The sequence below is a fragment of the Eleutherodactylus coqui genome, chromosome 5, assembly GCF_035609145.1.
Source record: "Eleutherodactylus coqui strain aEleCoq1 chromosome 5, aEleCoq1.hap1, whole genome shotgun sequence".
Taxonomy (NCBI): Eukaryota; Metazoa; Chordata; class Amphibia; order Anura; family Eleutherodactylidae; genus Eleutherodactylus; species Eleutherodactylus coqui.
Window position 1 is genome coordinate 203,822,902 of NC_089841.1, and position 140,806 is coordinate 203,963,707.

At 42.4% G+C, this 140,806-nt stretch overlaps 1 protein-coding gene across 2 annotated transcripts; it reads left to right on the top strand.

The window, feature by feature from the left end:
• Positions 1-38,340: 38,340 nt before the first annotated feature.
• Positions 38,341-121,321, top strand: PTCH1 (patched 1). 2 transcript variants are annotated; one of them, XM_066604081.1, is made up of 24 exons: positions 38,341-38,471; positions 54,853-55,045; positions 77,797-77,986; positions 78,958-79,027; positions 80,344-80,435; positions 81,312-81,510; positions 82,757-82,878; positions 84,490-84,637; positions 85,947-86,078; positions 86,261-86,416; positions 87,027-87,125; positions 87,503-87,628; positions 88,965-89,083; positions 90,891-91,281; positions 91,571-91,880; positions 99,919-100,061; positions 102,784-102,964; positions 103,931-104,211; positions 105,336-105,473; positions 107,489-107,631; positions 111,534-111,633; positions 112,454-112,705; positions 115,925-116,453; positions 117,659-121,321. In XM_066604081.1, exons 1-23 carry the CDS (start codon positions 38,469-38,471, stop codon positions 116,450-116,452), a joined length of 4,116 nt encoding a protein of 1,371 aa, XP_066460178.1. In that variant the 5' UTR covers positions 38,341-38,468; the 3' UTR covers position 116,453; positions 117,659-121,321. The 2 variants fall into 2 exon arrangements, with proteins under 2 accessions (XP_066460178.1, XP_066460177.1); XM_066604080.1 differs by lacking the exon at positions 38,341-38,471 and adding an exon at positions 52,657-53,435.
• Positions 121,322-140,806: the final 19,485 nt, after the last annotated feature.

Below are 140,806 nucleotides of genomic sequence, written 5' to 3' on the forward strand. Positions count from 1 at the left end.
CACCCCTCAGGGAATTTATTAAGGGGTGTAGTGAGCGGTTTGAACCCACAGATGTTTGAGGAATTTTTTTTAACAGTTTGAGTTCAATACGAAAAAATCCAATTTTTCACATAATGTTTAGCTTTAGGCCCAGATTTTCATTTTTCACCAGTGGCAGAAGGAAAAACGTACCCCATGATGCGTTACCCAGTTGCTCTCGAACACGGAAATGCCCCATATGTGGACGTAGCCTGTTGTATGGGCACATGGCAGGACTCAGAAGGATAGGAGCGCTTCTTGGCTTTTTGAATGCAGATTTTGCTAGAATAATTTTCAGACCCCATGTAGTGTTTACAGTGCCCCTGAGGTACCAGTGCATTTGAAACCCCCAACAACTGACCCCATTTTGGAAACTACACCCCTCAGGGAATTTTTTAAGGGGTGTAGTGAGCGGTTTGAACCCACAGGTATTTGAGGAATTTTTTTAACAGTTTGAGTTCAATACAAAAAAACCACATTTTTCACATAATGTTCAGCTTTAGGCCCAGATTTATATTTTTTACCAGTGGCAGAAGGAAAAAACGTACCCCATGATGCGTTACCCAGTTGCTCTCGAACACGGAAATGCCCCATATGTGGACGTAGCCTGTTGTATGGGCACATGGCAGGACTCAGAAGGATAGGAGCGCTTCTTGGCTTTTTGAATGCAGATTTTGCTGGAATAATTTTCAGAGCCCATGTAGTGTTTGCAGTGCCCCTGAGGTACCAGTGCATTTGAAACCCCCAACAACTGACCCCATTTTGGAAACTACACCCCTCAGGGAATTTTTTAAGGGGTGTAGTGAGCGGTTTGAACCCACAGGTATTTGAGGAATTTTTTTAACAGTTTGAGTTCAATACAAAAAAACCACATTTTTCACATAATGTTCAGCTTTAGGCCCAGATTTATATTTTTTACCAGTGGCAGAAGGAAAAAACGTACCCCATGATGCGTTACCCAGTTGCTCTCGAACACGGAAATGCCCCATATGTGGACGTAGCCTGTTGTATGGGCACATGGCAGGACTCAGAAGGATAGGAGCGCTTCTTGGCTTTTTGAATGCAGATTTTGCTGGAATAATTTTCAGAGCCCATGTAGTGTTTGCAGTGCCCCTGAGGTACCAGTGCATTTGAAACCCCCAACAACTGACCCCATTTTGGAAACTACACCCCTCAGGGAATTTTTTAAGGGGTGTAGTGAGCGGTTTGAACCCACAGGTATTTGAGGAATTTTTTTAACAGTTTGAGTTCAATACAAAAAAACCACATTTTTCACATAATGTTCAGCTTTAGGCCCAGATTTATATTTTTTACCAGTGGCAGAAGGAAAAAACGTACCCCATGATGCGTTACCCAGTTGCTCTCGAACACGGAAATGCCCCATATGTGGACGTAGCCTGTTGTATGGGCACATGGCAGGACTCAGAAGGATAGGAGCGCTTCTTGGCTTTTTGAATGCAGATTTTGCTGGAATAATTTTCAGAGCCCATGTAGTGTTTGCAGTGCCCCTGAGGTACCAGTGCATTTGAAACCCCCAACAACTGACCCCATTTTGGAAACTACACCCCTCAGGGAATTTTTTAAGGGGTGTAGTGAGCGGTTTGAACCCACAGGTATTTGAGGAATTTTTTTAACAGTTTGAGTTGAGAACGAAAAATTCACATTTTTCCAATAATGTTCAGCTTTAGGCCCAGATTTTCATTTTTCACCAGGGGCAGAAGGAGAAAACATAGTCCATAATGCATTACCCAATTACTCTCGAGCACGGAAATGCCCCATATGTGGATGTAAACTGTTGTTTGGGCACATGGCAGGGCTCAGAAAGAAAGGAGCGCTTTTTTTGAATGCAGATTTTGCTGGAATAATTTTCAGACACCGTGTAGTGTTTGCAGTGCCCCTGAGGTACCAGTGTATTTGAGACCCCCAACAACTGACCCCATTTTGGAAACTACACCCCTCAGGGAATTTTTTAAGGGGTGTAGTGAGCGGTTTGAACCCACAGGTATTTGAGGAATTTTTTTTAACAATTTGAGTTGAGAACGAAAAATTCACATTTTTCCAATAATGCTCAGTTTAGGCCCAGATTTTTATTTTTTACCAGGGGCAGAAGGAGAAAACGTACCCCATGATGTTACCCAACAGGGAAATGCCCCATATGTGAATCTAAACTGTTTTTAGGGCGCAGGGCTCAGAAGGGAAGGACTTAGCATGTGGCTTTATGTACAAGCTGTGCGAAGTACATCAGGGTAAAACGTCAGGGCAATAAAAAAATTAAAATTTCAGGGACGTGTGGTAGATCTTAAAACACTCATTTATACAGAGGCCGGGTTGTGTGGGGCACGTTTCACACTGGTATCTGGTGTCTTTTCTTATCCCCTGTTTGTAGCACACTCTGCACCTCTTTTGGGGCCTTCCCTTCGTCGCAGTGGAGGGAATTTCACTGAGAAAATGCTGCCCTGGTACAATTCTTGTGGCCTCGCTTCCAGAAGTACTGGGCCTCTCCCCCACCTCCTGGTCCCCAAATATTAGGTCCTTGATAACTTCCTCTTGAAATTCAAGGAATGTCCCCCTGTGGCCTGCACCTCGGAACAGCACGTAGGCATTATACAGTGCCATCTGTACGAGGTGCACGGCCAGTTTTTTGTACCACACCCGTGTTTTCCGCATGGCTCTATAGGGCTCCAGTACCTGGTCTGATAGATCGACCCCTCCCATGTACTTATTATAGTCGAGGACGCAGTCTGGTTTGGGGGTCTCTGCACTGGTACCTCGTACTGGGCAGGGGGTACTGCTGTGGCCGTGTATTGTCGTCAACATAAGGACATCCCTCTTGTCCTTATATTTGACGCACAATACATTGTCGCTGCATTGGGCCCGGCTCTCACCCCTTCTGAGCAGTTGCCCAAGCAGCGTCTTAGGGAGGCTTTTTTGATTTTTCCGAACAGTGCCACATGCCACTGTTCCTCTGGAAGCGAGGCACTGAAACAGGGGGACACTGGTATAAAAGTTATCCAGGTACAGATGGTAACCCTGGTCTAATAGTGGGTGCACCAGTTCCCACACTATTTTCCCTGTTATTCCCAGCACGGGGGGGCATTCTGGGGGCTCAATTTTAGTGTCCTTCCCCTCGTAAATACGGAACTTGTGGGTGTACCCTGATGTACTTTCGCACAGCTTGTACAACTTCACACCATACCGTGCCCGCTTACTGGGCAGGTACTGGCGGAATTTTAGCCTCCCCTTGAAGTGTACCAGGGACTCGTCTACTGCAATGTTTATCTGTGGGGCATACGCCTGGGCAAACTTGGCGTTAAAATGGTCTATTACGGGCCTGATCTTATACAACCGATCGTAATTGGGGTGATCGCTGGGGGGGCACAGCTGGTTGTCATTGTAGTGCAGAAATTTTAAAATACACTCAAAGCGCGTCCTCGACATTGCCATGCGGAACATTGGGGTGTGGTACAAAATATCGGTAGACCAGTACGCCCTGATTGTTGGCTTCTTTATTAGCCCCATGGTTAGTATAAGCCCCCAAAATTTTTGTATCTCTGGTGCATCCACAGGGGTCCACTTATCGGGTCTGGCATAGCTGGAGGTGGGATTTTGTTGAATAAAATTCTGGGCGTACAAATTCGTCTGGGTAACAATGTGGGCAATGAACTCTTCTGAAAAAAAAAACTTGAAGAAGTCCTTCCCTCTGAGCCCTTCCGGATCAAATTGAATCCCTGGGTTCCCAATAAAATCAGGGATCTGGGGTCTGTAATGTTCCGGGGGACTCCAGTGAGCATCTGATGCATTGGGGTCAGTGGCGGTCCTTGGACGCCTTCTCGGGGGTGCAGGGAGCTCAGACTCGCTGGATGAGGATGAGGATGAGGAGTCGGAGAATGCCAAAAAAGTGGGGTCGTCATCACCACTACCTGAGTCCGAGTCTGATGCAATGATTGCATACAGTTCCTCTGAAGTGTACCTCCTGCGGGCCATATTTATATAAAATGGGGCACACGGGGAAAAAGTTTTATTAGATGGGACACTGCGGGATGGGGTGACCACGGGACGGGGGTCGGAAAGAACGCGGAAACTTATGTGGTGTATTCACGTAAGTGTTTTTTTTTTTTCTTTTTTTTTTTTTTTACACAGACGAATACACTGACACAACACGGACTAACGACACACTACACACTAGACGGACTAACGACACGCTACACTAACTAATGACGGGTGACGGGACAGGTAACGAAATGGGAACAACAGGAACTTTTTTGGTTTTTTTGGTTTTTTTTTTTACACAGACGAATACACTGACACAACACGGACTAACGACACGCTACAGACTAGACGGACTAACTAAACGCTACACTAACTAATAACGGGTGACGGGACAGGTAACGAAATGGGAACAACAGGAACTTTTTTTGTTTTTTTGGTTTTTTTTTTACACAGACGAATACACTGACAGTACACGGACTAACGACACACTACACACTAGACGGACTAACTAAACGCTACACTAACTAATAACGGGTGACGGGACAGGTAACGAAATGGGAACAACAGGAACTTTTTTTTTTTTTTTTTTTTTTACACTAAGGGATACACTGACTACACGTTGCGCTACACTACACTGCTGATCGCATGCTACAGCTCACTCACTACACTTCTGATCACACACTACAGATCCCTCACTCACTACACTACACTGCACTTCTGATCACTCACTCCACTCTGCTACACTACACTGCCTGATCAATCACTCACTACACTCACTACACTACACTGCCTGATCAATCACTCACTACACTACACCACACTGATCACTAACACTCACTCCACTACACCACACTGATGACTAACTCCTCTCCACTACACTGATCACTAACTCCACTCTGCTACACTACACTACACTCCACTACACTACACTACACTACACTACACTACACTCACTCCCTGCCTAATCTACACTCTAATCGCACTTTATATTCACAGATATGACAGTAGGTGCTCTCTGTACAAGCACCGGAAACACACTGCGGTGCTTGCACATGGAGCCCCTACTGTAAACAGCGCGAAGTCCGCTGCTGCGCTGTGATTGGTCAGGGAGTTTTTCCCTGACCAATCACAGCGATCGTGGGGGAGGGACCGCTCTGATTGGTCCCCAGCCCGGATGCCTCACTTGTCTGCCGACGATATCAGCCAGGATCGCTGCTGTGTCGCCGCGATTGTCACCGCGGCGACACTTTAATGGCATGACGTACCAGGTACGTCATGTTGCGGGAAGTATCCCGCTACCATGACGTACCAGGTACGTCCAGGAGCGGGAAGGGGTTAAAGGGGTTGTCTCGCGGCAGCAAGTGGGTCTATACACTTCTGTATGGCCATATTAATGCACTTTGTAATATACATTGTGCATTAAATATGAGCCATACAGAAGTTATTCACTTACCTGCTCCGTTGCTAGCGTCCCCGTTGCCATGGTTCCGTCTAACTTCGGTGTCTTCTTGCTTTTTTAGACGCGCTTGCGCAGATGGATCGTCTCCCTTCGGCTGGTATTGGAAGCATCGGCGTTTTGGCTCCGCCCCCTTGTACGCGTCATCGCGTAGCTCCGCCCCCGTCACGTGCCGATTCCAGCCTATCAGGAGGCTGGAACCAGCACACGTCATGGGGCGGAGCTACGCGATGACGCGTACAAGGGGGCGGAGCCAAAACGCCGATGCTTCCAATACCAGCCGAAGGGAGACGATCCATCTGCGCAAGCGCGTCTAAAAAAGCAAGAAGACACCGAAGTTAGACGGAACCATGGCAACGGGGACGCTAGCAACGGAGCAGGTAAGTGAATAACTTCTGTATGGCTCATATTTAATGCACAATGTATATTACAAAGTGCATTAATATGGCCATACAGAAGTGTATAACCCCACTTGCTGCCGCGAGACAACCCCTTTAAGGGGTTAAAGAATGGCAATTTGTATCCCTGTACTATTGTTCCTATTGCTATGAATTCCATGATCTTCCTGTTAACTACTAAAACGTTTTTTTTTTATAGAATTACACTCCAAAACAAGACAAGGTCTCCCATCTGCTTGCTGAGCTAACATGAATAAGTTTGGATATATCCAGAACACTGGAGAAACATGTAATACGATAAGTTACTGCAATTAATCAAAACCTCCCATATTTTGACTTATTACTGTCTGGGCTTTTAAAGAATCATGCAGACTAAAGCACAGAAGAGTTTTATCAAAAGACAGAAGTGAGCTGGTATTCATGCACACCTGTAAGTATTGGCACAAGGAACTCTCCAACTGTGAGCTTCTGTGGCTAACAAAATAGGAATCAGCAGGTGACTGACCACTGCAGTGTCTTATTTCTACAAGCATTATGCAATAAGTGGCCAAGTGTAACATCAACATCCTGTTCTACAACAGGCACACATTGCACTTCACCCTACCTCCGTACTATTTACTATGTACCTTCTAACAATAACAATATATTAACCCTTTTCTAACAAAGTAGATTATTTGACTATACGACACTGTTCTAGTTGTTTCCACTGAGTGCCGAATGCAAAAGTCTAAGTACTCCAGATAAAATTGAAAATGTTGATTTTGCCTGGATATTCTAGAAATCTACCATCCTCCATCTCTCCAACGTATGAGGTCTGCCATTGTAAAAATTGATTGGGTCGTTCTTTACCCACAACCAAGTCTCAGTAGTTGTTTTGAAGGCACAGGCTAATATCTGTTTCACCTAAGTATATATATATATATATATATATATATATATATAATTTTTAATTCTTTGATTTAAAGCGGGGGTGTTAAATTCTTGGAGGGAGGGGAGTAGGGAGAGCATGAAAAGAGATAAGAAAAATTAGAACCAAAAGAGGAGTTAAAAGCTGACTAAAGCCATTTTTACATGGAATGACTGTCAGAACTAGAGGTGAGCGAGCATACTCGCTAAGGACAATTGCTCGAGCGAGCATTGTCCTTAGCGAGTATCTCCCCGCTCGGAAGAACAGGTTCGGCTGCCGGCGCGGGTGACAGGTGAGTTGCGGCGGTGAGCACAGGGGAGCAGGGGGGAGAGAGGGAGAGAGAGATCTCCCCTCTTTTCCTCCCTGCTCTCCCCCGCAGCTCCCCGCCCACCACCGCCAGCTGAATCTTTTCTTCAGAGCGGGCAAGTACTCGCTAAGGGCAATGCTCGATCGAGTAATTGACCTTAGCGAGTATGCTCGCTCATCTCTAGTCAGAACGCTTTACCCATTCACAGTAAACAGGCAGTTGTTCATAGATGAATGACTGTCTGTTTACACAGGCAGATGCAATGGCAGACCAACGATGATTTAATGGTTTGCATGAAAGATCCGATCAGTATTTTATCGCTGACCGTTCTTTTACTGCATACGCTTGCCACTCTATGTAATCAGCGGTTTGCACGATAATTGTGCAACATAAAAGGGCCTTAAAAGGGGGAGGAAAGAATAGAACTCATCATTAATAACAGCAGGGTGTATGACCTAAGGAATGGAGAGAGATCGGTACACTGGAGAATCTTGGAATTGAATTCAGTTAAACCATGTATTCAGAAACTTTTTCCGAGTACTATTAATGGTCCTCTATTCTCATGCTCTCCTGTATTTTGTGAAACCATATTGAAATGGGGGGGGGGGGGAGTTTTGCCTCCATAGGCTAGGAATGTCTGCTCTGGCTGTGTTGACCAAATGTCTCACCAGTGAGTGTTTATATGTAGATAGTGGGATATAACTGAGACATAGCAAGAACAATGCAGTAGATTTAGATAGAACAAAATCTATAAACTTAGAAGTTATGCGCCATACTTCATTCCAAAAGCAGTCCAATACCAAGCACTCCCAAAATATGTCCCTTCCGCACCACCAACATAACGCAGACATTTCTGGCATAAAGGAATGTAGCCAGGAGGTCACCTATACCACCGGGAAATATCCTGGTTTTCTGTTCAGTTGTAAAGGTTATGCCTAAATCCCTTTCCCAGTGTAACAAGTAAGAGAGGCTGAGTCCAGTTGAGTACTTAACAAATTATAGATGTGGAACAGTGTATGAGAAAGATCCTCAGTGCAACACAAGTGTTCAAAAGGTGTCTTAGTGCAGCCAAAGCCCGACAGATGAGGTAGAGATGCCAGGAAGTGATCCAGCTGAAGTATCTCCTACAATGAAAAGGAAGAGTGGTGAAGTGTCCACAACAGACGTCAGTTCTTGAGAGAATAGCCAGGACCCACCCTGAAGGAAATGACAAGCATGGGATTTATGATTGGTAATCCAATGACGAAAGGAGCACCCTTCCAACTCTGGTGGAAAAGCAGGGTTTCCCAAAATAGGAAAAAGAAGGGAGGAAGAAAGAGATAACTGGTCAGGGGAACACTTGGAGGGATATATTTAAAGTTGATTGTGGTATGCGCATTTACTGTACATATTGGGGAATATCAGTATGAAGCCATGGTAGTGCCTTCAGGAAAAGAGAGAGGCCTGTTCCAGGGAGACCCACTGTTAAACTTTATATGTCTGTGCCAGTTGACGATCCACAGCAAATGGGATGCTTGAAATTATGCTACAAATTCTGTAAGGCTGAACCTATCCTCTAATTTCAGTCTAGAAAGAGTTGATGGTGCAATACAGGCTGATTTCCTGCTCAAATGAATTTGGATAATATTGAGAGTAGAGTCTTGAAAAATAACCAAGGAATGGTAATAGGGACAGCCTGAAAAAATATGTTCATTTTAAATATTGAGCACCTGCCAAACTAAGAGAAGTTCCCTTTTGTGCAAGTTTTCCAGGTTTCTCTTAATATTACGTAAAAGACCTGGGTAGTTTGCTGTGTAGAGATCAGAAATAGTCCCAGTGAGATGAAAACCTAAATATTTTATACGGTCTTTGGTCCAGCTTAAGAAAAAGGAGCCCAGTAATTCTGTGACCAAGGACTAATTTTGGCTACTTTATTTTGAAATAGGATAAAAGTGTCTATCTACAGACTGCTGCGATAAAAGTAGGGAGCAAAGTAAGGGGAGCAGATAAAAGAATAGCTGGCTGTCCACATATACAGCCACATTATGCGATATCCCACCTATTAGAACCCCCTTTATATCTGGGTTAGAGCAAGCATTGCAAATGAATTGTTTCTAACATAAAATGAAAATGAGAGGCGCGAGACCGCAGATTATAGAGTCAAAATCCACTTTACCATGTTGGCCCCAAATCCAACGTACCGAATGGTTTCAAGCATGAAATCCCAGCTGACCCTGTCAAAAGCCTTATCTGTGGCTGTGGACAGCAGGCATATGGGTAAGGCAGAAAAATTTAGCATAATGGATGAGATTTGTATTGTAGCCTTAGTGGTATTGTCACAGGTTTCCCGAGAAGCAATAAAGTGCACCTGATCACTGTGGATAAGATATTGGAAGGGGGGCAGCCTATTCACTAGAATCTTTGAAAAAACTCAAGGCCCCATTCAAAAGTGAAATATGACGGTAACTTTGACAGAGTGATGGGTCCTGCCCTTCCTTTGGTATTACTGTAATATGTATACACAATGAATTTTTAGAGAGAGTGTGCCCAGATATGATGGAATCAAAAGCTTGAAGAAAGTGAGGAGATAGAATGTCGCAAAGGACTTATAGTAATTTAACGATAGATCATTGAGACCAGAGGTTTTGCCTATTTGAGGGTCACCGAGGGCAGAGGCTAGTTTCTCCCAAGAAATGAGGATTTCTAAGGAGAAAATTGCTTGCTGTGGTAGACGACCTATTCCTGATGCTTGGAGATAAGAATGCATTGTGTCTTACTGAGTGGCCCTGTCCAACTCTGATTGAGGAGGAGACAAGTTGTACAAGGAATGATAAAACTCCAGAAATGCCTCTGCTATCTGATACTAGAGGTGGAGACTTTGAGGAGATATTTGAGATATATGTATGGGCGCGAACCAGAGTTTGGCTAGGCTTATCCCTATATTCAAAAATCCCTATGTGCAAATGCCATTAAGACAGTGCTACTATAGTATTTGTTAGGCAAGAGGAATAAACTTATTCTCTTAGCTGTGCAAGCTCGGCTCCCACCTGAATATGGATCCAATTCCATGTGTCAATATCTGTGAATGCAGAAAAAGCTTTTGACAGTGTCCATTGAGGATTCCTGACTGAAACTCTCAAACAAATTGGTGTAGGCCCCAAACTCCTAGCTAGAGTCCTTGCCCTCTACACCTGTCCTACAGCAAGGATACAGGTGAATGGCATGTTGTCCTCTTCCATATTCATAGGAAATGACACTAGACAGTGCTGTTCCCTTTCACCCCTGCATTATGATTTAGTAATGGAACACATCGTGGTGGCAATTAGGAACAATCCCTCTATACAAGGTATTTAAATAGGGGGGGACCAGTATAAAACAGCTCTTTAAGCTGACGAACTGTTATTGTGCATTTCTTAGCCATACATCACACTCCCTTCCCTAATACAGAAATGTAAGAGATATAACCCTAAACATATTCCTCCCGACAGCTGAGAAGAAATATATTTCAGAGCAATTTCCCTTTCAGTGGCAACAGGAGGCCATACAATATCTGGGGGGATTCGTGCCCACCGACCAATCAAAAATGTTTTCTCTAAACTACCAGGTACTATTGGAACGCACATTAAAAGACCTTTCTTCATTAGCCACATGTGATTTCTCGTGGTTCAGATGGATAAATATCCTTAAAATGGTTGTGTTGCACAAGTATTTATATATCTTCCAAGCTGCCCCTGACATACCACTATACCTTTTTTAATTCACTCAGGTGGGCTCCGATTAAATTTGTATGGGGCCATCTGAGAACTTAGGTTGGAAATTCATACCTTATTGCAGTCCAAAACAAATGAGGGTGTTGGTCTGCCAAATTTCAGACTTAACACACCTACTAGATTGGCATCATCATTTTGCTCATAAATAATTGGTAAATATAGAACAGACTGACTGCTCAAATTCCTTAACTCCTTAGTGATGAAGCCTCTTTGCGCCTTAGTGACGGAGCCAAATTTTGGAAATCTGACGTGTCACTTTAACATAGAACAGCTCCGTTAAGGTTTTGCAAATCCAAGTGATTCTGACATTTTTTTTGCCACATGTTGTACTTCATATAGGTGGTGAAAATAGACCAATAGAATTTGTGTATATTTATTAAAAGTGCCAAATTTGGGTAAGTTCTGGAAAAAATTGTATTTTTTCACATTTTCAAATGTAATATCTCAAATATGTGCAAATATACTGTACAAATTTTTGATAACATACATATTTCCATCTTTTTACTTTATTCTGGATGCACATTTGAAAAACTTTGTTTTTTTAACCATTTGGGAGATGTACAAATTTAACGATACTTATCAACATTTTGAGGAACACTTAGCTTTCCTACACCAAGCCAAGATTGCAAAGGCTCATAGGTGTCAGAATGATTGATAGATGGCCGGGAGAAGAGGGATTTTAAATCTCCCGGGGCTCAAGCCCTTCTGTACACGCGCCCAATGTTTCCGCCGGGCGCGCATGTACAGAAGGCGACGTATGGCCCTGGAAGGACCATATCGCCGTGGGACATCGCAGAGGACATGGGTGAATATTTTCACCTCCCCTCATTGATCCAATCCATGGGGGGGAGGTGAAACTTTAACTTTATTTTACTTTTTTTATCTTGTCCATGATCGTTGTTATCCATTGGACTGGTCACAGCGGTCCCTGGTGACATCTACTGCTTACCGGCTACCATTAGTAGCTGGGAAGCAGGAGATTTCAGATGTCCCAGATCATCGCGAGACATCGCGGAAGACAGGGGTGAGTACTTTCAGTCGCCCTTATGCACGCGATCTGTGACGGAAGCTGAATCTAACTTTTTTCACTATTTATTCACTTTAATGCGATCGGCCAATCAACGATCGCATTGCTGGGGGGGGGGGCTTCCTGCGACCCCCATGACAGCTCCAGGTTATCGGCTACCTCCGGGAACCGACAGCATGGAGCTGTCACATCCTCAGCCCACGGGGCTTTAATCCTCAGAGAAAGAATGAGGATGAAAGCCCACTTAGCTAAGACGTAAAAAGGCAATGGTGCCGTCACTAAGCGTTTAAAACTTCTCCCATAGATTGGACCTAATCTCGGAGCTCACATCCTTTTCCCAAATTACTTACACTTTGGAACTTAAAAATAAAAAAGCGGACATTATCAAGGTAAAATAGTCTCCTCACACTGATATTCTCTATCCAGCATCCTCACCAGGTAGTACCCAGGAACATTTTCTGGGATGGGAACACACAAAGGTGCCCCATGCACTTACTGCCTCTTTGTTCCAAACTTTTAAAGATTTGAGAAATAGATTCAGGGAATGTAGCCTCTCCTGGTTAGAATTTTAACAATTGCATTCCTTCCTCACCTCTCAAGTGGATTGAAATTTCTTTGGATCAGCGGATTCTACCTTGGAGAGTAGGTTTTCCCAACTGTCCCCTCTGATGCATACAGTTACCCTGATTTACAGCTTGTTGATCCGTGAGACTTACAGACCCTAGTCTTAAATGGGCTTGGGAACTGGAATTGGGAGTTCTGATACCACAGAAGGACCTCAGCAGGTTCAAAACTTGTTTGAAATCGTTATATTTTTCTATTTCTTTATACCTGTTTCCCGGTCCTGCGTGACCTTATCGTTTTGGATATTTTGTATTGCAAAAATGTATTAAAAACCGATTAAACATGCAATAGGGTAGGTAAAATCAAGGATGATAGACAGTATCTGGGATGATGCATGATATTCTAAATTAAATATTTATACTTTTTGTATCGTGACATCTTCCTTTGAGTACCAGGATTGTTCTTTGTTCAACTGGTTTGCAACGTCTGTGACCATACCATCTGTGTGTAAGGCCCAAATGAAATGGTTCCCACCAGCATCTGGTTGGATTATATTTACTTTTCCATTCACCCTTAAATTCACTAACACAGTCCCCACTGATTTAGACATATGCTCATTTACAGGAATATGCTACTGTTAGGAGCAAATGTTAGAATTCAGTATGAAAACCAGTATAAACAGATAGATATACGTTTTAGATATTTGTCAAACTACTGTAATTTGTCTACACGCGATGGTTTCGTTGTGGGGTGGTTTTACACACAGAGTTTTCCAGAAAAATGCTGTTGTTCTTATGATAGTTTTTCCATACAATTTTTTTCTAGCCAAAGCCAGAAGTAGTTTCAAAACGACTGGGAATTCTAAAAGAAAGAATTCTACAATGTCTCCAATACCACCTCCAATTTATATAAAGCACTAGTGTCTCATTGTCCAGGTATTGGAATTGGATGTTCAGCTAGACCCTAGAGATGTAACCCAGACCCTCAAAAATATCAGCCGCTCATCTCACTGCATTATCCTCCAGGACCATAAATAAACCATAAATTAAGTGGGTATTCCAGAGACTGGGCAAAATTTTCAAAATTTTCTGAATATTTCTATTTTGTACCTTTATTCCAAACGTCTATCTAGATTGTCAGTCTGAACTCCTGCACCTGTTTTTGTCACCACTGCTTTCAGCTGGCTTCAGATTTCCACATTGTTATTTTAAATGGCTGCCAGGGAGTGCAAAAACATCTCCCACAATGCCCCATTGCCCATTACTGATGAGTGCGCATTGACGACTGTACAAACTGTATTGTGTATTACATAATCTGAAGGCACTGAGCATGCCTGAACAGTAAACCAGCGGAGAATACAGGTTGTAACTATTGGATACCAATGGAGAACTAAGAGAGGGGGGGGGGGGGGGGGAATGCGACCACAGGTAAAGTGATATCTCTGCAGCTTGTAATTGCAAAATTACATGTTATCGCCTTATGAAACATGTAACTTTCACTTTGAATCGCCAGATTACCCCTTGAAGCCCTTCTCGCCCTAGGACGTATATGTATATATATATATATATATATATATATATATATATATACACACACACGTTCTAGTTGCGCTATGTACATACCTACCATTATTTACAGTGATTCTGATTTGCCCCATATAAAGTTCAGCTATTTTAGCAGGATTTTCCTGACATTTTCTTAGTTGGTCCGTAAAGAGAAAAGACATGAAAGGGATCTGATTTTTGGAAGGTATCAGTCAGGAGAAAGGTACCAAAAAATGTCCAAGGCATTACATATACCATGGAACACAGTGAAGACAGTCATCAAGAAGTGGGTTAAATTTGGCACAACAGTGACATTATCAAGAACTGGACGAAAAGACCAGGAGGCCTATAGCAACATTAAAAAAACTGCAGGAATTTCTGGCAGGCACTGGTTGTGTATAGCATGTGATAACCATCTCCCGTATTCGTCATATGGGGTAAGGTGACAAGATAGTCATATTCGTCTGTGGGGTAAGGTGACAAGATCGAAGCCTTTTCTAACAAAGAAAAACATCCAAGCCCGGCTATGTTTTGCCCAAACCTCCATCCAGTCTGCCAGAAGCGTGTGGGTGAACGTGTTATGGTCTGATGAGACCAAGGGTGAACTTTTTGCCCATAATTCCAGAAGGTATGTTGGCTGCAAAACCAACACTGCGCATCACCAAAAGAAGACCACCAGACCCGCAGTGAAGATGGTGGAGGCAGCGTTGTGCTTTGGGGCTGTATTTCTGCTGCTGGAACTGGGGAGTTAGTCAAGGTGGAGGGAATTATGAACCGTCCCAAATATCAGTCTGTGTCGGCACAAAACCTTTAGGCTTCTGCTAAAAAGCTGAAGGTGAAGAGGAATTTGTCCTTTTAGCACGACAACAGCCCAAAGGATACCACCAAATCAACAAAAGAATGGCTTCACCAGAAGAAGATAACAGTTTTGGACTGGCCTAACCGGAATCCAGACTTGAAACCCATTGAAAATTTGTGGGGTGACCTGAAGAGGTTGTGCACCCACATCTTACAGATTTGGAAGGCTTTTGCAAGGAAGAGTGGGCAAAGATTGCCAGGTCAAGATTTTTTCATTATTATTTTGAAAGACCCATAGCTTTTTTACTTTTTCATCTAAATAGCCATATGGCACACGTTGTACTCTTTAATGGTATCATTTTGGGGTACATAATTTGTATTGTATAACTTTTATCTTTAGGGTGGAATCAGAAAAAATTAATTCATTCATTAGTTTTTTGTAATTTTAATTTTTATGGAGTTCAGCATGCAGAATAAGTAAAATAATGTGATAAGATTAGAGATGAGCGAGCGTACTCGGAAAAGCACTACTCGCTCGAGTAATTTGCTTTCTCCGAGTATCGCTGTGCTCGTCCCTGAAGATTCGGGTGCCGGCACGGAGCAGGGAGCTGCAGGGGAGAGCGGGGAGGAACGGAGGGGAGATCTTTCTCTCCCTCTCTCCCGCCCGCTCTCCCCTGCTCCCCGCTGCGACTCACCTGTCAGCCGCAGCGGCACCCGAATCTTCAGGGACGAGCACAGCGATACTCGGATAAAGCAAATTACTCGAGCAAGTAGTGTTTTTCCGAGTATGCTCGCTCATCTCTAGATAAGATCATTCCCTGGGTCAGCACTGTTCTGGCAATACTTAGTTTTTACAGTTTTTTATGTTTTGATATTTTTGTACACTAAAAACATTTTTATTTTTGCTTTGTGCCATCACATTCCAAAAGCCATAACATTTGTATTTTTCCATTGACGAACCTTGATTTTTGAAGGAAGAGCTTTAGTCTTTATTGTGTCATGGCAGCTAGGGGCCTTCTAAAGACGCCCAGAGCTGTTATGTATTTGTGCCTGATAAGATGAGCTTATGTTAATACACTGCCACAGAAATATCATAGACTGCAATACTGAAGTACTGTAGTATACGATGTAAGCAAACAAACGATTACAAGTTCAAGTCCCCTCAAGAGACTAAAAAACAAAAGAAAACATAAGTGAACAATTGTATAATATTGTAAAAAATAAAGGATATTGAAAGTTAAAAAACCTTTTCCCGTATTTAAAATTAAAGAAAAAAACATATTTGGTACTCTGTGTCAAGAAAAACACAATCTATGGAAATAACACATTATTTATCCAGCATGGTGAATGCTGCCAGCAATAAAATACACAACACTAAAATTACACTTCTTTGGAGTAAAAAAACAATCAAAAAGTCATGTGTACTCCAAAACGTACCAATAGAAACCACAGGTAGTCCCACAAAAACTAGCCTTCAGACAGCACCATCAACAGAAAGAACGGAAAGATAAAAAACTTATAGTGGTCAGAAGATGGACAAAAAATAACATTTTTAAGATATATATTTTTTTAAAGTAATAAAGCTAAGAAAACATATATTTGGTATCATTGTAATGATACTGACCCACAGAATAAAGCTATCAGGTCATTTTTGCCACACTGTGTATACTGGAAAAACAAAACCACTCCAAAGATGGCACAGTTGCATTTTTTTCTATGTCACTCCACTTAGAAGTGCTTTAAACCTTTCAGTTCATTATGTTGTTGTTAGCCGTTTAATCGTTTACGTCCCTCGGCGACCCTAAAGACGAGCTCCCTTCATGTTTTTCAGTTTTGAACTGCTTCTTTTAGTCATCTAATATCCATATCAGTATCAGTTTTGACATTATAAAGCCATCATGTCATTTGGCAGCCTGATCTTCTTTTGCCACTGATCTGTCCAAGCATTATGGATTTTTCTAGCGATCTGCTCACATTATTTGGCCAAAATACGTGAGCCTGAGTCTGGTCATCTTGCCCTCCAGTGATATAGCAGGTCTTCTCTGTTTGTTACTCTCGCCGTCCAGGATATACACAGCAGCTTTCGCCAGCACCACAGCTCAAACGCATCAATCCTCCCTCTATCAGCTTTATTCACAGTCCAGCTTTCACATCCATATATGGCTCTGGGGAAAGTGGTGGCTTGCACTATCCTGAGTTTAGTCGCCCCAATGCTATCCTATGTTTTATCTCTGGCATACATTCTCCATCCTGGTCAATTTTCGAACCAAGGAAGATAAAGTCTTGCATGTATTTTACGGTCTCGTTGTCAATTTGGATTTGAATTTGCCCATTTTTTGCAGTTGTCATAATTTTTGTCCTCTTTAAATTCAGGTAGAGGCCCATTTTTTCACTTTCAGTTTTACTCTTACATATTAGCTGCTTCAGACCGGCTTCTGTTTCTTCAAGCAGAGTTGTGTCATCTGCATAACAGATTCGTCTAGGTCTATTTTCCGCGCAGGCGTGGAATATCCATGTAACTTCTCTTCAGAGTTGGAGCAGCAGATAAATAAACTTCTTCACAAAGCCATCTTCTTCATCAAATGAACGCTTTATTTACCTCCATAGATGACAGACAACGTTTTGACCGTTAGTTACTGGGCTTTTTCAAGTCCGGAGCATTAGGTCTCTCTTCTCCATATAGGGAGCCTAGTACTATAAATAAAGCATTATAGTTGGGGGCCCTGTTACAGGTTTAGCATTGGGGCCCAGAAGCTTCAAGTTATGCCTCTGAATGGGAGGAGGACGGGGACAGGGCGGGAGCTAGCACACTAGCTCCCGCTCCGTCCCGCCCCTTCCCATTGCAGACAGCCGGCAAGGGGCGGAGAGGAGGAGGGAAGGGGGAGGTAGTTTAGCAATCATGCTGCTACACTTCCTCCCACCTCCCTTCTCTGGCAGCTGTCATAGGCTCCGATAGGAGCCTATAGCAGCGGATGTAGTCTGGCCAGAGGAGATAGTTCCTATCTTACCCGGCCAGCATGAAAGTGCCTGGCCAGCGTGAAAGCGCTCGGCCAGAATGTGCATCGTAAACCACTTAGGACTGAGAAGCCCAGCTAAATACCATAGAGTCTAGGATTAATGGTTTACCTTTTATAATAATCCCAAAAGAATTAATAAATTACTTTGAATTATACTTTGTTTCAACAAACATATAGAGAAAAACCTAACATTAGGCATACTGGAAATACTATGTTAAATAGTTATATAAATAGTTGCTAAAGTTAAAATAAAAAATAAAAATATATCTATTCCTTCAACTAACTTCCCTTGAAAGTATCCTCTTTCACATGCATGTTGACATCCTATACTCTTACCTAACACATAACACATAATGTAATATTCTTATTAGAGATAAGTGAGCACGCTCGTTTAAGGCTGATGCTCGAGAGCAAATGCAGGGGGGCGGCGGGTGGGAGCGGGGGGGGGGGGGTGAGAGAGATCTCTTGCTCTCTCCCTCCCGCTCCCCCCGCCTGCATTTCTTTGGATGAGTAAGCAGTTACTCGAAAAGACCGATGCTCTCTTGAGCATCAGCCTTAAATGAGCGTGCTCGCTCATGTCTAACTCTTACATAACACAACCCTAATTCCTAAAGGTTTGGACACTGTGTAAAATGTAATTAAATGTAAAGAAAGATAGAATGCAATGATTTGGAAATCTCATCCAAGCATATTATTCACACCAGAACACAGAGCAGAGTGAAGGTGAAATGGAGACATTTTTCCCATTTCATTCTAAATTAACTAATTTAGAAATTGATGGCAGCAACACATCTCACAAAATTTAGGACAGGGTTAACAAAAGGCTGGAAAAGTAAGTAGTAGTGATGAAAAACTGCTGGAGAGTTACATTTCTCATGGGTCACATGACTGTATAAAGAGAACATGTTAAAGGCAAAGTCTTTCAGAAGCATAAATGGTCAGACGTTCATGTGAAAAAGTGCATCTACAAATTGGGGAACAAGTTCAAAAAAATCTTCTGCACTCATTCGTTCCTGCAGCCTGTTTATACAGGCAGATAAATTGCTTGCAATCACTGTTCACATGCACTGACGTACCAATGATTATTTATTTGCCTGCATAAAATGAATGACGATCAAGAAGTGACAAATTCTCGTTCGTCATTCAGTTGTTGGCTGTGTTTAAACTGAAGGATTTTCCATCAAATTCGCACGCTCCAACAATTTTTTTGAATGCTAATTGTTCCTTATAAAAAGGCCTTAAGGGCTTATTCAGATGTGCGTATATCGGCCGGGTTTTCACGCCCGGCCGACATACGCTGCCCCTCCCATTCACCGGCTTTTTGCTTCTCTCCTCCCCTCCGAGCAGTTTGCAATGTGAATGCGTGGGACGGGGGCGGAGCTAAGCTCTGCCCACTCCCCGCCCTTATCCATGGCCAGCAATGGAAGTGGGCGGGACAGAGCGAAGCTTAGCTCCACCACCGCCCCTCCCATTGTAATTGCAGGAGTGGAGGACAGAGGCAGAGAGACATAGAGTGGGAGGGAAGGGGGGATGTGCTTAGATGGAAGCGTATATCAGCCGGCTGTGAAAATGCCGGCCTATATACACTCGTGGGAATAAGCCTTAACCATTTCTGCAGAGCAGACTGCAGCACCATTAAGAAGTGGGAGCGCAAAACTCTTATTCTTGGGATTATTAGGTATTTTCACTTGCCAAACCCATGAAATGTCATGGAAGTCTATCATCACAAAACCTTATTAATCAGTTTAATCATGTTTGCTGCTTGCAATCACATTTTTGACTCACCTAAATGATTTACTTTGCAGTGTTTACAGTAAGCTTTGGGGATTTTTGTTGTTTTACTTTTATTTTGAGTAGATTGGCTGTCATTATGCATTCTCTGAATAGCATAATCCTGCTTTCAAAACTCATGTTTAGGTTTGCACATATGTTCTTCTAATATGTGGAGGAATGGAGAGGACCATATCTTTGGGCAAAACTATCCCAGAAAAATTAAATGTTTTTTCTTTAGACTTGCATGCCAAAGGTAGCTTTGACAACCTGCCATTTAAAATATGGCTGAACTAAGGTCAAGTCCAGTATGATGCTACTCCTGTTCAAATGCTTCATAAGAGCAAATAGCGGTATCAAAATACATATGCATGAAGAGCACCAGGTGTGTTATGAATGAACCGTGTTTACTGGAAGTGTGATCAGGACTATATTTACAGCTCCTAAAGTCCTAAACATTGAGTCTGAGTACGCATCCATTCAGCAATTGTGTAGCACTTTTCATTAGACACACTGCTTATTTTATTGTTGCATATGTGTCCACATATTTAGCTAATTTTAAGGCCTCATGTCCACGGGCAAATTAACATTTACAATCCGCAGGGTTTTTCCTGCACGCGGATCCGCGCGCCCATAGGGATGCATTAGACACCCGCAGGTAGTTAAATACCTGCAGATGTCATTTTGACCTGCAGGCGCGGGTCCCGCGTGCAGGAAAAAATCCGGACATGCTCCATTTTAGTGCGGGTCTCCTGCGGGGACGGCTCCCGCAGGCTTCTATTAAAGCCTATGGAAGCCGTCCGGATCCACGGGAGACCCGTACCAGAATTAAAACTCACCTGCTCCGGACACTCCGGATCTTCCCTTCTTCGCGGCTTGATCTTCTCTCCATCGCGGCCGGATCTTCTTTCTTCGGGCCGGTGGATGTGCCCGGCGCATGCACGCGGCACGCGGCCGGTGTGCCGAGCACACCCGCCGGGCCGAAGAAAGAAGATCCGGCCGCGACGAAGAGAAGATCAAGCCGCAAAGAAGGGAAGATCCGGAGCGTGTGGAGAGGTGAGTAATTGTTATCTTTAACCCTCATGTCTGCGGGGCAGGAGGGATCCGCTACGGATTCTCCATGGAGAATCCGTAGCGGGCCTGATTTTCCCCGTGGACATGAGGCCTAAGACTTCAGCTTAGAGGTGCTGTTCACATGAGGGGTGCATTTACTGCAAAAAATGTGCCTGCATCCATCTGGATTTTTTGCAGCAAATCTGAAGGAATTCTCCATTTTAGTGCAGATTTTCTTGCAGAAAAGTTTTTCTTTTTTTTTTACATACAATCATTTATTCAACTAAAGATGGAAAAATTGAGTGATTTTTAAAAAAATTTATTTTAGAAGGCATCCCTATGTGTGACTTTTGCTGTGGTTCCACTGGTAATCAGCAGCAAAATCCGCAACAATTTGGATTTGTGCCAGATTTTAAGAATTTTCCACTGAATTCAATGGTAAAAATTTGTAGCAAATCCACAAGCAGTCCGCAACATAAATTGACTTGTCGTGGATTTAAGATGAATTTGGACTCACTAGTCTTGCAAGAGGAGTCAGTAGATGAAGATCCGGAGGGCAGGGATTATGGGAGTGAACGAAAGTTACCAGTACGACTGTAAGTAGGACCTGGAGCTCTGCAGCTGTAGAGAAATGGTTCTCCAACCAATGCAACCTGGCCGGATGGCCCAGTGAGGGCACTCTGGACATTGGTGGTTAGAGTGACCTGTGTGTGCTGACAGCAGGCCTGAATGTTTGTTCTTGAGACTATTGCCCCTGGTCCTGGGAGCTTGTAAGGCCAGACTGCAAGCATTGTGTTCACATTTTTCCCTGCACGTGTCTGCCAAGAACTGTTTGGATTGGCTGCAACCTGTGTCTTGTCTCTTCCTCAGCAAACTGTGTATTATGTACAATAAGCATATTCACCCCTTGTGACCATATCCTTAAAGTGGTTGTGCCTTACTACAAAATTATCTCTCATCCGCAGGATAGTGCATAACTTTATGATTGGCAGAGGTCCAACTGCTGGGACCCCCACCAATCTTAATTACTAAGTTCAAGCGCTGTAGATAACACGGGCATCACAAAGTCATGCCAGTTATATGTGGTGCCTTGAGAGGTGGAGGGGAGAAGAGATTGTGCCATATGATGATGCTTAAACAGTTTCTTGCTTAAGACAGTTGCAGGAAGCAATAGTAATAGGCGATCTCTGGTGGAAACAGCATGTGGCAATCGGCACTTGATATTGGCTAAGCTCTAGTCAGTCTGTAGCAGTCAAGCTACAAAGACAACACTCATCTGACAAAAATTGGACTTATATGCGCCATTTACATGGGACGAGCTGTCAGGCAAATGCTGCCCGGCCGCTCATCCCAGTGATGCCCACTCCTGTGCTGTTACACAGGAACGAGTATCGCTGGCATCACTCACAGCTCTGCTGGCATGGAGGCAGGCAAAAGTGAACGACTGCTGTTTACACTGAATAGCACGTTGTTCAGTTTTCTGCATGCAGAAAGTGAATGACTGAACAACTCTCGTTCAGTCATTCAGTCACTGCATGCATTTATATGGGACGATTGCCAATCAAACTGCCGCGGGAGCTTGAACGATTCTAAATGATAATCATCCCTTGTAAATTGGCCTTTACTCTAGCAATGGCTCGGCACTCAACAGGACCATCTCCATTATGCTAGGTATGTCTGCTGACTCGCTCTTTCAGCAGCGTCCTCTTTAGCACAACACCTAATGGAGCACCAGCTCAGGTCCTCCGCGCCCCACGCCACACACCGCTATCGTATTGCCGTCACATACATCATCATCATCACACATTCTGCGTAGGAACTCGCTACTTAAGGGCCAATTTACATACACAACTAGGCCTCCAACAGATGCTCCGCCAAACTTGTTTATACACCATTACATTGTGCCAAGCCATATTAATTAAAGCTACAATGTCTACCACAACTTGATTAAAACTTTAATACATTTACAACAACCATAGACAATTCCCATAGTTGAGGTGATCAATGAAGGCTAAACACTACTGAAGGGTTGATCTATCTGCCTGTGTAGACCTTTCCACATTCACTTTAATACATTGCGCAGAGTCAACTCAAAATTACTTGTCTTTCATAGAAATAATTAATTATGTTATATAGTACCCAAATGATGCATTCCTTGTTAGTTTCACAATTACAGTTTTCCTAAAAAACACCATTTTTGTGTGTGTTTTGGTAAAAAAAATATTACAGCCAGATGTTATATAAAAACCTACAGTGAAATATAAAACACGCTACATACAAAGTGTTTCGGTTCATATTGGTTTGTGGCCTTTTTGGGATCAGTTGAGGCTTTTTCAAACTCAGCATTCTCTGGGTATGGAATTTTTTTCTTCACATTTTTCCCATAAAATTCTTTATAGGACTTGCAAAATTCAGGAAAAAAATGCATGTTACAAATGTAACAAAATATAAAATCACCTCCAAAAGAATATTTTTTTTACTAGCATTTAAAAATGTGGGGAAAATGTGGGGAAAAGCCCATATGGAACTAAAAAAAAGGCCAAACAATAGTGATATAATGCAATCAAACATTTGTGTTGTGCAATGGCCAAATATGCAGTGTGATAATAATTAAATGCAATGTCCACATAAGGGCTCGTTCCCATCAGCACTGGGTGGTTCTGTTTACTGCTCCATTTGGAAAGCAGAAAAATGGCACCTTCTAGCTGAATGGATCTGTATTACAGAATGTGCCAAAGGGATCCCATAAACATATTAAAAAGTGTAATGCTGACGCCCACTTGTCAATTTATTCATGCATTTCTGGAAGAAATAACATTATTTCATGAGGAATGCAAGTATTTATTATAACAGACATGTCAGGAGAGTGAACTGTATAGCATAACCTACATAGAATTTATGGGACTCCATAGCAAAACTCAGAACTGGCCCCTCCCCTTCAAAAGATTATATATCGGAGACAGCATATGTATAAGACAACTCTTATGACATGGGTATCTTAGATACAGCAACTCTATTTTAGTAGACCTCTTAATAATGCAGTCAGCAAATAATGTAGTTAGATACTAATTCTACATACAGATAGTGATGACAGTGCTGTTACCTCCAGTGATTACAAGTGACGTCTTCTCTGATTGGAGTTTTCATTTTTCTTCTCTATCAAGCCACCATGAAATCTTCTTTCAGCCATAAATCATTTCTACACACTCTCTCCATCCAGTCACAACCCCAAATGCCCCTCTCAGTACCCTCCCATAATACTAGTGCCCCCTCTATAGCCCCACAAAGTAATAATTCAACCTCTGTGGCCTCCAAAGCAATAGTGCCTTCTCGGTGTCCTCACAATGAAACAATGCCTCATCTGTGGTCCCACAAAGCAAACAGTCCCCCCCTCTGTGGCCCCACAGAGCAATAGTGCCCCTTTTAGATTAGAGCAATAGACTAGCTGAGGACTCGGGCTTTGCACATTGCCCAGCCTTGACCAGCAGCATCACTTATGAAGGTTCTTATGCATCATGTATGAAAGCACTTCTGCTGCAACTGAAGTTTCCAGCGGGTGGGCGAGCGGGATCTGCTAAATCCAATTGATAGGATATAACAAGGGGTAGAGCTCCATAATGGCTGCATGGTTTGTAGCCACTGGCTGCATAGAACTGCTGTACGAGTATCTATAGACCTCTATGGTGCAGACATATGCCAAAAGTTTCTGGCACATGAATGTTTGTATATATTTTGTTTACTTTATTGAAAAACCTGATTTGCAAAACTGTTTAAAACAAACAGCAGGACATCAGAAAAGATATACACTAAAGTATATACATATGTTAGTTATGGAAGTATGAAAAAAAGGTTTGGTACGGTGTTAGCCAGTAGAGCAAAATGTGATTGTTCTCAGCAAGAGAAACCACATAATCTTGTAGATATGATACCTTTTAACTCTTTGCAATCCAATTTTGGATTCAGGGTTTCCTATGGGGCTTTCTCTTTCTCCCATTTCACGATTGCGCCATCTGCTGGCTAGAGCCAGTACTGCGGTACGTGACATGCTGGAGAGGCCCCCGACAACAGAGCGGCCAGTAATATACAATAAGAATACCCTGCTAGACGTCTTCCGACATCGGAGCTGTACAGCCTTCAATTGAAATGTCTTTAGACGTCAGACAGTGGATTGGAAAGGGTTAATGGCTAACAAAAATATATGATGTTACAGCGAGCTTTTAGGGATATATCGCCCTTCGTCAGGCTATTAAATCAAACTAGTTTGGATAAAAGGTTAGCATATTGTGGTGCCATTTTACTGCCCATGGCGGTCCTGGTAAGTTGCATGGAAGTATGACAGATACAAAGACGTGAGGGTATATGCAAGGGTTTACACAAGGGTATATATTTAGATACATTTGTACAATATACATTTAGATATATAGCTGAATAGAAAAAGACAAAAAATGCCCTAGGCTAGTCACAGCATCTTACAATTCAGTACAGCTGAGTCTTATATACACTCACAATAATGCCAGTCACAGTGCCCCTATTATAATGCCAGTCACAGTGCCCCTATTATAATGCCAGTCACAGCGATAACATTGATTTATGAAAACTGTCTAAAACACAATCTGTATTCTATGCCTCATAGGAACCAATCACAGCCTGACTTTCATTTCTCACACTGCAGAGGTAAAATAAAAGATGGGCTGTGATTGGTTGCAACAAAGCTTGCTAATACCCCGTGGACATTTTATATGTAGGAATCCAGAAGATTATTATTGTTTTTAACCCTTTCCAATCCACTGTCTGACGTCTGAAGACATTCTGATTGAAGGCTGTACAGCTCCGATATCAGAAGACGTTCGGCAGGGCATTCTTATTGTATATTACTAGCCGCTCTGTTGTCGGGGGCCTCTCCAGCATGTCACATACCGCAGTACTGGCTCTAGCCAGCAGATGGCGCCATTGTAATATGGCAGAAAGAGACAGCCCCCTAGGAAACCCTGAATCCAAAATTGGATTGCAAAGGATTAATATCTATAACATCCCAAGGCAGGACTCACACGGCTGTCAGCGTAAAACGCTGTGGAGGTGACCCTGCATACTCCTGCGTATGGCGGCGATATTGCACAGCGCATGACATGCAGGCGGTCATGCGCAGTGTTTATATTTCCCGCCGCCCTAGAGCCTCACGGTGATAACAATCCTTGTAGTGGCATTTGATCTTTTATATGAGGAATGAATTTCTATTTTAACATACACAACTGTGCTTTAGGTTTACCTGGAAAGTTATCATTTTGCCACTGTCTCTATTATTTATGAGGACACCATACCGACATGCACTCGGCAGTTCCTAGCATTTGGTGGTGAGCCGCTCCTATTTTTGTTTCTATAATAGGATATATAGAGATGAGCGAGCGTACTCGGAAAAGCACTACTCGCTCGAGTACTTTGCTTTATCCGAGTATCGCTGTGCTCGGGTCTGAAGATTCGGGTGCCGCTGCGGCTGACAGGTGAGTCGCAGCGGGGAGCAGGGGAGAGCGGGCGGGAGAGAGGGAGAGAAAGATCTCCCCTCCGTTTCTCCCCGCTCTCCCCTGCAGCTCCCCGCTCCGTGCCGGCACCCGAATCTTCAGGGACGAGCACAGCGATACTCGGATAAAGCAAATTACTCAAGCGAGTAGTGCTTTTCCGAGTACGCTCGCTCATCTCTAGATATTAACAAATCATGGACCTATTAAAAAAATGTCAATGGTGTTGAAATTCACTTTAATGCAATGCACCCCTTTCCTGGATGAATCCGTGCGTCCTTTTTGTTTTCTCTATTTCCTCATCATTTGGTTGTGAAGCATAATAACATCAGGATCTGTAAGCAACGTGAAATCACTAGACATAGTTTAAGTAGATTAAAATGCCATGAAGGTAAAAAAATACTATCACACTGAAATAAATAGAACGGGTCTGTTTTCCATACATCGTATATACATATTTCTGGGAGAATTCTATACACAGCTTACACATAGTAAATGTTTATGACTGTGTAGAAGACTGAATTTCAATGTCTTTCAATCATCAAGCGCCTGTCATAATGAAAGGAGCGCTCAAATTACTAAGGATTTAAAAATCCTAGACATTTCGTTTTATCTGGTTGTGAAACACTTTAGGCATTTTTCTGCAGCAAATTTATGCAAATAAGAAAGATGGATTTCCATCATAAATTTCCCAGAGGAGCTAGGATCGCCATATAAGTCTCCTTATTAATATTTTAGGTGTCCCCACCCCCCTTTTGGGTGCTCTCCTTGGGGAGAGACTATACCATCCCCCAACCCACTCACCCCCTAGGTGTCTCGACACACTTTTTGGGTGCTCTCCTTAAGAAGCAACGACATTGATTCTGACCCATCTGCAGCAAATATAACTAACGATAGACTGATCATTGATTGATCACAGCGCAATATAGCAGTCGCCCATGTGAAGTTAGGCTAGGGCGGGTGTAAGCACATTTAGGCAATGGGCATTGTGTATTTGCGTATGCTTGTTCATGTTTTACTGTAATTTTGGCACTTGCAAATTTGTGCGCAATTGCAATCATGCTTCCATTTATTCAAATGAGTAATTAGTGTAATTAGTTCAATAAGTGCTCTTTCCATATACAAAAGTGCAGGAAGCTAGAGCATGTGCACGCAAAATACACTTATATGAACAAACCCATTAACCCTTACCAATCCACTGTCTGATGTCTAAAGACATTCTGTTTGAAGGCTGTACAGCTCCAATGTCGGAAGATGTCTGGCAGGGTATTCTTACTGTAGATTACGGGCCACTCTGTTGTCGGGGACCTCTCCGGCTTGTCACATACCACAGTACTGGCTCTAGCCAGCAGATGGCGCCATTGTATGATGGCAGAAAGAGAAAGCCCCCTAGGAAACCCTGAAACCAAAATTGGATTGCAAAGGGTTAAGGTCAATTGATTCTATTCACTGCGTATTGTACAGGCAAATTTTTTGTGCGCAATATACTGGGCAAATACATTTGTGTGAATCAAGCCTAAATAGCAACATTCACTTTTCTAGAAGGACAAATAGAGGAATAGTACAATCCAAAGTTCTAGGAAAAGAATTTCCAGAATTGTTCTTTCATGGGAAATACAAGTATTTACTAAGGCCTCTTTCACACGACCATAGGCGCTTTTACATGCGCTGTAAAAATGCGTGAATGGGCACACAAATCTAATGTTTGTGCGCCCGTTCAGACGGCATGGGGCAGAGAGGAGGAGGGAAGGGGGAGGTAGTTTAGCAGTCACGCTGCTAAGCTCCCTCCTACCTCTCTTCTCCAGCCGCTGTCATTGGCTCCTATAGGAGCCCATGCAGCGACCAACGTATTCCGGCTGGAAAGATAGTTCTGGGCCAATATAGCGCCGGGCGCTTTCACACCGCATTGAAATCCAATGCATCAGACCTAGCGTATATCGTCCAGCCGTAAAAACAGTGGCCGATATACGCTCATGTGAAAGAGACCTAAGACTGAGATAAGTCTTCTGTAAAGTGGATGTCACAGAAATTTGCTGCTGTATTTAAGGGCACAAGCAGCATAATGTAGAGACATTTCTGCTGGGCTAATAAGCCGTAAAGCACAAAACACTAGTCTCCCATTTATATAATAGCCTGAATGATTAATAGCCACTGATGAATATGCACAACAGCTCTTAGTCATAGGTAAGGAAGGCAGAAGATGGGGACAGCACTCATGAATGCCGTGGGCTTATAACTATTGTAAGCTACTTTACAATTGATATATATCTATCTATCTTAAACCTTAAAACATGATGGAGAACTTGGCAGAAGTCGGTTGAGTCTGTCAGGCACCAGAGGTTTCCATTGTGTGATGAATTCAGCACTGCATTGTGATTTCCATCATAAACTTAAATTAGACATTTGGAAACTGAAGACAAGTATGCAACATTGTAGTCAAATATAAAACTATGATACTGTTAACAAGGAAGAATGATTTTTACATGTTACCTTAAGTTAAAAATGTTTCAAACTGCAATTTACATCATTTAATTAATTTTCCAACAACCTGATATGCATTTGAAGCCTGCTCTTAGTTTCAAAGTTGAGGGCCTGCTTCTTTCAGTTGGGCCTCATGCACATGGGCGGGTCAGATTCCGCATACGGGAGCTTGCAGCGGAATCCGACCCTGTGACCACCCAGCATCTGTGCGTACCTGTATTTTCTTCTTCTTTTCTGTACTGCGGATGGTTGCCGTCGCACATGTGCAGTACAGATTTTTTTCTTTAAACTTCTGCTTTTCCCACGGAATCTGCAGCACGTCCGCAATATCAATTGCGGAAGGGCCGCGGGTCGGATGGCTTCCATTGGAAGCAGTCTGTGCGGAATCCGCACAAAAATGGAGCATTTAGTTTCCGCAATTGGTTTCTGTCATTGTGCATGTAGAATCATTTTTGTATTGCATGCTCTGGCCAGTATTTGCTGCGGAATCTGGAGGTGGTCACCCGCTCCAGATTCTGCAATTCAAATCTGCCTGTCTGCATTCACCCTAATACATGCTGGACATGTGTTCTGTATGCCTTGATGAAGAACTGAGAGTAAAGTCCGAAAGCTTGCATTAACATCATGTATTTTTGTTAGCCATTAAAAGGTATCATATCTACAAGATGACTTGGTTTCTCTTACTGGAAACAATCACATTCTGTGAATCAAGAATGCTGCTGCTTCCACTAGCTCTGATGTACCACTATACCCACCTTAAGACTGAATGCACACGGCACACACTGACCATACGGGTGACCCTGCTTACCTGTCATCTTCTTCGCTGGCGCCCGCATGGACCTGTCTTCTTCGACTTCTCTGTACTGTGGATGGTCCACGTGGCTCTCCGTCGGACATGCACAGTACAGATTTTTGTTTTAGAATACTCCTGCTTTTCCTGCGGAAACTGCGGCCTGTCCGCAATATTAATTGCAGACAGGCCACGGGTATTACAGCTTCCATTGACTTCCAAGGAAGCCGTCCGTGCGGGAACCACAGTAAAATGGAGCATGCTGCGATTTTTCATCCGCGAGTGGAAACCACAATAGCTGTCCTAGCTCCAGTTTCAGGTTCACAAACTTGTATTTACAAGTGCCTTTCTACACAGCAATATCTACATGTTTTATATCCTACTTATGTTTTCATATTTCAAAAAAATGGTTACATGTACCCTGACAGGTACCAACCTCCCCCAAACCTCCTACCTGCCTTCACACTTGTTATTCTATAAAATTCTATGCAAGGGCTTATTCACACAAGCGTAGGCGTATTCACCTGTGCCCGCCGGCACCGTAAAAATGTGTGAACGGGTGCACAAATCTGTCATTTGTGCGCCCGTTCAGATGGCCCAAGTCCGGCGCATATACGCCGAGCCTGGATTGCCGTCAGGCGGGGGGATGCAGTTTAGCTCTGCTAAACTGCCTTCCCCCTTTCCAGCTCTCGGCAAGGTAAGGGGGCGAGACAGGGCAGGAGCTAGTGTGCTAAGCTCCCGCCCCCTCTACGCCCCTTGTCGGCTGCCAGCAAAGGGAGTGGGCGGGAGCTTAGCAACTATCTCCCCCCCCGCCTCTCCCATTGCAAACAACCGGCAAGGGGCAGAGAAAAAGAGGGAAGGGGGTGGTAGTTTAGCAGACACATTGCTAAACTCCCTTCCACATCCTTTCTCCGGCAGGAGTCTATGGGAGCTGCCGCCATATTACAGCTGGGAAAGATACTTTCTGGACTATCTTTCCTGCCTGGCGTAAAAGCACCCGGCCGAAATGCGCTGCTATGCGCTATCTTGGCTGACCGGGCGCTTTTATGCGGAGGAAAATCGCCTGTCTGATCTGATGCATTGGAATCCAATGCATCAGATGGTAGCGTTTATCGGCCAGCCGTGAAAACGGTGGGAGATATATGCTCGTGTGAACAAAGTCTAATAGTTAACTTGTGTCTTAAAGCAGTGAATATGTATTCATATGTTAGCAAATACTGAGGCTGCATGGCTTTCATGTATGTGAGTAGCGTTGTTTTGATTTTATCAAGACCATGCACTTTGTTTATGGAAACAATAAACGCGTATATATAAATAGCGGCTCAGTTTATACCTTTTCCCACACTGCCTTTATATACATGATTAGGTGATGCTTTCCATATACACCACTGCTAATGTTTACTGTATGTTTATATATGTATATAATGCCCATGTTACATATTTTGAAATATAATAAAAATGGATTTTCAAACAAAGAAGACAAAGTAAGCAAGAAAGCAAATGTCAGTATGAAGCCGTCCATAGCATTTAATGATCCTGATACTGTAATTATTTGTTAGCACCACGATCAGGGTCATTTTTCAATTCCCTGTATTTCTACAGAGTTGCTTATTGCAAGCCCGATTAAAACAGTTTTGGCAGACATACACTTTAGGGACCTGGAATATTCTGCATCAGCATTGCGCAATATGTTCTTCTTCGTAATATTCAGCACCAAAATCCATGCACTGCCAATGTGTGGATTTTGGTGCAGAATTCAGGGACGGCATATTCTGCAATGCTGTTGCAATATATTCCGTCCCATGTGAAAAATCCCTTAAAGGGAACCTGTCGCCTGCCTAAGGCGCCATAAACTAACATTAGTGGTGTTAGGCAATGTAGCAGGGAGCCGAATGCTGTGTTTTTTATAGTCAACCACTTCCTGGTTCCTGCCGCTGATGTTTGCGCACAGGACAAAATCCGACTCTCTTCAGAGTCCTGTGCGTCTGCTCTCCTATATAAGTCTATGGGAGAGTGCACACACAGGAATCTGAAAAGAGTCAGATTTTCAACCAGCGCACGGACTTCAGCGGTAAGCTAGTTGAAGGGTTTATGGCGCCCGAAGGAATTCCGGGCTGTGGCAGTGTGAATGGGTGAGAAAACACAAGATTTAGCTGCGACTTGGTTGCGGCTTTCTCTCGTTGATGCATTTTTTGGCCATGATGCGGCCAGCCAAAAAAATGCATTGCCCATGCAAAAGAGGCCTCAAGCACAGTGCTCGCCCTGATGAGGCCAACCCCATGTCAGAAACCTGGGGCAACCTTGACTGTCCGTAAGTGGAAATTGGGAAATGTGGCAAAGGATAGATGAGACTAGAATATGTGAATGACCATAAACACTCAGGGCAGCATGGTGTTAAACAGCTTCACGGGTATTACAGGTAACCACAGACTGGAACAGAACACCTACAAGACAAAAAGAGATTTGTGATATCACAGAGAACTCTAATGATATCACAGTAGCTCACCTATCTGACAGGACAACATACCTGACAGAAACACAGTTGTGATGTCATAGCAGCTCAGCTGCCTGGACTTCTTGTGTGATGTCACAGTACAATACCTGATGGAAACACACTTGTAAAGTTGTAGCCACTTACCCAACAGAAAGACAGTTGTGAGTTCACAGTAACCCGACTAAAAGCCCCTTGCAATGTCATAGCAGCTTACCTGACTTAAACTGCCTTCTGATGTCACATCAGTGTACCTGATTGAAACCTCATTGTAATGTCATAGCAGTTCACATGATAAACCCCCTTATGATATCACAGCCGCTTATCTAGCAGAAATATATTTGTGATGTCATAGCTACTCACCTAAGAGCAATATAGTTGTGAGGTCCTAGTATCTTACCTGACTAAGGCCTTATTCAGAAGAGCGTTTACACAGATCATTTAGCTTCAATAAAAAATTGCGACCATCTGGAGCATTGGATTCCAATGTATTTATTCAGGTGATAGATTTTTAGCCGGGACAAACATTGTGCCGGGATTAATATGACACTGGCGACCAAAAACGGCGACCGATTTTTTTAACGCAGCCGGAAAAAGATAAGTCTTGCCCTATCTTTCGGCCAATATACACTGACAGCTCCAATAAACTCCCTTGGGAGCTGCAAAAAAAGGGAGAGGGAGGGAGTTTAGCGGCGCCCAATGCTGCAAAAACATTACAGCTGGCTCAAGTTTACCCTTGGAAGCCATGCCAAGGATTTATGCTGACCAGAGGTTCCCAAACTTTTTCAGCCATGGAACCCTTTTTGAAGCAAAGGTTTCTCGTGGAGCCCCAAAGCGGGACAGAAGGTGTGGTCAAGGGAGGGGATAGGGGCGTGGCTTGTCACCATATATGATTTTTACCTCTGTCATTATAGAAAGGACAGGGCCGTTAAAAAAAACAAAACAAAACGGGGATTTTGCTGGACCACTAGATAGGTTATTAATATACATTATATTTAAAATTAACATGCCGCGGAATTAAATCCCGCACCACATATCCATACGGGTTTTGTGCAAATTGTTTTTCACAATGTGTGGATGAGATTTTCAAAATCTCATCTACTTTGTTGCTACAGCTACTGCGAATTCCACAGCAAATCCGCCCCGTGTAGTAATAGTGAACCCCTATATTAAAGGCCCCAGTAGTGGTAGCATCCCCTATATTGGCCCCATTATAATAGTGACCCCAGTAGTAGTAGCATCCCCTGTATTGTCCCCGTGTAGTAATAACAACCCCTATTGTGGCCCCAGTAGTCATAGTGACCTCTATATTTGCCCCAGTAGTAATAGTAAACCCCATAGTGGCCTCAGTAGTAATGGTGACCCCAACAGTAGCTCCAGTAGTAATAGCGTCCCCTATGTTGGCACCAGAAGTAATAGTGACCCCACAGTGGCCCCAGTAATAATATTTACCCACAGAAGCCCCAGTAGTAATAGTGACCCCCACAATAGCCCCAGTAGTAATAGTGACCCCCCACAGTAGCCCCAGTAGTAATATCAACCAGCTTAGTAATATTAACGTCACATTAGCCCCTGTAGTAATATAAACCCCACAGTGGCCCTCGTAATAATATTAATCTCACAGTAGCCCCAGCAATAATATTAACCCCCTTAGTAATATTAACCCCACAGTAGCCCAGTAGTAATAATAACCCCACAGTAGCCCTAGTAATAATATTAATCCCCTCAGTAATATTAACCTCACAGTAGGTAGCCCCAGTAATATTAACCCCACTGTAGGTAGCCCCAGTAAAATCAACCTGCAGTAGGTAGCCCCAATAATATTAACCCCATTGTAGGTAGCCCAAGTAATATTAACCCTACAGTAGCCCTAGTAATAATAACCCCCACCCCCCAGCCATGTACTTAGCTCCTCCTCTTCACAGCGCTGATCCCTGGTGCACACTGACAGCAGTGTGTGAGCCTGGCACATTTCCTCCCTTGTCCTTTCTTTCAGAACTCAGGAGGAGAGGACAAGGGGGAGGAGGATCCCGGGTGCACACTGATGTCAGAGAGTGCACCGGGATCAGCTTCGCTGCGAGATTACCAGACGGTAATCACTACAGTGGTGAGCAGCTGACGGTGCATGTGCCAGCAAAGAGGGCTCTGTGTGCCCTCTCCGGCATGTGTGCCATAGGTTCGCCACCAAGGCTCAGTCGGAGCCCCTCACTGTCGCCTGCGAGTCCCAAGGGCTCAGTGGAGCACAGTTTGGGAACCACTGCATTAAACTAATAAACCATTTCAATGGCTGGGAGCATGTGTCCTTTTTTTTTTTTTCTTTGCACACGCAAATGAATATGCCGTGCTCGCGGTAGAAACAGCAAAATATATGCCAATTCGAGCTAAAATAAAGCATCGTTCATTACACAAATATGCGGTGCTCATATATGCAAATACACTTCTGTTCGTGTGAAGCTGGCCTGAAACCCACTTGTGCTGTCAAAAAGTTTACCTGGCTTAAACCCACTTTTTATGTGCACCTATGTAGTAATGTTGCAATAGATATTTGTATGTGGTGAAAATGCGGGTCTGTTCATATGCATACTTGCATATATATAGTATACAAGTATGCTAGTGTACAATGCACGTATGCTTACTAAAAACATGTCTGGGCTGCCATTATTTGTTATCCAGGGCTGATTTTTAGGTCTTATTTACATGCCATATATACTAAATAGCGGCGGCAAAAAAATCGGGCAAATATCATGACCATCCGAAGCATTAAATTCCAATATATTCATTCAGATGAACGATCTTTAGCGTCATAAAAAAATTGCAATGGAAAAAATAGCACATCGGCAACCGATTTTATACCCTGCATCGAAGGGTAGGTTTTGTCCTATCTTTTGCCGAGGTACGCTGAAAGCTCCTTAAGTGCTCTTTTACATGAGCATAGGCAAAAAACAGCGTGAATGGGCGATTTCCAGCTATTAAGTCTTGAGCTTCATTAGCAGTGAAATTGCCCATTCACACGATCGGGAGCTGCTAAACTCCCTTCCACCTTCTTTCTCCGGCAGCTCCCATAGGAGTCTATGGGAGCTGCCGCCGTATTCTAGCCAAAAGATAGTTCCTGAACTATCTTTTCTGACCAGCGTAAAAACTCCCGACCGGAATGCGCAATGTATACACTATCTTTGCCGGCTGACCGTTTTTATGCCGCGGGAATACACCCATCTGAACTGATGCATTGTAAACTAATGCATCAGATGGGCAGCGTATATCAGCCGGCAGTGAAAGTGCGGCCGATATACGCTCGAGTGAATGAAGCCTTAGACTCCTATGGAAGCTGAAAAAAAAGGGAGGCAAGAGAATTTACCTGCGTCCAACGCTGGCAAAAGAAGACAGCTGGCTTTATATTAGTAGTCATTCCAGGGATTTCTGCCGATTGAGGGATTTTCACGCTACAGCATATTCTTTAGCCGATTCGCAGCAGCTGCCGGTGTGAGGGGCAGAAAATATGTGGCTAAAGATCAGAACTCGATTGTGGCAATTTTTCATTCTTGCGATTTTATGGCGCGTACTGGCGACCATAAAAATGCATACTGTCAAGTAAAAAGAAGCCTTAGGCCTCATTTACACGAGCATGGTTTTAGCGCAGTGTAGGCGCATGAAAAGATTGCAGCTAAATTGCACTAAAAATAGCATGAACGGGCGATTTCCAGCTATTAAAGGGGTTGTCCCGCGAAAGCAAGTGGGGTTCAGCACTTCTGTATGGCCATATTAATGCACTTTGTAATGTACATTGTGCATTAATTATGAGCCATACAGAAGTTATTCACTTACCTGTTCCATTGCTGGCGTCCTCGTCTCCATGGAGCCGTCTAATTTCAGCGTCTAATCGCCCGATTAGACGCGCTTGCGCAGTCCGGTCTTCTCCCTTCTGAATGGGCCGCTCGTGCCGGAGAGCTGCTCCTCGTAGCTCCGCCCCGTCACATGTGCCGATTCCAGCCAATCAGGAGGCTGGAATCGGCAATGGAACGCACAGAGCCCACGGTGCACCATGGGAGAAGACCTGCGGTCCACCGTGGGTGAAGATCCCGGCGGCCATCTTCGCAAGGTAAGTAAGAAGTCACCGGAGCGTGGGGATTCGGGTAAGTACTATCCGTTTTTTTTTTTAAACCCCTGCATCGGGTTTGTCTCGCGCCGAACGGGGGGGCTATTGAAAAAAAAAAAAAACGTTTCGGCGCGGGACAACCCCTTTAAGTCTTGAGCTTTATTAGCAGTGAAATTGCCCATTCATACGATCGGGGCTGCGTGTTGCTTGTTATCCAGGTTCCGTAGGAGTCTATGAAAACTCCTGCACAGCACGCACCACAGACAGGTCAGGTCCTATCTTTTCTCGCAGCACGGACCTTAGATGTGAGCTTTGCACACACATGTCCTATCTTTGTTAGGTCTCTTGCATAAAAGTGTAGTGATTTTCCGTCAGCTGTGTCACAGCCATAGCAAGACCGAAAATTGTGTGAACGGGTGCACAAATCTGCCGTTTGTGCGCCCGTTCAGACGACCCGAGTCCGGCGCATATATGCCGAGCCCAGATTGCCATCTAGCATGGGGAGACAGTTTAGCTCTGCTAAACTGCCTTCCCCTTTCCGCCCCCTCGCCGGCTCTCAGCAAGGGAAGGAGGCGGGACAGAGCTGGAGCTAGTGTGCTAAGCTCTCGCCCCCTCTTGGCTGCCAGCGAGAGCTTAGCAACTAGTTCCCACCCGGACCCATTGCAAACAGCCATCAATGGGCGGAGAGAAAGAGGGAAGGAGGTGGCATAAGCTCACATAGGAGTCTATGGAAGCTGCCGTCGTATTCTGGCCAGGAAGATAGTTCCTGAACTATCTTTCCTGGCCAACGTAAAAGCATCCAGCCAAAATGCGCACCGTAGGTGCTATCTTGGCTGGCCAGGTGCTTTTATGCCGCAGGAATACGCCCATCTGAACTGATGCATTGTAAACCAATGCATCAGATGGGCATCGTATATTGGCTGGGCATGAAAGCACCGCTGATATACACTCATGTGAATAAAACTTTAGGTGCAAGTTTTGCATCTAAAATTCCTTCATCTGAAAGTTCCTATAGAAAACCATTGGTTCTACTAGACGCAATCTTTTTACACGCCTATATTGCGCTAAAGCCATGCTCATGTGAACGAGGCCTTATCCTAACTCTAGCCTCCGTCAGCAACTGCCTCCATCAACCCCATGTGGAAAATATCATTACTTGGGGATCAACCACACTTCTATATGCTTGTTCCCATCATTGTGGCAACGCACATATATATAGCTATTGGTCATTTTCAGCTAATATCATGATGACTCCCGATATTTTACAGGTAACATCAAGTAAAAACAAGTCACATATAATGATCATTAACTCATCAGGAGCCTTCAGAGCAGTTAGCCTAAAGTAGCTGATGTGTATTTGTAGTTGGGATGCTGGGGGGATGGGAGGAGTAGCCACAGAAGGAGGGGTATTGTCCCCCAAGTGATGTTATTTTTTACAAAGAGTTGCTGATAGCTCAGGGACATTTGCCCCTTTTGCTATAGCCCATCATTCCTGCTGTGTTCAAGATACTTATGTATGCCTATATTTATATAACAAGCCTGCTTCAATTATCTACTTTATTACAATAGATTTTTTTTTTTAATTATGACAGTCAGCAACACTGTGCTATGTGATTTCATTTGCGATTCTTTGTATGATACTTGCATTTCATTCAAGCTCTCACCAACTGTAAATTGTGAGACACTGTTACTATATATTTTAAATATGATAGCTGGAATCTCCTTGGACCCAGTGGAAAATCTACAAGGGGCTCCTCTTCTATCTACCATGTGCCATTTAGAAGTCTAGTGCCTAGGTGGTACTGCCATCTGTTCATCTCCTATAGTAACTATGTTCCTGCCACTGACCAATTGAGGTGTCTAAATATAACAAAACACATAAGTTGCAACTATGTCTATCCTTCTGCTGCTTCAGTACAACTCAGTGTATACTTACAGACTATGCCCAACATCATGCCAGCCAGGCATGCAAAAGAGCAAGCACAAAATAATCTACTAGAAAATAATCATATGCCCGAAAATGAGTAGGTTTTATGGTGTTTCATGAACATATTCACGCTCATTTTCATCAGTTTCCTTTTGCATTGGCAAGCAGATAAAAGGAGGGGGAGCAGTATGTTTGCCTGCATGGCCAGGCTGGTGCACATAACATGTTACAGGGCTTTACTTTGCCTTCTCTTGTAGAAGTTTATTGTATTAAAAAGGTCACCGTGTTTCTTCTTCTTCTTTCTTGTTTCTGGGAGTCACGTGACGCTGACAGGTCCTGCCTATTGAGAGGCAGACCACCCACATGGAAGACGATGGAGCTGCTTAATAGAAACAGTCATGTAATTGTGAGAGCTTCCAGCACTCTGCAGAATGCCTGCACACCAGAAGGATTATTACACTCTCAGTTCCTGATGGCAGAGAACTGATGTGATCTCAAAGGTCCCCCCTAAAGGATACAGGGAAAAATATCATCTTCCATTTCACTGGGGTTTAGCACTTGAGAGAAAGGACTTGATGGTAAGTAAACTGATTTGCTGTTATAGCATGCATAACATAAAGCTGGAAGGTAATATCATAAATGATTCTCTGGAGTGGGATGTTGGCAAATGGCACCGGCTGTGTTGTGATCTTGCTACTGCTGAGAAGCAAAGGGAGGGCAAGGAAGGGTTGGCAGGGTGTATGTTTGTGTGTGTGGATACAGAATCTGGGAATGGGGATTATGTGGTGTAATAAGGAGAGTTTTGAAAAGGGCATGTGTAATATAAGCTATAAGCCCTCCATGTGGTAACCCTGAGTGTACCCTGTTTCCATAGAGAGGTGACTGCTGGCTTACATGTACTACTCTATTGAATTCCTCATCATGGGGTTTTGTTAGTTTTGGGTTTCCAAATGGACTCCTGCGTGTTCTATGCCCCCTAGAGAGGAGATTTCTTGGTGACATTGTTTTATGGAAGATGCATCATCCATATCTGATAATAAATGTGGACAGCACCATGTATTATAGGAAATCAAATCCCCTGATAGAAAAGTGACAGGCAGATGACTGGGAGCTGGAAATGTCCTGTCCCTAGTTTTTTTCATCTTTATTTCACCCACACACATTATACCTTTTATGCTCTCAGTGTGAATTATGTAGGCGTGATGTGTAAACCGGATTAGCTGTATGAAAGAGACATACAATGAAGCGGAATTGTTTTACTTGCCATTCACTTCTCACGCTTATATCTCTAATAAATGTGTTACTCCAGCAGAGAGTCAAAGGGATCGTGTCTCCCAGCATTGCCTTGTCTCATGAGAGGTCTTCTCCTGCTATGGGCCAGCGCTGATTAATCCAGGCCACTGCAAGCAGTTTCTTTCACTGCTATATATTATATTTTAATACCAAATGCAAGCAGTGATTCCTGGTGTTACACCATTATCAGCACAAACCTCAGTGGTGGGGGCTCTTTATACTGTCAAATAAGGTTCTAAATCCTGTCAATTTAATGTATCCATGTGTATACTAAGTGCAAATGCCCTGCGACTGTGCAGTATATACTGTAGTTTATCTCTATGTAACAAATAACATTACTTGCCCGAGTAATGTACAGGTGCTGTCATAAAGCTGAAGAAAACCATGTAGGCTGATACAAATGTATCTTGTTGGTTATTTATCAGTGTCCACGATCTCTGACTATCTGTTACAATATGTTTTCTATTGACTTGCTAATGACTGAGATCTATTACCAATGCTAATAGACAACAGACATGACTGTCCCATTGCAGGTGAGGTCATTGACCACCACTGGTCTCTCAGGGTCCCTTTTATAGTTTTGCCAACATTTTCCAACAGACAACTGTGTGTCTGTGACAAATAGTTTATTTTCCAGAAGTGTAAAAATGAATTACCTGACAAAAATGCAATTTTTTACAACTTTAGGTGTTATATGGTACTAGTTTGTGGACAGTTCGGATGATAAGGAAGCAGGTGCAAACTAGAAAATTGGCATTGCCTGTAACACTGGCATTCCTGAATCAATAGTACTGTAGGATTGTTAATGCCATCATAGAAGACGCTAAGTTGATATTGCTTACCCCTTTTTGCAGCCACATGTAACAGTTTTCATAAGGGACCTTTCACACTGTAAGCCGCTGTAAATTCCGCGCTAAAGTCCATACAAATCAGTGTGAATTTGGATGTGGAATGAAAATGGCAATTCTGCATCAAAATCCGCAATGAGACTTGCAGGTTTTGTTGCAGAAGTCACAGTGGCGGATTTGCGGTATGGAATGCAAAAAAATTCCGCCTGTGTGAAAGGGTCTTAAATGACTTTTCACATGTGCAGAAAATTTCTACAACATTCACTTAAAGATGTAGCTTAGGGCTTTAAACAGACGGCCGTGATTTTGTCGCATTTTGTGGGCATTAAAATCACGTCCGTAAAACATGACGAAAGAAAACCATTGGTGCAAGAAAAGATAGGACAGGACCTATCTTCCTATGCAAAAGCTTGGAGTTTGAATAGACAAAAAAAATCACTGGTTCATGCGCTAATATGCTCCGTGGCGGCGAGCGTATTTGCGCATGTGCCAGTCTGAAGCCACCCTTAGTAATGTTGTTGCAGATTTCCACTTCATATCCTGCATGTATACATTTTGGTGCAGAATTTCCTGCATTTTTTGGTGCATGTTGTGGAAATATTCCATATGTGTGAAAGGTCTCTAAGGGTGACAGTCATTAGACACGCTGCAGAAGTCCAGATGAATCATTCCTTCCAGTGTAGATATGGAAATTGTTGCCCATTGCTTGTATTGAGTTATTCTCCAGCTTTTATAAGCACCCCACTCCAGACACTCTGATCAGGTCTCTCAGGGACCTTTCATATAAGGTGGAATCATGCTATAGGACGCAGCCAAATCCACAGCTGCAGAATTCCACTCCAAAATCCACAGGTCCAACTGCGGATGTTGATGCGGAATTGCAGGCAGGTTTTAAGCCATTTTCAGTTCCGCATCAAAATCCGCAAGTAGCTTGCGGATTTTGGTGTGGGATTTAGCGCAGTGCGTCATGCGCCCTATTCTGTCCTGTGCTCCACATCTGTGGAATCCTAACAAAACCTGGTGTACATGTCCAGGGCATGCATATTAAAGCTAACAAAGCTTACAAATGTAAAGAAGGGCAGATTGATGAGGAATAGCATTATGGCAAGGGATGCAGCACTCAATGAAACAAATTGGGGGCAGGAATGCCTTTGACCACCCAAGTTGAAGCAGACTATTACAATGACACTTCTTCCTCTTTTTTAGAACACTACTGAAACAAGGCCAATTATATCCCAACAGTAATTCATCAGTTGTATATGAAGGAGACTAGACCACAGGGAGAGAGAGCCATTAAGATAGTGCTTGTTTAGTGGTAGCCTACTCATAAAGCTCTGCAAGCAGCACAAGGAATTTGCTGGCAGCGCTATTTTAGGCCAGTTTGGGAAATTTAACCACACAGAGGTGCAGGGTGCCTTCCTCTAATCACCACTCCCAAGACCTAGTATCGTCATTGGAACTTGTTTCTTGCCAGCGTGCTCTCCTGTGTGTGAGTGATGACGAGTGGCAGCGGTTATAATTCATCTTATGCCCAGACTGTTTCCACTGTGCTGTCCTACATCCAACACGTGTTGGCCAAGCCCATGAGGGCACTGAGTGTGCAGATGAGCTCAGCTCATACACAGGGGCTGGCAGTGGATCTCTTCATTCATAATACTATTCCAGGATATATCCTCCTATAGTTTTGTGAAGCAGCCTAGAACATGAGAAATTGCACTTTCTGTTTCCGGCAAAATGTTATTCTGAGACTTTTAGTTCTGCAGCTTAAACAACTTTCCGCCTATGCTGTGGGACCCCCCCAGGGGCCCTACCAATCAGCCACCTATCTTCTGGATAAGTGCTGATCTGCTTTGGCGGGAGTACCCCTTTAACAGGATTAAGGCATGCATTGCTACATGGTCATATTGGGGGATTTCTTACTGGATCCCCTAATCAGATCTGAATCACAGTTGGACCAATGTATTCGGCTGGGGCTTCCTGGTGAGATAGCATACGCCTTGTGATAAGTTTTATGACTGGAGCCATCTTTCTGAAAGTAAAAAAAATGAAACCCCTATTGCGATATCACACCTAATATTACAATGAGACATCTTGTCTTCCAGGGAACCCCTAAGAAGTTTCCAAGGTATTATAGAACCCCTGTTGTAGTGTTTGACAACTTTAGGCTCTGCTCACATCTGCTTCATAGGTGCTGTTTGAACTTCTGTCCTAGATTCCATCATATTTGATTGGAAGAGTATTGATGCGACAGAACCCAGCAGACCCCAGTGTAAGTTAATGAGATTCATCAGGCGCTGTGGATGTCCTTCCTACAACAGATCCTGAATGGAAACCTTGATGCAGATGTGAACAGAGCCTTACATGACAAGGGAACTCTACTATAAACAGTGTCAGTAGTGGAAATATCCTTATTCAGGACTCATTCACACGCTGTATTTACACTATGTATTATTTCATGCGTATAATACGCAGTGAATGGAACCCATTGATTTCAGTGGCTTCATTCACGTGAAAAGATACGCGGGATATCCTATTTTGGTACATATTATGCTTTGAAATAGGCTGTTGAAGTTAATACACAAGGAAACCTGTGTATTTACCGTGGGCCCTTATGTGTTCTTTTGGGGTGTGTTAATACACTGTATTATTTGCATGTGTAAAAACACAAAGAAGGACTGAAATACGCAAGGAATATGTGATTTTCGGTCGCGTACATACGCTGCATATTATGCAACCGAAACCCGCATATGCTTGGACTTAAAACATATGGTTGGTATAAAACACTTAAAAGGGGTTTCTGAGTTATTTTTTTTTTAAATACGCTACTCATGGCACATAAAACATTAAATGTGGTCATACTCACCCGTCCCAGCACCCCGCTGGTCCAGCCTCTCCATTCCCCCCAGCGCCCTCTGCTTCCAGGCTGCTACAGCCAATTACAGATCTCAGTAGTTGACCGCTGAGGTCTGTGATTGGCTGCAGCAGCCTGTGATGTTCCATTCACAAGCTGACGCTGCAGCTTAAAAACAGAAGGGTGAATGGAAAGGTGGCGCTGGATCAGCAGGGAGGCGGGACGGGTGAGTATGAGTACGCTTATTGTTTTTTAGCATCAGCAAGCAAAATTTTAAAAATATATATAGAACCCGGAAACCCCTTCAACAAGCTTTTTGAAGCATTGATGTTTTTTTGCATTTTTGTAAATCTTTGGGATTTTGGACAGGTCTTTGTTTGAAAATTCAGCATGCTCCTGGTGTTGTGGTGTTTTTTCGCTCATAGATCCCATTTAATCTGTGTTTAAAAAACAGGTCTGATACATGGTTATCAGTGTTTTTGTGTGTTTATGGGTATTTTTACACATTGCAGATTTGTTGTAGAAATTTCTGCAACTGTCCCAGAAATCCATGTGCTCAGTGCTAAAACAACCCCGATCAAATGAATGAAATAGACTTTCAGCCATAGAAATATCTACAACACGTGAATATACTCTAAATGCTTCTGCAGACGAGCGTAGGCGCAGATATACTCGTGATAGCGTGACGTAATTGCTGTAAAGGGAGTGCTGTTGCAGGCTTTTGTGCGCGTATATCTGCACTGGCCGGTCACATTATCGCAGGACACACCCGCGTCATGATTTAACACGCTACGCAACCTAATTAGTCCCGGTATTATTGATTTCCCCGCAAAATGGGGCCTGCGGTGCGTAAATGCTCACAAAAATAGAGCATGTTGTGTATTTTTTCACACGTGCGAAATTTGTTCACAAAAATGCATAATGTAAGGGAAGCCATTGGAATCAATAGGTTGTATTCTGTGTTTTGCGCAAGCGAATTTGCGCACACAAAAACATGCGCAAAAACGCCCATGTGCAGAAGCCCTAAGGGTCCTTTCATAGGAGATGGAATTCTTCCACAATATGCAGAGGAATTTGATGCTGTGGAAATCCGCACCAACATCTGCATGTTTAGGGCTCCTGCAGACGAGTGTAGATACACTCGCAATAGTGGGATTGAACCGGCTGGGCAGCCTTATGAGGCCCGCTATAATGGACTAACACCGCAAAATCACCTTGGGTACGCACATGCACACAAAAATAGGGCATGTCGCTTATATCTTTGCGCACAAAAATCGTGCGAAAAAGCACAGAATGTGAGGGAATCCATTGAAATCAATGGGTTTTACTGTCTGCGGTTTGCGCAAGCATAACTGAGCGCAAAATCACCCCTTCTGTAGAAGCCCGAAAAATGTCACCGCTGCTGTTGTGGATTTTGCTGTGGATTATCTGGATTTTTCCATGTGGAAAATCTGCTGCGAAATCTGCTCTCAAAATCGCATCTACAGAAAGTAGACAGGTTTTCTACACCAAATCCACTATTAAGGGCTTATTCAGACTAACGTATTTGCGCAGAAGTGGCACGTATAACACGACAATGCGATGCATTTGATTTCAATTGCTTCATTCAGACGAACATGTTTTTTCCGCGCAAAATATTAGTGCATGAAAAAATAGGACCTGCTTTATTTTTCTCATCCATATCTTTTAGGGCTTAGTCACACGGGCGCATTCAGGCGCCGATGCGCCCGTCTTCCTGCACGAAGAAGACGGCCGCATCTGCAGTGCGGACGTCTCTCCGCAGCACTGGAAGAAAGAACACATGACCATTAATGGAGTCGGTCATGTGTTCTTTCTTCTGGCGTCATCTGCACCTGCAGTGCAGCCGTCTTTTAGTGCAGGAACACGTGTGCCGATGCGCCCGTGTGACTGAGCCCTCATACAGGGGGTGAAAAGATAGGTCTTGACTAGAGATGAGCGAGCGTACTCGGAAAAGCACTACTCGCTCGAGTAATTTGCTTTATCTGAGTATCGCTGTGCTCGTCCCTGAAGATTCGGGTGCCGGCACGGAGCTGGGAGCTGCAGGGGAGAGCGGGGAGGAACGGAGGGGAGATCTTTCTCTCCCTCTCTCCCGCCCGCTCTCCCCTGCTCCCCGCTGCGACTCACCTGTCAGCCGCAGCGGCACCCAAATCTTCAGACCCGAGCACAGCGATACTCGGATAAAGCAAATTACTCGAGCGAGTAGTGCTTTTCCGAGTACGCTCGCTCATCTCTAGTCTTGACCTATCTTTGTCCGTGTTACGCAGAAAGCTTCCATAGACTTCTATGGTAGCAGGAAAAAATGGAGGGGGAGGGAGTTACCCTGCGTACAACGCTGGGAAGACACCTTGCCCTAATAAGAAATGTTATTGCCATTCCGAGGATTTCTTCCGATTGTTGCTTGCCATCGCTTCAGAGTGTTTTTTCACATGCGCGCTGCAGCACCCGGTGTGAGTGGCTTTAAAAACACCAATTGCGATCGAGAGTCGAGCTTGTTAAAATTTCACTTGTGCAAATATACGCTTCGTACAGGCGAACGCATATACCCATACACCCGTGTGAAGGAACCCTAAGGCTGGGTTCACACGGGGAGGTTTTGCCGTGCAAATTCAGTCCGGAATGTCGCCACGGCAAATCCGCCCGTGGCCGCAAAACTCTGCATTGGCCGGCCATGTGGATGAGATTTCTCAGAAATCTTGTCCACACGGGACGGTGAATCCGCCACGGTAAAGCACATTTGCCGGCCGCAGCATGTTCATGTTTTTTTTTCTTCCGCTGCGGCCATGCTCTCCTCTATGGAGCGCTGGCTGCAGCGGACTAGTGAGCGGCCAGGCCACTTCAAAACCCGCGGCTATGTGCCGCGGGTTTTAAAGCTGCGCTTCTCCCGATGGAAATCTCGTGGTTTTTCGCTGCAGCCAAACCGTGAGATTACCGCTGGGATTCCGGTGTGTGTGAACCCAGCCTAAAACTGACGTGCTGCACTTTTAAATTCTGCATCGCAGGCCCATTTCTGCACTGATAGTATGGATTTTTTTCCACAATGTGTGGACAAGATTTTAAAAATGTCCTCCACATTGCAGCTACGTGTAAGGGCTTATTCAGATGTCCGTATATCGGTCAGGTTTTCACGCCCGGCCGATATACGCTGCCCCTCTCTGCAAAGGGAGGAGGCGGGAAGGGAGCTAGTGCACTGAGCTCCCGCCCCCTGTCAGTTTGCAATGGAAGGGGCAGGATGGGGCGGCGCTAAGTTCCACCCCTGTCCTGCCCCCTCCCATTGCAAACAGTGGCGAGGGGTGGAGAGGGGGCGGGGGCTCAGTGCACTAGCTCCCATCCCGTCTCCTCCCCTTGCAGAGAGGGGCAGCGTATATCAGCCGGGCGTAAAAACCGGACCGATATACAGACATCTGAATAAGCCCCGAATGCTGTGGATTTTCCATGCAGCAAAACTGTCATGTGTCAAAGCCAAAGGCCGGATTCACACAAGCGAATGCGTATTTATGCACGCATTTGTGTCGCAATTTGTGCATCGGGCATTGCGTTTTGGTGTGTGCCTCTGTGTTTTTTACTGTACCGCAGTCCTAGTCATTGAAATGGCCAATTAGTATAATTAGCTCTATATGTTTTATTTACCTGCACAAAAGCGCAGGAAAATAGAATACGCTGCGTATTTTTTGGGAGACGGAGTTGTAAACACAAAATATGCGCTTGCGAACGAAACCATTGGAATCACTGGGTTCTATTTACTGCGTGTTCACACATAGTTGGTTTGCTGAAGATTCCGCAGCACCAGTTGGTGCAGAGTTCACCATTTCGATTAAAGAGATGAAATCTGCTGCAGATCCGCTCAAAAATCCATATTAGAATTCGCACCAAATGCTGCATTTTTCTCTACTGTGGAAAACCCGCAGCCAATCCATCGCGTGGCGCCATTCGCTGAGGCCGGTTTCACGCGCCTGAGAATCTTGGACGCGATTTGTGCGTTGAGAGGTACAAATCTCGCACGGATATGAACCCATCTTTCGACTCGAGTCATACACATGAGTTATTCCTTCCTGCATGGCATTGCGATGTGGGGAGAAAATAAAGGCACGTCCTATTTTTGGGCATGCCATGGCATCGCCCGTTGTTTTCAGTGGGGTTGGCAAAGCATTGTGCCAGGTGCACGGGTGCGATGCAAGGTTTCCCACTGAAAACAATCCAATCATCCGCCGCGGCTGTCAGCCGTACCCGAGGATCGCTACTTTCCCAAAGTGATGCCAGACATTTTTCATACAATCTGCGGGGAAATCGCACATTGGCGAGCAAGGCATCACACTGAAATTAGCCGGCGGCCATGTTCGCAAGTGGCGGGTTTTCCATCTGCAGCCTGTATAATAGCAGCAATGCGGATGAGATTCTTTGAAAACCTTGTCCACACGAGCGTAAGTGCGCCTGAGCGCTGCGTTATTGCGCAATGCTTTTTTTTTTTTGCGCGCATCGGCGTATTTTGCTGGACTTTTCGCCCCCGCAAGGCGTGTTCACTGAAATGGCTAATTAGTTCCAAATGTGCTCTTTTTCCAGTGCATTTGCGGTGTTTCGCGCATCTCCTCGCTCGCACATTTGCGCACCCCCTATTGACTTCTATGGGGACTCTCGGACCGCTATTGCGCTTGCATTCCTACGATTTTCTGCATTTCACGAGAGCGAAGTATGACCGCATCTACAATAATGCGTGAGATCACCCAAAAAATCGAACATTCTCGTCTCCTCGGTCAGGAAGCCCTTTGCAAATAATTCTATTTCCGTGCCAGTTTTGCACAGCGCACAAAACTGGCACAATAAAAGTGCCCGTGTGAATACTGCCCACATGAGGGAGGGCATGGACCTCACCATAGGGCAAGTCAGAGAGCCCTAAAGCCTCCAGTTATAGGAGTGCAAGGGTTTCTGTTCGCCCATACACGCTAACATGTGCCAGGATGGGGCAGCACCCATGTGGGCACAGGCGTGTAACGGTGCACTGGGTACAGAGCCCCCAGGAATGTACTACGGCTTGTGAGGTATGCCCGCACGCAGGGTGGACGGCGCGCTGGCGGCTCTGTCTGTGGACGTTCCCGGCTGCGGCCGAGTGGCGAGAGCGCGCCTTCTTGAGGGGGCCCGTCCGTCACGTGACGCGGGCGCAGTCCCCGCCCCGCTCGGGCCGCTGTTCTCTCTCCCACAGCTCCCCCCTCCTGCCTGCAACGCTTCGGTTTTTTTTCAATGGACACACACAGTGCTGCTGTTAACTGCCTCGCTGCCGGAACTGCCTCCAGTTCCACCCCGTACGTAGGGGGATACAAAGTAGCATTGATGGGAGTCCTTATCAGGAGGCCTTCACAGCTCCTTAGGACGTGTGCCAGGCAGCTTCAGTGATATATATTAGTCATTTTGGTGTAAGGTATCCTTTGTTCTTTATGTGCAATAATAATGTTTTTTTTCAGGACTATTTTCTTAGGATGGGACATTCATATTTTGTTAGGGCCCATTCAGTTGGGCATATTTCCATATTTCCTGCCCGTGTATTGCACAGACAGCACGCGGACCCATTACAGCCAATTAGGCTATTCAGAGAATGTTTTTTTTCCCATGGACTGATGGTCTGCGGGAAAAAATGTAAGCACGACGTATTCTGGTTCGTATCAACAGAATAAGGACACTCTCACACGGGCGTATTGTCACTACACATCGCGCGGGCAACACTACCGCAATGCCAATAGCCCATTGATTTGTATTGGGCCACTCTCACCAGTGTTTATTTCGTGCACGCATTATTTGCGTGTAAAAAAAAATCGCAGCATGCTCTATCCTGGCGCGTATGATCGGCAGAAAGTACGTATATCGTTGCCGTGTGTGGCATGCGGGCGCTCACAGTCATGTGAGCCCAGCCTAAGGCATGCAATGTCCTCTGCCCGTGGGTATCCGGTAGCACACAGATGTGTGTCCTTGTGCTGTCCAATGTGAGTTTAATCCAAAAATCTGGGCGCAACTCGCATACGCCCTCCTGAATGGGCTTTTAGGGATGACCCTCAATATCCCTATTACAAAATGAAGGGGGCCTTTCCTTGTGTACACAGATTATATCTGTAGTGGGGGCGGTGCCAGGTAATACCCCGCAGTCCTTCTTCCATAGAAAATCATTAGAGATGTAGCACAGTCGTGGTATTCACTTAATTGTGTCACAAGTCGCATGGGACCACAGCCCACCGTGTAGCCTGGGCGCACTTGGACGCAACTTAGTTGCAGAATTAGGCACAGACAGTCGATCCAACGTTATAAGGACATTAGTGTTCAAGTCCCGGAAAACCCATGTAATGTGTAATACAGGATCAGGGTCAGTGCCAGGTTTATATGGGACCCTGATTTACGGAGTCACATTGGCCTGTGTACCTCGACATAGGGCATGCTTACCCAGATTACCATCAAGCTCTGTGGGCCCTGCCGTCCACCAGCCTGGGATAGTATAGATGCTAGACCTCATAAAGAATTGTGTAATTTACAAAGATATTGACCTTTCATCAGAAGGCAATACAGCAGCGAGTTAAAGGGGTTATCCGGCGTCCAACAAAAAAAAAGGGTAGCAAATTTTATAAAATGCAAATAATACAACTCATCTCTTTAATCCCCTGTCGATCCATTGCAGATGATCCAGCGGTCCCCTGTTGGTCTATGTTTATCGTGCAAATGGCATGCCATACTATCACAGCTGATTACTTGTACTTGGCTATCTCCAACATTCCCTTAGAAATGAAAGAAGTGGTAGTGCGCATGTGTGACCACAGCTCCATTCATTCCAGGCCCCCCAGGACCTCCATTATCATGATCAATAGGTCTCCCAGAGGTCAGACACCTACTAATCAGATACATGTCACCCATCCTGTGGATAGGTGATAAGTTAATTTAGTGGGGCAATCCCTTTAAGGGTTCATGGATGTGACATTGCCACAAACACAGATGTATGGTGACAAGCAGAGTCCCACCATGTCCTTATTATAAATCTGAGGACACACTATGTGCTGGCGTTTGTTGCCTCCATGATGCCTATATACTCTAGCAGCAATGTTTGTAGAGAAAAATATTTCAGACATCACATATGTTAGAGCATGCCATTTTTTTCCTCTTAGATTCTTGTACAAGAAAATCTTCAGAGTGTCCCCTTAGGAAATTGGAGGCACAGGGATACAGTATGGCTCTATAGCAGGCTATGGGTGCCATATCTGTCATATGACTGTGTATATAAGCCCTAAAAATTGCGTAAGAGAAAGCATTGCCATAATAGGGTTTAAGAGAGGTGGCAAAATCATTGTTCGCTAGAAAATGTCAACATGTAATATATTTAGTATAGTTTATTTCCATTTACTCAAATTTCATGTGACATCATTTTGCTGCAAAGTGTCAATAGAGACAGGTCATAATTCTCTTCTGAGGCAGCCAGCTGTGTCTACCAGAGGCCCAAGTGAACTTGAGGGTAATTTCTGATGCATACTTACATCCATATGTAGGTTATCAAAAATTATAGATGATGGCCCACAGAGAAAAACATCTTTTTCCTCTTTCATGTAAAGTTTAGAAATGTCTGTTATGGTAACAGATTACTATTTCCATACAGACTGTGCAAAAAAATAAACATCAGAATTTTTGGGTGTGCAACAGTTAAACATCATTTACACATGCCTAATGAATCAGCACTGAAATGCATACATTATATATTACAGGGGGATATGGTTACTGTAGCATACGTCCTTGCCACAAATCTCTATCATGTGTTCCCTTGGAATTCTAGAGCATAGCGTGTGGTGGGTCGTTAACCCATACCATGCTGTGGGATGAAAGCCACAGCCATGAATTATGTGGGGGTAATAAGAGGTTACATTTCCTACATATTTGCTCAGACAAAAGGATATGAAGCTGATGTGATGATAGCTATCATTGTAGGCTAGTTTGCTGCCTTTTTATTTTCCTGCAAATGGAATGTTAGAAGAAAAGAAAGAAAAAATCTGGCACTTCCTAGTACTTCTCCCACAAGCACTCTGTCATTATTTGTGCAAGCCTGGGAATTCAAGCTGGACCTCCCAGTATTTGTTTCAGCTTGGGGCCAAGGCGCCTCTTTAAAGGATCTCTGAAGAGTTCCCAGTAGATGGGCACAGAACAAGTAAAGCAACTTCCACACAACAGTGTTTATTTGGTGAGGCCTGTTTTTTTTATAACTATGACCTATGAGTCTGCTCAGAGTTTGAGTAGAGGGAAAGCAGGGGAAAATGCTGGGACTGAAGACAAAGGGGGAAAGAGGTGAAACTGTAAAGACAAGAAGAAGATGAAAAAGTAGACAGAGGTGCAAAGACAGAAAAAGAGGGAAATAAAAGATATGTGCAGGGATGGAAAAGGGGAAAAAAGCTTAGATACTCAAAGAAGGAAAGCAGGGAGAAGGCTAGTGACTAGAGAAGAGGAAAAAAGGAGAAAAGTTAAGAAACTGGAGAAAGAGGGGAAGCAGAAACTACTGTACAGACTACAAAAATAGGGAAAGCAGAGACTACTGTAGAGGCTAGAGAAGAAGAGAGAAAGCAAAGAAAAGTGATGATATTTTAGACAAAGGTAAAACTTAAAAGTCTGGAGACAAGAGAATAAGAGGGAACATAGTATTGGGGCAAGTGCAGAGACTGGAGAAGAGAAAAATCAGATTAAATTGAGAAGATTTGGGAATAAGAGGGACAACAGAGAAAAGTGTGGTGACTAGAGCAGTTAGGGGACAAACAGACAGAAGGAACACAGAAGAAAATGCAAACAGAGGATGGAAAAAGGGAAAGGCTAAACGCATGGAATGGAAGAGAGAGGTAGAGAAAAACCAAATTCAAGGAAAAATACTGTACAGGAGAAAAGGAGAGGAAAGTAGATATAGGTGCACCAACTGGAGAAGTAAGAGAGCAGAGAAACATAGACTCATGAAGAAGGCAACAGCAGAGTATTCCAAAGTTGGAGATGAAAGAAAGCAAGAGAAAGATACTGGAGAAGAGGAACCTTATAGAAAAGTGTCGAGATTAGAGAAGAGAGCAAAACCAAAGAAACTGGAGAAGCTGGAAAACAGAAAACCAGAAGGGAGGCAGAGAAAACAGAAGAGACCGCAGAAGAAGGAAAGCAGAGAAACTGGAAAAGATGGAAAATAACAGTGTAAAGGCTGAAGAAGGAGAGCAAAGAAAAGTAAAAACTATAAGATAGAAAGAAAGGACAGAAACGCAGGAGAGGAAAGCAGAGAAGTTCATAAATCGGAGATGAAGAAAACAAGCAAAACAGAAAAAAATAGAGACAGGAAAAGATAAAACTAAAGTGTAGAGGCCGGAGAAGAAGAAAAGCATAAAAAGTAGAAACTGGAGCCGAAGCGAGAAGCCGGGAGTGTAGAGACTTAAGCAGGAAAGCAGAGAGCAGTGCAGAGCTGGAGGATAAGAAGGGAAGCTTGTAGTATCTTCTTGCATGCGAGGAGGGCTCGTTTCTCTTTAAGACTCCCCCTGAAGCTGGAGATACACTCACACACATACACACAGCCCTGGCTGCCTGGGTGGTCCCTCTACTTTGGTGAGCTGTTGCTAAGCAGCTAATAATAGTCATAGTTTGTTGAGTATTTTTTTTGCTCCACTTTACCCAATGGCAGCAGCGGATCCCCGGCCATCTGACAGCCCCGGGGGCGGCTCTCTCTGGCTTCTCCCCTCCTTTTCTCTTTCTCCAAATGGAGAGAGCGAGTTTTTCTCTCCCTCCCCCCTTCTTCTACATCTCATCTATTGAAGCAAGGAAAGAGCAAGGGAGAAAGAGCGGAGCGCACAGGCAGCTGAGAAGTCTCCCAGGGCCGCAGTCACGGATCGGGTTGCTTCAGTGCTGGGTGCATTGTGCCAGGGTGGCTGCCCGCTGCAGCAGGAGGGCTGACTAGTGAGGAAGGAAGGCTGCTGCTGCTGCCCCCGCTATCGTGCCCAGAGATCCAGGCTGCGCGCTGGGGGATCCGGACGTTGTGGCAGGCGGTGCACGCAGCGCAATGCGGGATTAGCTGCTGGATGTCCGCGGACTAGTGCGCTGTGACCGAGTACCGGAGCCTCAGCGCTCCCCCCGCTCCACCTTCCAACACACCAACAAACACTCTCTGAATGTGGGAAGCGGCTCAGACCTCCGGATCGCGAAATGTGGGGATGGAAGGCGCAAAGTGTGACTCGCCGCCCTCCACCAGCTCGCCTGGAGAAGCATGAAGACGAGCGCTGTGCCAGCCAAGGAACAAGACGCCTTTCCTCCCCCATCACGACCCAGCTAAACCTTCGGAGTCGCCGCGCAAGCTACGGCCACAACCCGGCCACAACATGGCCCTGGCTGCCTATGCTACTGAGCCACGGGGCAGCGGGGAGCCAGCTGCCCGGCCGAGGGTAGCGAGGAGGAGGGGGCGCACCCGGGAGCCGCATCTCAGGACTACAGGGCCGCCCGACCCGGACTATCTGCAGCGGCCGAGCTACTGTGATGCGACGCTCGCCCTCCAGCAGATCTCAGAGGTGAAGTACCGCAGGGGTTAATAATACTAGGCGATAGTGCAAGGTCAGGCGAGAAATGCCGTCCGTGCAGCAGGGTGTTAGTACATCCAGTGTAGATGGAGCTGCTGCATCCCCCTCCCCGCCGCACACAGGTTGTGTACAGCCGCCTGCAGGCATCCTGTTTATTTCCCAGTGTGTCTGCCACAGGGAACAGTCCCCCCTTCTCCTCTTAATAAGTGGAGACCATGTGGCTGCCCTCTTCCGTTCACTGGTGTTGTTGTGAGCACACAGGGCTGATCTGCTCATTCACAGCTCTCTGGACATTACTACGTCCATGTGCATCCTAAGCACGTGTGGAGTGCTAGTAGTGCGAGACAAGATGCGCAGGAGAGACACCTTATGTCACATCCATTCACTTCCAAAGGCACAGATCAGTAGTCGCCGCCAGTGATAGTAGAATGGGTGGTGGACCTCCCCCTGAGTGCTTATTGTCACCAGCACAATACTTCTGTTTAGCTATATCCAGGTACCGTATTGATGCCAGCTGTTTCACATCACTGCCCAATGTATGAAATCTCAAAAGGCATCGCCAATTACATTGGTTCAATAATTGCTCTGTTTAGATGGGCCTTGACTGGCAAAATGCGGGGGGTGGAATAAGAGTGCCAGCTTCTAGGTGTGTGGTCAGACGTGTCAGCTCTGGGAAGATGATGCACAAATAGTAAGGCCGCTTCCAGGCAAGGGTTATTTAGCTCGGTATTAGTTGCAGACTGTAATACGGAGCTCATGTAAATCTATGTATCTTATCACGGCCGTTTTTTGTTTTTTTTAACACAGTATGACCTATTTTTTTCTTTTTTGGCCTCTGTATTGCTATTATTTTCTATTGGGCATATACGGATCAGTATTGGTCCAGTGGAAAGTAAAATATACAGAGGCAAAAACAGATGGTAATGCCATCTGTAATACGGATCCGTATTAGGGACTTGTTACAATACGCTTGCCTATAGGTGAGAGTACAGCAACCAACCTGCAAGCCCCTTCCTATTCAGGTGGTCAGCTGAGGACTATGTCAATCAAAGTGACTTATGCCAACATGGTATGAAAGTGTGGTACAGAGCAGAAGAACCAATTTGTAACTGGCTTTACTAGCAACATAGTTGCATCTGATTGCATGTTTACAGTTACTAAATACCTTCTCAAGTAGTGGGGAAGCCCGGCACATCTGGTCGGTGGCTGATGGCCTTCCATTCTTCTAGTGAGGTTGGCAGCTGTACTGTGATACTGTGCAGGTGCCGAACACCTAAAGTTTTTAATCAACTAGGAAACACGTGCCAGAATTTGTATATAGTTCATGTTTGATTAACTTGACAAATGTCACCTTGAAAAGAGTCCTATATGTTTCTTAATTGCATCTTCTGATTTATTTTTTTTTTAGGGGAAAGCTACGGGCAGGAAAGCGCCTCTGTGGCTCAGAGCAATGTTTCAAAGACTGTTATTTAAACTTGGTTGCTACATACAAAAAAACTGCGGAAAATTTTTGGTTGTGGGCCTCTTGATATTTGGTGCTTTTGCTGTAGGATTACGAGCAGCGAATCTAGAGACTAATGTGGAGGAGCTTTGGGTCGAAGGTAAGAGAACCTGTTTTATGTGCTATATTGTATTGCGGGAGTACCTATGGCGCAGATGCATTGTGTATTATGGGTACAACTACCATGTCACTGGGTCTTTGGTTGTTGGTCTTGTACATTTTTTTTAAGCTTTCATGAACTTTCTAGTTAGTATCTGTTTTAACTTGTGTTGCCTTTCATTTCAAAGTTAGTCTTCAATAAGAAATTAACTAGTTGTTGTTGCTGGTAAGGCCTCTAGCAAGAAATCATGCACAATGCAACCTGTGGAGTCTTGTGTGTGGTCCTATGTTGGAAAGCTTTCAAGTTTTAACTTCCAAGAGGGTGGAGTTGTGCAACATATGTCTCTAGGTAAAATAAGAGAGTAATCCTTCAAATACATGGTGTCACCATATCAATGGGAAATTCACATGTAGAATGTATGCTGTTTCATGTTTCAATAACTATTGCTCTTCTTTTTACATTGATGAGCACGGGATTTGAATATACGGTAGTGTTTGCTTAAGGAATGTGTATATATTATGTGCTTGGATTGCTGCCAATATCAGTGTTATATGTTGTTTGTATGCGCTGATGGTTAGTATTTTGGTTTTATATTGTATCTACAACATGTTTACCTTGAAGAAAATCTAGTATTCCTTTCAGTTTAATGTGATTTTATATGTGTGATGTTTCTGTTATGGAAAAACTTACAATCCTATAGTCTGTCTCACAAAGAGAATGTAGCCAACAGCAGTGGCATTGAGCGTATCACTCAGCCGGTTGTGGTTGGAGGATTGGCCACCTGTGACAAACGTCACTGGTGCCGATCACGTGAGCGGCTCTTGACCGGAGTAGAGGCGTTGGCTATCCACTCACTCCAAAAAACAGCGGAGTGATTACCTTAATGCCACTGCTATTGGCTGCATTCTCTTTTTGAGACAAACTATAGTGATCATGAGGGTCCCGGGGGGACCTCTACAATCTAATATTCATTAGTTATCTTGGCAGATGGTAAATATTACATATAACTTGTCAATCTAATGGTTTGACAATAGTTTATATAATCCACTTAGACTTTGCAAACCATAAATACAATCAGTGTCCTCTTTGATTTCTGGTGGTTTACATCTCAGCAGAACCAATTGGAGTGATCCAGAAGTATTTTTTGAGCTGTGCAGCAAACCAAGGACATGAGAATATCCTCCTAAAAGTTAAAATTGTTGCCCAAGGTTAAAAAAATAATAAAGCCAGACAGCAGATAATGGTATAAAATAAAGTACTCGCCTTTTAAATGTCCCCCTGGCCCAACGCTGCAGGTCTGATCCCTGCCGGTCCAGTCCCGGACTCTCCTGCAGCGGTCACATGCTGTTCATACACAGATGACTGTTGAGGCCAGTCATTGGCTAAGTGGTCATATGAACAAAATTTGGCACGCAGGCGCTTCCAGGACCGGATTGCCAGGGACCAGACTCACTGCACTGGATTCGGGAGGGGGGACATTTAAAAGGTGAGTACCGATTTTTTTCCTTTCTTTTATAACATCATTCGCTGTTTTCTGTTTTTCTTTTTATCTTGGACAATATCTTTAAGCTCTAAAGCTCTTTCAGTTAATGCGGCTGCTAAACGTCTGAGATTCGGTCATCCCTATGTATAGTTGTTGTTTGTTGGAATTGGAAGAATATGTAGCATTTCTTTACAGGTTACTAAACTGGTTGGCCTTATCTGCCACTTTAGGAACTTAGGCTTTAAACATGACTGTTAGAGCCTAAACGTGTGACTACAGCCCCTTTCCAATCAGAATGGCTATGCATGGTGTAGTATGCAATTCCTCAAATAGTCTTGCATGAATGCCACCTTCACTGATGTATTTGTTTGGCAAAGAATGGGAGGGAATATAATGGACATTTCATGTAGCAGTTCTTGAGAAGTTGCCCTTTTCTATGATGTTTTTCTCAACCATAATAGCCAGGTGATGGTGTACATGTTTCACTTGTCGGGTATTTCTCTTATCCTTGGTTTTCTTCCATATAAGGTTTTTAATTCATTGGTCAAACAAAAGCTGAATGTGCTATACTGTATATAGAAGTGGAGGCGTGCCAATACTATGTGGATATTTTACTGCCAGGTTTAACCTAGTGGTGTCACAGCTGTGCGATTAGTCTTTGAAACGCAGAATATTGGGCAATATACTTTCTAGAGTAGACTGTGTGCTAAAATGGTATTAGCAACATCTAAAGAGGTTCATATCCATATATTTGGCAAGGAAATGGTATTTGAAATTTCAAAGAGAGCAGAGTTGACAAATGAGTTCTACTATGAATGGCGAACTAAGGCGTTTTAGGGCTTATTCACACGAACGCATTCGCGCTTCGTATTACACATGCAGAATTTGCGCGTACAGTATGCTGTGAATAGAACCCATTCATTTTGCGTGCGTGTTTCAGTTGCACAAAAACAACACAGCGTATTCTATTTTCTCGCGTATTGTGCACAACAGTTGCACATATTAAACCTAATTGCCAATCAAAATCAATGAGCGCATGCTTGCATGTTTGTTTTTGCATGCACACGTACGCAAGGCATGCGCGCACAAAAATACAGTGAAATACGTTCTTGTGTTACAAAAACGCAATGCCTATCGCACAAATGCGTACATTTGCAGATGGAGCTTCTAGGATTTGAAAACCATAGATGAAAACGTAACCTTTCAAGAGGCTTTCCCAAGACAGAAAGTGATGGTATATTACTGATTGGTGGGGGTTCAAGCTTTGGGTTTTTCGTTGATCCTTTGAATGACGCGACCTTACATTTTTCATTGCACAGCGCCACTCCTGACCAGTGAAGGAGCTGAGTTGCATTTCCTACATAGTGCCAGGAAGTGTCATCCTGCAAAGAAAAGATCTCAAAGGTCTGCTGTGCTTCAAGAGCAGATGGCCCTCTTGGTTCTAGTGATCAGTGGAGGTCCCAGAGGTCAGACCACCACAGCTCAGTAATTATAGCATATCCTAGCTTTATACCGTAGCTTACAACCTGGGTGGGAAAAACTATTTTTAAAGATTTTTTTTTCTGGAAACGTTAGAAGATTGTCTAGAAGGAAGAAACAGGAGATAGTCAGCAGCACATTATTGAAGTCACTAGCAAATACTAGGTTGGCACTTATAACCTAAACTTTATGTCTGCTTACCAAGAAGACAAAGTTGTTAGATCTTTGTCATCAGTAGGACAAAATTACTTAATTGATGATGTAACTTAATCTGTTATTTGGCCTAATTTAGGATTATAATTCTTTTCTTTAGCACTATCCTCTTTTGTGGCACTGTATAATGGGTTACAGACAGGGGTAAGAACCTACAGAGTACAGCAAGTCAAGTAAAGCCATTTTAAAGGTGAGGGCTTACTGTGTAGATGTATAGGAGATGGAGACCAGAGGTGATGGTTGTAGAAGATTGTGTTGGTAAAATTGAAGAGGAGAGTATGATAGATGACATACTTGTCTGAAGAGGTGGATATTCAGATTGTGTTTTGAGGCCTTAAGAACTGGAGGGTCTTAGATGGCTTATAATTACAAATACCAGAGGAGAGGAAAGGCTGAGAAGTCGTGGAGGCAAGAGTGAGGAGGTGATGAGAGTGGAAGGTCAACTACAGAGTGGAGGTCCCATTTGGGTTGGCATCTTGAGTTTAGTGCTAATGTATATGTAACCAGGAATGGGGTTGTTTTATTTGTTAAGCTGGGAAATAAGAAATATATTCTATGTGTGACTGGTGTCCAGTTGAGGTATTGTCAAAGAGAAGAGGCAATGGAATAGTAAGATAGAAGCTGGGTGGCATGGAGGAAAGATTCGCCAGTTTCGTAACCTTCAGAGTAGAGTGATGAGGGCATGCACAAACACTTTGGTGGTATTGGGACAAACCTTCTAGTTAAGAGCATACTGTACATACACATAGGGTCTTATTAGTGAGGTAACCAATGTTTGGATCCCAACAAGATGATCAATACTGCTAGTCACTTTGTGTTGACTAGCTAACTGAAAACTGTACCGCGTTACAGCATGAACACAATCAGATATACTTATAAAGCTGCTAAATATGTTACAGTATGTATCTTCATATAGGATCAACATTTTAGCCTTTTAGAAGTCAGGCCTAATAGTTAGATTTTTCTATAAATGAATCAATGGAGCTGCTTTAAAGTAATTAAGTAATTTCACAACAAAATGTGCCTTTGGTAAAACGTCTTGTTTTAGTTATCCCCAGGTGCAGATTCCACATAAAGGGAGGCAAACTAATTGCCTGTAACACAGTGCGTTGCACAATTTCTGTTAGTGCTAATAGATGAAACTTGTGAACACAAACAAACATGTAGGCCTCACTCACACGGGCGTATGTGGGCTGCGTATTATGCACATATTTTTTACGTGCTTAAGAGCTTAAACAGACGAGTGCATGCGCAAATACTCGCGCGGCTACGGAGCGTATTTGCTGGTGAACAAGTCAAAATTTGGTTTTTGCTACCGTTTAAAGAATACAAAATTACAGAACTAGAACGGGCCTAGATTTATTACATAATGAATTTTAGACTGCTCTTAGATCATATATTTGTTTTTTGGTGCTATACACATTAAGGCTTCATTCACACCTGTGTAAAGGCTCTGGTGATACTTCCATTATTCAGCTCCATTATAGGAGCTGAACCACGAAAATACTGGATTCAGTGCTTAACTGACCCAAACTGCAGCAGTCGGGATGCAAACTGAAATTTTCCTGGCTGAAATAAAATAGCACGGCATGCTGTACTATTTCATCCAGGATTTTGTGCCATATCTGTGCTAGAGACTCCAAATGGAACCTCCAGTGTAGATATGAAAGGGCCTTGTTGGATCCTGACAACTTTATTTGGATCTGTCAACAATCTAATATGTATAAGGGCATCCTGACTAGAGATGAGCGAACGTACTCGTTTCGAGTAATTACTCGATCGAGCACCGCGATTTTCGAGTACTTCAGTACTCGGGTGAAAAGATCCGGGGGGGCGGGGGAGGGCGTGGCGGGGAACAGGGGGGAGCCCTCTCTCTCTCCCTCTCCCCCCCACTCACCCACGGCGCCCCCCCGAATCTTTTCGCCCGAGTACGGAAGTACTCGAAAATCGCGGTACTCGGGCGAAAAAGGGGCGTAGCCGAGTACGCTTGCTCATCCCTAATCCTGACTCTTCCCATGTGGGGGTGATGAGATTTTTAATTTTTCCTATTGAACATGCATGTGATTTTTATGCGCATGAAAATCACTTGTTCAGCAATGTGCTTACACAGGAGCGATAATCGTACAAGTGAATGGAGGCGGGTGGGCCAGGATCGTTCCGGACCACCTGCCTCCATTCACGGTAAAGGGGAGTTGGTCAAACATTGAGAAGCTTCTATTTGCACAGGCTGATAGTCGCTTAGTTTTTAAAAACCAAGCACCTCCGACAAGTGAGCAAATTTTTTTATTTATTTATTTATTATTTGCTCGGTTTCTTTATGAGCATCCAAGCGTACACGGGATTATCACCCCAATTCGCTGTTTCCAGCGACAATGTGGGCGATTATTCACCTGTAAAAAATACCCTTTAGAAACTAGTACTTCCATTGGAGTTGGGGGATAATCCAACCCCCTCTTTACTCTGCTGAACGTCTGAGGAGGCTGAAAGGTTACATTTAGCAAGCCCCCCTCAAACCATTTGGTACTTCTGAAATCCCAGTAGTAGTGCCCTCATGTTCAGTGCTATTAGGACAGAAGAAAAAGGGTTTGCTGGTCACTGCGGACCACCGCTCAATATTTTCATATCTCAGATGTCTGAGTTGACTGATAGATTTGTGGCATGATGTGGTGCAGCCTATATCTTTATTCATGCCTGATGGATGAAACTTTCACAATGAGTTGTTTACATCTTCTTCCTGACCTTTCATTGACCTCTGAAATGTACATTCTGAAAGGATGTAATCTAGAGCTAATTGGAACATTAGCTGTAATCTATTGAGATCTCTTTATTGGCCACACTAGGACTTGTAGGCTGCTTTGGGATGCATTCACACCTTCTAGAAGGAAGGAAATCTGTCCCCTTTGCCTTTAAAAAAAAACAAAAAAACAGCAGCCTGACCTGATGAAAAAGGATGGATTCAGATAATTCCCATCCACTGAAATCAGTGGCCACAATGGGCAGCCATAGAAGCAGTGCTGCAGGAAAAAAAAGGTTGCTAATCCTAAACACTGATCACTTTGGTCACGTTTGGTGCAAAATTGATACCTTGAAAAACAATGGGAACAGTTTACTACAAATTGTTGTAAAATACAAAGGGAACTGACAATATAGATGTAGAGGTATAGGGCAGTCCATAGCCAGTCATTTGGCTGTTGAGGAGGAAGGGGGGGAGGGGGGGGAGCTGGACTGGTTGTCCAGATGTAAACAATTGATGACCTATTATCAGGATAGGCTATCAATTGTAGCTTGTGGTGGTTCAGCGCCTGCATCCTCACTGTAATGGCCAGGCTTGGTATTACAGGCAAAGTTTCCATTCACGTCAGTGGAAATTTGCACTGTAATACCAAACCTGGCCACTGCAGTAGAAATGGAGCTGTCTGCTTTCGAATTAGTAGGAGTCTTATACGTTGGACCCCTGCCGGTGTACTTTTCATGATCTACCTTTCAGATAGGTCATCAAGAGTTTATAACTGGACATCAGGCTTTCATTGAACAGCTGATCGCTACAATGAGTCTTACATTGGTGGTGGTGTTTGTTAAGAGGGAGAAACCCTTCAAGCAGGACATATGGCTAATAAATACAGCAGAAATCACATTAGGGTCAAGCTGTCACTCCCTTGCTAGTCCTCTTCCACATTAGCCCTTTTTGCCAGAGAACTGTGCTGAGGAGAAAGACTACACAAGAAGTTGGAATATTTTTATATAGCAGCAGTAGTGAGCAGCAATAATCCAAAATGACATTCAAATATCTGCATAATTACATTGGGGAAATATTCACCATGGAGTACATGTGGCCTGCATTGCAGATTTTAAGTCCAAAGCATGTCAATTTATGCTCCAGATTTTTACCCTTTGTCATGCATAGAGTCAAAACTGTTGCAAAGCGGCAGCAATTACACTATGAATTCTGCAACATAAACACACTATTGATATGGTGGCACAGTGGATTTCCAGCTGAAAACTTTTCCCATCCCATGTGAACCTACCTAAATAAACCAGAGACTGAGCAAGCATCCTTGCTGATCTTGGACTCTTTGGGCACCACCAGTGAGAGTCCCTGGTTTTCTTTAATACTTGCATGTCCTGCAGATTCCAACTCCTACACCTCTCCTGGAGATCTAACCAGGAGATTGAGACAAGGGGCCAGCTACAGTATAGCAATTTGTGAATTACAAAAAGTTTTTTTTATGGGAGTTGTGTTCAACTGCTCGACATCCATAGGTGAATACATCCTCAAAACCCCCTTTCTGCTTATTTTAATTGTGTGCCCAATGAAGTGCGCTCTCTTTTCTTTTAATTTTGGGTGATTATTACAAGCGCATTGGTAACTTTATTTTCTACCTAATTCTCATCCAGGTCTATGAAGTCACAGATGTTTGATTGGATTTATAAAATTGATTAAGACCATTGATTAGCACCTAATGATGCCACAAAAATCTTGTCTGTTAATGAGGACTAAAAAGAAAATCTTCTAAAAGTTGATGACTTCAAAAAAGTTTTTTTTTTTTTTTTTTAAGTCTAGCATTTCAATGAAAGAATATTGGACTTTGCCATTCATTTTGCTTAGAAAGTGTAGGGCTTTCCCCAGATTACCATTGCACCATTAAAATAAGTTTGTAACAAGGCTCTGATTTATTTTTGAGGCACATTAATGACCGTGCTAATAATGACTTGGATGCAGCAATTTCTTGTAGTGAAATTGGAGAACAAATGTAAGCAATGTGATATTTCCTGGAATCATTTCCTTCAATCCAAAGGCTAAGCAGGTTGACTTTTTATGCTCCCATTCCCTTTCCCAGAATGCATACTCATCAGCTCTTTACTTTTGTGTCAGCCTCTTCTGAATAGGCTCCTTCATTGATACTTTACTGTATGCCGTTATTACATATACATATGTTCTATAAAACGGCATCCTTCTACAGGTTTTATCTTCAGCCGTGTGAGTAGAAATCAATAGGAAAACATGGATATTAAAACAAGTTTTCTTTCTTTCTTCCTTTTTTTTTTTTATTTCTGAAATCATTGCTTAAGGGCTTCTGGCCCCCAGCTCAGGAATCCTGACCAAAATGCCAGAAGTATTACACAGTCAAGGATTGCAATGTAAACAGTGCTCTCTGCCATAAGAGCAGGGTGGTCCATTTTTTTTTTCTTGAAGGAGGGGGAGAGGAGGGAAAAATGCCTGTGCTCACAGCACAGTAGTTGTAGTGTTATTTGTGTTTTGGCTGCACAGATGGGTTTTTCTTATGAGCTAGTATGAGAGTACAGATGAATTAATATCTTGGACAGGCAGGAACTAGCATCTGAAACTCTGAGATACTGTGTTAGAAAATGCTGCTGGGATATCAATGCTTGGTTTGGCACGATAATGCTTTGTAACTGGAAGGATGTGTGGAAATGTATATGTGCGTATGTTGTATTTTAGTAATTGCTATTTAGTATTGCGGGTACTGAGTACATGTGGACTGTGGGATATCCGTGCCACACACATTGTGACTGCCTGATGCAATCTTAGAAGCTCTTGAAGAGCGTCCTCTATTCTTATCTGTTTGTTGTTGCTTTTTTGTTGCAATAAACATAGATCAGTGTATCAATATTGTAACAAGGGAGAAAGTGGAAAAATAACCATAAAAGGGCTATGTAACACCTTACATTTATTATAAACAGATACAAGACCTGGAAAAACATGGGAGAACAGATGGAAAGGAAGTTATGGGATATAGGGCCAAGTCAAGACTTGGGCTTGTAAAGAACACTGCAGTGTTAAGTGTGAAAAGGGAGGTGAGCCACTTTATCTGGACAGCAAGTTGGATAAAGTACCCAGTGCTGATTTGTGCTATGTCAGTACTGCTTGTCATCACCGACTCATTTCCAGAGTGCATGGAGGTATCTTAGGAGTTAACAGACGGCTTTGTTCATAGTATTACTTTCCTTCACACTTAAAGTCTTGGGGTGAGGAAGGTACTGTGAAAGATGTTTTGAGAAGTTTTATGTAAAGGCTGGGTCCATGTAAGAACTATGAGTACAGATGGGAAAAGCAACAATTTCATTGACTTTTGTATGAAACTTGTATTTCTTTCTTGTTTTTTGGACTTCCAAGAAACTGAAAACTAAAAAAATGTACCCCAGAACACCTGTAGTATCGTGTGTTGGAAATGCAGTCACAATCTTGTGTTGGTTGTTTCCCACTGAAGTCAAGCATAAATGGAGAAAATTGGCTTCTCCCTTATTGGGTTCTTTTTGTCTACCACTGGATCAACATTGGGGGGTAATAGGCTGAACTGGATAGCCATGTCTTTTTTTTGGCCTTATATACTATTTTACTATGCATGTGGGAGCAAAGTGTGTAGAGGATAGGGTTTGCAGACACCATGGAAGTGATCTTTTATACATGTTACTTGATAAAGGGCCACTGGCCCAAAAGGTTTCATCTTATTGAATGATTCCACTGAAGCTTAAATACTTCATTGATTTTTTTTTTATATATATACAGAATGTCATTTTAAGCATCCATTATGTATCTAAAAGAAGCTTTTCCATGGAAATCCATTTTCAGCTAGCTGTATTTGAAGCTCCCTTCTTCACTGTGCCTGCACTGTCATCTGTGGTGCTGGCACAGCAGCTCACATACTATAGTTTATTAACGCCTTCTTTTTATTTTATGGTTTTTACATATATTTTCCCCATATCTTAGCTGTGTAATCCTCCTGGATTCTGTGTTGTATAGTTTCCCCAGGCGCTGTGAAGAGAAGAAGTCCTCTTGTGCTGCAGACAGCTTCTCCTCTTGATATCGCGCCTGCTGCCCACTGGACCTGATGCACTGTGACAATGTCTGAGTGCATCAGGTTGTTAGTATTGCTCCCTAATATACAGAATAGGTTGATGAAACATATTGCAAAAAATGCTTTTAATCACCTTCAGTGTAAATTAAAAAAAAGGTAATGACAGTTATAGTTTAAATGTGAATCATATACTTTATGCATAAATTCAAGTGTGCTGTTCCACTCTTTGGAATTTGATCTATTTCTATGTTTCTATACTAGAGAATGTAAGGAATTTTGAAATATATATTAGTGTAAAATGCTTTTTTCTCCACTTATTAGGCCCTTTTCTTCCTCTCTCCTGAACTGTTTACTCACTTTGAAAAATTGCTAAAATTGGTCTTGGTAAACAAGATGGATTACAGGTCACTGACAGATCAGATTACATGCTACTCATAGAAACCTATGGAGAGGAGTGGGGGGCGGGAACTGAGTGAGAGAGAATTAGAGAGACCTACAGAGATGCAGCTACAGCTAATAGAGTTTACTGTCTCACAGCTAAAAGAATTACATTTACACTGCTCAGTACTTCTTTATAATATCAGCCCTGCTGCTGCTTCTCTGTATATGGTAGAAATAGTGGAGCAGGATCTCCTCTTCTCTGTGTATGCGAGACATCATAGCAGTTAAGCCCCATTTACACGCAAAGATGATCGCTCAAAATTAATTCAAAACATAGGGAGAATGAGAGTTTGAGCGATCATTTTGCATAAGCTGCTAATGGGCACTAATGCCCATTAGTAGATTATTAGTTTCATTTGAATGTAAAGGAGCCTCCCTTCGCTGTATGCAGATAACAGCAGGTGGTCTGTTATCTGCATACATCCCCTTTGTTCTGCTGCGGGACTGCAGCTCAAAACAATGTTATCAGCACTCCCATAGAGAATAACAGTGTGCGGTCCCTGCTATCAGCTGCCCAGCTGAACGATGGATTTTAAACTCAACATAAAATCTTTGTCCGAAAAGCTAACGATGGTAGCATTTACACGCAACGATTATCGCTTAAAAGACATCGTTTGATCGAATTTTGAGCTATAATTGTCCAGTGTAAATGGGGCTTTAGTCTTCACCACCAGCTCAGGGAAAACTGAGGATTAGAGATGGAGCCTGCAGAGGAGAAAAATTCCATCTACAAGTCATATGATGGTCAAAACAGTGTTGTTCTTCATGTACACAAATCTCAGCCTATTCTGGAAAGTCACCTAAAACAAGCACCCAGTTGGATTTTGGGAAAGGAGTAGCAATCTGGATCTAAGTTTACAGTTCCTTAACCATGTTTTGTAGTTTATTTTCTAAAGGGACATGTCGGATGCGCTTCAGGAAGAGAGCTGTGTCAGTTCTTGGCTCCAGTCACTCTGTGTCTACGATCTTAAACGTTTTATGGTTCTTTTACCTCATTTTATATGTTTCATTGACCGTGGCATCGAATCACCAACCATTTATGACCAAGTGAAATTTTAGGCCGATTTTTTAAAGGCAGAACGGGAAGCGGCGTCAATCGGCTACAAACAGTACTTCTAAATATTTTGGTCCAAGGTGTGTAAATGCTGCATGCCCCATGTGCATATGTAGTACACACTAACACATAAAATATGTGCAACAGTTTCACAGGACTTGTGAAGAAATGCCTCTCTCTTTGTTTCCCACACCAATTGATTTATCATTTTGCTTGCAAGCAGACTTTGAGTGTTAGGGCACGAACACACTCACTTTTCTATCGTAACTCTTGTTGCGGACCGAAACCAGTTGACTTGAATACATTTTTCTGTGGCCTGAATGAAGCCAGCAACGTGGAAAAATCTTGCCATTCAAGGCTGTCTGAATGTACATTTCAGCCACACAGTAAGCTGCATTGGTAGGCAGTGGACTGCTAAATACAACCATTTTTCGCAGCAGAGAGTTAGACAGGTGATTAGCATAATTAGCACAGAGTAGGCTATACATATGGTAATGTTAAATGTGTAAATGCCAGCTGCGGTGTAAAATTTATGTCAGGGGTCGACAGGGTTGTGCGAAAGTATTGTGTTACCGCTGCAGGTCAAAGCCTCCTTTGCCTACACCCTTTTCTCTTGTTGGTGAATGCAACTGCAGAATAGAAAAGCAGAAATATAGCAGATAAGGCTGCGATTGAGGAGCAGAGCGGTAAGCAACAGGGGAAGTTTTTACCCCCCCCCCCCTCCTTCCCCACTATAAAATGCCCAGTAAAACTGTGTACCATATTTCAAACATCAGCTGAATTACTGTGGTTTCTAATGATACATGTATGGCTTACGTGTGTATGAAGCCTTTCTTGTAGCAATTGCTTTTGAGATGTTTGTGGAGCAAGATGTAGCCAGTCAAATGTGACAGAGTAAATGTAATAGTAACTCGTCAGTGCCACAGTTTTGTAGCCGTCTGGCTGAATTTGGAACCAGAGCCAAGAAAAGTCCCTATGTGGTTTTTGTGTGCAGTTTAGTATACTGGTTCCCCCGGCCCCTCCAGACGCCTTAACCGCAGCATTCTTTAGAAATTAAGATTTACCTTTTCACATAAACGTAACTTTTTTTATTTTCTAAACAGGACCCACATTGTAAGGCCGAGACGTCACATTTCTTTGTTATACTCATGTCAGGTTCTTCTCTTCTTCTTCTTTTTTTTTGCCAGTAGTGGTGGTGTTGACAGAATATACTTCACACCACACTGACCTTGTGATGAAACTTCCTCACGGCCGCAGGGGGTCCTTATGAATCAAACCCTAATCCAGCTAATCCTGATCGCATCAAAAATCATGAAAGTGGCCCCCAGTGCTGTGTGTTTCTCTGCACAGATGCAGCGAAGGAACAGGATTGGGTATAAATCAGTGCAGTATGATGCTGGGGAGCCTGTGTGAAGCTGGGGGATTCCTTTGTGTTTTGCCCCATGCGGCCTCAAGTGGAAAGCCAATGAAAGGAGAGTTGGAAGCATAATGAGAAGTGTTCAGAGCCATGAAGTGATGTCAGCCTTACCAAGTCAAGACAAGAAAAAGTGGAGTTAACATTATGCAATAGCCTAGAGAAAAGAGGACATAATTTGTGCCTCTATTTTAGTTGTATTTAGTTCATCTATTTGAATTCTTTATGTTGATTCGCATGCTCTTGTAACGCACGGCAGCTTTTTAATATTTTTTTTTTAATGTCCTGTATAAATAGACTGCTGTCCCGGTATACTGATATGTTTGTTTGTATGTGGTTAATCAATGGTAGCAATACATGAGGAAAAGAGAGTGCTCTAAAGGTGGTATAATTATTCTGCATGTGTTAGGTTGCTAAGCGGAGTTGACAGTGAGCTCCTTGTTTGCAGTGCTGTCTGTTGAGATTTCTGAATGAACCATTTAAGTATCCAGTGAAAAATAGGCTGCATGACAGGTCCAATGTTGTGTTTGGAACTGGTGGGCATGTAAGAAATATGGAGACAGGGAGGGCCATGACAGACAGCAGTTTCATGCTGGGGGAGCGTTGACCTGACCTGATTGTCTCTGACAGTGAGAGCAGTTCTGCTTCGCTGCAAGGACTTTCAATAGTAAACCTTTTAGGTAACAACAGATGGCATAACAAGCAGCTGGTTAGGAATCTTTAAAAAGAATGGCGAGGTCTGTTTTTTTTTTCTCGCATTTACTGTACTTTTGTTTCACTTATTTATCATCTTTCATTAATTCTTGCTTGGTAGGCTCTCAACAGTTGGAAGTTTTCATGCAAGTATTATAAATGACATTAGCCTCATAGTTGTGCTTTTGTATTACTAATATTATGGCTTCTGGTTTCTACTTTACTTGAAGGGGTTTTCGCACTACTTTAAAATACTTTTGCAACCACTCTTAAGTCCTGCCTGGTTGCTGCTGACTAGGGCACGTGACTGATGCAGCCAATCACTAGCTATAGCAATGACCTGTGGGAAGTGATTGGCTGCAGCAGTCACATGTCCTGGTTAGTAGCAACCAGGAATGAAAAAATGGTTGTGAAGCAATACTAAGTAGTGAGAATTCCCCTTTAAGGGTATGTTTACACGTGGCGGAAATACTGCAGAAATTCCACAGCATTCCCACATCTAAAATGAAATAAAAAACCATGCCATTGGTGCGGATTTTGACTGGAAATCATCTGCGTATCCGCAGTTGATTTCAGAGGATACAGTGCTCACCTCCAAAGTCTTTGTCTGTCAGTGCTTCCTTCACCTGGTACCCCTGAACATACCTGTCCTGAGCGCAGAGCCGCTGGTCAGGTGATGCGGAGGTGGCATGTTTCTGTGTAAACATACCCTAAGGCAGGTTTGAGTAAGATACATAAATTAAATCTATGATATTAAAAGTTGCGATGGTTACTGCATTTCATTGAATTGTTCGTGTCTAGATCACATGTTTTGCTCGTATCTTCAAAAAAATCAAACACTAGTATATTTTTCATAGCTGTCCGGGAACCAATGTGTGTACAAATTTTCCATTGATGCCTGGTTGGGTTGTTCTGATCACTGGTCAGTAAAAAAAAATCATATAGGCTCCTTGAATGGAACAACTGGCCTCTACACTGTTCAGTTTTCCTCCAAATCTGATCTAACCTTTATCTTTAAAGGTCACTTTTGCTCAAGTGTACTACGGGAGCACTTATGTAGTGACCTACCTGCAGATGTGCTGGCACAGACTCGCCTCGTAGTTTGCTATTAGAAAACAAAAACTATATACTTACCTATTCCTCCCCCGTCAGTCTTCTTACTGCATCTTCTCTCCACCGATTTTCTCCTTGCTCCTGCAGTCCCCCAGGTGACCTCCCCTCCAGCCGGAGTGATTCTTCTTCATCCGGTGACGAAGCGTCCATTCTCTGCAGGTCAGTGTAGGTTACCCCACTAGGGATGTAGCGTTCACAGCCTAGCAGGGAGTGTTGAGCTATTGCCGAGACTGCGCATGCACTCTGTCTCTCTGCAATAGTACATGAACACTCGGGGCGAGATAGATCGGCATTCCTTCCTAGGCAGTGAACATTAAGTCACTGGTGACATAACCTATGCTGACCTGTAGGAAGAAGAATGCAGAGAATGTATGCTCCAAAACAAGAGCAAGAGGATCCGTCCAGCTTGTGGTACGGTGACCCGGGGGACTGGAGAAGATAGGAGAGTACAAGATGCGGTAGGAAGACTGACAGGGTTGGATAGGCAAATATTGATTTTTTTTTTTTTTTTTTTTTTAAATGACAGAACCCCTTTTAATGCAGGCCTTATGGATGTGCCATACAATGGAGTGCACAGTGGTTTATTTGCCCTCACATAGTCCATGCACATGGCAATGGTGTATGCATGGGCCCTTACCAGATAAATGGAATTGGACAATGGCCGTGGGAAAAAAAACACTGAAGCACACATCTGAGTATCCTCAGGTACCACCAGCCTTCCTGTATTAGTGGTTATAAGTTTTATAGTATCACACTGTCATGGGATTGAGTCTTTGGATTACGTGTTGTTATGGCCTGGTATATGTAAGATGTTGTATATTAAAAAGCATATATGTGTTGATCTGGTGGTGCAGCTTTTGCGTTAGATCTTATATCTGCAAAACTGTGTTAAGTATGAAAGCCATCCGGATTTTAGGAGACGGCTAGCTAATGTGCCTAGAGATTCGCTGCTTATGTCTTAACTTCTGTTACTGGGAGTCTAAAGAATTGTATCCATTCTTGTTTGACCAGTCTGTATGTATTTACAGTGGATATTTTGTTGCTGTTTTGTCAGGTGGTGTTGATGATGGGTTTTTACATGCGGAATTATTAGTGTTATGAATAAAGGAATACATAGTTGTAACAAGTGTGCCTTAACAGCTTGTCACAAACACTGTCATCATCCATATTGTACAGGGTGTAACACCATTTCAAGTTTTCGTAGTATTCAATGAAGCAGCAGGGTCGTCACCCCACTGTGATTGCATTAAAATAAGGGCACTTATTTATTTATTTAATTGTGTACCAGAATACATCATCACCGTATTTTGTATGATTCAAGAAAAAGTACTTTGGACTTTTTTTAAATGATCTTTGAAATTGCAGGAAATAAAAAAAAAAACTTCTAAAGTGTTCTTTCCTGTATGTCAGTATCTCAATCCAAAAGGAGTCTAACCTAAATTGCCTAATTGAAATAGAGTTTTTACAACTTTTAGACCACAACAGTGCAGAACGATTGTTAAAAAAAAAAATCGCTGAATCGTTCGAATTTGAACAATAATCATTCAGTGTAAACACGGCCATTGATCGGACGATAATTTGTTCGCTTATTGGTCATTTTACGCAAGCATGAAAATCATCATTGGCTCGTTCGCTAATCATTCGGTTTAAATACTGATCGTGAGCGAACAATTTATCTACCTGTATGAATGGGCCGCATGAGCATGCTCCGGCTGTTTTTGCCATGTTGCAATTTGCCATTCTTTTTATGATAAGGCAGAAGCTGTAGCTGTTTTGCCAAGAGTGATTTGTCTTGGTTTGCAACACCTAATTAAAGGTGAAAGTCATCACTAACCTGATTGCTTTAGAAAAATCCACCATAGATTGGATACAAGTTCTGAATTTGTGCCGCAGTCTTCTGTTTTGAAGACTAGAGATAAAAATGATTAGTTCTTATAAAGCATGGTTGCAACAGCGTTAAGCTGACGGTACACACTAGATAATTGTCAATGTTGAAGAAACTGCTGACAGTCCGATGCTTATGGTGGCCTCTTGACTGGCATAAGTGGGGAAACTGCCACTGAGCATGTTCGATTTCAATCTTCCCAATCAATGGTTTTGCCAGGAGATACGAGAGTGCCTGTTGTTGGGGGAGATAACTGTCACCCAAAAAACTGGTAAGGAAAGTGTTGAGGTTTTCCATGCAACTTTGATTGATGTTAACCTTAGGATAGGTAATCAGTAGTTGATCGACTGAGGTCCACTGCTTGGCACCCCAATTGATCAGCTGTTCCGGCTCTGTCATTGGCAAAACACACAGGGTTCAGAGCAGAAACAGAGCGGCGGACCCCAGCTGATCAACTGACAGCCGTTTCAATGGAAAACCTTGCATTGCACTGTGTGTACCTGGTGCGGTGCTGCCGCTGCCCGCATTGAGTACAATGGGAGATGCGCAACGCGAGAGCATGCTCCAAGATAGGACATGCTGCGATTTACCGCTCGTGTGTATGACACTATTCATATTCGTGCGAGATTTGTGCAAATCTCGTGTAATTCTCTTGCCCGTGTGAAGCCGGCATTGTACTGAAGCTTTTTCCATAAAACTGTATATCAATCTGTTCAGCTCCTCCTGTTCTATAACATGATGCATGCAGAAAGGACTGCATTGAAACAGGTTCCCTTTAACCCCTTGATGTCCTATGAAGTAATTGTTTTTCGCACAAGGTGTGTTTAGAGGGGGGTTCTGGGAGCTGAGGCCACTCCATACCTGACATCACCCTGAGGAAGTAATACGAAACGTACATTGTGGTGTTTGCTGGAGTTCAGTTCACTAGATGGGTATGTTCATATTATATAGTGACATCTTTTTTTTTTTTTATCCCATATACATTTTTTTTGTCATGCAGGGTTAATTGAACCACCTATGTCTGTTGATGTTTGCATCGTTATAGGGGTGGTGTGTTACAATATTGCTATTTGACATCTAGATTATTCGTTTAATTACTGCTACGTACAACATACACTCATTGTCAAAAAAAAATTCAAGCACCTAGAAGGAGTTGTCAGAATCATATAAAACTTTCTCTGTGTGATTGTAACGTTGATATAAGTGATTACAATATCAGAGCAAAAGGAGAATTTGTTACGTAAAACTGAACCCTTGAAAGAAGGCTCTAGTACCCTGTTGTACTGCCTCTAGCTTGGATACAAGATGTGATACAGGCGGGCATGGAGGCTCTAATACCCTGTTGTACCGCCTCTGGCTTGGATACAAGATGTGATACGGGCAGGCATGGAGGCTCTAGTACCCTGTTGTACCGCCTCTAGCTTGGATACAAGATGTGATATGGGCAGGCATGGAGGCTCTAGTACCCTGTTGTACAACCTCTAGCTTGGATGAAAGATGTGATACAGGTGGGCATGTGGGCACACAGGTTCTTTATGGTATCAGCCCACATTTGCTGTAATTGAGCCTCTAGATCATCCAAACTTGTAGGCTGTTGAAGTTGGTGTCCTAGATGGTCCCATACATGTTCTATTGGCAGGTCATGGAATTGTAGCAATGTTGTGGAGGCATTCCTGTGACACCCTTTCTGTGTGCGGCCAAGCATTATCCTGTTGCAAAAAGCCTCTTGGAAGCCGCCATGACAGGCACCACATGTGGCTGTAGGATTTCCTGAACATATCGCTGTGCTGTCATTTGGTCTCGTACCACGATGGCCTCCCCCAGATCAGCACACCAGCAAAAAGGGCAGTGTGCCACTCCACAGCAAAGGCAAGATTGAGGTGCTCACCCCTAGGTCTCCAGACACGAATACGGCCATTGTCTGTGCCAAAACTAAACCTGGATTCGTAGCTGAACACAACTCAGTTCCACTCCGTAGCAGTCTAGTTTTGTCATTCACAACACCACTGCAAACAGAGGCGACAGTAGGTATCAAAGGCTGTACATGTAATGGGCGCTGTTTGACCAAATGCCCTTTAGCCAAGCTCCTGTAACGATGGTGCCCCCTGTCTCTGGATGGCGGATAACGAAACAGTTGGAGCTGCTCATGCGTGCGGTCTATCGAGGGCCTGAGCCCGGTCACCTTGTGTAGATGTTCTCACTCATTCACTGGTCCCAACACCTCCTAACAGTCTGGGCAGAATGGCCCAGGTGGCAGGTAATTCGTCAATACAACCATCAAGCTTTTCACATTCTAATAATGCGCCCTCAAACTCTGATAACTGCGAAGTCTCTACGATTGCATCGTAGAAGCAATTAGTATATATGTGTACATAAATGTGTTTGACACATACATAAAAAGGACATCACTGTGTATCAATAAAGTAACCCAAAATATGTTGTTATAAAGTACACAAAGTATAAATGACTACATTATAGCGATTCCAGAATATGCATGACCACAGACAGATCCATGCGAGCCCCACAGACACATTGCTTGCCCGCATGAATAAACCCCACTACATGCATGGAAGCTCGCAGTATTAGATACCAGTATCAGAAATATGCTTGTCACATGCAAGTAAAGGCACCACATGCACCCCAGCCAAACATAATAATAAAGATATGAACTCTTAAGTGGATGGCGTATGACTCCATTGTGTGTTACGGGGTCTATCTTTATGGGAGTTGCTACAAAACTATGAGAAGGAGGTAATTAATTGATGCACCTAGCCGTGTTGTACAGTCTGGTGTCTTTGAGTCTGTTGGTAATAGTTGTCAGCTGTTTCACATAGCGAACAGGCAGCCGCAATCTCAGGTAGCTCAGATCGCAGTCATTTAAAACCTCATTTAGACGAACTCTTCTTAGCCGCGCAACAAAATCGGATCAAAAACTATAGGACATTCGCGGCTGAAATCGGCAGCCGATATTATAGGCAACCGAAAAAGATAGGTCTTGCCCTATCTTCTGATGGAAACTCGCTGGCAGCTCACAAAGACTACTATGGGAGTGTATGCTAGCTGTCAGTAAAAGGAGAGGGGGGGGGGAGTGTTTTTTTTTCTTCTATTTCAGTCCACTTAATACAGTAGTTATGTCACGTGATTTTGGTCAGGTGATGCAGAGGTGCGCTCAGCAGTGGTTCCAGTTGCTGGACGTGAGCAGCACTTTAAGTATCTGTACTTGCTACTGTTAAGTAAGTTCTGTAGTTGAAGGGCTATTGTCAGATCCAGTTTTTGATGCTTAAATGCCGCGGATTTTGGTGCGGAACGCACCCTAAAAGGCACTTTCTAAGATTTTTTTTAACTATAAAATTTAGCTTCCCCTGACATAAAGCAAGAAATAGTCATATACTCACTTCTCCCGCTCCATGCATTTCCCGCGCTGCCGCTCGCTCCTCACTACCGGTGTTTGTATACAGGCTGCAGTCCCGCCTGTTTTAAGGAAGGTCACAGCCAAGGACGGAGCTCAGCGATTGATACTCTATTTATAGGATTGGAGATAAGTGTCTGATCTGATTTGATCGGTGGGGTCTGACTGCTTGGACCCCCAACTGATGACAATGAGGGTATTTGTAACACTGAAGGAATGGAACGGCAATTAAAGATTACAAGTACTCGCCAATATTTGGCAGTCCTACTAAAATGAATAGAGCAGCAGCACACATGCTCAATCCATACTTTAGACAGGGGCTCATAGGACCACCATTCTCGTGATCTATAGGGGTCCCAGTGGTTGAACCCCACTCATCAGATACTTACCTTATATCCTATGGACAGGGGATAAGTGTTAGGGCTCATTCAGACAAGCGTATTAAGCCTATGTATTACACAATACACATGTAGCATGCGTAATAACTGTGTATTTTATGCATCAGACTATAATGGTGTGTAATACTTACCAAAATAGGACATGCTGCATTTTGTTTTCCGAACGCATAATATGCAGGTATGAGTGGTCCAATGTAAGTCAATGAGCTTTTAGCACTGCGTATTACCTGTGCAAAAAAGAAAATCACCAATAATGTATTCACTGGGTCTTTGTACTCATGTAGTGAACTGATTTCTGCAGGAAGCAGACAGCTCTGGTCTTACTACAGTTGCAGGCTAATTTCCCACTGAAATGAATTGGAACTTTGCCTGCAATACCAAGCCTGGCCACTGCAGTAAGAACGAAGCTAAGTTCGCACTGAAATTAATGGGAACTTTGCCTGCAATACCAAGCCTGGCCACTGCAGTAAGAATGAAGCTATCTGCTTCCTGTTGAAGAGCTGATCATCGGGCATCCTGGGTGACAGACCCATATCAGTCTACTATTGATGCCCTTTCCTGAGGATATGCCATCAAGACTTCACAACTGGGCAACCCATTTAAAGTTGACACAACCCTCTTTATGTTGCTTCAGAAAAGCTTTACTAATTTTGAGTGGCTACGATTGACTTGCTCCATATGTATTGATCTTTTTACATTTTATGTAGTTTTTCATAGTTGGGTTATATAATAATCTCCTGGATTTCTCCATCCATTTATAATTTGCCAGAAGTCAAACTTTTATATCATCAACTAAAACTTGTATTTTAATGCATGTATAAATGCTTTAATTGAGAAATAGCTTTGCCTCCATGGCGTCCTCTCTGTTAAATTACACAGCAGTTGTGGAAATAAATACCCCACCCATAGGTTGCCATAACTCCCTTTTGATTTTAATGCAGAGTGGTATCACTTGTATAGACATCTCTTTATTGAACCTCACAAACCCAGCTATTATGATATCATGAATGTAAGTTATTGGGAGTCTGTGAAATTAGAGCAGTTAGCAATGTGACATTAGAAAAGAGCAAACGTTGCCACATACATTAGACCATTTTAGCAGGATCAGCTAACTATCAAATGTATATCTTGACCCTCCCCCTGATAGCAGAGGTGGGGGGAAGATGGGTCATACATGTTGAAGTTCAACATGCTTAATCCTTTGTTTGTGGTCCAACCAAACATGCGAGTTTGAGGGGGAATTCAGAAGAAATAGCTGTTTGTTGGCCAAATGAGATATAGGATATTTTAAGGGTATGGCTACTTTAAAGCTTCTTTCATATCAAACAAGCAAAATATGTTATTCTGCCCACCAAAACCAACAAATACATGAAACTAACTGAAATAAACTCCTAACTCCATCAAAACCAGCTGAAATCAACAATAAAGTTAGGACCCTTTTATGTGGCATAAGTATTGTGCAAATCACTTTTTAGATCAAGCGTTTTGCTCAATCATTGCGCTGTGTGCACGCATGCTGTGAAAGAACGACTAGCGGTAAATCGCTAATTGGATCTTTCATGCTGACCTAAAAATCATCTTCCGTCTGCCGCTGCATCGATCTATGAATGGTGGCCTGTTTACTGTAAATGGATGTTGGTCAGCTGGAATGATCCCCAGCCCAGTCCGCCTCCATTGGCTGAGTGACGATTACTCCTGTGTAATAAAAAAAAAACAAAAAAAAACAGGAGCGACCATTGCCTGATAGTCATCCGTATAAAAGGGGCTTTAGTAGAAAGGGTGCTTGAAAAAATTTTTTGTGAATACAGCCTATCAATTTGTGGAGTCGTCTCTGTTACTTTTCACTATCTCCTACAAAGCTCAGCTTCGGTAACATTGTTGCAAAGGAAAATTGTTTTAACAGTGCCAACTTTTTTTTTTTCTACGTATGGATGTGTATACATAAAAGCCATTGATCATGAAATGTGCTATAGAACCAGACTGTTTATACAAGTGCAAGAAATTGTACAAAAAATGTTCAGTCTGCTCAGTATAGAAAGCCTTCTTAAAGTGATTTAGTTTCTCCATATGGAAGTCTTATATTCAGGAGGGGGTAAAAGACTGGAAGAAAAATTAAGGCTATTTGTAATGTAATTATTACTCTTTTATGGTTTATTGTAGTTGTCAACAAATATCATCCGCATATCAGAGCTCAGGAGAAAGTACCCCGCAGCTGCTTAAGTACTTCTTCCCTGGCAAAGATTTCTGAGAATAGTAGTTCAGTAGCTGTCTGATGGCTTCATGTTCTCTGGCATTGTAGAAGTGCTGGATTCTTGCTCTCGGAATAATCTTTAAATGTATTTTTCTTGCAGTTGGTGGACGAGTAAGTCGTGAATTAAATTATACTCGCCAAAAGATTGGAGAGGAAGCCATGTTTAATCCACAGCTTATGATCCAGACTCCACTAGAGAATGGTGCTAACATCCTAACAACAGAAGCTCTGAGGCAACATCTTCACTCAGCACTTGAAGCCACCAAGGTGCAAGTCTATATGTACGACAGGTAAATGCCAGATATGCAAACCATACACTGCATAGCTTTACAGACCAGGGCATGTGTTTTCCTATTTATTTTGGATCCAGGTTCTATGATCTTTTTCTAAATGTTGCTTTCCCTACCTATCTGTATCCGTTTGATTGTAAGTCCAATGTTTATGCTTTGCACGTAGGGCATGCAGAATGTGGCTCATATAACATTCATATTTGAATTGGTTCTCACATTCATGTTGAGCATTAAAGGAGTTGTCCAGTTTAAAACTATCCTTAGGACAGTCCATCAATAGTAGATTGGTGGGGGCCTGCCATTTGGGATCCCTGTCGATTAGCTATTTGGGAGCTTATGCACTCAACTGATTTCTGCAGGAAGCAAGAGAGCTCTGTTACCACAGCAGTGGCCAGGCTTGGTATTGCAGGCAATACTGACGTGAATGAGAAGTTTTCCTGTAATAACAAGTCTGGCCACAACAGTAGGAACGGAGCTGTCTGCTTCCTGTAGAAATTAGCACAGTGCACAAGCTCACCAGCCCAATGAACAGCTGATCAGAGCGGGTTTCTGGGTGGTAGACTCCCTCTAATTTGCAACTGGACAATCCTTTTCATAAATGGGTCTGTAGTTATATAAACTTGCTGACTTTGAATCTGGTCTTTTTTAAAGTAATTTGTCCTCCTCCAAAAATAGTAATATGTATATGGATGCATCTTAATTGTGAACATTCTCCTTAGACATAAGTGGTCCTTTTATGATCACAAAATGGATGTGCTTATCTTTACCACCATGTGAAAGCCCCATAGATTAACATGGGGTTCAGTGTACAAACCATGTAAATACAGATATGACACAGACTCAAAACACACTTGTGTGAAATTGGCCTTACTCAGAAAACCTCAATGGTAACTTCTGAAAAACAGACGACAAGATTCCATAGTGCTTTTGTTGTACAAAGAAATACATTATCCTCCTTTCTTATCCACTAGGCCATGGAAACTAGAAGAGCTTTGTTTTAAATCTGGAGAACTTATAACTGAAGCTGGGTATATGAGCCAGGTAAATATCTTGCATGAGAAAACGTATATTGCTGCTGATGACTGTTAAATAACTATTAAAGAAGCTGTGTGTGTGTGTGTGTGTGTGTGTGTGTGTATGTATATATATATATATATATATATATATATATATATATATATATATATATAAATTATATATTAGTGCCCAGCCTATGCTGTCATTGCTGTTCCTCCTCCCCTTACTCATTTAGTTTTTACCAAGGACACTCTTTTACTGTAAAATTCAAAGTTACTATAGGTCTGGCACAGTTAGTCCCGGCAGCCTTAAAATCCCAAATTCACGTAAATTTAGAGGTGATACTGCACAATGTGAAAAACAGGGCAATCGCATAGTCTAAGTAAGTGACAACCATTAAGCTAAAATGATGTCCTGAGTTGTTGGCATGACCCTGCCCTCACATGACCCTGCCCATTAAAGAAGCTATGTGTACATGTAATATATATATATTAGTGCCCAGCCCATGCTGTCATTGCTGTTCCTCCCCACCTTACTCATTTAGTTTTTTTAGCAAGGTCACTCATTTACTGTAAAATTGGAAGTTACTATAGGTCTGGCACAGTTAGTCCTGGCAGCCTTAAAATCCCAAATTCACCTAAATTTAGAGGTGATACTGCACAATGTGAAAAACAAGGTAATGGCATAGTCTAAGTAAGTGACAACCATTAAGCTAAAATGATGCCCTGAGTTGTTGGCCTGACCCTGCCCTCACATGAAAGTCTTTCTCCCAGACTTGGAGAAGTTTAAAGGGGTTGTCCACTTTAGGCAATCTTTTTGTTATAAGGGCCCCCTAATGATAAACTGATTTCAGGGTGATCAGCTACTGGGACGCTCAGCAATTAGCTCCAATCAGTGGTAGAATCCAACAGTAGAGGGTTTATTCACCCTGTAGAACCACCTTTGAGGTTAATCAAGTATTACATAATACACATTGAAATCACTGACCTGTCCATGTAGCTATGGATTACCTAGAGCTACATGTTGCGGGTACTCAAGGAGGAACCCTCTATATTTACTCAGAATTACCTAAAAGTGTTTTGAACTTGGGACTTCTAAACCAGACGACTTCAGTGCCAGTTGAAAACCATCATGGTTCCAAATTTTGAACCATGATTCTTTGCTTAGACGTCAGTTTATTGTGGTGTCCCTAATGCTATTTCCTACATCTATGTATAACTACTTTCTGCCCAAATTGATCGTGAACTTGTAATCTCCACAGCAATGCATCACGATGTATGTGGCTTGAGAATGAAGAGTAAGGCTATTAACTGGACCAACCTTTTTGTTTAAATTCCTAGATCATAGAATCATTATACCCTTGTTTAATTATCACACCATTGGACTGCTTTTGGGAAGGAGCAAAACTTCATTCTGGAAGGGCGTATCTACCGTAAGCAATTCATTTTATTCTCTACAGTTACGCTGACGGCTAAAATGTGTTCCATTTACTTGCAGAATTCCTCTAAAAAGGTTGATGTTTCTGGGGTTTAGATGTAATGTGCATGCACTTTTCCTTTTATTGCTCCCTTCTTGGGAACGTTTTGTAGTATGTGCTTGGGAATGTGCTTGTAAAGCTTAAAGTATTCAGAGGCATACGTAACTGGGTTTCTTTTTATTTCATTTGGTTAATGAAACAAAAAAAGCTGCATTTTAATTCCCATCTTAGATTTTTTACAGTTGAGCAGCTTTTATATTTCATCGTCCACATGCAACAAAGAGTTAATTGTTTTGTGCATTTGGCATATGTTGGCATTTTTGAGTAATTATGCAAGAGTTCGTGTCTGAGTAATTGTTCATGTCCTGGTTTGCTTGTCTCTGAAAATAAGCAATTTGCAATGGCCATCCCCTAACCTACAATGTGCGGCTCTGGATGTAGGACGTGAAGCATTTTCACTTTTCTAGTTGGGAGACTTGAAATAATGACTTAAGCCTGGATGGGCAAATACAGTTTGGCATAGACAACAAAATGAGGCAGCCAGAAAGTCTTTGTAATCTGCCCGGCTGAAGCTTGAAAAGTGCCAGTTCTGGTGAAGCAGCAGTAGCCACTGTAGTGGGAGACATTGCCAAGTCATCAGGCTTGCTTAAAAGATATTTTCTGCTCCTGCCTGCATTGTGCTGTTACTACTTTCTCGCTGATATAAATTTGTCATCATTAGTTTTATGCTTTGCCTCCCACTTTGCCTTTTCCTTTTCATTCTTTCCAATCAGCTACACTACAGCACAGATTGTATGTTGTCATGTTTGGCTCACACTCGTTTCTCTCCAGAGGTAAACCCACTTTACAATGGACAAACTTTGACCCCATGAGCTTGCTGGAGGAGATGAAGAGAGAAAAGTTCCAAGTAGACATCTGGGAGGAAATGCTAAAAAAGGCTGAGGTTGGTCACGCGTATATGGACCGCCCCTGCCTCAACCCATTAGATTCGGATTGTCCGCCTACGGCACCTAATAAAAATTCAACCAAAGTGAGTTCATACATAGGATAATGTTCTTCAAGCTGTTCTTAGAAAAAGACCTCTGTACTATTAGTTGGTAATGGTGTACAAATCACATAATTAATTTGTTTCTGTATGCTACAAGGCATCTGCTACAGTTGCTGTAAAGCAAATACAAAGAAAAGCACAAAAGAGGAGTTGTTTAAACTGTAATAAGATAAAAATGTTTAAAATATGGTTTGTAGCACCAAGAATTTTCATCAGCTGTTTGGGTTTTAAGTGCATGTGTTAAGATCTAGCCGGACGTAATTATTGTGTCCTTAAAGGACGAATATATACACGCTTCGTACAGATGTGGATAACACAAAAATAAAATAAGGATATGTAAAAGGTGGGGAAAAGGGGAATCTGACCCAAGTCTACTGATATGAGGAGGCCCTACCTAAAAATGGAGTGCTCGTCCCGATAAGGGCGACCCCATGTCAGGATCTTGGGGTGATCCTGATTCTCTCTAGATGGTGACAGGGATTGTGGCAAAAATTTAGATGTTACACTAGTATACGAATCACAGATTTACAGGAGATAAGAGATAACAACACCCCAGATAAAGTAAACCACCAGACACACTTAACTGAGACATAGGACTGGACCATAAGGGTCCCTTTCTGCAGGACGGCCATCGCTTCTGACCTTACACAGGAACGATAGTCATTCAAGTGAATGGAGACAGAGTGGGCCAGAATCGTTCCAGCAACACTCCTCCATTCACAGCAAACAGAAGTTACTCAAACATTGAGTGGCTCCTATTTACATGGCCTGGTAGTTACTTCGTTTTTCGCTCTGCTAAAAAATAAGTGACTACAATTTTCTTTAAGGGCCCTGAGAGCAGCCACATGTACACAGGACGATTATCGCTATTTACAGTGATAATTCAGGTGATTATCGCCCCCTGCAGAGTATCCTTAAATCACCGATTTAACCAGAAACCTCTTCAGACTGAGAGTATAACTGGTGTCCTATTAGAGGAGGAGCCAGAATAAATGTGTTCAAACTAAAGATGACTGGCCAGCTGGGATACACACCTCCCAGCCGACCAATCTTTCCATGTAATGTCTCCGTCGGCACCAAATTGAAACCGAGCATGCACTGACTTGAGGATCACATGGGCCCGGGGCTGACATTGTGGCATCACCCGAGTTCTGATCCACTGACATGGCCAGCGAGCCGTGACAGCATGATTCACCTCACTTACCTTTGTCTCGTATTTTATTTTCAGCCTTTGGATATTGCCCTTGTGATGAATGGAGGATGCTATGGTCTTTCAAGAAAGTATATGCACTGGCAAGAAGAACTGATTATTGGTGGCACGGTGAAAAACGCTAGTGGAAAGCTTGCTAGGTAAACGTTGCAAATAGTTTTCTATGATTTGTTCTACCTTTCTCTTTGTTTATACAGTCATAGTTGGCCAACATACTAATATGAGGATTCTATAGGCTGGATACCTCTATCAAGTTTCTTAGTCATGAATAACTAATATACACCCATTATTAATTGACAGTTATAATCTTTAGCCTTATAGGGGTATTCCTATATATCACATTTATGTCTTATTCGCAGAGTCTGATCGTTTGTACTTTAAGGAAACCCATCACATTAAAAATGCACTCCAATCTGCGGGTAGCATATTATATAGCAGAAGGAGCCGAGTAGATTCATATGTAATTTTGCAAGAAAATATTTAATAAAACTAGTTATTTATTCATGTAAAGCTCTTATTCAGGGCTTAGGAATCCAGTGGGCAGTTCTATTAGTGATTGACAGATATCTCTGTAAGCACATGCATACAGGGAAGACTGTCAATCACTAAGTAGAACCACCCACTGGACTCCTTAGCCTTGAATAAGTAGAGATTTACATGACTAAATTACTAGTTCTTCTGAATCCTCTTTCACGAAACTTTATACAAGTCTGGTCTGCTCCTCCCATTCTATAAGATACGGCCAGCCAATTGGAATGCGTTTTAAATGTGATAGGTTCTCTTTCATCACAATCATGAATACTCCTTTACTTGCTACTTGGTAGACCGTAATCAGAATATTTTAATTTACCTTTTTTCAGCTGTAATTGTATTGTGCCATTCTTTACCCATAATTGCTTGTCCTATAAGTATCATCTGGCTTATTAACCCTTTCCAATCCACTGTCTGACCTCTGAAGACATTATGATTTAAGGCTGTAAAGCTCCGATGTTGGAAGACATCCGTCAGGGTTCTCTTACTGTATATTGCCAGCCTCTCTGCTGTCGAAGCCTATCCAACGTGTCACCTCATGCAGTACTGGCTTTAGCCAGCATATAGCGCTGTTGTATAAATGCAGAAAAAGAGTAAACCCCCTAGGAAAACCAGAATACAAATTGGATTGGAAAGGGTTAAACTACACTATATGCAGAGTAGGCGCAAAAAGTGACATCTTCTATAGGAAAAGTGTATATATAGCAAGTCATTATCAAGTACTGCCACATTGTATGGAAGGAGAATTTTTTGGAAAAACTTTTTGCACCATTTGTTACTATAATCATTTACATCTAACGGCATGTGTAAGACGACTTTCTTGTAAATTCAATTAACTGAATGCAATGTGATTACATAGTAAAGAAGGGAAAGACTTGCACTCGTCTGTTTAAACAATAATCATCATTTGTGTACTTCCTAGATTCCTGCAGAGTGTCAAGAGTTTAGTCTGGTAGAGCTCTCAAGTCAAGCCAAATTTTTAGTGATTGCAGACAGGGTTTCTACACATGGCATTGCAGCTAGAAATGTTGTTTTCTTATATGTGATATTGACCTTTTGACTTCTGCTTAACAAAGGGAAAACTTAATGACTCAAGGCTCCATCGCGTAGAATTTTATATTTCTGTTAAATGCACGCACTTTAGAAAAAGGAATGCAACAGTGTCTACAAAACTTACTGGATTTGCTAATAAAATATTTCCATGCATTTCTATGTTACAGTGCCCGAGCATTACAGACTATGTTTCAGTTAATGACTCCTAAGCAAATGTATGAGCACTTCAAGGGATATAATCATGTTTCTAAGATCAATTGGAATGAAGAGAAAGCAGCTGCCATTCTGGAGGCCTGGCAGCGGGATTACGTTCAGGTATGACCGAAAGTTTGGTATATGAAGGGCTCGCCACCTATAGCTAAGTTTTTTTACATTCAAGTATACCTAATTGTATGGCCATTTAAAAACTTTTGGTGGTATTCGGTGTTGTTTCCATCACGTTTCATGACTTGGCACCACCTGTGTTTACAAAGGTGGCATGTATGAAGTCAAGTTCACTCTTGTAGAGATGGCCACATTAGTATTGTTAGTGATTGGAAATCTCCTACTGTCCCATACACATATTGCTATGCTGTTCTAGTATGATCTAGATGTTGGTTTTTTTGAGTTGTCTTCCCCATAGACTACTGTAAGGAGAGTCTAAAAAATAAAAAAAAAATAAAAAAAATGTCACTACAGTTTGCAGTTTTTGATATGTAGTTTTCTATTGAAACAACATGAAGGACATTTCCTAGAACACTTAGCCTGCAATCACACAGCCATAATTTCATAATGGAGCCACATATATGTAGAGGAATTGAGTTCGTCATGTATAATCAGAAAATGATTTCCCAAGTAATTTTGTTGTAAACCTGTTTTTGGCTCTTTCTATACAACTTCCTCATGGAACTTCCCACAGCATTCAATTTGTAGGTTAAGTCCCCATTCACTATAAATGAGCTAGTGTGAGACCAGTAACTAGTTCTGGGTCAACATAAGATATTTACAGCAAACGAATATAGAAGCGTTGCACTCGGAAGAAGGATCCAAAAATTCAGCTTTTTATATGTTACGTATTCTAGCTAAAATTTACTTATAATGTTAAATGAATTAGTAATGGCAAAAAGGTTTCTTTTCCTAGAGGTGTAGGGACTTGCCAGGGTGATACTTCCTAATATAGGATGCAGGCTAGAGAGAAGAGAACTGAAATAAAAAGCAAGTGTGACTTGTAAGGAAAGGTGTCTGGAACACATTAGTGAGCCAGAGGATCTGTTCACAGCTGCGGTCCCATTGGTGAGGTCATGTGACATTTTTTTGGCCTTTGTTTCCCTAGCATTGACCTTTGCCGAGCTGCATGTGACCTTTGTGAGTCAGCCAACCAATTAAAACTGAAGGCTGCTCTACTAGGCAATGTCTAGAAGACCACTGCGGAGTGATATATAGGAGATGAGTGATGGCTCTGCGGCATCTGTATCTTCCTCGTAGAGATATAATGTCCATTTTAATATCTTTCAATGAATTTAAGTAAAATCAGGACCGACGGGGGATTTGGCACCCTGATGGATTGACTTACTTGTAAGCAGTTGTCGAAAGTCTTCTTGCTTGGCTTTTCTTGTTGTGACATCGATTTCTCCCTTACCGTTAGGTTGTACATCAAAGTGTTGCACAAAATTCGACTCAGAAAGTCCTTCCTTTTACGACAACTACACTGGACGACATCCTCAAGTCATTTTCAGATGTCAGTGTCATCAGAGTTGCCAGTGGCTACCTGCTGATGGTAAGTCCAACTGATTTATAAGTCAGCTAGATGACAGATGTAAGCATGGGGCTTTGACACTTAGTAGGTTAACATGCATGTCAAAAATGGTTTCCTCCTTAGAGAATTGCTAAGGGTATGGGGTGACCTGCCACATTTTAATGTGGTTTGCTTTTTTTTGTTTCCAAATGTTTCATTTGCAGCTTGCCTATGCCTGTTTAACCATGCTGAGGTGGGACTGTGCCAAGTCTCAGGGTGCCGTGGGGCTGGCTGGAGTTTTGCTCGTTGCGCTTTCAGTGGCAGCAGGATTGGGCCTGTGTTCATTGATTGGAATTTCCTTTAATGCCGCAACAACTCAGGTATTAACTTCCATGCAGCACATATTTCATCTAGAATACCATAAATTGCATGATTTGTGAGAAAACTGAATTAAGGCTGTATTATTATCTTATTTATGTTCTCCATCTTACATTCAACCACCATTTTTTTTGAAGCTACCATTGCAAATGTTCATCCTAACTGTGGCATAGGAACAGCAGCTTCTTGCAGCTTGCAAAACAGCATTTTTGTATTTCGCTACAATCCATCTTAAGAATGTAGCCCAAGGAACGGCAGACAGGCTGCCAGTGCCTGCTGACGGGCAGCAATGAGGAATTTGAATTCCCTGCGGCTTCCTTTCTCCATGATCAGAATGCTTCCACTTCTCCAATAATAGATGTATATTAGAGAACCGCTATTTATGGAATTCCCTAATTTATTAGTTTAGGTTCATTAGAGGTGAGCCTACACTTTAATTTCAGTTCAGACTATTGAAGAGCCAAGTAAATGCTGCCTTTCGTACATAGACATTTTTTGCATTCTAATATAGCAGCTTCTGAGCTGAATGGACATGTTACTTAGGGTGCATGTATGACTGCCAAAGATTGTATGTGCGTGTCAAGTGTTCACTGCCTGCATTGTTCCCCACAGGTTCTGCCCTTTCTTGCTCTCGGGGTTGGTGTAGACGATGTCTTTCTGTTGGCACATGCGTTTAGTGAAACAGGCCAAAATAATAGGATTCCATTTGAGGTAATTACAAAACTTTAACTTGAAAAAGTCTCTTTGTTTGGAGGTATTTATCCAGGAGGCATGTGTCCTGCCTTAAAAATAGAGTTCAACATTACGTTATTCAATGCAGATTTTGGACCGGCGTTCTCCATTTTTTCCGTGGTATAGACATTAGATTATTCGCCTTCTGTTTCTGTAGAAAGTGCCCGCTGATTGCAATTACACAGAAAATGTAGTTTTCCAGAGCAATAGCACCGTGGACATACAGTAGCAATCAATTAGGAGTGGAATTTGCCAAACATCATGTGCCCTGATGATCATGTGAAAATAAAGCAGTTTTATTCCCCAACCCCATACTTAATCCATTTTATTCATTTTGTGACTTTTTTAACTTTTAGGACAGAACTGGGGAATGTCTAAAAAGAACAGGCGCTAGTGTTGCCCTAACCTCCATCAGTAATGTGACTGCCTTCTTCATGGCTGCCTTAATACCTATTCCTGCACTCAGGGCTTTCTCTCTTCAGGTAAGATTTTTTTTCCATGGGAACTCTTGTGTAGAGTTTGAGAATAGTTTCTGTTAGCTGTACCATACATTACAATCTGTTTTGTAAGTGCATATAGGTCTATTGCATGTGCAGACCTCTGGATGAGCTGATCCCTCATCTCCAAAATCTTGCTGGCCCCTGAGTCTTGCAGTGCAGAGATTGAAGGAATTCTTGTTTATTGTGGAAGCATTATTAGATTTTCTCTGCTAGATATTACCTGAGTCTTCCTTTTGTACAAACCACCTGTACAGCAAATAATCACTGGTTTTACACAGTCGTTAGTCCATCCTCAAGTATGGAGATTTCTGCATACCAGCACCCAATCTTCTGAGGCATGAAAAATCAGCTCATCTAATACAACAATCCGAAGTTTTAGTTTTTGCCCTTGAAATTGTTTAAAGTGATACAGCATCCAGTGTAGATAGGTGGGAGCTAATTGCCGTATTTGCTTCTGATAAGTTTGCACTTGTAGAGATAAAATAAAGTTTGTGTTTAATGCTTGGCTTTTAAAATCTTTCTAGAAAAGAATTAGCAAAAAAAAAAACAAAACAAAAGTAGCAATTTCTTTTGGTAGCCTCTCTCTTAGCGCTGCCTGTCACCTTTCCTAACCTCTGTCTTGAATAGATAATAGGTAATGTTGGAGTCATATACTGGACAAAAAGAGGCTTTACACAATAGCTGGATAAAGAAGGGAGTTACTGAGGAGCAGCTGTAATGTGGAGCTTGAGCTGACAGGCGTCCTCATCTGCTCATCACTTCAAGCTATGCAGTACACCCACTCTCCCTGTGTGGTCTGCCAGGAATGGCAAAGAAAACACACATACCTTGGGCAGGGCCCCATCGGAGGAGGCATACTAGCTTTTCCCTGGGTAGTTCTAGCACAGACCTCCCATTCTTCTCTGACATCAGCTACAGGCAGAAAGCTCCAGATTTTCAAACAGTGAAACCTTACAAGGGCTTTAAATGTGACCAAATAGGAAAGCCTTGTGTAGTCTAGCAGATCAGTATGGATCACTTGCTGTAACGGACATGTGGCCCACTTAGTAACCACAGTATCGCAAGAGAAACCGGAAAAAAAACCCTCTGCTATGTTTGCTTATAAACCTATATAAAGTATATGTTTTATGTGTTGGATACATATTCAGTGTCTGTAGGACAAAATCATTCTAAATGGTTACTTAGCAAAACTCCTTTTCTTATGAATGTGCTTTTCCTCCTACATCTTTTCTTAATAGCTATAGGAGATAGTATTTCACTGGCATTTCTTGTTTCCATTGATGTATAACTACTGTGTGTGAACTATTTTCTACTGCAGGCTGCTGTCGTGGTGGTGTTCAACTTTGCCATGGTTCTTCTGATATTTCCTGCTATTTTAAGCATGGACCTGTATCGTAGGAGAGACCGCAGGCTGGATATCTTTTGCTGCTTCAGCAGGTAAATATTTTTTGAGTATATTTAAGAGCAAACTTTAACACTAGGATAGCTTTTGGGGTTTTGTAAACTTTCACACTAGGATAACTTTTGGGGTGTTACAAACTTTCACACTAGGATAACTTTTGGGGTGTTGCAAACTTTCACACTAGGATAACTTTTGGGGTGCTTTTTTTTTCAATAAACCTTTCGAAATTCATATATAAAAAAAAAACTTATGAAAATATAATGTAATGTAGTGTTATTGTGCTCATTGCCTCTACCAGACAGACCTGCTTTTATTTAACATGGCAGCGGTATCTGTGCGTTTTCTTGGACTTACTTTCTCGTGTGAACCTTTCTACAAGTGTCTTGTGTATGATGTACTGTACGTTTTAATTCCTGTCATATTCTATGGAGCTTCTTAACTAGTAACAAACATGTTACCAAGGTGGTCTCATGCAGACAAACCTCTTTAAAACTAAAGCCCACCCAGGTATTAGCTGATCACCTAGGGTCATGCCAGGTGAATTGTAGTATTGCTAGTTGCACATGCAGATGAATGGTGATAATGTAATGCATTGATGCTTCAGGTCTGCCAGAGTAACAGATACTTTGTTAGTGGCTCATAAATTGGCATCCTAAGCAGGAGGTCCCTTTTATGCCGTCCATATGCCCTGACAAGGAATTCCAAGGGCTGTCTAAGACAGCTGCTGTAACCCCTTAAAGACTAGGCTGTTTTACTGCCCTATATTTTTTTCTTCAGCTACCCAAATTATTTTTGCTGCATTTTTTTTCCATGACATTTAGGGCTGTTTTTTAATATGTTTTTTTTCACTAACTTTTTTTCAACTTTTTTAAATTTTATTGGGATTAAATATTTTCTATTTTTAGAATTAGTATATTTACGCTAAAATCGAGTAGGGAAATGTATTCCTCATTTTGTTTTGGATGTTTTGATGTGTAATTTGTATAGTCACGGATTACAAGGTGCGTACAGCGACTGTTTTGGTTGGGGTCGGTGAATGGTCATTTTGGTTTTTTTATGTATATATTTTTATTTTATTCTGTAATTTTTTAAAATTAATTTCGTAACAATTTTTTTTACCATCTATGACCCCCATGATGTCATATAAGACCTCTGGGAGTCATTCACATTGCATTTCTTTTTTTTTTTATTACACACTTTTCCACTGTAGCTGGAACATCCATAGGAGCCTCAGTTACAGGGAAAAAAATTCCCCTGTAGTGACATTAGTCACTAGCAGAGCTGATCAGGGTATACCAGGACCCTGCAGCTCTGCTTTAACAGAGGCACCCAGCGGTCATGTGATCGCCGGGTCGCATAGTGGAAGTAATACTTCCACTTTCACTTTTTAGTGCATAGAGCTAATTGATCTCTATGTAGCCTGGAAAGGATAAGACAGAAGAAGTTAAAAACCTTGCTATTTGCTATCGTACTTCTGCTATCGGCCGGGATTAAAGCCCAGAACCAAGTGCCATATATTTACCGCACTTGGTCCTTAAGGGGTTGAAGAGGTTTTCCCATGATTTAAAATTGCTTTACAACCACTCTGCTCTTCCTGGTCGCTGCTAACCAAAACATGTGACTGCCGCAGCCAATCACTAGCTCTAGAAAATCAGTGGCCAGTGATTGGCTGTAGCTGTCTCATGCTCTGGTCAGCAGCAACCAGGAAGGAAAGAGTAATTGCGTAGCAACTTTAAGGAGTGGGAAAAACCTTTTAAGGACTAAAAAAGGTTATATGATTTTGCTACTGAAAATGCTCCTCAACTGTAATTCCTAACTGCAATATTTATTTTTTCATTCTAGTCCCTGTGTCAGTAGAGTGATTCAGATTGAGCCACAAGCATACATGGATAACATTGAAAACACAAGCTACAGTCCACCACCACCCTACAGTAGCCATAGCTTTGCTCATGAGACACAAATCACTATGCAATCAACCGTCCAATTGCGGACAGAGTACGACCCACGGACCCAGTCCTATTACACAACAGCGGAGCCTCTGTCCGAAATCTCTGTGCAACCATCAGTCTCTACGTCTCATGATGCCAGCAGTCTGGCACCGGAGAACACAAATTCCACGCGGGATCTATTTGAATCTGGCTTTAACTGTGTTGAACCTTCCTGTACCAAGTGGACACTTTCATCGTTTGCTGAGAAGCATTACGCCCCTTTCCTGTTAAAACCAACAACAAAGGTAACTCCAACTACAACTATATGACGCGGACATTACAGTTGGCATTCTCTTGTTCTCCCACGTAGACCTGTAACTTGTACAGTGTATAGCAATCATTAACATATGCTAAGAATAAAAATGGACCATGTGCAATAAAAAAAAGCCTAAAACCTGAAATAAAACAATGTATACAAATGTATCAAGTTCTTAACTATTTGTAGGAATACATACATGTCTATGCCATCTTTATATGTATAAAGTTTCTTACGTTTTCCTGCTGTTTCATTTTGTGTTTTTGTTTTGTTCACAGATTGTGGTGATATTCGTCTTCTTGGCCTTGCTTGGTGTCAGCCTATATGGCACCACACGTGTTCGAGATGGATTGGATCTCACTGATATTGTGCCTCGGGAAACCCGGGAGTATGACTTCATTGCAGCCCAATTTAAGTACTTCTCTTTCTACAACATGTATGTGGTGACACAGAAGGCCGATTATCCCCGTTCACAGCGATTGCTCTATGACCTGCACAAGAGTTTTTCTAGCGTTAAATACGTTTTGCTGGAGGGTAACAAACAGCTTCCCAAAATGTGGCTCCATTACTTCAGAGACTGGTTGCAAGGTAAGGTTATACTGAACCATTTTCCAACATAGAACATGAAGATTGGTCTAAGATGTTATGTTAGACTACGTTAGTGGTCCCCAACTAGTGGCTCACCATGGGAGTCCTGAGTTGTAACCATATGCACTGGCAATTATAACCACGTAACAGTGCCAATTCAGATGGCATGACATTAGATGTAATACTGTCTCCACATGAATGCCAGGCTACACTGCAGCTTTTGGTGCAGCATGTGTCACGTGACCAAAAATTGTGCTATAGCCTTTTTACATTGCATCTGAATGCAGTCATCAGGTTTGGATTACTTGCGAATTTTGGGTTGCCCCAATTTTGTAGTCTTGACATGATCACACTCACTTACATTAGCTTGCGATTTAGAAGGGTCATGGTACCATTTTTGGCTACGTGATGAGTGTCGTGTCCAAGGATGCCGTGTAGCCCTAGCCTAAAAGTTTCTCCATCTTTGTGTTGAGTATGGCTGCTGGCCATCACTCAAAGTTGAATGTGATTCAGAAGGTATTAAAGGTTGGGAACCTCTGACTACATGTACATACCCAAATGTCTGTAGGTAGGCTATTTATCTAGAAAGACCTAAATAGATAACACACGGGATTACATATGGAGGTATTATGTAATAACACATTCTGAGGGTGGAGTTACATGGAAGGGGCAGGTTAGATTGTTCCTTCCTGTTTTATAGCACCACCTGAAATAATTGACTCAATGGAGTTCTGGGTACAGTGATTTGTCTCCTAACCCTCCATAGATCTGATGTTCAGACTTGGCTTGCATGCATGCAAATCAGATCACCCCCAATGCTTGAAATGCGTATGACCAGCAACCAGTATGCAACGCTATGAGCCATGTATGTGTTCTCTGATATTGATCGGATTACATAAATCAGAAAGTGCAGGGTTGATTTCATTTATATATAAATGTCTGCCATCTGCAGAGCCTCTAAATTCATGGGTTTAGGGCTTTTGTATCTGACTGCTTTTTTAATCTAGCTATTAAATTAATTGGCTGTGGCTAGGAACAATTGGGTAAAAAAATCATCTTTTTTTTATTTTTAATGTTATTTTAATCAGATTATTTTGGGCTAAAATGCCAAAAGTGATAAGTGAAAGTTGGGCCATCTGGGACACGTACTTACTGTGGGGTGATGCATACCCTGATCTGTTTTTTAAGTCTTTGTTGGGTATTTATTGGAAGAACTTTGTGTGTCAGTTGTGGTTTTGTGGCTTGCTAGACCTGGGTGGTATTGCATTTCTGGTCACATTCTCTGGTGGGTAGGTCTCGCTGTGTGTAATCTCTTTGAGACATGCCTCATTGTTCTCTGGGCTTCACAAGTTTTTACTAGTCTTATTGTTTTAGGCCTTTCACTGCTATGAAAGCAACGAAAGTGATTGGTGATTGGTTGAAGAAAGCACCACATAGCTAACAGAGAACAGATTAGACTAAATTCCGTTTAAGCAACTGTAGCAGTGTAATTGCATTCCTTAAAATGATAACATCTCAGTTTCAACCAATTTTCTTTTTTTGTACTCTGATTGTAATTTTATATTTATTTTTAATCTGATATCTTTTCATCTCACGAGCTCCCCTGCTTTCCATCTGGGACATAGTACTGATTCCTTCTGCAGCTGTTAAGTAGTGACTCGAGGTTCTTAGAAAGTGGTTAGGTAGCTTGATTGTGGGTAAATCTGTGTTTATGAATGCTATTTTATGCTGAAACTAAGGTGCACGGTAATTCACTGCTTGTGTTTTGTGTTCGTTTTATACCTTTTGGTATTTTTATGTGTATACTATCAATGCTGCAGTATATTTTAGGTCTTGAACATTATTTGGACATTTTTCCACCCTCCATGATGCCTTATGCCTTCCCAAAATGAATGAGAGCATCTTTCATTTCTGCTTCAAATGAATGAATCACTGATGGTCATAGTTGCTTGGATTACTTGTACGCAATATTCTTTCCTGTGAAAGCAATGAAAGGCAATAAATAACTGGCTTTTAGCAAGAAGGCTGGTTTAACCCTGGAATACTACCCTGGGTCAAAATTCACCCTATGGCCACCTGCACATGGGCGGATTTGCACAGCAGGTGTCTGCCTCCGGATTCTACAGCAAATCTTCTGCAGCAAATCCAGCCCATAGCATGCTATGGCAATATATGATTTAATGTCCATGAACGGAAATAGATTATGGTCTTCCGCTCGTGGAGAAGAAATCGCAGCATGCTGCCATTGTGTGCGAGCTCCACACAGACGGCTTCCATTGAAGTAAATGGAACTCGTCCCCCCGCAACCATTCTGTAATCGTCATTGCAGAATGGTCGCGGGATCCGCTGCATTGCCTAGTGGCGTCACGGCGCCATCTGTACTGCACATGTGCGCCGCCCGGCACATCCGCAGCGCAGGAAATAAGACGACGGACAGGTACGCAGGGGTCACCGGCCAGGTACCGGGTTGAACTCCGCTGCGGGATCCGACTTAGCCGTCTGCAGGCGGCCTATCAGATTTTCAAACAGGTGCCACCAGCGCACAATTAGGCCGGTTTCACATCTGTGTTGCAGCCTCCGGTTGGAGGTTCATTCCCAGATCTGGCTCAAGATAGAGTGCCGCTTTCACCGTTTTCTTCCATCCAAAAGCCGGGCAGCTGAACGGAAAGTGGACAGACCCTATTATAGTCAATGGGGTCTATTTGGCGCAGTTCCATTCCATTTTGAGACGGAACCGTTCGGCCGTGGGGATTCCCCTTTCCTGTTACCGTATCAGGAAAGCGGAACCCTGGGCGCAAGTGTGAAACCTCCCTTTAATTTCATTTTTTGTACGTCAACAAAACTGTATTGAGCTCTTATAAGTTGATGCACAACTACTTTCGAAAAATAAAGTTCTCATCTTGCGTCTGTCCGGGACGGTGTAGTATTGCAGGGTCTCTCCATGAGAAGGACAACATGTGTTTGGGATGGATGGCCTGTAGTAATGAGTTGCATCTCACATTACTAGCGCGAGTGTAGGGGCTCTTCTATCTCATCCTTGCCATTCTTTCTCTCCAGGGTGATAATTGTCATGTATGTTTGTGCAGCGGTCAGCATGTGCTGAGCTATGGCTTCCTGTATGAAATGTGCTCCCGATTACCTGCCTGCCACCGCTGGTGCGCTGAGAGGCATTCGGTGTCTCCCTCTCTGCTCCCTCTCCCCTAACAGGATGGCAGAGAGGAAAGGAGCAGTTGAGAGTGAATAGATGTTGGCTGTGATCTTTACACATGCTGGCAGCAGATCCCACATCTTGTATTAGCTGCACAAGTTGAACAGATGGAACAAATTGACAAAATCGTGTTCGCTCACACTGCGCTCTAGGAGCGGCTGAAATGCTATATGAAGCCCGAAAGCTGAAGTCTTTTTATTAGCGCTTGCGTTCTCGTGTCACAGAACTTTCTATTTCGACCTGCTGGACAGTAGCTCATGCTAGAATATCCTACACATCCTCCCCTCCTTTCCTGCCCCCATTGGCCATGTCCTGAGAGGCCCTAAAGACTATCTTCTTTGCACTTTTCAGCTATGGGCATCAGAGCCTGAAGTTATCAAAATTCTACTTCCAGAGCTTGTATGCTGTCTACAGGGTGGTCACGGTGAAGGAGGCCGGCGCCACACACTTATGAAGGCTGTCTGAAAGGGAATCGGTGTCTGTTGCCCATAGCAACCAATCACAGCGCAGCTTTCATTTCTTAGACTGCTGAAGTAAAATGAAAGCTGCGCTGTGATTGGTTACTATTTCTTATACTACTGAGGGAAAATGAAAGCTGCACTGTGGTTGGTTACTATTTCTTATACTGCTGAGGTAAAATCAAAGCTGTGATGTGATTGGTAAAGTAGGCCAGCACCGCACTCTTATGAAGGCTGTCTGGAGGAAAATTGGTCTTTGTTGTCCATAGCAACTTAAGAAATGGTAACCAATCACAGTGCAGCTTTCATTTTACCTCAGCTGTATAAGAAATAGTAACCAATCACAGCGCAGCTTTCATTTTACCTCAGCTGTATAAGAAATAGTAACCAATCACAGCGCAGCTTTCATTTTACCTCAGCTGTATAAGAAATAGTAACCAATCACAGCGCAGCTTTCATTTTACCTCAGCAGTATAAGAAGTGAAAGCTGCGCTATGATTGGTTGCTATGGACAACAGACAGATTTTCTTTCAGACAGCTTTCATAAGCGTGTGGTGTCGGCCTACTTAACCATGGCCGCCCTGTATATATTTCAAGTATCACTGAGAAGTTGGTAGAATCTGGACTTATTTCAGCACACATCCATGTATACATATATATTTACTTCTTACATAGAGCAAACAAATTTCCCAGCATGACACATAAATGACATGAGGCCCTGTCCCCAGTGAGGCTAACAGTCCCCCCATACCAGATACACATACTTTCTAGGGCCAGTGTCCTTAAGATGGCAGTTCAGTTATTGGTGTGTTTTATGAGTGTTGGAGGAAATATCGTTGGCTCGTTCAAACGAGAAATCGTTCAGTCTTTCAGATTCGCTGTACAAGTGAATTAAAACGGCTGAACGAGCGCCGTCTAAGCCGAACGATAAGTGAGCGAGCCAACGATGATTTTTAGGCTTGCATAAGATGGACGGTGAACGAAAAGAGAATGGTTATAGTGCGACATTCCATCATTGGCGCGTATTTACACCGAACAATTATTGTTTATTTTTGCTCGTTTGAACAGTTTTTTGACTAATAATCGTTTGGTCTAAAAGCACCCCAACTGTATGATCAGTGCTGGGCCCAGCATGAATGAAGTGGCGGTTACACATGCGTGCCACCACTCCATGACAAAAATTGCAGAGCGCTCATACTCGCCAGTTTCTGGAGCTATCATTAAAATGAATGGCGTAGTGACACACATGTTCGACCAGCGTTTCACTCATGAGGGGACCGTTAGGACCCCCATTCTTAGGATCGGGGGATTCTGACTGCTAAGACCCCCACCCATCATAAAGTTATCCCCTACCCTGTGGATACGGAATAACTAGATATTGGTACAACCCCTTTATATCAACTTTTTCCAAAAAATGACAATCAATATATCAACATTTCCTGCTATCAAAGTAAAAATAGCTGAAGAAGAGACATTAATTACCAAACGTTGGCTACTGATCTGACTTCTGACTTAATAATATATGCCAGTTCTTTTACGTTTTGGGTGGAACCTTTACCTAAGGGTTAATTCACGCAAGTGTATTTACGGTCCGCATGCTGTACGCGTCTACGGTGGACTAGACTTTAACAGCACACGACTCATACTAGTCAACGTGTCTATCCAGACATCAGTTTTTTCAGATGGTCCGCTTGAGAAAAATCTCACCCTACACTATTCCCACCCAATTTGCAGATGAGATTCACCCATTTAAGTCACGGGTGATATAAACAGACAACACACAAACCATGTTTCATGGGTCAGGAACGCTATCTTTTCTCCTTAGGGAGAGCACCTAGAAGGTGAGTGAGGAGAATTATAAGGCCAATTATACTCCTCTGGGTAATATGCAAATAAGGGAGATGGAACAGCTCATGCTTGCAGGAATGCTGCCTTCCAATAGGTGGCACTACAAAGATATTGTTCCATCTCCCTTATTTGTTTCATGGGTGTGATGCTAAGTGACAGGAAAAAAAATAGAATTGGGACTCACTGCAGCTTTTTATTTAGGGTATGAAAAACAGATTGCATGTAAACGTAAAAAGCGGACATATGGACCACATATGGAGCGGCACATAGCTGAAAAAAACATTAATTTTTTGCAGAGGCATCATGGGCGAGTTTTTTAACACTTATGTGAATTTGGTCTAAAGGGAATGCCTTAGGAAGTCAACCCCTGTTGGTATGCTCTACTGGGGCCTACAGATGTCATAGAGGGTGGGTTCCGCCAATTTATAAGTCAGAATGTAGAGCGGATCCTGCTTGAGGCAACTTTGTATTATATATTTGTATCATTCATCACGGCCGGCCATGCATTGTTTACGGCTTCAATGGGCAAACAACTGATTTAACAGTAGTTAACCTCAGAAAATGGTTTCTTTGATGATGACAATAATCTTTATTAGTATAGCGCCAACTTATTCCGCAGCGCTTAATAATTGTTGATGAGACAACCCCTTTAAAAAGGTCTTTAGGACGGGCTCCCCCTCTTCAATGTTCATAGGCCCTTATAGGGTGACCGGGTTTTTTCACAGAACAACTTTTTTAGAGGAGTATTCCAGATTGTTTTTTTTTTTTCTATTGAGCAGTTAAAAAAGAGGCAGCAACATAAGTGTATGTATATCTATATATAGATATATATACTCGTGTCCGTATCTATTTGTAAATAGACAAAGTCACTTTGATCTTGGTGACAATTACCGCCGGTTCCGGTCCTGTCCCTGTCCACTGACAGGGCCAGAATCAGGAGGCCAGGCAGAGCATGTACAGTCGCAAATACTATTGCTGTACCTGCGCATGCTGTCACAGAGCGCACAATCCGATGTTTCACTCTGCAAGTTTGCCTCCTGATGGTCAGCCTTCTAGGTCCAGTGCTAAATTACCACAAGTCACACACTACAGCCGCCTGCACACGTCCAGGTCGGATTCCGCATGCGGGATCCCACTGCAGAATCCGACCCATTGCCTAGCTGGCGACCCCAGCATAAGTGGCCGCAGCATAAGTGGCCACAGTCTTCTAATCTGTGCTGCGGATGTTCCAGCTGACGCGCATGCGCAGTACAGATTGTGCTGCGCCGTCGCCAGGTGATGATGCAAAACCTTTGACCTTTCTGCAATAATGATTGTGGAAGAGTCTCAGGGCGGACGGCTTCCATTGACTTCAATTGAAACCGTCCGCACGGAAGCCGCACAGAATCGCAGCATGCTGCGATTTCTTCTCCCCAAGCAGAAAATGCAATGCACATCTGCCCGTGCGCAGGTGCCCTATATGTACACATTACACCTCCATACAGGCACTATCGATAACTGCATTTTTAGTATGTAGCGATTGGCGTACATTAAAGTATATGTCTGCAGACTGTTAAACATTGTAGTGTATATGTTCAGATTGTCATACACAACATAGAAATGATCACAGAAGTTTATTTTGTGTAGTGGGCGGGGTTTAGCAGTCCTGAGATGTGGGAGGAGAATACTGAACTGTCTGAGATGCAGCCAAGGGAACTATGGGAAATGTAGTAGAAACATCAGACAGGAAATCTGTGATTAGCATATAAACAAATAGTTTTCAGGGGATTGCTTAGAATGAAGAGCAGAAAATCAAGAGGAAATATAACAGCTGGACTTACTATAGTATTGTGTAATGATTTATGTCTATATACTGAAAGTTGACTTTAGTCTCAGAATACCCCTTTAAGCCATTCTTACCTGAAGGGGCTCTGGAAAGGTAGTTTCCCTATTCACAAGTTTGCCATCACAGACTATATATTAATAGCTTTGTTATTTCTATGACAAAAAAAACAGGGTGTGGAGACACCTGAATAAAAGGAAGCAATGATTGGGAACGCGATCCCATGTATGGCATGCTGCTAAGGGGAAGGGGGCAAATCTGTGAGGGGCAGTGTCCAACATGGGGGTCATTTGGAAAGTCGCCATCTTGGAACCAAGTCAAAATTCTCAAACGGGAAGGGGTGCATTATTCAGGTGTCTCCATACTTTTGGACCACCCTGTATTTCATCTTTTTCTATAAAATCTGCTATAGCTATTTAATCCGTTTTCAGTTATTTATTCTGTTGTTTTGAATATTTTCATGTTCTAGTTAATGAATATTGCTAGAAACTTTAAAAACATATTTCACAATTTGTGTTAATTATTGTAATTTATTCGGCCTTTTGATGAGTGGGCAGCTGACCAATAACATATAAATTAGAATTTATAACATATGTGTCTTATCTACAAATTCTATTTTTAATGGTTTTATGATGTAATGTTTAACAGTTTTTTGGCGTGACATGATTTATGTTATTTAATTTCCTTTTTTTCGCCCAATAGGACTACAAGATACCTTTGACAGTGAATGGGAAGCTGGGAAAATTACGTATAATAATTACAGGAATGGTTCTGATGATGCAGTGCTAGCTTACAAATTGTTAATACAGACCGGCAACACAGATAAACCTATTGACCTCAGTCGGGTAAGACAGTAAACCAATCAGAAAATAAGCAAATTATTTTACAATTGTTGGAAGTCCAAGTTTGCGAGAGGGAGACTTAATGAAGTGCTTCTCACACAAGCATGCTGGCGTGCCATTCATTTTCATTGCAACCACCAGAGATAGGCTAGCAGCAAGCATTTAGTTATTTCCATCAGCCCCATTGAAATGTGCTCCATTCAATTTATGGTCAATGAAGGGATTGAAGCAATGACAGGCAGCGGGGAACATGGGTCCCCAATTTTCGAGATCTGCTGGGATCTTTGTGGTGAGACTCCCACCGATCAGTAAGTTATTTCCTATCCTGTAGATAGCTTGATAGATTTCAATTCTGCTACAACCCCTTTTAAAGGGCCTTTCCCAGGCTTAAATGCCGATGGCCTATCCTTATATTTAATTCATGCAGGGTCCAATAGTGAGCAGAATGAATTAGACCAAGGTGCAGTACCAGTCATAGCCACAATCATATGTACAGCTCTGTGAGCACGGCTTAGGCTACAAGACTGTTATGGAAAGGGTGGAGACAGATATCCAACAACCCTTTAATTATTTCTGCTACAGTAATTACACGTGTGTCCTTCAATATGTGGAATTTGATACTAAAACCTAAGATAAAATATCTCCTAGCAAGGGTCTTGCAGTAGAGATGTACGTTGCCAGACACATCTTGAAGACATGCTGTTATTCCATATCCAGACGATTAATTAACTCCAGATACTTCAAATCATTGGGGGCACGAATAAGAGTAGTGCTGCTGTCATTGTTTCTCATTTCATTCAGAAGACCTCAGCGTGGAGTTTTGCCAGGATTTTTTTCGGCTCTAGCCTTGTTTTAAAAATAGTGGTTAAATGGATGTGCCTATCCTAACCCCTACTGTGACTGATCATGACTTGGAAGGTCACCCTCCGTAGCCCCACAGGAACTGCCTTGGCTTGTAGTTGAATCTCTGCAGTAAATGAGTTAATATTAAAATAAATGGCCATTTAGTAAATACTCGAGCCACGGAAGAAAAGTCATAAGATCACATATACAGATGTTTTATTTTTTATTGCTCTCCTTCATTTACTGGGTGGCATTTCCTTCAGTGTTAACAGCGGAGGTTAACTGCACCCAGACGTGCGGGGGGATGTTTGCCAGGTCTTTTTTTCTTTGCATTGCTTTGTTTCTGTAAAATGTTTCTCGAACTTGGCCATCCCTACCAGAACCATCCTCACCCCCCCCCACCCACCCCCCCACCAACCCCCCCAGCTGTAGACATTTGTTGAGTACACTGGTCCACCAGGAGGGGCTTGGATTCAAGTAAGGAACAGGGTTGCAAGTGTAATTACAAGGGGAAGAGGGAAAGAAAGGAGAAATGTTTTTGTTAGATGGGGAGTCATATTTCTTTGGAATGCAGCAACTGTTTATTCATTGCCATTCCATTCACTTCAAGGGTAATTAAAAAACTGAGATGTTTATCATTTTTGTTTAAGAAAACAAATTAACCTCATATGGCCATACCCTCCTTACTGCTCAATGTAGTCACTTAAGTAGGACAAATGTGTCTATGTGTATAAAGCTCTTTAAGAGTATACACACTTATGTAATTTAAAGCAAACGGCCTTGTTTCCATTTCTCTGAATCAGAGGCCCCAACTCACCAATGTTGCCGGCTATATTGAGTCCAGGCCGAAAAGCATGGCTCCAGTCGGATAGCCACTATCTGTACTGTTAGTGTCCATATTGTTTTCCACAGGATGCAGTTTTAGTATTCTGCACATTTAACTGATTAACATAGAAATTAACCAGAAAATCTACTTTTCTAAGTCTGAAATATGTTTGTGGTATTTTAGCTTTGGGTTCTGTGCCGGACCGACCCAAAAATCCCGGCTAATGTTAGTCTATGGAGCCGTGTACACAGCTGTAATTTTCTACAGTGGTACATCTGTACTTGGTGAATGTGAAAAAAGTAGCATGTTCCATTGGGTGCCATATAGGGTACGTTGTCATAACAGATGTCAAGAGAACCTGAAAAATTGACTATATCCATAGATTTGCAGGATTTTTGTGTGTATGTAGGATTTCCTACTCCAAGCATTAGCAAAAAGGACTGCCTAATAACTCTGCTATCTCTCCGAAGCCATAAAGAATAATAAAACTAAATCTATATGGCTATTTATATAGAGCTCAGTTGTTGTATTTTGTGCATACAGACAGAACACCGTGTTGGTGCCATATTTTCATATGATGATGTGTGAGTCCTAATATAGTCGCCATTTTTATCCATCCATTATGCAGCCTGCACAGGGTGTAGTCAAAAAGCCTGATCCAACGCTGTATCTCAATACTGGTCCCCTATACTGAAATAATAACAGCATACTTGAATAGGAAGGCATGGATGTGCTATGGCGCATGGCGCCCTGGAACATAGATTTCAATTTTATATTGTGACCCCTGTAAGAGAGAGAGATTAAAACTCCAAAGTTTAAGAGTAGCATGTGAGAAGCAGAAATCTGCTTTCCATGTCATTCTAAGTCCCATAAGACTAAAGTATGGAAAAAGTGTACTCAAAGTGGCTTAAAAGTTCAAATGGCCCATATTGTTATATTGAGAAATTATTATATTATGGGGTTGCATTCCCAAAGATAGAAGCGATAAACATTGTAGTTTTGCATATTGATTGTGAGCTAAATCCAATTCTGTTAACTTTCATGTGTGTTCTACAGTTGACAAAACAGCGCCTTGTGGATGCAGATGGGATCATTCATCCAAATGCCTTCTACATCTATTTAACGGCCTGGGTGAGTAATGACCCTGTAGCCTATGCTGCTTCTCAGGCCAATATCCGCCCGCATCCTCCAGAGTGGGTCCACGACAAAGCAGACTACATGCCTGAAACCAGGACAAGTAAGTAGGACTTTGCCTCAAGCCTTAAACTGTTTATGAACAGCTTCCTCCATCCTGGCTCTGTTTTTGGATGATATTGTGCAGATCTACCACACTTTCAGAGACTGGTCTGTTTTAATTTGACAACCATTTTAGTGTTACATTTTCTGCTTAAGAACAAAAAAAAAATCATGGCTTTTCCTTTCGGCCAGAAACAAATGTTGCTTCACCGGTCAACACTTAAGTATTAATATTAATTGTTAATTTAGCTGAAAAGCTTAGAACACAGTATAAACTAAAAACTTGTAACTTGTAGGGGTGTTTATTACTGCTTGCCCCAATTGTAAAGCATTGTTACTAAGTAGTATGTTACTAAATCCCGCAACATAATAATATATTGTTTTTGAGCTTTTTTCATCCATGGATATTTTTGGTGGTAGAAAGACACATTTGAAGGAAATTTACATATACAAGAAAAACTGCAATTGGCTAAAAAGTAAAAAAAAAAAAATAGCTTTACTGTATCTGAACCCTAGAGCCTTGTGGCAGCCTGCCAAACCTTGTCTTAATGAAAATTTATAGTTGAGATTATAATAGGGCAAATCATGTTTAGCAAGTCAACTGAATGACCCTGCAGGGTCTGGAACACACAACGACAGTAACCGAACGCTAGCAGTATGAGTGACTGGAATTTATATATCTAGCTTCTTTTTCCTCCTTATTGTGGTAGATCTAGGGTTACCGTTACATGATAAAAGAAGCATGGAAAATCAAGGTTCCCAGACTATTAAATGATCATATGTTCTAAATTTCTTAAAACAAAGGCCTTTTTATCTTGGTAGATCTTTCTCTGGCTCGGTCATTGTCAACAGCTTTACCAGCCCTTCTTTGTGTGTTTTTACTTTTACAGCCGCTGTACAATATGCTTCTTTTAATGTTCTATTTAATGTTTACCATTATTGATCTCCGTGTTTATTTGTTCTTCAGTCCATGCAGCTGAGCCAATAGAGTATGCCCAGTTTCCTTTCTACCTCAACGGTCTACGAGAAACGTCAGATTTTGTGGAAGCTATAGAGAAAGTTAGAGCCATTTGCAACAATTATACCAGCCTGGGAGTATCAAGTTATCCAAATGGTTACCCATTCCTCTTCTGGGAGCAATACATTGGGCTCCGCCACTGGCTGCTCTTGTCCATCAGCGTGGTCCTGGCCTGCACATTCCTGGTGTGTGCCCTCTTTCTTCTGAACCCCTGGACTGCTGGAATCATTGTAAGTTAATAAGGTTCTTTGTTGCAGTCGAATTCCTTTCGGCATAGCTCTTGCTACAGCCAGTAAGGTTTGTTTATGTCTGGATCTCTGGTGGAATAAAGTATGTTACATCATTCATGATATGTTTATTCGACTTCGAAGGGGAAAGAAAGGGAGGGTTCACAGCTACAGAGTAAACCTGAAAAAACTTAATCCAGATACTCCCTTAAGAACAAGCACATTTTTAATTGATACGCATTCACTTTCATTTACAATAGAAACTTACTTTGGAGTTCTAGCCATCCAATATGCAGTGTGAATATGGTGAGCGCACTTATTTTTGGTTAGTCGCCAGAAGCAAAGCTGTAAACTGGAGGAATAAACAATATAATAGTACAGTTCTTTTTTTGATACATAACACAAGTGGATCTCACTATATTTTTGTTAACTTGTCATTGTGAACTTTTAGGCCAGGTTCACACATTAATAAAGGCCTGAGGGAGTGAAGGGAAAAAAAGATTTCCTCTGTATCCTATTTTACCTGGCCAGATTTTTCTAGAAATTGCAACTTTTTGTGCTCTTTATACTAGTTTTTACTTTTGTTTGAACAGTACTGTACTAGAAGACTTTTCTTAACCCCACTTCAGTTCATCAGTGAAATTTGCTTCACTGCCTGCTTTGTCTATAACCAATCTTTCCTAGTTGCTTAAAAGCCATGAGGCCTCCCTGTAACCTGACACCCATTAGTTTTCTGTCTGTTTTTTTAGCTAGCTAAGGATTTAACATTAAATATCCTGGAAAATACTTGTTGTCATATTTCTAAATCCTGCATTTATTTTTTTTTTACCTCAAATGTCTCTTATATGCTTTATTTGATGCAAGGGCAAACAAGGTCATATGTTATATTTACAGTCCCTCTTGTGGATAAATGCTGAACTGTAAGCAGTTGACCTGTGATGTGCTGGAGAAAACTAAAAAGTTGTGTCCAACATACTCCTGCTGCATTAGGAGGATATAACATTTTATATATGCATCATCTTAGTATATGTGTATTTTGTATTTCTTGCAGCGTATTCATGTAGATAACAGTTTGGTTTATGTTGTGTGGGGTTGTGACAGATTTTGTGATTTTTTTTTCTTCATAGGTATTGGTCTTGGCCCTTATGACCGTTGAGCTCTTTGGAATGATGGGGCTCATTGGGATTAAGCTGAGTGCCGTGCCCGTGGTGATTCTGATAGCCTCTGTGGGCATTGGGGTAGAATTTACTGTACATGTGGCTTTGGTAAGTATGAAGAACTGTTCATACTGTATTTTGTTTTTACCCCCTTAATACCTGAATACATCTTTCATTATAGTGGTTACAGATTTTTACTCCCATGATGCCTACTGGTCGCTACAACACTTTATTTAATCCTTGTGTAGCACTAGTTTCAAAGTACAAGACTGGGGCCAAATAGACCTCTTGGTACCACATGAGGGTTAAAGGAAACCTGTCATCAGTTCTGCAGTTATAAAACAGCCTATAACAATAAAACAATGAAGTAATGCACATTTCCTTACTTATTTTGTTAGGCACCCTGGTCAAATTCAACCTTTAAAAAGAAGGCATGCACATCTCCCACCTTGCATGCAAATTCCCAGCAAGCGGTCTGGTGGCAAGCTGGACTGCCTCTGGTGGGCTGGTTGGACAAGTTCAGCTGTCCTGCGTACCTCCCCTAACAATGTTATTCTGTGCTACTGTGACATAGAGACGTCTTCCACATCATCAACACAGCAATCAAACTGATAGTAGGTCCAGAAGTAGAGGATTAGTGGCACATGCGTAGTTGAGTCTACTGAATCTGCCCGCAGTAGGGATAGATGAACTGCCCCTATGCCGGTCCCAGAGTCACCAGCGCATGCGCAAGAATTTGCTGCGTTGATGATGGGGAGGATGTCTCTACAGTACATTAACAAAAAGGGGCGGCGTTAGGGAAGTACGTAGGCCAGCAGAAAAGGTCCGGCCAGCCCATCATAGATGTTCTGGTCCGCCAGCCAGATCACTCTCTGGGAGTTTGCATGTGGCGCAGAAAATGTGAATATATATGTGAACGTACAAAGACATCTAACAAAATAACTTTGGAAATGTGCATTACTTCAATATCTTATCAGTACAGGTGGTTCTACAGCTGCAGTACTGGGGGCATGTTCCCTTTCAAATTATCTTTGCTCAGAAATCAAACTTTGAGACTATTTTATCTGCACTGTTTTGTCTATGTTTAAACTTTGCTTTTCTGGAGTAGCTTATGTTATAATTGTAACATAGTAGGTAAGGCCAAAAAAAAAGACATATGTCCATCCAGTTCAGCCTATTTCCCCCCCAATGTTGATCCAGAGGAAGGCAAACAAATCCCAATAAGGTAGTAGCCAATTCTACCCATTTTAGGGGAAAAAAATCCTTCCCGACTCCAATCTGGAAATCAGAAAAATTTCCTGGATCAACAACCCTTCTGAAGTTATTAATGATTACACCATATAATATTGTATCGAATTTGCCATCACCACGTCCTCAGGCAGAGCTTTCCATAGTTTCACTGCTCTTACAGTAAAGAACCTACTTCTACTGCTTTAGTAACATAAATTAAGAAAAAAAAAAGTTATGCTATGTTCACATATGCATTCAGGGATTGCTTTTTTCTGCTCCGTTATGGCTGAATGGATCTATCTTATGACTGAATCGAATGGTGCCAAAGACATCCAATTGACTATCATGGGATCCTGTCAGTTTCTGTCCATCATGCAGGCGTCCTTTTTTTTTTCATGCCAGATCTGCGACTCAGTTATGAACATAGCCTTAATATGTAAATACATATATGCATTGCAAATGTTTTTTTCAGATGTGGTTTACTTTAAAAAAAAAGCCCAAATGTATTGCGTGCTGCACCAAATACCTGATGAAAAAACTAATGCCCATGCACTTGTTGCAGTAAAGCATGGGTGAAAGAATTTGCCACAAAATCGCTGTTTGTGAATGTAGCCAAGTGGGTTTTATATGCAGCTTGATTCATATTTCCCAGTCTTCTGTCCAAAGAGAAACAGGCAAAAACCCACATAGACCTGCATTGCAGGGCTTGCTGGTGTCTGCACCAGGCAAACCTGGACATATGCCAGGGCCCACTGGGTTTGCGGAGCCATCACAATGTGGGCACATATGCTTGACCAAGTCCCCAGTATACATAGTTCTGATGCATATGATGACACTGTTCTTTTCATGAAACCCCGCACTCAATGATAATGGAATTTTCTCTTCATTCATAGGCTTTTCTCACAGCTATTGGAGACAAGAACCGTAGGGCAGTCCTGGCCTTGGAGCACATGTTTGCTCCGGTACTTGATGGAGCCGTGTCTACCTTACTGGGAGTCCTTATGTTAGCTGGATCAGAGTTTGACTTTATTGTTAGGTAATTCACGATTTTCATTTTTTCTTTATTGCATTTAATAATATATATACTAAATTGTCTTTCCTGTTTTCTCCATCATATAACATTGCATCTTTATTTAGTTCACATACCTAATCCTTATTTTCTAACTCCAGGTATATATATTAACCCTTACAGTAATACTCTAGGCTGTTGAGCAGCAAAATGATTCATTTGCTAGATGGCATTAGGAGCTGGGGGTTTCTGCGGGGAATTAAAAAAGGGAGACTGTTTTCTTGTGGATTTAATTAAGAATGTAAGTTCGTCAGCTCTGGGAGGTTTTCTTTGAAGGGAATTTGATAAGTGCAGTGAAATAGATCCCTCTCTGTTACAAACAACCTGTGGAGCTCTGTAAAATGACTAATCTTAGATGTAACACTGCTTCATTGTGGCGGACTGCTATTGCAAAAAAAAGCCTGGGAGCAAGAACAAAGCCTGATGGAGGATGGGCATATGAAATTCCTTCTATTTAAAATAGATCCTCATATCCATGTAAATGTGACAGCCACCTTTTACTTGGCACCGGACATAATTTGTGTAAGAATACTTTGTAACACTGCTTGGAAAATGACATTTTGTTGTATGACGCTAAACTGAATCAAGTTGATGAAAGTCACTCCTATTGACATCAGGGTTACTTTGTATGAATTTCAGTAAGGAGAACAACATATAGAGAGCTACAGATATGACAGCTGAATTTGGCATCCAACTCTTCTGGACTGCTTTGTTTGTGCACTACCCAATAATAAAGCTGCCCAAACTCATTAGATAGATGGAAGCAGATTCCACCTTAGATGTATAGGGGCAAGCCAACTATTTACCAACATGTACTATAGGAATGGGTCTGTTAGATTCCACCATGCCGATCCTCTGTTCCTTCAGGAGATAACACCGCCAGAGCGGCTTGTCAGCAGCGTGTCTCCTTCTCGCTATGACAGTAGACATGTTCATGGGGTCCTGGAGGCCTTGTTGTTATGGTCAGCTTCATTTCATTGTTCACTTACTTTAAAGGGGTTGTCCAGGGCTATAATATTGATGGTCTACCCTCAGTGGAGGTCCAACTCCTGGTAATCCACCAATCAGCTGACTGAAGAGGTCACTGTGCTCCAGTCCCAGTGCTGTGTATTCTGTAGTAGCTCTGCTACTACAGTTAATCCTGACCTGATATTGATAGCCTATCCTAAGGATGGGCCATCAATATTATAATCCAGGGAAACCCCTTTAACTCACCTGATAACAGTTTACTTGCAGTCTTAATAAAAAACATAGATAAAGCCAACCAAACACTTGAAATAATCAGCAAAACTATTTCTACTAATTCTTTCACAAACTAGCATGCTTAAAGGAGTTTTCCGGTCCAAGGCTATTGATGACCTACTGTCTGAGGACTGCAGAACGGACTGCACTTTGAGATTTCTGGCCGCCTGCAAATTCCTCCACTGATTGATGACCAAACCGAAGAATAGGTCATCAATAGCTTCGGTTTGGAAAACCCCTTTAAGATGCCCATACTCCTTAATAATTGCCAGCTGAATGAACTATTTCTCTCAACTCCCCCATACACATGAAAACTTATTGCATTTTTTTTGTTGTTGAGAAAGTCACCGCCAGACAGATCTGGTGGCGGCTTATCTTTATGGAGAACAAAAGATTTTGACCATTGAAATTCAACGCGCCCGAGTCTTATTCCCCAACCATATAATGCAAGGTAAAAGAGCTGAGAAGCCACCATACACATTTAACAGTCATCCATCTCCGTCATCATTGGCATGTTCAGACGAATAAGGTCTATTATGTATGGGGGCTTACTTGTTTATATTAACCCTTACCAATCCACCGTCTGACGTCTTCTGACATTCTGATTGAAGCCTGTACAGCTCCGATGTTGGAAGACGTCCGGCAGGAGGGTATTCTTGCTGTATTTTACTGGCCGCTCTGTTGTCAGGGGCCTCTCCAGCATGTCCCATATCTCAGTACTGGCTCTAGCCAGCAGATGGCGCGATTGTATAATGGCAGAAAGAGAAAACCCCCTAGAAAACCCTGAATCCAAAATTGCATTGCAAAAGGTTAATCGGGAAAGCAGCCTTTGGCATTAGCTTGATTCCCATGGGAACACAAATTTGGGCATACTGAGCTCCAACATCTGCAGCTGGGGGTCCCTTATAGACCAGATCGACAACTGATCCAGCTGAAAGCGTACTCAGCTCAGTTTCATTGGCAAGCTGTACGGCATCTATATACGCAGTGTTTGGTATCCGTTAGAAGTCACACTTCCTTTCTGTATCCTTCCTTCTAATAAGACAGACTTTTCCTGTGAATATACTCCTTTTCACAGATGGTTAAGTGAGATGGTATTTATATTGAGTTCTCTGTGCTTGGGAGCCATCATGTTTACCCGCTTCTCAACACACATGTTTGAGCTAAATAGAAATCTGGTTCTTTTCTAGGTTGGATATAAAGTGATCAAATGTTATTCCATTGTTCCAGGGGATTACCAATGTTCCAAAAGTTCTGGAAAGACAGAGAGATTAGCTCAACGATGCGCTCCACTAAAATGGAGTAAATTAACAGACATTGTATATGCAAAGCAGACTGAAATATAATCTCCTTGTTTATTCTAGTGCTAGATGGATGACATGCAAATGTTTCTGGGGCCTATTGTTGATACAAATCCCAGTCTAAAGTTTTGCTTGGTTTACATTTGAAGAGGACATTGGCTTGTTCATTGTACTAATGGAGTTAAGATTTTCCGAGATGTTTACAGAACCAGGTTATTTGTATGTTGTGATTTCGCTAGAAAAAAAGATACAAGGAAAACAAAAGCCGGATCCCCAGCCAAGCCTCAGTTAACCTCTTCTACGGAGTGTTGCACGACTGAAATTATTTGAAGTGAAGGGGAAAAATGTACTTCTGCCAGCCGCATCTTTTGTTTTAGTCAACCTTCAGTAAATAATCCTACATTTTATTAACTTTTATGAACTTTTTTAGAAAAAATAAACATCCCTCAGCGACAACTTCTACGGAAGGGTCTGCCAGTGTATTTCTGAATAATCCCTGAGCATAAGCCTTAGTGGTGGGAAACGGCATCCACTTGTGCACTTCCCTCCTCTTCCCCATTACTTTAGCCTTTATGTTTGAATTGGCTGACTCAAAACAAGAGTATTCAGAGATGCTAAATTGATCAACAAAAGATTAGCCTGCAATGCAGCTCAGCCATTGTGGAGCCTTTTACTCCGTACAATGCTCAGTCATACCATAGAATGGAAAGCATTTTCTTATACAAAAAGCTTGTTCCTCTACTCAAAACGGTTTGCAATTTAAGCTATGCGCTAAAACTGAAACACATTGAATTCCAGGAGGAATATAGTGGTTAGAGACCAGGAAGAGAGAAAAAAAAAAGGACTTTACCTGAACAACTAGTGACTTAATTGGAGATTGCTATAGTAAGTTTCAGAAACTGTGGATTAGCATTCGGGAGAAGTGGCTCTTTTTGCCTTGTAGAGAGTTTTTCTTGAATTCTCTTTCCGCCCTTACCATTTTCTTGCTCCGGCTAATGGGGAGAACAGTGGAGAGTGATATTGTGTTCTATTCACTGCACATTCCATATTTTCGAGTCCTGTGTTACACTTTCATGAATAGAAGCAGTTTATAAAGCCTTCTGTTGTAGTAACAATCTAACCATTTTCTTTTCTGCTAACCAAGAACAAATTGTTGGATTTAACATTCAAGGTAAACTAATCCAAGTGTTTCTAATGCTGCTTGCTGTTGTGGTTGTGTGCCGTTGTATATGATCGGTCAGAATATTGCATGTTCGGATTCTAGTCCAATAAACTGCATCTTTATCTGATGATGTGTAGTGACCATTTATTGTTTTGTCTTTGCAGGTACTTCTTTGCTGTGTTGGCAATATTAACCCTTCTTGGGGTACTAAATGGATTGGTGCTTCTTCCGGTACTCCTATCCTTCTTTGGACCTTATCCTGAGGTAGTCGTCATATTCTTATTAACAGTGTTCACACTTTGTACACATTTGAAATGCAGTTTAGGGACTTTATATTACAATAAAGATTTTCCTTAAAGGGGTTGTCTGGTTGTAAACTATTGATGGTCTATCCTCAGCTGTTTGCTGCGTCAGCGCACTCATATACTGAGCTGAATTGTACAGTAAGTAGACAGCTTTTTTCTTACTATAGTGGCCAGGCTTAATATTGCAGGCCAAGCTCCCATTGAAATATATGGGAACTTTGCTGCAATACCAAGCTTGGCCACTGCAGTAGCAACGGAGCTGTCTGCTTCCTGCAGAACTCGGCTCAGTGCACAAGCACACAGTGTCTGGCAAACAGCTGATTGGCAGAGGTTTCGAGCAGCAGACTCCTACCAATTTACTATTGATGACTTATACTGGGCATAGGCCATTAATAGTTTACAAGCGGACAACCCATTTAAAACAAAACTACATATAGTACTTGTATGGTATTGTATGTATACATACATACAAGTGTGTTCTTCCTTACCTTTCCACTTGGCTGGACATGTCCAGATATGTGTGGCACAAGGTAGCCACATTTTCAAAGTAACATGATTTTGTGATATTCTGTCATAAGATCTTTATCCCATATATATCTATTTGGAGTCACCCAGAGGTTGTGCAGTGGATGGCTCCAAATTCAAGAGTTTTGCTGTATTCACAATATTGTGTTGAATTAGTTTCATGAGTGATTAAAGTGCTTAACCAAATTAGAGCTAAAATGAGAGTGGATGTATCTGGTATATGGTATAGTATGTAACATAAAATGTTTTTCTAGGTGTCCCCAACGAATGGTGGAGATCGGTTACCCACACCATCTTTAGGTGTGCCTCCAAACTTTGTGAGGTTTCCAGTGTTACAACAACAAGCACAGACAGGGTCAGACTCTTCAGACTCCGAGTCAAGCTCACAAACTACAGTGTCTGGCTTCAGTGAGGAATTTCACCAGTATGAAGCCCAAAGAGCTGGAGCCCCTCCACATCAAGTTATTGTTGAAGCCACAAGAAATCCGGTCTTCCCTAGATGTTCTGTAAGTACTGCTTTTATTTTATCCAAAGTCGTTATATAAAATGTTATAATACACATACAATCATTGTCAAAAATAAATCAAGCACCTAGAGAGAGTTGTCGGAATTGAATGAAACCTTATATGGGTAACTGTAACATTGATAAAAGTGATTACAGTATCACAGCAAAATAGTAAATTATTGCAGAAAACTGACCCCTTGAAGGGAGCCTCTAGTACCCTGTTGGTCTGCCTCTAGCTTGGATGCAAGATGTGATACGGGTGGGCATGGAGGCTCTAGTACCCTTTTGGACCGCCTCTAGCTTGGATGCAAGATGTGATACGGGTGGGCATGGAGGCTCTAGTACCCTTTTGGACTGCCTTTAGCTTGGAGGCAAGATGTGATACGGGTGGGCATGGAGGCTCTAGTACCCTGTTGACCGCCTCTAGCTAGGATGCAAGATGTGATACAGGAGGGCATGGAGATATACAGGTTCCGTATGGTATCCTTCAGCACATTGGTCCACATTTGCTGTAACTGAGCCTCTGGATTTTGTAAACTTGTAGGCTCTTGAAGTTAGTGTCCCAGATGGTCCCATACAGGACCGCGGAAGTGTGGCATTGTTGTGGAGGCATTCCTGTGACCCCCTCGTGTGTGCGGCCGAGTATTATCCTGCTGGAAAATGCCTCTTGGAAGCCGAAATGAGAGACAACAAATGTGGCTGCAGGATGTCCTGAACATATTGCTGAGCTGTCATTGTCCATCATACTACTAAAAGGGGGGACCGACTGTCATATACGATGACCCCCCAGACCATCACACCAGCAGTGGGTGCAGTGTGCCCCTCCACAGCAAAAGCAGGATTGAGGTGTTCACCCTTAGGTCTCCAGACACAAACACGGCCGTTATCAGTGCCCAAACTAAACATGGATTCATAGCTGAAAACAACCCGGTTCTACTTCATAGCGATCCATTTCGTCATTAACAACACCACTGCAAACAGAGTCAAAGGTAGTACATATTATGGGCACCGTGAGACCAAATGTCCTTCAGCCAAGTGCCTGGAAATGGTTCTGACAGACTTAGGGAACTGTAATGATGGTACCACCTGTCTCTGGATGGAGGACAATGAAACCGTTGGAGCTGCACATGCTTCTCGGAACGATCCTCTCTACTGGTGGTCTGTCAAGGGCATCCTGAGCCCGTTCTTCTTGTGTGCGTGCCCTCATGCATCCACTGGTCCAAACACCTCCTAACAGGCTGGTCAGAATGGCCCACGTAGGGGGCAATTTGTTGATACAACCTTCCAGCTTCTCGCATTCCAATAATGAGCCCCCTCTCAAACTCTGCTAACTTGGTAAAATCGCTTTGATTGTGTCGTAGAGGCACCTGGTGGTCAACAAGCTCTACACAAGTGGAAGAAGAGGTCACTACACACAAGGAGTCTCTGAGAGCCTTTTTATAGGCCAAGGGGGACACCACTTTTAGGGCCTCCGGTGACAAGACCGTTTATCTAATCACGCCACAACTCTGATCATTACATATCTGCCTGAGATGTAACTGCATGCCGAGTTTGCAAAACAACAACTCCTTCTAGGGGCTTTATTTTTATTTATTTTTTATTACAAAGAGTGTACTAGGTTTTCTATCTGCACTGATGATGGACCATACTAACAACAGGTAAAACAATTATATTTAAAGCAACCCTACAGTCCTACGCAAACAAAGATGACCCCACCACTTCTCTGACTACTTTATAAACACGCTGCATTAGTATGCATCATTAAAATAAGACACTATATGCTGCTTTGATTGGCCAGTGCTGCCCATGTGAGCAAAACTGGACAGTCAGAGCATCTTCTAGTGCCTTACACTACTGATGCATACTAATACACAGTGTGCATCAGGTAGTCAGAAAAGTGGTGAGCCCGTCTTTGTTTGTCCAGGACTGGGGGGTCACTTTAAGCACTCCCCAATGGATGGCAGTCACCTGCTGCTTAATTTACTCAGTGATTACTTTTTGGCTGTTGTTCAGTCCTGCTCCATTAGGGAAGCCTATAATCAGACACTGTAACAAAGTTGCATGGTATTCTAAAGGTGACCATACGTACTAGCTAAACACCAGTCGGAGCTGCCATTTTTGTCAGAACCAGCCAACCATCTAAAGGGAGTGTCCTGAGTTGGGGACAAAAATCAGCCACGTTGGATATTAACATGTACAGTATTTTGTTCTGATGGGGAAAAAGAAGAGTCTGGCTGTCACTTATTTCACTCTCCCCAGTGAGAACAGCCCAAAGGATGTTTGATGTAGTCTAAAACTCGCCTCCTGTCTAATCAGTTGCTCAGGATGCAGTCCTATTCTTGTATTCATATTGGTGTATGTAAAGGCATACGCCCGCAAAAACTTGCTAGGATGGTGGGTTTCTCTTACTGCAAGGATAGAATCATTAGAAAGTATAGGAAACCAGGCCACAAATGAGATACAGCTGTACAATTTCTACAATACAGAAGCAGAAAAAGCTTTCAACTTCTTGGTAGCATGTTATTGGCGAGGTTCTGGAAGACAGCTTTCATTATGTTCGGTCATAACAGAAGCCATGACAATGTGCAATAGGTGTGGTATGAGAGATCTGAACGATGCCCAACTGCCTCATTGACTAATAATATGGTCCATCATGATTTCCAACATGCATGCATGCGGTACTATTCTTGCCGTAAGACCGGATAGAACTATTGACAGTGGCTCCCAAAGGAGGCTGTGACTGACATGCGAACAGCGCCTTACTGCCCTGCTTGATCGCATTGCTGCTTTGGAAGTTAGCTTTAATGACACCTGTCAAATTACATTATTTAATAGTAATTAGTAGATTGAAAACAGTGAGAAAGTGAATGGTTTCCTGAAATGTATTTTACGCTAAGCTATTAAAGCTTGTAATGTCTGGTTGCCAAATTTAAATCTCCTTCACATTAGCGCTCGCGGGTTCTGTTTTCCTGTTCCGTTTGGGGAGCAGGAATACGCCACCCCTTGCCCGAATGGATTCCTCTTACGACAGAGCCGAACGTTCTTGGTTGGCTCTAGTGGTGTTTGTTCCGTTATCAACTTTTTTACAGGACAAACTTCAGCCGCATGCTGCACTATTTAGCCCTATTTTTAAATGGAATTAATGACGGAGCTTCTCAACGGACTCGGATGTGAACAAGCCCTTCTATAGTATTTCTAACTCTTGTATTTTACTTTCTAGGTTGTAATGCCAGATGCCACACACAGCCAGTCTAGTCAGAGGACACAGCCTGAACAAGACCCAAGACCTCAACAACAATGGCGCCCTAAAAGAAATCAGAGGTGGGAGTCAAGGGAACAGTCACGGCCACCTCCTTATCGACCTCGCAGGGATGCTTTTGAATCTTCTACTGAGAACCATGCTGGTCCTAGTACCAGAGATCGCTCAGGACAGAGACCAAACTTACAAAGCAATAGGAGAACTGCTTTTGCTCCAGCGGGTACTTCAGTGCCCGCCTACTGCCAGCCTATTACTACTGTGACTGCTTCGGCTTCAGTTACTGTTGCTGTTCACCCTTCAGTGTGTAGCCACAATAATCGTGGTAGTTACCCATTTTACAGTGAGTATCACGAAGATGATCATGGACCTTATGAGGATCCTCATGTGCCTTTTAATGTGCGCTATGAGAGAAGGGACTCTAAAGTAGAAGTGATAGAGCTGCAAGATGTTGAATGCGAAGAAAGGACACGAGGAAATGTCTCAAAATAAGGTACAATATTTGTCATTAACTATTAAATGTGATCTCTTGAGAGAGAAAAAAATGAACTGTTCATGTGTGAGCTTTTATATTTCCCAGCAATGACCTAAAGTTCAAGTACTTGTATATGACAGAGACCTGCAGATGTGAAAAACCTGTAGAATGCATGTAAAATTAGCATAGAGAAATCTTTACATACTACTGTGTTTCCCCAATAATAAGACCTACCCCGTTAATAAGTCCTACCTACACTATGTGGGGGGTGGGTCATGAAATATAAACTGTACCCTGAAAATAAGCTCTAGCTACACTACGTGAAAAAAAAACAATACTCACCAAGCAGGCGCCGTCCGACTCCCTCCCGCTGGTCTCCGGAGCTCCGGGCAAGCTTCTGTGCAGTTGTCAGTGCCAAAGGAAACCTCTCTTACTGGTAACAGGGTTGAAATCCCCGCCTCCAGCAAGAGTTTGCTCTGATTGGCTGAGTGCCGCAGCCAATCAGAGCCAGCGCTTGATGCACCAATCACAGCCATGAATGGCCATGGCGCTTGCCAATCAGAGCAATCTCTTGCTGGTGGAGGGAAATTCAACCCTGTTACCAGCAAGAGAGGTTTCCTTCAGCGCTGACAACTGCACGGAAGCTTGCCCGGAGCTCCTGAGACCAGCGGGAAGGACCCGGACAGTGTCTGCTAGGTGAGTATTTTAAGACACCCCCCGAAAATAAGACCCTGTGCCTCTTTTGGGGCAAAAATTAATATAAGACAGGGTCTTCTTTTCAGGGAAACACAGTATATGCTTCTTTAAATTGGGAAGGAATGCTTTTAAAGAGAGTTTTTATCCACTTTCCTCACATCTGTTCGTAAATACTTTTATTCCCCATGAAATAACAGTTCTGCATGACTCATATATGTTGTTCCTCTCTTATTCCTCCTGGAAGTATAAATACATTGACAATAAGGAGTCACTATTGTCAGTGTGACGCGTTTCTACACAGTCTAATACTATCCCGATGCGTGCTCGCAGTATCAGACTGTGTAGTAACACACCCCATACATAATGCTCACTTGACAATGCATTCCTTATATTTCCAGGAGGAGCAGCAGAGGAACAGCATAACAGTATTTCAACGAAACACGCTGCATCGTTGTCATTTCATGCGGAATATGAAAGATCGGGGCAATTCGTAATGAGTTACTTCATTGTTTTCCGTTCTATTACAGAGTCAACACATTCTGAATCATTGATGGCCAAAGACGGGACAGAATTTCCAGACTGGTTACCGATAGCTGCTGGAGGTTTTCTATAATGGACATGCTGCATCAAGACAAAACAGTTCATTATTACTGTAATCTATTGTACAAATGTGTTAAATATTGCTATAAATATTTAAAAGGTGTATACATATGTAATATACAAAAGAACTATGTAAAGTTAGTATAACTACGGAGTTCCTCGGCTCCTTTTACCAGGGGGGGCGAAGCTCGTTTGCCCCCTCTACTTAATGTACAGGATTTGTGCCACACTTTAATCTAGATATAAGATCCAGCATATTTTTCTGCTGCTTAAATACTGTATAATGTACTTGTATAATTTCTATGCAAATATTGCTTCCGTGATAGGTGTTGTTTTATGTGTGTAAAGGTTTTTTCTGTTTTTGATGTTTTTAATGTTCATATCACAACCCTGTGGTAGTATGTTACTGATGATTCTTCAAACACGCTATGCGTGAGTATCTCTCTTCTCTTTTCAGATGGGCAGATACGAAGAATTTTTGTCTTAGCCAATGTTGTCTCTTGCCTGTCCTTGTGTCTGGGTGTGTGCACCTGTCTCATGTGATACTGTAGAGTCTGTTCCACTGTGTTCTGTATTCTTGGTGTGCTTATGTAAAAAAAACCTGCAATGTTGGGAGTCTTCTCCTATTCATCTTCAGCACTTACTTGCGGGAGACTTGTATTCTCATTAGCAAGCGTGATTTGCAGACTTTACAAATCAGTCTTTTATTTATACCCTTTATGTGTAGTTTTGTGGGATGGCAACTGGCACAATTGCTTTGGTGCCATTCCAGCTTAGGGGCTACTTGGCCAATCATGAGTGTTGTCATTCACGGCTGGCTAAGTGTTAAAAATTGTCTTTTTTGTAATTAAAGCACTTCAAAGTGATAAAGGGGACGGAACAACATCCGAATGATACATTTTTTTTTAATATCGCTTACATTAACTTTTCCTTATGTTGGTGCTACTATTTTTTTTTTTTTTGTAAATGTTTTCCCTATCTACCTCCCTTCCTCTATTACAGACATAGATATGTTGTTTTGCTCAGAGTTTACCTTTATGCTATTAATTTAATTCAGATGATGAGTTTTATGTTCTTTTTATTTTGTACATGGATATACTGTATACATTCTTCATGCGCCGCAGGGGGTTTGCAGTGTACATCACATTGCATGCTGCCGGGTGGTAGAGGAATATTAATTGAAATACTTAAAAAAAAAAGTTTAAGGCACTTAAAAGTCTTCAAAACCAATCTAACCAGGAATATGTAGCTGCCTTTCTTCATTATAAGCTATTGTTACATAAGCACACTGAGACCACCACAATTGTCTCCGTGTCCAGATCACTGCCATCCGTATAGATAGCAATACAACAATGGACCCCGTTTGCTTACAGTGTTAGAGCCGCGTACACATTCTTCATACACTTCAAAGCTAAACCTTCATGGCACAACCTGAAAAACTACCTTCATTTCATAAATGGTCATGTATGGCACAGTGATCCTCAACTAGTCTGTAATTCAGCTCCATGAATTGGAATTACCATCATTCCTGATTGCAGTGAACTATTGGGCGCCCAACAGTCATCTCTGCGATCATCACTCCTGCGCTTTTACACAGGAGCGATGATCGCTCAGTGAATGCAGGCGGAGCGCATCGTAGATCTCTTCCCTTGGAACGCCTTGCATCGCCCACTGTTTTCAATGGGGCCAGCATAGCATCGCATGGCGTGCAGCATGCACACAAGTGTGACGCGAGGTTTTCCCATTGAAAACAATGGGAACCACTCTGTGATCCTCCGCTGGGTCATTTCACCTCATGTCCACGGGGGAAAATCAGGCCCGCACGGATTTCTGCTGCGGATACACTATAATTGTCTTTTTTTTTTATGCGGGAGATCAATTGAAATAGAGCTCCCACATGCATGATCCGTGTTAAAATGGAGCATGCCACGTTTTTTTTTTCCCGCGCGTGAAATCCGCAAATCACTTAAAATGACATCCGCGGCTATTTAATTAACCGCGGATGGTCCATGCATTCCTATGGGATGTGGATTTGTGTTTTTTCTCCCGCGTGGATTTGCTAAATATAATTTCCTCGTGGACATGAGGCCAAAAATGTCTAAAAGCTACAGCGGAGGATCGCTACTTCTCTGAAGTGATGCGAGGCGGTTTTAACACAGAAAAGCCTCATATCCACAGGGACATCACACTTTGGTGATGCGATGAGATCGCACTCACCTGTGTGAAATTTAGTCTTAGTCTCACCTAGTAGCTTTCAGAGCTGTCCAGAATTCATTTTATATATATCCTATTCAAACAAGTAGAAGTTTGGCCAATATTTGACCAGGAGCCTCAGGCTTTAAATGAAAAGCAATATATCATATATCTGTTAATATATATATATATATATATATATATATATATATATTCATTCATTCTTCTCTTCCTAGGTTGGTTGCAGCTATAAACAATCAGCTTCAATTAGACACTTTATAACATGGCATACAATATGCTATATATTTATGCTGTAAGATGGTTCCCAAGCAGGTGCACTTCATCCCACGGACAAGTCATATTTAAGATGGTCACTAATGTACTTGCGGATGATATTTTTGAGCATCTCTGTGCTATCATGACATGTTGGCATTTGTAATATTAATGGACTCTAAGCTGTATTTCCCCAAGTCTCCTACTACACACACATACATGGCCAAATCTCCCCGCTCCCTTGTTAGTGTGCTGCCTTCTGCACAGTATAGACTTTATAAATATATATATATATATATATCTCCTATAGTCACATTGGCAAAGGGAGGACAGTAGCTGGCAATGTTTTTCTTTGTATGTTTTTTAATATTTATATTTTTGTATAATACGAATGTGTTCTTACAGTATTTGTCATGCCAGTTTATAACAAGACAATGCAGGGATATTTTTTATTTCTATTGGAAAACACTATTACAGCTATGGGCTACTTTTAATGGAATTTTTATTTGTATAGAATGCTTACTAATGTTAAATAGGAGAGAGTATATAACATTTACATTAAAGACTCATAGCATTTTAGAGTAAGGAGTTAAAAGGAAAAAACTATTCAAACTGGGTCTCATTGTCTGCCTGATTGGGCAGGAGTGGGTTTTGTGTCATTTCATTTACAAAGATAAACATATGCCATATAATTTATTTATATGAAAATTTATTTTTGTAGTGTACATAGTAGTGATCAAGTCTTTTTTGACAGAAGTATATTTTTAAAGAGTTTATATGTATTGATACCATTGGGAGACATGAAATTTGGGTACAGTGCACACATGCTATTAAAAACACCGGACAAAGTATCACTTAACCCCTTCATGGTTTCGAGTTGGACAGCAAAACCCTTTTTTTTTTCTTTTTTTTTTACAGTGGGTATTGCTAAACCACTCCAGCAGAGAACGGGTTAACCACGTTGAAAGAGCATTATAATCCCTACCATACAATAATGTGTTTGTTTCATTTTTGTGATTTAGTGTGGTTTACATTTCAAACATTGGAAATTGTACAAACTCTCTAAATATTAATGTTCGAACACTGATAGAATTTCTAACATGAATAAAAATTATTATAACTTATTGGGTACGCAGTTTGTTTTTGTAGTCTTTTTTTAACATGCTTATTTGTCATAGTTGTTACCTGAAAGTGGTTCAGTTATTTAAGGGGTAGTTTAGGAAATGAACAAAATGGCTGCCATCTGTAGCCCGTGAGAAAGCTATTCTAGAATGTAACTATGATGGGTAGACTGTATCTATACAACTCTGCAATTTGCATGAAAACCAATGCTCAAAGTTGATAACCATGTGCTCTTATGTCTGTTAGTGCAAACATAACTATTTGCTATACGATATGCTTCTGGGGTCCAAATTCAGTTAGAGGATAGCCGAGCTTGAAAAATAACTTTCCAACCACCACACCACTTAACATGATCAAAGTTATCTGTTTATTGATTGACAGGCAGCAGCTTTTATAGAGGCGCATGCTTTGATTAATAATAATTCAAATTTATTATAATTCATGTATTACCATTGGTTGGTAAAACATAGACACAATATGAATATGCAAGATAAGGAATTTAACATCTAAAATGCCAGGCAAGCGCAGAACAATCATACATGATTAACTTCTCAGAACCCAAAAGAACGGTTATTCTAAACAATAAGTTGTTTAGAGAGAATATTTTGGAACATATGTGAACAGCGAGAAACATGTCATCTTGACCCGCCGGCCAGTTTGAATGCTACATAGCTATCTCCTGCAGCTCTGGCCTCTGTTATTCACTCAAGGCTTTTTGAGCAACTATTTAATATCTATAAATCCTCAGGAGACAGGACAAATGAATATAATGAAAAGTGGCATACAAGATGGTTACCTGACACAAAATGGCTACGCGTAGGAAAGAACATGGAGTTATATTCATTTCACTAAAATTTCTAAAACTGGACAGTACTCATTGGGTAATGAAGATATATTTTAAAACACAAATATAAAATTTGACATGAACCTTCAACCCCTTTAAGACAAGAGGATTTTTATTTTTGTTATTTAGTCCCTGCCTTACGAGAGCCATAACGTTTTGAGTGCTTGGCTTTTGTGGGATAAGTAATATTTTTCAATGGTACCATTTAATGTATCACATTGCCTACTACAAAAATTTTTTTAAGTGAGGTGAAATGAGCAAAAAAAAACAGCTAGTGCACCATTTCTTTAGAGGAGGGTTATGACATTCATGATGCAGTAAAAATTAAGTTTTTTATTCTGTGTGATTACAGCGCAACCAAAATTATATAGTTTTTTTGGTTTTACAAATTTTAAAAAGCTAAAACTTTTTAAATAAAATTGCTTTCCGTCAGCATATTCTGAGACCCAAAACTTTTATTTTCTGTTGATTAGGCTGTATGAGGACTTGTTTTTTTTTGTGGGTGGAGCTGTAGTTTTAATTAGATCCATTTTGGAGTACAAACATCTTTTTCATTACATTACATTACATTTTTAAGAGGAGATGGGGTAGCGAAAAACTCCACATTTCTGCAATTCCATATTTTTTTATAGTGTTCACCTTCAGGCTTGGAGCAAGTAGTGTAATAGAAGCACTTCCGGGTTTGACCCCCAATGCGAATAGAACCGTCAACTGCAGTGAGTGCGGGGGCTGAGATAAGGTGATCACCGGGGTTCCCAAGTGAAGAGCCTCCAACAATCAGCTACTGATGACCTATCCAGAAAACCCCTTTTAATACAGTTGTTGGATAAGTGGCTGGCATACTCCTTTGGGCCATCTATGTTGGATAAATGAATAATAATATCATTGGATGAGTGAAAATCCAACCTGTCCAATCTTTATTCTCCCTGAGGGTAGACATCAGGTGACTGGATGCTACATTAAATTAGATGGATATAATATACCTGGCCAACTACAAAAATTATCAGCTAGTAATTCTACCCATACACAGATGTGCCAGACAAACATTATTTCTTTTCTAAATGTTTCAATTTGATCTGTAGAACTCATAAGCTGAAAGAGATTCTCAAAGGTATACAATTAGGATGAAAAGAACACAATGTCTTTCTATTACTACTTGCTTTTCCAAGGATCAACTTGACTAAGGGGCTGTTCACATTAGGATTTTACCATCCCTCAAGCATATATGTTTTGATTAACAAAAAAATATATATTAAAAGTTAGTGCTTGATGTACCCATTGACTATAATTGGTGAAATGTAGTTATGGTGCCATTAGGGCAGGTGACAGAAAGCCGGGTGCTGTATTTTTCAAACTCGCCTGCTTCTTGATTCCCCTGGTGTCTGCATGTAAAGTTTGCGTGCTGGCCGAAAATCTGACCCTTTTCAGATGGGACTCAGAGTCCGATTTTCATCTGGCGCACAGAGTTTACAGGTGGGAGCCAGAAAATGTGTGAGCATGAAAAATACATCACTCGGACCCCTGTCCCTGTTTAGTCCATCTTAGAAAATACCCTGTTAGGGATTAAATGGAGGAGGGGTCCTCTATTCAGTACAGGGGTGCACAACTTTTTCTGGTCTGAGGGCTACATTGTCATACTGAAATAATTCCAAGGGTCGCAAGGGTTTTCCTATTCAGGACATTTAGGTATATCCCAAGTATATGCCATAATAAATCAAAGTAAGGTCAACTTCTGGGTCTTTCACCTATTTGGAGGATGGGGGGCACTTTTTCCCCCGATCAGCACTCCAGAAAAGAGGCAACAATGCATGTGGCGCTCGCCATTGTAGATGATGGATGGTCGAGGTAATGGCCTGGCATTTCATACGTCCTACAAACTACAATGGAGAGAGCTGCATGTATATACAGTGCCTCTAACTCATATCCCCATTTCTGGAGTGCCAAACGGGTCAAGAGAATTTATTCTGATATATAGGGGACCCAGACATGGCTACACAGTGCACCCTTAGTAATTGTCCATTCCTGTTGCCCTGCTATGTGCCACTCCTCCTCACCCTGACATGGAAACTACATATTAGCAGCCATAGATAGACATTTCTGTGTTCAGAACATTGGGGCCGCACAGAATAGCATTGTGGGCCGCATGATGTTCACCCCTGCTCTAGAAGATCTTTCCTGTCTTGCATTACACAAAGATATCGTTGATTTGAATGGGCACTGTGCAATGCTTAAGTTCTATGTGGTTGTGCTACAGGAAAACTAAACCCTTATGGCTCATTCTCACAGATGTATTTATGTGTTTAATGAGCAGTGAGTAGATCCTGTTGATTTCAATGGGTTCATTTACATCTGCGTTTTTTTCAGATGATTTTCAGTCGCGTGAAAACATACGCAGCAGGTCCTATTTTGGTGCGTATTATGCATCGAAATAGCTATAGAAGTGAATGGGCCAGCACAAACCTGCAGTGAAACTGCAGGAAACTTACTTATTGAGGCCTTAGTCAGACGGGCGTTTTTTCGCGCGATTTGCGGATCGCATGACGGATGCGCATCCGCAAATCGCGTGACCGGTGCCCGAAAATCGCCTGAAAATCTGCTCCTAGCCGCGTTTCATTAGAAACGGGCCGGAGCTGTCCAGCGCATTGCATTCAATGGAGCGGCAATACAGCCCGCTCCATTGAAAGCAATGCGCTGCGGGCAAGTGTGGGATGAATTGTCAGGAAGGGCTTAAATATATAAGCCCTTCCCTGCAATTCATCCAGAAAAGTGTTAAAATAAAGAATATATATATACTTACCTGCTCCCGGCAGCCAGAGTTCCGCGTGGCCGGCCTGCAGTGGGTGTGAAGGGGGTGTGAGTCAGACCTGCCCCCTGATTGGCTCAGCACTGAGCCAATCAGGGGACAGGTCTGACTCACACCCCCTTCACACCCACTGCAGTACGGCCGCACGGAACTCCGGCTGCTGGGAGCAGGTGAGTATGTATATATTTTTTATTTTAACACTTTTCTGGGTGAATTGCAGGGAAGGGCTATATTTAAGCCCTTCCCGACAATTCACCCTGCGCTCGCCGGCAGCCCATTGCTTTCAATGGAGGCGGCTGTATTGCCGGCTCCATTGAATTCAATGGGCAAACATCGTTCTTCTCTGCCACAGCTGTTACAGCTGTGGCAGAGAAGAATGATTTGTCTTCTATATGTTCTCAATGGGGTCGGCGCTGCTGCAGCCGGCCCCATTGAGCGCATATACAGAAGAGAACAGGAATCGCAGATTGCAGATAGGTGCGATCTGCGATTTCTGTTCTATAATTTATCGGACGAGCGCATAAAAAGCGCTCATGTGTCCGATACCATTGCAAAGCAATGGTTTTATAAAATCGCCGGACGCATGCGCATGCGCAAATCGCGGCAAAAAACGCCCGTCTGACTAAGGCCTGAGTGTGCATTTTCACAACAAAACAATAGGACCTTCTGCATATTTTTTGTGTGCATAACGCTGCATATTAACACATGCAAAAAAAACACAGAAACACCGAAATATGCAGGGAATAGGCAAGTATACACAAATACAAGATAACTAAACTGTTAACAAACAGATCTGTAAGCACATTGAGTAAGCATCCAGTGTAGGGAGAAAAAGTAAGTGAGCCTCTGTTAATTCTTCAACAGCTAATTGTCAAAGGGGTTTCAATTAAGGACATACATTAAGATTGGAAGTGCAGGTTTCACAGGTGCTTTGCTCATTAAATAGAGGCACACAAAGCCTGGTTACTGATAAATCTGTTCTTTTTTTTTTTTTAAAGATTGGTTGGTGTAAACAATTCCAGAATACAAACCACTTAAAGAATACCTCTGAAGATGTGTTACAAAGATTCATGAGCTGGAATAGTAATGGTGTTTATAATGTGGTTGGTGGCATTCCAAAGAGGTAGGATTTTTCTGCAATCCCAAACTATATGTAGTAGTAAGCCTCTTGGAGCACATTCCTTCCAGCAGGTGGTTGGACATGACGGAAACATTTGGTTGAGTCTGATGGGTGTGTTATGCCAGCTGATTTTATGGCAGCTTCTTGGCCTGAAGTACAGCGGAATATATAAGATGAAATGATGTTGCTGTTGATCCAGAATGAAAAAGAGATTCAAATCGGTTTCCCATTTGCACAGGAAATGGTTTAAAGACATTTTAGTCTTGTTTAATAAATTTCCACAGAAGAATTAATATGGAAACTAGATTTACTAAAGCATTTGAGTACAGATGTGTTAATAGGGATATCATTGAATAATCTGTTTCGAAAGAAGTCTCTTAGGGTGGATTCACACGACCGTATGCGTACATACGTGCGCACAAAACCGTGCGTCCACGTATGTGCAAATACACGCGAGAATGTAGGTCCGTCCAGCATTGCTTCTAATAGGGCCGCAGCTGCTGCCAGCGGCCCCATTGAAAGCAATAAGATGCTTGCAACCCCTGCAGTAATTTTCAGTGAAGGGCTCGAAATATAAGCCCTTCCCTGAAAATTGCAGGCAGCGCTCAGCTATTCATTGAATGACAGTTGAGTGCTGCCTGTGATTGGTCACAGCAGTCAGCCAATCATAGGCAGCTCTTGGCCATTCATTGAATTCAAAGTAACCCCAATCCTTTTGTAAGCCATAGTGTAATCACTCTAATATTGTTGTGGAGGCTGTCAGGGGCTCAGGAGAGAGGACACTTTACCAGCATGGAGTTGGCAACTCTCATACAGTAGAGCTGAGGCTGGTGGGTGGGCCCTGTATCCTGGCAGAAGAAACTGCAGCTCCGACCTGCACAGTCAGTTGGACTAGAGGTGCCGGTCAGGAAAAGTTTGGGCAGGCCCTCCTGGAAGGTGGGGGATGCAATGCTGTTGGTCTGCTGTGTGTAATTTTCAACCGTATCTGTTGTGGGAAGAGGTATAGCAATGGAGGATTCAGGGTACAATACAGCAGATGGAGCAACCAAAATTTACAATATTTATTTAAAGATGCAGAAATAAAATCCTTAGTATCAATAATTCCTGGTGAACAATATCAATAATACTTCACTAACAATGGTACCGTTTCACAGTAATACAGATCACGGAATACAATAAATGTTTTTTTTTAAAGTTAATACTCCAGTACGGTCTTAGAGGAAAGACTGATTACAGTATACCCTCACAATGTCTGTTTAAGGCTTGCTCAATACACCAGGTGACATTGAACTCTTCCCTTGCCAATAAATGACTGCCCATGGACAGAGGCTCGAGCACACAGAAATCTACTAAAAGTTCAGTGTCCTTGATGCATACTTTATTTCCTACAGCAGGCCTGCTGACTAAGGGCTTCTACCCACTAGCGGGTTTTTTTAACGCTGCGATATCACTGCGTTTTTTTATGGGGCTTTCTAATGTTAAAATTGCATCGCACAAAAATTGCAAGTTTGTGCTGTTGCAATTTTTGTGCGATGCGATTTTAAAATTAGAGAGTCCCATTGAAAAAAAACGCAGCGATATCGCAGCGTTAAAAAAAACACTAGTGGGTAAAAGCCCTATGGCCTCAGTCAGACGAGCGTGTTTTTTTTCGCACCTATGTAAGCAAAAAAATGTGCTCCACGGATGTGCAAAATGCACATCACCAAAGCTCCGTGCTTTTTTTACATGTGCGCAAAATTTGCCTGTTCACTGGAGCAGCTGTGCTTGTAGAAGAACAGCTTTTCCACAAAGGTCCCCTCATGACTGAACACTGTGACAGCACTGTCATAGTGTTCAGTGATGATGGGACTCCCCGCTGGGATGAAAGAATTCCCTGCTACAGCTGGCAGAGGACCGCGATGTTAGCCCATTGTTTTCAATGGGGCCGGCGCTGCTGCTGTCCCATTGAAAGCAATGGAATGAAAGCAACCGCCGCAGTGATGATTTTTGGAGAGAGGCAGCGGGTGGCTTGAAATATAAGCCCTACCCTGAAAATCATCCCTAGCTCTAGGAAAAAATAAATAAAAGTTAACTTACCTAGAAGCGTTGTCTGGCTCTTCTCCCTGTCCCCGGCAGTCGTCTTCTGTATTCTGGTGGCTGGGGATTGAAAAATCCCCGCCTCCAGCAAATGCTGCCTCTGATTGGCTCGCCTGTCATTCAATGGCTGAGCACTGTCTCTGATTGGTCACAGCGGCCAACAAATTAGAGACAGCGCTTTCTGAAGGCGGGGATTTTTCAATCCCCAGCCACCAGAATACCAAAGACTGCTGGGGACAGGGAGAAGATCCGGACAGTGCTTTTAGGTGAGTTAACTTTTATTTATTTATTTTTTCTATAGCTAGGGATGATTTTCGGGGTAGGGCTTATATTTCACCCCACCATTCCCCCCGAAAATCATCGCTGCGGGGGTTCCCTTTATCCCATTGCTTTCAATGGGGCGGCAGTATCGCCCCATTGAAAGCAATGGGCTTGATAAAGACTCTTAAAGTCGAAACATCGCCAGCTGTATGGAGCAATAAAAACTTCATTTCTTTTGCTACACCATTGATGCTGCCACTTCTTTTCTATTTTGGACTAGGTATACTGGGGATTGAAGATCCGTGGTCCCATGAGTGGCTTCTGCATTACATATTTACCGTAACCTCTGTACTCTTTTGTGCATATTGAGGTGTGCTGTGGGACTCTCTCTGTACTACATTGATCCTTTGAAGCAATGGGATGGCATCGCGCTCCTCTGTGACAGCTATGGCAGGAGATTCTTTCATCCACACTGCAGTCCCCTCATCACTGAATACTGTAACAGTGCTGTCCCAGTGTTCAGTGATGAGGCGACTTCCCTCTGGGATTAACAGAACCCTCCGGGAGTCCCCTCATTCCCTGTCACCTCTGAAACATCACATGTCTTTATGCACATCACGGACCTTACAGGCGCCCATTCTAGGCACGCATGTCCTATCTTTTGCAGGTGCGAGTATTTTGCGCCTCTAAAAAACGGACGTGAATATTTCATAGAAACAAATGGTTGGATGCGATTTTTTTTTGCACACATAGGCATGCAAAAAAACATGCTCGTCTGACTGAGGCCTAAGGCTGGATTTACACGAGTGTAAGCATGTTTGCAGCATGTTTCTGTGGAATGTTCTTTGCATTTTTACGTGCGCTTCTGCATATTTCAGTTATGCACAATTGCGCACGCAAAGAACACTCACCTATGCTCTCAGCCATTGAAATGGCCAATTAGTTTAATGAGTTCAAGATGTTTTTTTTTCCTATGCAAATGCCAGGAAAATAAAGCATGCTGTGTATTTCTTTGCACGCCCGAAATGTGCAGGCCAAATACGCGCATGTGAACAAATTCATCAAAATGAATGGGTTCCATTCCCTGAGTATTGCATGCACAAAGTTTTCATGGGCAAATGCATGGCAGGGTGCTGTGGCTGCAATCAGAGATAACTCCAACATCAATTCTGAAAGTGACATTTAAATGGCCAGAGAGGGGGCTCCCTTTGTCACCTAGATGGCTCGCATGTGATAAGATCGCAGGCAACCATTTGTATTTCATGACACCCCGGGGCCTTGTGAAGGCCTCCAGGATTGTAATAGCTGTTTGCCAATATATTGTAGAAGCAATCAAATGATCAAGTCTAATGATTGATTGCCAGTATATTGTTATTGTTAGCCATATAGTCGTTCACGACCCTCGACAACACTAAAGGCGAGTTCCCTCCATGTTTTTCGGTTTTGCACTGCTTCTTTCAGTTGTGTGATATCCATACCAGTATCAGCTTTAACAGTATCGGCCATCATGCTCTTCGGGGCTGGGTCTTCCTTTGCCTCTGATCTGTCCAAGCATTATAGATTTTTCTAGCAACTCTGCTTGCATTACATGGCCAAAATACCCAAGTTCAAGCCTGGTCATCTTGCCCTCCAATGATATATCAGGTCTTCTCTGTTGCTCTCGCCGTCCAGGGCATACGCAGCAGCTTTTGCCAGCACCACAGCTCAAACGCATCAATCCTCCTTCTATCAGCTTTTTTCGCAGTCCGGCTTTCCCATCCATATATGGCTATGGGGAGAACGGTGGTTTGCACTGTCCTGCGTTTTGTTGCTATGCCGATATCCCTAATTTTCCAGCTTTTGTCCATGTTTAGCATCACGCTTCACCCCAGTGCTATCCTAAGTTTTATCTCTGGCAGGCTCTCCAGCCTGGTCAATTTTTGAGCTAGGAAGATGAAGTCTTGCATGTATTCTATGACATCATTGTCGATTTTAATGCAGTTGTCATAATTTTAGTCTTCTTTAAATTCAGGTAGAGGCCCATTTTTACACTTTCAGTTTTAATCTTCTATATCAGCTGCTTCAGACCGGCTTCTGTTTCTGCAAGCAGAGTTGTGTCAGCCGCATAACAGAGATTGCTGATGTTTCTTCCACCTATTTTCACCCTGATTTCGAATTCGTCTAGGTCCAATTTCCACATACTCACTTCCACATATCGGTAAAGCAAAAAGGGTGAGAGGCTGCAGCCCTGTCGGACGCCTTTGCTGATCCCAAACCAATGTGTGTCTCCATGCTGTGTCCTCACAGTGGCTTCTTGATTGGTATAAAGTGATTTTATTAGCTTGACTAGATGTGACGATATGCCCAGCTCCTGTAGGGCCTGCCATAGCTTGTCATGGTTGACCCAGCTGTGTAGTAGTCATCCATGTAGGCCAGTCTCAAGCCTGGATAAATGGGGAGGGTTAGGGAAAGACCTGGCGACCTGCTGTGTAAAAACATTGCCTTGGAAACCCTATGAAAGCATTCTCAAATTATTCAGATATGGTATCTGATGGCAGGCCCCCCATGCCAAAGGATTCTCTAAATGCTACTGGGAAAGAGCAAGGTCTGAGTACAAGTAATCTGGCTTTTCCTCATGACACAACTGGGGAAAGCCCTTGGGAAGCCCAGCTATGGATGCACTTCATGATGGAAGGAAAGGACTGCGCTGTACCAAAGATCACATACTAGCAACATGGAATGTGCATGGCATGAGTCTAGGGAAATTGGACATTGTGAAACACAAAATAACAAGACTTAACATTGATATTCTTAAAATTAGCAAATTGCACTGGACAGGTAATGGATATTTTCAGTCCGATGACTTCACATTGCACTATGCCAGACACGAGGAAATCAAGAGGAATGGAGTAGCCTTTATTACAAACAAGCGCTCGCCAATACGGTCATGTAAATCCGGCCTAACTGTTCTTAACTTTTTCTGGTGTAAGCACCCAGTGTCCCTTATGAGTCTAGACTCACATGTCGATATGGGGGGGGTCTTAGCTTCCACCAACCCCACAGTGTGTATAGGGGGTCAGCTGCACTCCTCTCCGCTTCCATTCTCAGTCCTGTGGTAGATGCCAGTCTGACCTCCAGACCTCCGAGTCACAGCATTCCTGTTCCTCCTTTCTCCAGATGGCAGCTCCTGTTAACCTCAGTCCAGCATCTTCAGCACCTCCTGCAACCTTACTTTTTAGTCCTTGTGGTCCTGCTCCTCAGTTGTGGCACAGCACACACTTTCATGTGGCGCTGGCAGGGTGCCGAGAATGTTCTCAACTGCAAATGCACCATTTGCCCTATGATTAAAGCAGCACTGGAAAACAGTTTTTTTCAAATCTCACACAACCGCTTTAAGTCACGGGGTTGTTCTCTTCATGGCTTCATTCCAAGTGGAGAAAACGACATCCTCATTGCTTCATATTTCAGTGTGCCCATGGCGACCCTTTTCTGATGATATGCTCATTGGCAGATCACATAGGGATTCTCCATCGGTGCTATTAGCTGGGGTCTGTGGTTTGACAGCTAATATACACTCTATAACAACAGAATGGAGAAGACGTGTAGCACAGTCATGTATAAGACATAGTTGTGGTGCTAATTCTAGAAGTATAGATTCTTTTACTACTATGGGGGCACTGGAGTATCTGAAAAAGTAGCTCACCACAAATATAGGATAGTGTTATCCATGTGTCGCACACGTCTGTCCCTAGTCCTTTGGTAGGTCACCTAAGTAAGTGAAAACCTAGCGAGCAAATTTGGACAGTCTTGACATAGAGCATTTTCTGCAGTAGCCTACTCTGGCATATCTTTTCCTTTAGAAACCAGATGTCTCCTTCCCGCATATTACAAGAAATGCCGAAGAAAGGAAGTCTGTGATTTTATTTCTGTCATGATAAAGGCGTTAAAGTAAATAATAAAAAGATGCAAAATATAATAAATGTTGAAAACAAGTAAACATTTGTTAAGACGTTTAATAAACCATCTACAAGCAAAGCTACACATACGCCTTTTCAGCCATCCCATGAAAGCAGACAAACATTCCAAGCTATGATATGGAAAAGTCAGCAAACACCTTCCCAAAGTGTGACTGCACTCAGTAAGGAAGTGGGCTTATTCCTTCACTTCCCCTTGCTCCACAGCATTCCTTTCTAAACCTCCAATATCATCTGTCTAAAAGTGCAGTCACCTCCAAAGTGTTTATTTTTTAATACTTCTTAAAGCAATGGGCATTTACTCATTAGAGGAAAATGTTGTGTTATTTTTACAATAAATAACACCTTTTACACGACTCACGCAGTTTCTTGATATAGGACAGCCTTAAAACAACAAGATTAAGCACTTCTACAGCCGGTTTAATAAAAGTACTATAAACACACCATCATTTACCTGAAGAGAACATTTTACTGGTTGCAGTATATATTAATACATCCTGGGGGTAAATATATTAGATAATCATGGTAAATAATAAAAATTAATAAATATTCGTATTGTATGTACACGTGTTCCCTGAAAGACTGCTTTAGCTTGAATTGCTCCATATATAAAACGCAACAATTTGGATACAAATGTGTATTTTGCGGTCTTATAATAGAGTATAGATACACTCCTGTAGAGTTCTATTATATGGTGTATATGCTCTCCTATAGCATGTGCCTCTGTTTTTATACAGGGCTCACAGAGCTTTTTTCATGGATTTGTATATTTTATGCAGGCATTCTCCCTAAGGGCCCATTCAGATGGGTGTGTATCCTGCCCATGTATTTCACAACCAGCACACAGACCCATTATAACCAATTAGGCGATTCACAGAAGTCTTCCTGCAGACCGATGTTCCATCTGGAAAAATTGCTGCGTGTCCTGTTCTGGTCCGTATCACAGATGAGAATAGGACATGCAATATCCACTGTCCCCGCTGCTGGGATAGCGCATGAATGTGCATCTATGTGCTGTCCGCTGGAAGTTGCGCCTGAGAATATTGGGCGCAATTTGCATATGCCCCTCTGAATGGGTCTTAAGAAGTAATATCCTCCCATTTTCTTCCCTAATAGTGGAGAGCAGCCACAAAAAAATGATATTCTCTAGAGCTGCTCTTCCCTGCACCACAAGACCACATGCGTTAATATTCCTTACATGGAGAGAGCCTGATATGAAGTACTAACTTGGATCAGACTCTGACAATATAGAGCCCCTGTGCAGGAATATTATATGGGCCCCCTGTTTTCTAACTGCCAGTTTGATGACCGCAGGGTACTAGCTATAGGCTAACTCATTCATAGATCCCCAGAAAGTCTATTTATTCCACCAAGAAAAGCAGCAATCAGGAATTTAACCCCTTCCAGCTACAGACCTTTTTGTTTTCTCGTTTTTCCAGCCCCACTATCAAAAAAACATACATTTTTTTTATTTTCTGGCGACATAACTGCATGAGGACTTGATTTTTATGAGATGCATTGTAGTTTTCAGTGGTACTATTTAGCATGTCGTACAAGTATTGGAAAACTTAAAAATTTCAAAGTGGGAGGAAATGTAAAAAAAAAATTTAGCCATGAAGAGGTGGGGTGCTGTTTTTATGGCATTAATGATGCAGTAAAAATGACATGTTATCGATCTGAGGGCTTATTTACACGAGCGTATATCGCCCGGCATTTTCACGGCTGGCCGATATACGCTTCAATCTGAGCAGTCCTCCCCTTCCCTCCCCCTAACCGACTCTCTGCCTTTCTCCTCCCCTCCAGCTGTTTGCAGTGGGAGTGGGTGGGATGGGGTGGAGCTACGCTATCGCCCCCCCTCTTACCCCCCTCCCCGCACCTTGTCCCCAGCCAGCAATGGGAGTGGGCAGGACAGAGCAGAGCTTAGCTCCGTCCTGTCCTGCCCCCTCCCATTGCAAACGCCGGAGTGGAGGAGAGAGGCAGAGAGCCAGCGAGGGGAGGGAAGGGGGGAACTGCTTAGATGGAAGCGTATATTGGCCGGCCATGAAAACACCGGCTGATATACACTCGTGTAAATAAGCCCTTAGGCGGGACAGTACAGACATGGCAATACCAAATTTGTATGATTTTTCTATGTTTTATTACTAAACAAAACACTTTAAAAAATACTTTGTTGCCATTTTTTGACCTCATAACCTTCTAAATATTCTAGTGATGCAGATGTGTGAGGGCTTGTTTTGTGCAGATCAACCTGCAGTTTTTATTGGTACCAGTTTGGGTGTTTTCACACGGGCCGGAATTAATGTATAGAACACAACGAAAGTCGCAGTATATTCCACACCAAAATCCGTAGGCTACCTGCAGATTTTGATGCAGTATTGAAAATGACTTAAAACCTGCCTGCAATTTCACATCAAACTCCGCAGTTAGCCCTCCTGATTTTGTTGTGGAATTCCACGGCTGGGGGTTTGGGTACATCCTGCGGACTAACTGTGGCCCATGTGAAAGCATCATTTTGTAATACTTTTTACCTTTTGATTGCTTCTTATTCAGTCTTCTCTAAATAAGAAGCAATCTTAATAAATTGGATTTTTTACGGCCATGACAATATACATTTTTAATTTCACCTTTTTGAAGTGACAGCTGGGAAAATATTATTTACTAATGAAAAAAAATATAACATTTTTATTTTTTTAAGTCCCCATACGGGGCTTGAAATAGCAATTGCTTGATTGCTCATGCAATAAACTTGTATTGTATTTTGGCAGGCATTTTATTAAGCCATGTGACACATGCAGCAACAGAACCAAGTTCATAACATAAATATAGCAGCAGAACCAAACACTAGATTATTCATATTATCATACTATCATTTTCATATTATCATTATCAATTTTTGAATGGAAGACCGTTTTTCACAGTTATCTGGCAAGTTCCAGTTATTAAATACTGAATATAGTAAACACCTTTTATCTCCTCATTCACAGAAGAATAAAATATGGTTTTTATTATGGAGCGTTTAAATAAACACAAGATACATTGTAAATATCTAAGCTGTTTATTTCTTTTGCACAGGGCAAAGTTTGTGAACACAAGGAACCTGATGTAGCAAAGTTTAACTTGAGCATGATAACTTTCTGCAACAAGGTATCTTATCTTAAAGGGGTTGTCCAATGTTTTTTTTTTAATGGCTGGCCATGCGATAGAATAACAAGGGAAGCCATACTCACTTGCCTCCTCCTCCTCCTGAGAAACAGCTTCCGCAGCGCTTCTGATCTGTACTGACAGAAGTCAGGTGACTGCTGCAGCCAATAAGAAGACATTCTCCTGGCTTTAATGCTCACATCCAAGCTGCCATGATGCCAGGAGTTCACAATGGTGATGCTTCGGCCTCTGATTGGCTGCAGTGGTCACCTGACTTTCGGTATCATTACAGACCAGGAGTGCTGTGAGAGCCAGTTTGCTGTTTCCAGGGTGGAGAAGATAGGTGAGTATGGCTTCTTTTGTTATTTTATGGCATGGGAAGCCATTACATTTTTTTAAAAACTCAGACAACCCCTTTAAGCCATTAAAAAACTATTGTCCTCTTATCTCAATACAACAAACCGCATTGTAAAGCAACTGAAAGGGCAAATAAACTGTGTCACAGACAATGATCATGTGTTAAAGGGGTTGTCCCGCGCCGAAACGGGTTTTTTTTTTTTAATAGCCCCCCCGTTCGGTGCGAGACAAACCCGATGCAGGGGTTTAAAAAAAAAAAAAACGGATAGTACTTACCCGAATCCCCGCGCTCCGGTGACTTCTTACTTACCTTGCGAAGATGGCCGCCGGGATCTTCACCCACGGTGGACCGCAGGTCTTCTCCCATGGTGCACCGTGGGCTCTGTGTGTTCCATTGCCGATTCCAGCCTCCTGATTGGCTGGAATCGGCACACGTGACGGGGCGGAGCTACGAGGAGCAGCTCTCCGGCACGAGCGGCCCCATTCAGAAGGGAGAAGACCGGACTGCGCAAGCGCGTCTAATCGGGAGATTAGACGCTGAAATTAGACGGCACCATGGAGACGAGGACGCCAGCAACGGAACAGGTAAGTGAATAACTTCTGTATGGCTCATAATTAATGCACGATATACATTACAAAGTGCATTAATATGGCCATACAGAAGTGTATAACCCCACTTGCTTTCGCGGGACAACCCCTTTAAGTGTGATGTTAGACTCTGCTGCATCTGCTGATCATCAGAAATAAGCAACTGTGAACAAATTGTGGAGAATAAACCTCAGTTAAAGTTATTCTCCCGTTATATTCACATTTTGATGCCTTTCCTTTATCCTGCAGTTGGGTTCACTCATAGGAATAGTGCTTGATAGATCGTTTCGTTTCGCACTCATATTGTTTACAAAGCTTTCTAGACAATCCCGCTCATGGATGGATTTCTATAGCCTGCTGACATGTACTTTGGTGCAATGCATCATGCATGTGTCAGCAGTTAGCCTACAGCTGGCAGCTAATACAACACATGGCAACGGCAAAATCATAAAAGAAAGCAAAAAATAATGATTGGGTAAATAAAATAGAAAGATAAAAGTAAATAAAAGCCAATATGAATGGAAGATTTGTAATGTAATTCAACTAAATACAATGGGAGCATGAACATACTGCATAGAACGTATCGGCTACTTAGTTAATCTGCTTTACTTGCCAACCGCATCAAAATAGTGCTCCTGATATACATGTGGCTTATTACAGAGTGTAGTGTCACTTACAAACACTTCGGGCAGTTTTTTTTAATCATTACTAATAAAATGGAGCTAGATGAAGGGGTTGTCTACAAGAAGATAAACATGGCTGCATTCTTCTAGAAACAGCACCGCTGAAGTGATTGGGGATTAGCTGCAATACTACCAGCAACTTGTTGACAGATAAGGTGCTGTTTTTGAAAGACAGCGGCCAAGTTTTTCTAATCAGGCACAACCCCTTGGGGTGCTATCAGGCAAGTGGAATATTTCTGCAAGACGCACTAAAAGATGCGAAGAATCAAAAGTGGTATCTATTTACATATGTTAATAGCAGTGCGGTCTCCTTTGGATCTAATGACATTGGATATTTTCTGTGGCATTTATTATTATTATTGTTAACCGTTTATTCGTTCATGACCCTCGGTGACCCTAAAGGCGAGCTTCCTCCATGATTTTTCAGTTTTGCTCTGCTTCTTTCAGTTGTGTGATATCCATGCCTGTATCAGCTCTGACAGTATCAGCCATCGTGCTCTTTGGCGGCCGGGTCGTCTTTTGCCACTGATCTGTCTAAGCATTACAGGCTTTTCTAGCAACTCTGCTCTACACTAATTTGTGAGTCTGAGCCCGGTCATCTTGCCATCCAGTGGATCTTATACAATTCAGCACTTCTTTGTCTGTTACTCCCGCCGTCCAGGGCATACGCAGTAGCTTTCACCAGCACCACAGCTCAAACGCATCAATCCTCCTCCTATCAACAGTCCAGCTTTCACATCCATACATGGCTATGGGGAGAACAGTGGTTTCCACTATCCTGCGTTTAGTTGCTATACCGATATCCCTACTTTTCCAGCTTTTGTCCATGTTTAGCATTGCACTTCGCCCCATTGCTATCCTACGTTTTATCTCTGGCATGGATTCTCCAGCCTGGTAAAGTTTTGAGCCAAGAAAGATGAAGTCTTGCACGCATTCTATGAACTCATTGTCGATTTTGATTGGAATTTGTCCATTTTTGCAGTTGTCATAATTTTAGTCTTTAAATGCCGGTAGAGGACCATTTTTTCTCATTCAGTTTTAATCTTCCATTTCAGCTGCTTCAGACCTGCTTCTGTTTCTGCAAGCAGAGTTGTGTCATACTTTCTACTAACATCTGATACAATTCAGCTGGTATTTCCCTCCATTCATCCTGCAAACAACTGGCAAGTTTTCTCAAAGAAGATGCATCGGCTCATCTACAATGCTGCAAGACTTGTCACTGGACATTTGAGCAATGGAAGAATGTTTTACGGAGTGAAGAATCACACTACTCCATTTTCAAATCAGAGGGATATACCTGGGTGTGGAGGATGCCAGGAGAACACCTTTTACCTGAGTGTGTTGTGCCAAGACGTAAAGGGGTTGCCCGAGTTGTAACATCTCGGTACAACCCTTTCCCTGTGCACTAACATAACAAATGGTGATATACTCATCTCTCTATGTTCCCACTCTATCCCGCGTCAATGCTCAGTCCCCTGCTCTAGTCTGTGAGAGATGAGTATATCACTATTTGTTATGTTACTGCATGCAGGAAGGGATTGTACCGAGATGTTACAACTTGGACAACCCCTTTAGGTGCAGTGGAGGATTCATTATGGTCTGGGGATAGTTGCAAAAGCCATGAACATGGAGATGTACCTTGACATTCTAGACCACACATGTCAAACACATGATCTGCCACCAACTTTTATGTGGCTCACTGGTCGTGCATCCAACCTAACACATAAAAACATTTGTTACCATTTTAGCCAGTAGAGCAATGTGTGATTGTTCTCAGTGAGAGAAACCAAGTAATCTTGTAGATATGATACCTTTTAATGGCTTACAAAAATGCATGATGTTACAGCAGGCTTTCGGGGATATCGCCCTTCGTCAGGCTATTGAATGAAACTAGTTTGGATGGCACATAATTATAACATACAAATGCAGAGGGGAGGAGAACACATTCCTCTTGATCTAAATAAATGTTCACACAGAGAAATTTAAGACTGTTTCGCACTCAAAACTTTAAAGAACAGACAAACAGAGCTGAGACCTAAATCGTAAATCAGTCCACTGAGCTCAGGACAGTTTTACCATGTGTCTTATCGCTCCTTCAACCTGCACATTTAAGGAGATGCAGTACCACCTATTGGATGGCAACATTATTACAAGTCAAGTTCTGAATTTTTATGAAATTTTAAAGCGGAAAAAAAATATATATATGATTTGGAGGACATTCCTCTTGACCTCCTTCAGACCTGTTATATTTTCCACTTATGCAAGAATCCTGGGCTGATGTTCATTTCATTCTTGAGGGTATCAAACATGACCATAAATTTGTACTCCCAAATTCTTCTGTGATGCTGCGACTTAAAATTGTCATTCAGTATAATAACTCTCATCTGCTCTATGTTGTGTCCTTGACCACAAAATTTTTTGCCACAGATAGTTCAGTCTTTCCCTCTCTAATTGAGTGGCGATGAGATCTCATCCTGGCTCTCGGTTTTTGTTCTGTTTCCCCGATATAAAGCCCCCCAAAAGGACATTTACTGCAGAGGATCAGGTACACAACATTGGACGTGGAACATGTGAAAGTCCCAGGGATTTTATAGTCCAAGAACTTCTGGACTTGATACCAGAGAACCCCAGGGGTGGAGTATTCCATATGCTTCCAAAACTACACAAAGCTGGCAACCCAGGGAGGCCAATTATCTCCGGTGTGGGAACTCTCACTGAAAAAAATCTCAGGATGTGTAGGAGGTGTTCTCAAACCACTGGTGAGGAATACAACCAGCTACTTGCAGGACACCACTTACCTGCTGAACAAACTATCAACCATAGGTCCGTCCCCTCCCAGATGACGCAATCCTGGCCACAATAGATGTGCAGTCCTTATACTCCAACATACCACACGAAGATGGACTGACAGCCTGCCAGGCGCACCTTGAGGCCAATGGGGTTAACTCTGAGTCGATGTTACAACTCACAAGATTCATCCTCACACACAACTATTTCTCCTTTGACAAAGAGATACTCCTGCAACTTACCGGGACGGCCATGGGCAGTAAAATGGCACCGCAATATGCTAACCTTTTATGGAAAAACTGGAGAGTGACTTTTTGGCCTCTTCCCCAACAAACCATTGGCCTACTTCCACTACATTGATGACATCATAATTATCTGGACCAACACCGAACAAGAACTAATAAATTCCTTGAGAGATTTATTGCATTTCACCTCACCATAAACCTGACATTAAGCTACTCATATATAGAAATAAACTTTTTGGATACCACCATAAAAATTTCGAACAACTCAATACAGACATCACTATACCGGAAACCAATTGATCGGCCTACATATCGCAGATGAAACAGTTCCCATCCTAAACACATTAAAAAGTCCATAGTCTACAGCCAGGCCATCAGATAGAACCAGATCTGCTCCAACCCAACAGGCAGAGAGGAACATTTACACTATCTCAAAAAGATATTTTTAAATCAGGGCGACCATCCCACCTCGATTGATGACCAAATCACCAGAGCCACCAGGATACCCAGAAATCAAATACTCAAATACAAGGAGAAAGAAAAAAGTGGATGTGTACCTCTAGTAGTGACCTACAATTCACAGCTAAAGGTACGAAGGAAGACTGTAAGAAACTCCACCATACCCTACA

What these genes read in the sequence shown, in the direction of transcription:
- PTCH1 (XM_066604080.1), top strand. Translation starts at nt 53,250, where the DNA reads ATGGCCCTGGCTGCCTATGCTACTGAGCCACGGGGCAGCGGGGAGCCA. An exon ending in CTTCAGAGACTGGTTGCAAG is followed by an intron (nt 91,881 to 99,918) that starts GTAAGGTTATAC and finishes TTCGCCCAATAG; the next exon opens with GACTACAAGATACCTTTGAC. An exon ending in CCTGGACTGCTGGAATCATT is followed by an intron (nt 104,212 to 105,335) that starts GTAAGTTAATAA and finishes TTTTCTTCATAG; the next exon opens with GTATTGGTCTTGGCCCTTAT.